The sequence below is a fragment of the Lepisma saccharinum genome, chromosome 17, assembly GCF_977018435.1.
Source record: "Lepisma saccharinum chromosome 17, izLepSacc3.1, whole genome shotgun sequence".
NCBI classification, from domain to species: Eukaryota; Metazoa; Arthropoda; class Insecta; order Zygentoma; family Lepismatidae; genus Lepisma; species Lepisma saccharinum.
Window position 1 is genome coordinate 22,307,888 of NC_139245.1, and position 144,179 is coordinate 22,452,066.

At 37.7% G+C, this 144,179-nt stretch overlaps 2 protein-coding genes and 1 long non-coding RNA gene across 6 annotated transcripts; all 3 read right to left on the reverse strand.

Annotated features, from left to right (window-relative positions):
* Positions 1-5,454: 5,454 nt before the first annotated feature.
* Bgb (core-binding factor subunit big brother) lies at positions 5,455-78,204 on the reverse strand. Of its 3 annotated transcripts, none has more exons than XM_083138519.1 (7): positions 78,035-78,204; positions 73,654-73,740; positions 63,947-64,054; positions 25,720-25,836; positions 24,633-24,752; positions 13,203-13,280; positions 5,455-5,642 (listed from the first exon to the last, which is right to left on the reverse strand). In XM_083138519.1, the coding sequence occupies exons 1-7, from the start codon at positions 78,197-78,199 to the stop codon at positions 5,598-5,600; spliced, it is 720 nt and encodes a 239-aa protein (XP_082994645.1). In that variant the 5' UTR covers positions 78,200-78,204; the 3' UTR covers positions 5,455-5,597. The 3 variants fall into 3 exon arrangements, with proteins under 3 accessions (XP_082994645.1, XP_082994646.1, XP_082994644.1); XM_083138520.1 differs by having other exon boundaries at positions 5,455-5,644; positions 13,209-13,280; positions 24,618-24,752; XM_083138518.1 differs by having other exon boundaries at positions 24,618-24,752.
* A 27,166-nt stretch (positions 78,205-105,370) lies between these two features.
* On the reverse strand, positions 105,371-117,909 carry LOC146001222 (uncharacterized). The gene is made up of 3 exons (XR_014443548.1): positions 117,707-117,909; positions 113,048-113,236; positions 105,371-106,874 (listed from the first exon to the last, which is right to left on the reverse strand). It is a non-coding gene; the product is annotated as an uncharacterized LOC146001222 (long non-coding RNA).
* Positions 117,910-126,500: 8,591 nt separating this feature from the next.
* LOC146001223 (uncharacterized) lies at positions 126,501-134,484 on the reverse strand. Of its 2 annotated transcripts, none has more exons than XM_083138522.1 (3): positions 134,248-134,484; positions 133,512-133,691; positions 126,501-127,702 (listed from the first exon to the last, which is right to left on the reverse strand). In XM_083138522.1, the coding sequence occupies exons 2-3, from the start codon at positions 133,666-133,668 to the stop codon at positions 127,305-127,307; spliced, it is 555 nt and encodes a 184-aa protein (XP_082994648.1). In that variant the 5' UTR covers positions 133,669-133,691; positions 134,248-134,484; the 3' UTR covers positions 126,501-127,304. The 2 variants fall into 2 exon arrangements, with proteins under 2 accessions (XP_082994648.1, XP_082994647.1); XM_083138521.1 differs by lacking the exon at positions 126,501-127,702 and adding an exon at positions 128,637-129,135.
* Between the last annotated feature and the right edge of the window lie 9,695 nt (positions 134,485-144,179).

Below are 144,179 nucleotides of genomic sequence, written 5' to 3' on the forward strand. Positions count from 1 at the left end.
TTTTTAGTTTTTTAGTTTAGTTCTTCGTCTGAGGAAGACCCTGATACAGGGTCGAAACGTTACGTGTTAAGTGTTTTTATCTTAATAAACTGCCTTGGTCAGCAACTCATTGGTTTTAATATGGAAACAAGGCTTAATTATATTACAATTGGACATTTTAAAAGTTGTTCAAAAATGGTTTCTTGAGTCATTTTAAGGGGAGTTTGCATTTATCACTTTGGCTTTTCCGAGTTATTTAGTACTGCTTTCACTTGAAAATGTTGATTTTGTAAAAACGTAGGAGGGGCTGTATAGTCCCATCAGTTTCCTCCTGCGTACACCTGTGGCGGAATCTAAAGTTTCTAGGGCCTACGACGATTTTAAAATCGAATGCAGGTCAAGAAACGCCTTCCTTAAATACGATTTGTTTACCTAACACTCCCCCTTTCCATTACGTACGTACGTAAACGTGTGTTTACAGGAACAGCATTGCCTGCACGCAACTACGAATTAGGTAGTGATATCAATTATTTGAGTTATTAATCCTTTTTTCTTAGAGAGAGAGAGAGAGAGAGAGAGAAGAAGGGACTCTCTTCGATCTAGTCTCAAAAAGTCTCGAAGTATCAAATACCAAATATTATTCTCGTCTTTAGTTTTAAAAGACTATCGCAAGGTGGTCTCGAAATTCGAGACGGGACTGAGATAAAACCGAGATTTCTCCCATCTCCTCAGCAGCTCTAATTTTGAAAAATCTCTATAGGCCTATATGGCAGTGGCGTAGCGTGATTCTATGAAAGGTGTAAGGCTTCCTTAGATAAACCTGATCTGAATATTGGATAAAGAAAACCCAAAGATATTTTAAGTAAATAGAATCTATTTGAATGTAAGTCATGCATGGGCATACTCAATTTCAAACACAGAATGCACATACTCTATGTTAACAATAATAGCATATGCGTGTATTACTTAATGAAAATTCTCATTTATACTGTAACTCGATCCGACGATCCTTTAGTCTGAACACCTCCAACACGTCGTCGTAGAATCGGGAGTTTCTGGTCAATGTCTTGAGCAGCTCCTTTTCAATGGATATCAGTCCCAAGTCAGATTTCCTTGCCTGAGTCTGTGTGCTGCGTTGAAATGTGTGAATCCTCTTCAGTGCAGAAAACGACCTTTCCACCGACGAGCTTGAGGCAGGAACAGTGAGGAACAATTCTGTTAGTTTGTACACTTGTTCAACAGCTTCATTCAAATGGGTAGTACGCAAGTACTCATGAAGTTCAAACACACTCTTTACTCGATATTCGGCTTCAGAATAAATTACCTGTAGCTCAACTTTCAACTAGTAGCAATTGACAAATTTCGCATACAGCTTAGTTAAGGACACGTGTCATATTTTTATTCTTATTATTCTTTTTCTTTCACTAAAAAGCCATTTGAGGGAAATGCTTAGGATACAATTTGCAAATGCAAATGCATTCGAGAATATTACGCCCGACCCTGTGGCCGAGTGGTTAGCACATCGCGCTGCGAAGCCAAGGGTCCCGGGTTCGAATCCCGGTCGGGCTTGGTTGTTTGTGAATGTTCATTCATCAATTTCATCATTTCATCACTCATCCCCATCTTCGCAAATTAGCCAAGAGGCACAAAACGCGAAGTAAAATAAACTAAATCAATCAATCAATCAATCAATTCGAGAATATTACTCATTATCATGGTTACGATATTTGCGCACATTTTGAAAAGCATATCAAGCAACTTAGTCAAAGGAAAAGGTAAAACAAATCTGTAAATCATAACGCTAAGTATTACGCGTATGCTTTTAATATTACGGGCAAGTGGGATGCAGGCGCCTAACTTTGCGGACGCTGCCGGATCTAGGATTGCCAGGCATTCCTCCTCGCTGCTTCTAATGAAGGTAATATCCAATATTAAACCATCTCTTTGTGAACTTAATAGTTAGTTTACACATTTAAAATGACACCCGTTTTGTTAGCTACACCTACCGTCAAGCATTGTTGAAACAACACGGGAGTCGATTTTTTTGGTTCTCTTCCGACCGTAGCAAACAGACGCAGCGGGAACAGAAATCTCGCCAGTTAGTAATGCGCATTACAGTGCGTCAGAATCAAGGCGCCCTGTCATTGGTTGAGTAGATACTACATAAGCAAACACACCCACCATGGGCGAGTCCAAATCATTTCTTCCATTCACCCGCACGTAAGTCCTCTCATGAAGCCTTACAGAGAAACAACTCGAATCAAAACAAGTCCTCAATTGTTTCGTTAAAAGTTCTACTTGAAGTCTGATGTGTGTTCAAGCGATAAATATGGGAATGAAATACTTTTTCTTCAATAATTTCAACTTGTAAGGTGGACTTACAAGCCGTACGTGAGCACTACGCCGCTGCTATATGGGTATAAGTATAGCTTTCCAAGCACCTACTGACAAAGTTAAGAACTTTAAGTTATTGGGTGATAATTTAGAGAAGCACTTAAGGCTACGCTAAACCATTAGCCGACGCCAACAAAGTCGTTTTGGAAATTTCCTCTTATTTTAAAAACCGCTATGATATCCCAAAATCTGAGAAATTATATCTGCTTTGAATTCCTTGGAGAGCATTCACGTGAATCTTCATGTAGTTTACTTTCTTTGTTGTCTAGATGTTTGCAAAAGTTTCGTGATTATGTAATAAGCCCATTAAACAATTGCGAATATCTAGACAACAGCGAAATCAAAGCACACGAAGATTCATCTGAATGCTCTCGTCAGCCAAACCATAATGGCACATGTCGTTCGTATCGACTTTCGTAGGATCATAGGAATATCTGCAAAATACGAATTCAGGACACCTTGATTCAAAGGTAATGAAACATATCTAAGCCATCGAAACTTTTCATTCGAATGCAAGACATCCATTTGGATTAACGTCTCAAAAGCAACTACTGTGTATTAGCTTCCGAGCAATTCATTCCCAAAAATAAAATTCAGGATAGATAGACCTAAAAAAAAAACAGCATTTCGTGCAGTTATTGTGATCTCTTGGTTTCACAATTGCTTAAATATAACATATTAACAAATAATATTATACCAAATAAAACATTTCGTTTCGTATAAGCCATAAATTATTTAATTTACCAACATTTCAATATATTACACGTGCAGTAATCTTCTTCAAGAACTAAAAATAGATTGAAATCTACCGTGTTACAAATTATAAATCTTCAAATATTTGAGTAACGGATCAGACAGGGAAGAACACGATATTCCTTTTTATAAGCGTCCGTATTCTCACCCAACACAAAAGAGGAACAGTTTTTCAAACGATTTTGAACGTCTGTAATTCTTACTGTAAACCATTTGTCAGTATCCTTATAAGCAAGCAACGTTAATTCCATGTTAAATCTTTAAAAATGTATCAGGTCTGGTGAAAGTTTTACCTCTTTCTATTAACGTTAGGTATGTGCATTAACTATTTTGCTACTTGCCTGTTTCTCACAGTTGTTTGGACTGCATTCTTTGGTCTTTATATGTGCATACTGCAACACTGTTCTTTCACATTTTGTTAATTTCACAGACATGTAGAAATGCATGCTTCAATGCAAAAGCGTGGTCCTACATTTCGTACCAGATAATTGTCTGATGTCAGAAACAACAAAAGTGCGGATTTTTTATGAAGTAGAGTGCACGACCGATCAGGCATTGTGCATTTCTCTTCTGTCTGTGGTCAATTAATCCGTATATGCTGTGAAATACGACGCGTTCCCATTAAATGCATTACTACAAATATTTACAATTTTCAGAATCGAATACCAACCAAAGTAATCATGCGAAGCAAAATTTCTCATATTTGATTTTCGATTTCAGTGTTCGTTACGATCAATTAACACAGAATGAACATTATCATTCATGAATATAATATGCAATTACGCAGAGCATTACACACTTCTCGTATGTGATATTTCAAGATTTGTTCCCACGTTACGTCACGCGCAAGGACATGAACAAGTGAAGTACTCCTTAGCTACCGACCGGGGTTGGTTGTAGCAAGGTTATTAGAATTATATAAGGTTGGGTCGTAAGCGTGTTTACTCAAAATGCATGCGATCTGATGACGAATCATGGGAACGTGTGAATCTAACCCCCAAAAGTTCACATAAAAGTGTTGCATTATCCACATATCAAAAATGGCACAAAGTGAAGACTTGAAATGGAGCACAGAAATGCTTATATCTTGATACGTCAGATCATTTATGGTTCATAATTACTAAGAATCTTTAGATGTTTTCACTCCAAGGGGCTTGAATTTGCTGAATGTCAGATTGAAATGCAAGTTTTCTATGTTATCCAATGTTTGTAGTTTTAATATTTTGTAGTCTTCTTTCAATTTCAATATTAATAATTCCAGATTTCTAATTTTTCCCTCTTGTAATAGTATAAACCTAAAGTATTTCTGAATTTTCACTGGCCAGAAATGGCGGGCATCAAACTACACCTGACGTCTTAAGTCTTATACACGGTGATGTAATCGTTACAATTACATAGAATTCTTCCATGGAAAGATAAAGTGACAATGGTTACCTATGCATCCTGTAATGCATATAAATACATTTCTACGCTTTGGATAATGTCTAATTTTGAAAGTTGTTGCAAATTTTGTAAGAATTTGTAACTGTTGTAGATAAAATTTAGCAGCATTTAATGGATTTCTGCGTCTTATATTCGTCATTAAGCAAACAATGTTTGTTAAATTTAATTTAAACTTAATGTTTAATTTAAAATTAACTTACATATTAATTGGTTATGTAGGAAGAACATAGAGTAAGTGATGCATGCTCATTTGAATATCTTGCACGAGTTTATACATAGAATAGAATGATCTTTATTTAAGCAGGCGCGTTTCGGCTTCATGGGCAGTTCATATACAACCAACCCTTGTCAGTGATAAAATACGGTAAATCAATTTAAAAAAAACCTAAGAAAGAGAAAAAAATTATCGTATGCAAGCTAGACCCTATATTACATCATACTTTAATTACATTCGAGTAGAAACAAATAAAATTAAACGTACGCAATTAATATGTAGTTATGTAACAATTATTTAATTTCTCTAAATATACACACATGTCACATGCAAGTGAGCCAATGGCGGATTAACTACTTTTAATCTGACTTCACTTGTAGCTTTATCAATTAGCCACTTATTGTATTGCTATTTTATTTTAATTTAAATTTAATATATCGTTAAGAAAGAATTACGATATTGACAATTTTGTTTTTATTTTTGTACGTCTTGATGCTCACCCCTTAATCCGCCACCTCTTTTATTTCCTAGTGACCATTGCAGTGTGAACATAATTATTATGAAATTACCCAAAGAACCGTTAAAACATGTGAGTGTGTGTGCGCTTGCTGCTGAAACCAGCACAGGAAACAGGAACGCTCATGAAAGTAGACACAACTTTTTACGTACGAAGCGACATTTTTATTGACAAAAGACACAAGAATGAGAGAGAAGAAAGGTGCGTTGATGGGGGACGTTGATCTACGCTACTTGCAGTGAGGGGCGTGTCTTGTTCCGCAGATGCCCAACCCACGGGTAGCCTGGTGGGCGGAGCTTAGCTGTGGCCGTGCCCAGGACTCAAGTCGCTCTTCTTGCGGCCCTGTGAAAAAAAAGAGAGGATCCATGTCAAAACTCGGCTCTTTGTGATGGTAATGCGACTTGCAAACAGTTCAACATAACAGACCGACACTTCCTCTGTCACAAGATACAATCGCCAACAAAGGACCAGTTCATTTACGACCCTCTATCTCTTCAATTTAGAAAGCTCTGCCCCACGATACGATCTGTTGATAAGATCTCGACAGACACATACACAGTTGGGATTTTCTTTTCTCTCTCTCTATCCAGCCCCCCCCCCCCCTTTCCATCCTTACCTTTTTATGTCAGCAGCTGCAGGGCGAGTCAACAACTTCAGCTACAAAATTTCGTCTCAAAGAACGATCTTTTGGAACGAGTTCTTTCCATCATACTGCAAAAACCATAAATCAGACCCTTGAAATATTTTTTAAAACTTTTTCTCTCATCATTGCTTTCAGAAATCGTGTCTCACTCTTATGAAAAGCTTTCAACATGGGAGGTCATTATTTTAAGGGAATGTAAAGGTAAATTTAATACGCAGAGAGTAGTGTCGGAAAAAATGGTGGTTGTGAACAAATCATTCTTTTATTTGTTTCAAACAATGTTTAAATGAAGGTTGGAATTTTCTTCACAAACTTGAAAAGTTCACGGTTCGAGAAATAGTCAAAACTTCAGAAAATAAACATTCATAAACAGTATCTTTATCATAGTTGTTTGACGTTTGTGTGAGAAGTCAAAACGAGCGCAGATGCGGCAGTTGAGAGAGAAGTCTATAGTCTTCGTCTGATCATTATTGACCGATCGAATAGAGCACATTATATATCGACAGTAAGTAAAAATTGAAGTAAAATTATCAAGTCTGATAATATTTTTTTATGGCTAAGGCCTGTCAAAAATCAGATGTTCTTGGGAATTGTGTGACGAATTTTCTTCAAATTTTAGAAAATATCGATTAATGTGGACGGCAAAGATGTCAAATGTCAAAATATCATTATAATGTTAATTTGCTCTGTTTTCCACAGTGTGAGGTTAAAAATTGAAAAAGAAAAGAAGAAACATAATTAAATTATATAACCTGTGCTCCGGTACAGTATCATTCCTTAAAAACACACAAAATGTAGAAGAAGAAAGATAGATGTATACAATTTACCTACTAAACGCACGACAACGAAATTAGGCGGGTGGCAGAAGTTCGCGCTGTTGCCACGTTGGAGCACAACCCAGTGTGTTCGAAGGTTTAAGAGAATTTGTCTTTCAAATGCATGTGATATAAACGAACTTTGAATTCACACGATCACCAGCTCCATCGAATGGGACTCGGTTGACATTGTCACACTGCGCGGGACGGGAAACAGTGGCGTGCCCAAGGGGGGGTTGGTGGGGGTTATAACCCCCCCCCTTTTGGTCCAATATTTCTAAAAAAACGTCAAAGACAGGAAAAATATGGCAAAATGAGGACTGACTACTTAAAAAATGTACACATAACCCCTCCCTTTCGAAAATCCTGGGCACGCCACTGACGGGAAACAACTACTTTTGTCCTGCTTTCCCTTTGCTTTTCCCATATGTGGCACCAGCGCAATTCTGTCCAACCGCCTATTTTCATAGCCGTGCGTTTAGACTATTCTTAGCGGCAGTTTATACGCGATTACATTTTTTGCCTTTACATGCTCAACTTACCATGAGAAATCTGAAATTTACCACTCTTTAATTTTGTGTTATTGCTCGAGCAGAAACCCTGCTATACTGCAATATACATGTAAGGTCAAAGATAAACCCCATAAAATCCCATAGTCAATTTTATCCTCTCACGGATTACAGAATTTACCCTTTTTATCATTTGAATCTTAGAGCACGTAGGCTGCAACAAACTGTGGAAGTGTATTTCCATGTTGAAAATTGTGCAGGCATTTGAAATATTGCATAATTAATAAGTAAACTAGCATTACCGTATACAATCCCTGAATTACACCAGAAAGATCTACATACACATACATGCACCCTTAAACTACAGGAAAAGATGTTTTCATTTGGTACTTACATTGAAAATACGCAGGGATGTACTTGGATGTAAACAAATTTCTGTCATTATTGTAAATTAATAAATACATTGTGCACAAAATAGTGGACTGCAGTACAATATCATGTAAATAGCTTGCTTCAATGTTTTATGTTCACTAAACTATTACAACATATAATATTTTCCAACATACAGTTTCATTCAAGTAAGGGATGTAATATAAAAATTAATTACCGGTAGGAAATGTTGAAATTCCACAAAATATTACGTCACTGGCTTTTAAATTTTAATAACATTGTACTATTGCAGTCTCTTAAATATGTTTCATATATTGTTTCCAGTTACGACACCAAACTCTCCCCTACATTTTGGTCATCATTTCTGCATTTTTGAATTTTTTTTTTTTTTTGTCGCTAATCGATGTGTATAGCAAAGAGGTGGAAAATATTTGAGCCACTTTCTTGGCGCTTGTTGTTAGGCAGTTACGTTGAAAGTTTCTCTCTCTAAATATCACGAATCACGAAAATGTAATGAACCACTCGAATAGTTCTGATCGTATTCTCCTTGAAGACGGTATCGGGAGCTCTCCTTTTGGTTATTTTTTTTCTCAATCTATAGTTTTACATAAGCTTTTACTGTATTACTGAAATAACATGTTATCTTGCACCACCTATCTGATGTTTATTCAAAATTTATTTTCCTCTGAATTTTACATTCCTACTTTTTATTTCACGTATTAGTCAGTCTGTTTATTTGATTGTTATGAAAGTATATAATTTCAAAAATTCGATCATTAGAAAAAAAAAAACATCTTACAGCAGTTATAACTAAGCAAACAAGGCATCAAACTAAATTAACTCAAAGCTATAACAAAATGCAATGTATATGTAATCACAGCTACATTAATACTCTACCATTAACACTACTAATATTATTACTACATAATCCCTCATTTGCAACATGTCTGTTAATTTTACAACAAAAGATCATGCAGTAAAACATGCTGCTCATAAGACCAGGTCCATACATGTAAGATGCACCCTTTCAGAAATATAGGAATTGGTGTGTATATCTATTACATAAAACTTCCATCAGATCATAATATACAGCACATGTGAAATTAGGAATTCAATTTGCTACAAAAGTAGAGGGTCCAACTTATACTCTTTCAAAAATGTTTTATCTTGACAAATTCTGCTGTATTCTGAATTATACGCGTAAGTTGCAGCAAGTTCATGAGTTCGAGTGAAGATCCAATCTTGGGAATTTCATTTTGTTTCTTCTTTCATTCGTTAGGGCGTCTGACTACCATGCGAGAGACCCGGGATTTTTTCCACCTGTTCAAGCGGCTCCGGTGCTAACCCAGCGTCGTACAAAGTTGGTACCTGGATGAAACTCTGGTGGGCAAAGGCGGCCAGGGGCGTGGTGCTGATCACATCACCCCCACCTTCGGCCGTGATCAAGAAAGTGTGGTGCCCTAACTCCACACCCCCTATACAACTTCATGGCGTGGTGCAAAGCACTTTTTACTTTCATTTATATTTTTATATTTGGTCTCATCATTAAAATAACAACCAGCTTTTTTTTTTAAAAAAAAAAACTCCCATTTATATCTTCATACGTGATATGGTTCATTGCAAGCTTCAGTCTTATACGAGTCCTGTATCTGGTTCGTACATTCCGTCTAAAAGAGCAATATCAATTAACCGAGAGTCTGTATTTTAGTGTGTAATATGGCCGCGTCCAATTGTTTAACTGGCCTTACACATGAAAAAGGTTCGATGCTTCTGTTATAAATACTGTGGGACTAACTGAATGTCATGGAGATATAGTAAGCGAAATTAGAGAATGTTATGTTTTGAGTAATTTAATTTTACGTTCTGAAATAATATTGCCCAGACCGCTTTCTGTGGTTGTTTCTGCATATTGATAACAGCAACCAATGGACTACCTGTATTATAAATGCGGTTCAGTTGAATTAATTTTGCGTGCTGCTGGTAAAAAAAAATCCTGTGTTCAGTATATGCAAAGGAAAAACGGACATAAAGTAAATGAATAATGAAAATGATTGACATATATTTGAATTGAAAACAAATTTAATGATTATTATTAATTTTTGCATACAATTATATTCGATGAAGAATAATTTGATCGGTTTTACTGAGTTAATGCACTCTCTCTCTTTTAATGGTACTCAATGCATAGATGAATTAATTGAGACTGGACCTACAGTTTTAAAATGGAATCCGGATTACCGAAAATGGAAACTCCGCTGATCCGAAGTGTGGAGTCAAATTTATTATCATAATTTTAAGTTTTATTCTGCGTAAATATGGCAAGCTGCAGATAAATCTTAAATTTTACACTTCTTACACTTCTCTTTTCCCAGCCACTAACTAACTAAGGCAGTGAGTAAGAAAGAAGACATAAAAGAGAAAGGAATCGCATGAGAAATCTTTGCAAATTGAATAAGAGATCTTCCTTTGTGACCGCCAATGTTGATTCAGCGAAGATTCTGTTAATCCTTTGAAACCCTCTGGAAAAAACGAGACTGATTTATGGCACGACCATCTGATAATTATGTAGGCACACTCGGCCGCTTGCATGTTAAATACCTCCACAACGGGGCCCCGGCGTCGCCCTTTGTTAATTAAGCCGGCAGCTAAATGTGCAGCGCGAGTGAATTAACCCCTGTCCGCGCTGTAGATCATCTGTCCCCGGGGTTTGCTCAGGGGATTTGCCGCTCGCTCGCGCCTCTCGGTTGACACACGGATTTTCGGTCCTCGCCTTCCGGATCTGAAGGTCAAACACAGAACGTCGGTTCCCACCGAGAAGACGGTGAGTCACAGGAAGACGCGGTTACATGGGAATGGCCGCCTGCGAGACACGGAAAAACACTTCAATCTTGATCCGAACGAATTCGTACAATGTTCCGTGGTAGTCAGCTCGCACAGAATCAGCTGAAGCATTGTATTTTTTCTTATTTTGCGTTGCTTTTCTTCCTCTTTTGTTAGCGTAATAGTAACAGCGAGGATCAGTGCCGCCAACTTTTGGGTAGGCTGAACTTGGAGATATGTTTTATAATTTTATGCAATAATACACAAGTAGGCTGATGATTTGCCCTAAATTCAAAAGTTGGCGCTACATAATCACATGAACTACACTGACCCAGGAATGCAGGGCTCTATTATAGATATTTCCACTGTCGTACGCAGGATTTTCTTCGGGGTGGGGGGTGAGATACATAATAAAATATGTCATATATTTGGAGCTTTTCAATCTATTAAAATTGTACTCAGACAAAAATGTTAATCGGGGGTCACTTTAAGGGGGTTTGCATTTAAATTTTTAGTTCTTAACGGATTTTAATTTGAAAATTTTTATTTTCTCAAAATTTCGTGAGAGGCTGTAGCCCCATCATCCCCCTCAACCACTCGGCGTACGCCAGTGGTTATTTCCAGTGTTTTTTTCCTTTGAAGAAAGGTTCCGGTACCCTTCAATTTGGTTTATTATTATTGTTACTCTATTTATTTTTTAAATTACTCAAAATATCCTGCTATATGTCAAGTCGTAAATAATCGTGCATCTATGTAGTTACGCACACATTTCTTTAGTTACAATAAAATATCTTTAGTTTACTGTCACCTACAAAAAGGTGCCTGTACGGCGTACCGTTGCGTACCGCCAGAAGAATAAAGAAAGCACTGGTTATTTCTAATTCGGAATTGCGGGCTATTGATTATTTACTGTTTGTTTCATAAGTAGTCAGTCTTCCAGACTTCTGCTGAAATAAATGATTAATTATTTTAGAATATTCCCCAAGATGATGTAACGGATGAAAAGTTTCCAAAATGTAAGGCGTCGGTCAATGAAAATACATGGTATTTAATATATTTATTTCTAATTCCCTTCTCAGAATCAGAAAGCACAATGGATGGACCTGGTCTTCATGATAATTCTTCAAGCGTGGTGCGTTTAATAAAACATTAATGTTTCAACAAAAGTAAGAAAGCATATCGTTGGTTATTTATGGTTCTTGAACGAACTGTTGTGGGCCCCCGTGGCGGAGTGGTTAGCACATCGCGCTACGACGTCAGGGGTCTTGGGTTTGAATCCCGGGATGGGCATTGATGTTTGTGAGTGTCCATTATCATCACTCATCCCCATCTTCGCAAATTAGCCAAAAGTGGCACAAAAAGCGAAGTAAATTAAAGCAAGTCAATCAATCAAAATCGAACGAACTGACACATTGCAGTGGCGCGCTGAAAAAATATTATTTTTTAAAAAAATGAAAACGGCACCAGGGGTCATGGTTCTTATACCCCAACTCGAACGTGTACGTTAATTCTGAAAAATATGCCGAATGTTTTTTCCCAATTAATTACCTCATTAACCTTGAAGAGTTGCACTGAAGCTCAGTTGCCTAATTATCTAGTTTATTATCAATAGCTGTAAATTATGTTTGTTAGCTTTGTAAAAGAAAGAAGCAATATAATATTACAAAACAACTCTTTGTCACAAGTTCATTTTAAGCCACTTTATTTTCACAGGTTAACCCTTCGAGTACCAAGACTGGGTCAATTTCACCCCGATGAATTTTTTTTAGGAATTTCACGATTTTAGAGCCATAGTGGCATAATATTATAAGTATTCCTCATTCAACATGCGTTTTTACTTTTGCATATCATTTCACTAAAGTTGGTATACAAAAAATACCAATAAATAAGTTTGTATGCAAAGCACACTATATCAGCGAACCGCTCTGCAAGGACTGTCAAGTGCAATCAGAATGGAATATGTGAAGTCAGTTTCCTCTAAAAGAGACATCTTATTTGTATGTTTATATTTTTAACTTTGAATTATTATATTTCAAGTATTGTTTGAATGAAAACTGTTATTAATAGAGTACATTAAAAATTGCATCTCTTGTGTCCACACTGAATGTGTATGTGCTTATTTACTTTCATGTAGACAATACATATTATTTTATTATATGTATATAACATGTATTGTAATACATGATACAATCAGGCACATTGTCCTGTTTATTGTACATCCCAATTATAACTCACTGCATCCAACTAAATGTATTTTTTTAAAAATTGTGCCTGGGTCAAAATGACCCAGTCTTGGTACTTTACGTAATATTTTTACCTTGGTACTCGAAGTTAATCGAAACTGGACCAACAGTTTAAAGTGGAATCCGAACCACTGTGCAATGCTTCTTTACGGTGGATCGATGTGGGATCTCTTATGACAGCGTTAGCACTACGCCATCCGGGAGGCCAATAATAATTCGTAATAATATATTTGATCACTAAATATTCCTAATTAATCTTTTGCGTTAATAAGGTTTCTTATAAGACTTTGATTTTGAAAATTCATAGATTTTGCAGTGTTTTTTTTTTTAATTATTATTATGAAAAACACTAGCTTTTTTTCGTGAGCACGATGTTCTTTCAGGCATATTTTTGGGAAGACGTTAAAGAATAAATATTATGGACCAATGTTTGAACACCACGCTCGAAGAATTCTTTGCATGCAGAAGGTATCGAAGCTTACTTGCAGTGAAAGTGCTCTCGGCGGGCCATGGCATCGTCCTGTCGTCGGACTTCCTCCATGCTGGACTCCCATTCGCAACTGCAAAGGATAAACATACATCGTCAGACAATGAATTCATAAACGTAACAAGTTAACACTGTCTTTACACTAACTTTATTGTATCTTTTTCTGAATGCACTGAATCGACAAGCAAATGCTCATTTCTCGCGAATATGATGATATTTAAAATATTACAATTTGATTATGGAAAAGTTGTGATTCCAAATACATAAGTATTTCGATTAAAGATCCTTCCAAATAATATGTAGGGGTACAACAACGTTTGGGGTGCATAGGGATATGGGAAAATTTATGAAACTTTTGTTCAGGCTCAAATAAATAGGAAACAGGAGCGACAATGGGTAGTAAACATAAGAAAGGAATTATATAGAGTAAGGTTGGTGTGGATCTGGAAAGAGGAGTGGACGGGAGAATAGATGTGCAAGGTTTAGGAGTCATATGTGGATGACTCGAAGACATTAGCGTACAGAGAATTTCGGCAGAATGTAATGAAATAGTGGATCAGGCCTGAAAATAGAGGAGGAGGAACTGTGCGGAGCAAAAGATAGGCCATGTAATGATTGACCTGATTCAGATTGGAGAGATGGACACAATTAAAACGAAAATGAGAGGACAGCATCGCAGGATATTGGTTATGCGGAAAAGAGATGAAATTTCACATTCTCCTCTAGTGCAAAGTAAGGGAGGCAAAACAAGTAGGCTATATGTTTAGTATTTAGATGGATCTGGAGTGAAGAACATGATGAGGATAGTTACGAGGTCGAAGAACTGAGGAGAGAAGAGGAACAACGAAGAGGGCAAGAGGGGGAGGGGATATAGAAAAACGCACCATTATTTTAAGCTATATACAGCTACAAAGGCTCATATTTTAAATAAATTCTACTTTATTCCATAGCAGTGTGTGTCAGAGACATATTTTTATGATGAAAGTGTATATTATAATGTTAACAGATTTACCGAATTATATTAACATATTTGCGTGAAGTTACGTTTACTTGTCCTTGAAAACTCTTAATTGAAAAATACATTTTGATTTCTTAGGGAAAATATTTTGATTTATTGTTTCTTTATCAACTGAAAAGTTTTATCTATTTATCTAACCGCATGATGTAAAAAATGACAAAAATATATTTCAGGAAGCTTATGTATATGAACTTTTTATGATATTTCTTAGGTTAGGCAGATATCAAGCAAAGCGAGAAAAAATGTATAATTGTTTGTTCCTGTTTTTCGTCCTTGCAAAAGTGCTGAAAGATACCACGAGAGTAAAACCGAATGATGGTAATAAATGTTTTATAAGCTATTTACACAACCATATTCAAGCGTAAAAATTACTTCAACGTGTAACCGTTCACATCGCTTGGAAAAAATAGAAGACTTACTTTTTTGGTTTAAGTTTCCCCCCTGAAATTTTATTGTCTTTTACCCACGAAAACAATATGATCGGAAACAAGTGTGTAATATATCTATAGGGTGAAAACAATGGTAATTAGTACATCAGCACCACCTAAAAGTTAAAGTTCTGTCAAAAGCACGTACATTTTTAGCAGAAGGCAGTTCAGCCTTGCTTTCTGAACATTCATGGAATATTACGTGGTTATCACGTGAATCACAGGGTTTCGTATTTAATCTGCCTGTCTCCGTGCTTTTGGACTTTTGAAAAAACTTAGGGATGCCGTCTAAGTATAGTGTAGAGTAGCACTTCTTACCGGCTGAACAACTTGCAAAGACAAAATGAACCTTGCACGGATATTCAACAAAGACTAGCAGCAGATAGCATCTGAAGGGGAAAAAACTTCCTTCTCGAGTCCTTTAAAATTGAAAAAGGCTCATGTTTTTCGTAAGCAGGCGGTCTGTTTGAGGGATCAAGGCTTAGGCAATGGGATTACTGACTGCACCAATGGGAGGTCCAGCTGGCATTTCCACTCGTGTGAATTCGACCCTGAAAATCAAACTGAAAAACGAACGCGTCCCATATTCTCCCCACTTTTAGAAGCTCTTGTTTGTGTAAACTGTATAATTTGAAAGAACGTTTTATACCATGCTATTGGCACAGCCAGTGCTATAAAAATAGCCGAGTGTTATAAACCAACAAGGATAACTTCATTACTTGGATTTACGATTTTTTCTACGTATCACCTCAGTTAATTCGGTACACAATTTCTCTTTTGTACTATTCTGTAAAGAAAGAATATAGCATTAGACAGGAAAAGATAGATTCACAGCTACAACTACGAATTGTGCTTGCACCCAGTTAGTGCAAAGATGGCGGCAACCTGTATTCTGAATCGAATCTGCCGAATAACCAGAGCGCAGTTTTCTTTAATTGAGGCATCTTCCACAATATTTATGCATTTAAAGCATTGACGGCAAACTGGCCTTTGTGTTACAGTTTTCCTATTTTATAATTTACGATTTCAAGTTTCAGCGGTAAAACTTTTCCAATCTGGTATGACCAAAGATTCATTAAAATAATTATCCAGTCCAAGGTAATATATATATATTAAAGGGACATAGGCTAATAATTTTCAGAATAGTAATAGCATTTAAAATGTTCGAGTCAATTAATTTTCCATACATACATGCGCGCTGATTTACGATGTTTTCTCAAACACAAAAAAAAGTCCAACGGGCTCACCTGTATGTATTCCAGTTTGAGCCAGCGTAGAGGGAATATACAAATTTAGAGTATATCTAATACTGTTCAATACATAGTTCATCAAGCCCACTCTCTTTTTTCTTGTAAGAAAAAATATGTAAATAAATATTATAGCCTATCTTGTCTTTAAAACGGCGCTAACTCGTATTAGATAATACACATTATTGTTCCTCAAGATACTTGTAACCATGCAGCTCATTCACCTTTGAGAACTTCTAAAAATAATTTACTAAATTTTTATTCACTTGCCTCATAACTCTTTGCAATGTCACAAGACATAGATCTTGAATAGTGTAATTATTAGGTGGCAAAATTATAGCTAGGTTTTGTGGTTGAAAGAAATTAGTAGAATGCCTATAGCCTATGCCGTGGTAAGAGCTTATACAGATCTATGAGGTCATTATATTTCAACGCATAATAAGTTGTACAGAATTCTCTGCAATGTTATGGAAATATCTGTTGTGGTCAGAGGTTAAATCATTTAAGATTTTGGCAATGGCATGTACCCAGGGAATATTTACGGGTCTCTTTACGACCAGGAGGGTCAAATGTGCCAATTAAGAATAATATTTCGAGGAAGATTTCTGTTAAACTTCGTGAGATGATAAAGAGCGAGTTAAATATGTTCACCATCAGAAAAAGGAAAAAGTTTATATGTGAAAGTGTTCCGGAGGATTTCTGAATTATAATTTCGGCACTATTCTTATTGGTATTGAGTTTGGAGTTTCATTTATTTTTTAGTTATCTTAGTAATTTCGATCTATGAGTTGGTGTGTTAGATAAATTTTCATGCAGAATATTTTTATTTTTTCTTGTAAAATTTTATGAGAATTGTTGAGGCAAATTTGTAGTATGTGCATTATGTGTGTGGGTGTGTTATGTGAGTGTATCTGGAGGGGAATCACTAATTTCGAACTAACATAAATAAGAACATTTGACGGAATGGAACAATACAGTATGTATCAAACGTGAGAAAATGTATACGTAAAAACACTACATAAAAGGCTTCGGAAATGTATTTTTTCACGACTAATTCGTATCGAAAGCGGGGAAGGCCACACGCACGCCATGTAAAAGCAAAGATTATGCACACATTTAACAGCGTAAGTTATTCATAAGCATGTGTATGTATGATCGTGTTAACACGACAACGTTCGCCAACATACGTGAAGCGTCCGTCCGCGCGTTCGGCTGGAAAGGGTTCGAGCGGGAGACCACTTTCACGGATGTTACAGACTCGGTCCTCGAGTACCATTAGCTCCTGAATACGCGGGGACAGCCCGACCCTCCCCGGCCCCGCATTTTAAAACTCGATTTATTGAACGGCGCCGTACCTGATGCCTGCCGCCTCGGGGGGCCCCGTGATTTATAAGAGGGACATTTCTCAGGCCAGTGCCCCCGCACAATGGATCTCTCAAATAGAGACGTTGAAAAGTTGAGCCCAGCCCTGGCCCCTTTCATCTCTGCCTCTGCCCGCGGCCTTTCAAATCGTAAATAAGGAGACAAGCGAAGGCTGGCAGTGCGTCAATGCTTGATATTTTAGCTGATGTGTTGCAGCAACTGAAACGGCAAAAGGAGTGTCGCATAATACTTTGTTGAGCATGGCATTTATTCCTGGAGATTATCCTCGACTACCGAAAGCGTTCGCTGACGGTGAATGATACAATGACAATGATGAAGGATAGAACAGAATTCTGAGGATGTCTGTGCCCCTTCCTGCCCCAGAAAGGAACAAGGGGGCAGCAGTCTTTTTGTCGCAGTGCGAAGAGCAAGACGTTTGGATATCGTTCCTGCACTCAGTGGTGTGCCCAGGATTTTCGAAAGGGTGGGCTACGTATACTTTTTTAGATGTCAGCCCTCATCTTTTCCTGTCTTTGACGTCCTTTTCTTTAAAGAATACTGGACCAAGCGGGGGGGGGGGGGGCATGACCCCATCAACACCCCATTGGGCACGCCACTGCCTGCACTGAATGAATGTGACAATTAAGCTACAATCCTTTCCTTTATTAAAATTCAAAATTCAGTAATTCAAAGAAATATATAAGACAAGAGAACAATTATGGAAGGGATGATATGAGTTGAAATCAACGATTACGTACCAGAAATAGCACGGGATCATTTTGAACAGGCGATGGCAATTGGTTCATCACCACGTTCAATCATGTTCTCCGCATTGTGATGTTCAATAATTGAAACAAAAACTTTTCTCTAGCAAGAGTAATGTTCGGTTCTTTACAAACACACAATGGGGATGAAAAAAATACTAATATAGAGCAGGCCAATTGGCCTACCGTTACCTGTAACTTTCTTCCCTTTTTGTTATTCTTGCTCGAAACAACTCAATTTCGATCAGGATTATTATTATTCCATTATTCGGACCACTGCACTGTCCGAAAGCAGAGAAATCCTCCTATCCGTTATGCAGCCATGCTTGGCACAAATGTTAATTTGGTTGCGTACGAAACTAGGCGTACCATGATTCAAGCCCAACATTCCAGTTTTGTGATACGTAAGGAGCCAGATATTATTTTACTTTGTCATTTAGCTACACATGCGTACCCAAGTCCTGAGTTTAATTTTCAGTGCGGGCATAATTCAGTAGTATAATCCAATTTTGAACTGTAAGCTGCCTACAGTCCTGATATATATATGCATAAAATGAACTTGAAACAAGAATTCCGTTGCAGCAGTGGACTTGTTTTGAACAGACATTTGATTGAATCGGGAAATTTCTTTTCTTATTTCTTATTTTTGATTGAGTTGGTGTTTTAAGACCACTTTATGCACAATAAAGCTAATCGGGATTGGACCTACAGTTAAAGTGGGATCCGAACCACTATGTTCCTCCACCGGGTGTCGAACCCAGGACCCCTTGATTACAAGGCAACGACGCTACCACTGCGCCATCGAGGATTCGAGGAAGCCAGGAAATTTCTTGTGTTCATAAAAAATCATTGCCATACATTTCACAATTAGCATATTTGTTGTTATTAATGCTATGCTTGAATTTCCACGTTTCGTAAATTATGCATGGAGTCTGTTTCATATATTACAGCTACAAATACTCCTAAGCTATAAGTGCCTATACACATTTGTAAACATAGAAGTTTGATACATCTAATAAGAAAATTGATTTGTTGTTTTCATAAGTTCACTTTATGCACAGATATGCTAATAGGGACTGGACCTACAGTTTTAAAGTGGGATCCGAACCACTTTGTGCCTCTACCGGGTATCAAACCCGGGATCCCTTGATTACAAGGCAACGACGTTACCACTACGCCATCGGGGAGGCCCATCTAATAAGAAGAATCAGGACTGGTATTATTTTATTTTAATTGTCCGTGCTTCATAAGACACACTGAGAAATTTCCATTCTGTGGCCATTAAAAGGTTAGAGGGGATGAGGGAGAAATGCTTGCTAATGGAAAGGTGATGTATCACATGACAGCTACTTACGATATAATCTGTTGTTGATTGCCTGTTAGCTGTTACATTCTTGAAGATACATACACTTTTGTCTTAGCACAGCTCTGATCTTAGTCTTTATCTACAGGATATTTACAATATTTGTAACTTATGCGATTTATCACAATAAATATCCGTGTACGATATATACTCATAAAATATTTTGATTGAAATATTGTTTACGTGTGAGAAAGAAGTAAAGGAATTTCACAGATGATTAGACAGATTCGTTCGTGCTTTGCTGGCCATTCTTTGAATTTTACTTGAGTAAAGTTGAACCTTGCCTTCAAATTTATGTTTATTATATTCAGTTTAGGTTTTCTCTTACTATAATATATTTTTAAACCTGCGATTTACAAGGAAATCTTATTATTACTAATAGTGTTTATTTGAATTTTCTAAATCTTCTTTTGTAATTTCGTCATTGTTCTTTTGGTAGAGGGCGCTAAATCAGAATTAAAAACTGAACTCATATGTTAGTAACCCCCATAACCCATAGCGCGACAGCCCGTGAGAACCTTGGCTTACCTACCGACTGCTGGTCTCCCTCCCACACTGTTCCTCCGTCACCTGTTATAGCGTGGAGATCTTAGACCAGTATTTGGGTGACGGGTGGTCAGCCCGTCGAACCCCCAGCCGTTGTAGGTCTTCTCGACCGGGTTACTGCTCACTCATTCGGAGCTTCCCAATTTCCTCACGATGGTGGGTTGCCACCAGCCCTATACGTAGGCCGAATAAATTCCGACCAGAGCCGGATTCGAACCTGCGCCGTCCCGCAGCGAACGATCTCAAGACGAGTGAACGCCTTAACCCGCTCGGCTACGGAGGAGGACCATATGTTAGTAAAGCTAATTAAATTCACTGTCTTAAAGTGTGCATGACAAACTAATTTATTCTTGAGCACATGCAGAAACCCATTTCACTTACCATGTCGACAGCAATTGTTGGGGAGAAAAATTGTTTTATTTATTGCTATTTCGCTTTTCTATTGTGGACATGTGGTTTCCCGATGGCGCAGTGGTAGCGTCGTCCCCTTGTAATCAAGGCGTTCCGGGTTCGATACCCGATGGAGGCACACAGTGTTTCGGATCCCACTTTAAGCTGTAGAATCAGTCCCGATTAGCCTTGTGCATAGTCAAAAGCTCTGCAATGCTTCATCATATCACATTTTTTTCTACATCTACTTATTTACATTGTGTTCTCCATGTATCCATCTATATTCATTACAGACTTCTACAGTGTTAATCACTGTTCCGAGATGAGTGCTTAGACCACTCTTGGAGAACTGATTACATGTCGAAATGATTTCATCCTAGTTACATGCAGCCGTGCTTGACACAAATGTAAATTTGGTTGCATACGAATCCTGGCGTAACAAGCCTTTCACTGAAGCCTTACATTTCAGTTATGTTGCCATACGTGATGAGGATAATTCCTACATTCTACACATTTCGAGCAAAAATGAGCGCTCTCGTTTATTGTGATATGCGATTTGTCGAATACAATAAGCTCTGGTCTTCATAGAAATTCGTTAAGTTCATTCTATGGACAAACTGAAAATTTTTATCTTGGGTGAGACGCATTAAACTCTTTTATGCCGTTTTCTACAGATAGGTTAATCGGAACTGAACCTACAGTTTAAAGTGGGATCCGAACAACTATGCACCTCCACCAGATATCGAACCCTGGACCCTTTGTTTACAAGTCGACAACTTTACCACTATGCAATCGGAAAGCCTTCCAATTAACTTGAATATTTATTATAATTAGTGTTAGTCTCGAGACTAACACTAATTATACTAACAAAAAATATGCGATAAGTTACATTTTTCATTGGACACGATAGTGCCTCCCCAATGTTGTCGCCTTGTAATCAAGGGCAATTCCCGGTGGAGGCACATGGTTTGGATTTCACGTTAAAGTGATGATTAACCTATAGACCTATGGGTATAAAGTACACTCAAACTCATTGGACAGAGTTTTATTTTGGATATCTCATAGCATGAAGAATTTATTATTATAATCTGTGCTGATTCAAGTCTCCACCAGTATCTAATTGGTCTCTCTCACCCAATAGTTCCACAAATTTTGTTTGTATTCTTTGGCTGAATCCTGCTGATCGAGAAACAAAACATACGAAAACAAGCTCCTTGATACAGGCAATACGAGCCACCATCATTCACAATGATTACTGGGATTAGGTCTTTATATCCCAGCTCAACAGACGCCTTGCAGTCTGTTTGCCCAGTTTGTTGACATGGCCGGGCGAAAGAGCAGGGGTGGATCTTTTGACCAGCGAAGATTCGAGGCTTATGATTGACGTGGGCGAAGAATATGATGGCTTGGGAAGAGGCCATTGTGCCCGTGGAGTTAAGGGGCTCGCATTGTCTAAGCCCTTTCATGGCAGGGGCTTCTGGCAGGTGGGAATCAGATATTCCATGACCGGGAAACCTATTTATTGGCCATCAATGGACCTCCTTGGAGCGGAGAGTTCTGTCAACACTCTCCTGGTTATCTCGCTCAATTACACGACGTCCCTCCGGAGGCCCTTTTGGATTCCAGCACGAGGCAAACACGTATTACTTTCCTGTTCGTTGGGCAGCAGTTTCAAGCTTTCACTTTCACTTTCGCTCGCAGATATCTACTTATAGTCTGGTACACGTGTTCTCAGTATAAGTGTGCGAATTAATACTCTTTACTTTGGTTAGGAGGGTGTATGTTGTGTGTGTTAACAATAACTATAACAGAACATGAAAATAATAATACTGCATAATGATTCATTATTTTCTTCACATAAATGACTATCCGAACGTTCACTGCTCCACTGTTGGTTTATATCGTATTTTTTCCATAAATTGTTATTACATTTTGGAACATATGTATTAGCTATTTTCCTGTTCTAAATCAATTTTAACCTTTTGTAGAACTAATCAACATTTGTTGGATTTTTCACATATGAACTATCTTATTCTTACCAGCATATGCAAGATTTAAAGTTTTGTTAACTTTCTCTCTATTTCGGTATTTATGTCGAGTGCGTTAAATGATCGATTTGGTGTTCTTTGTGAGTGTCTCTTCATCAGCTTCATCCAACCATCGCTCATCCTCATCGTCGCGATTGGGCAAAAATGGAAGAAAAGCGACACTAAATAGCAAAAAAAAATACAATTACGTTGTTTTACAGCCTCTTGAGTTAATCACGGCGATCTTATTAAGTTTTAACATGAAATTTATTAATGCATTACTCTTTTCCTGGTCAACTTGAAATATTATTATACATTTCTTGTTATGTGAATGCAGTCAATTTTATAATAGGCATTTTAATTGACAGCGATTTGTGCTGATAAACCATACTCGCTTCATGTAATTTACATTTGCGAAATATTTCTGACAAATGTTACTTATTTATCGGGAACAAAATCATCCCCATCAAGGATGAAATTTGTCTCTATTGCCATGCATACTTTGGTCGATTGGAGAACATCCCTGGCAACTTTCCCCACTGTCTCTCCACCATCCATACTCTCAAGAAATGTTAACAAAACTTGCAACTTCTCAGTGGTTACGGTTGCATTTTTAGGCAAACTTTCCTTGAAGAGTAAAAATCTGAACTGAATTGTAAGATCGTATTTGACGCTTGCACTTCATTCACGAAATAAGACAAACCATTCCGATTGTAGCGGGTATAGAGATTGGTGCATACATAAAAATATTTACTGTATGCAATTTTAACTTTGATATAATTGAAACGGCACTTTATGCAAAAAAAATAATACAAGATGTTCAACCAGACACATAGACAACACCCGAAATAAACACCTAATAAAATCGTACCTCACCAGATTGTCACTAGTTCCAAGAAGGGTCAGAGTATATATACTGTGTATTAAAGTGCGAAAACAAATTTGTTTGTGTGATTATGAGCCTTCAAGTTAAACTACGTATATTGCAAATGAGCCTCTGTGCCATATATTTACTCTAACACTGTATCTTACATAGGATTGATTGATATAATGATAATAATAATCCAGAAAGCAAAATATACTTTACATCCTTGGGCAGCGGCGTGCCCAGGATTTCTGAAAAGGAGGGGTTATGTATACTTTTCTTGGTGTCAGCTTTCATTTTGTCATATTTTCCTACCTTTGACGATCTTTTTTTTAGGAATACTTGGCCAAAGGGTGGGGGGGGGGTTATAACCCCGGTCAATCCCCCCTTGGCCACTTCACTGTCCTTGGGTATATAGGGGTATATAGTCAGGGTAAAAACCGTCGCTAAAGGATGTTAATTCAGCAAAACAAAAAAGACACCCTTATGGACACCTGTAAATATACTCCCTTGCATCTGTTTTAAGTTTGAAGATGAAGCTGGTAGCGTCGAGAATGCTCTGACCTGATGAAGATGCGTACAACTTACTTTACTGTAGCTGACATCCGTTGCGGAGTGGTTACGACGGAAGAGGTCCCGGGTTCGAATTCCGACCCGCTCATGGATATTCTTTGTGAGCGGCCCTTCATCAATTTCATCATATCATAACTCATCCTCATCGTCGCGATCAACCAAAGGTGGCGGAAATGAGACACTAAATAGCAAAAATCACATCATGTTACTGTAACTAATAAGGACAGCATCTCTCGTTCTTGGTAAGAAATGGAACGGTGTGCAAAAATTGTATTTGGTGCATATATTACTCCTCTTTGTCAGACAAGTGTGAAATCCATTTTCCGTTGTTTGGTAAACTATGGAAGTCTTTTACAACTATCAAATGTTAAACTAATAAAAATGTGTAGCACGTAAACTCTTTAACTTTCTCCCACATTGAGACTTAGCAAAATTTATTCTTTATTTACCATTCCAACGAACATACATAAACACAAGTAACATATCATTTTCTTGCATTGCCTGGAATGTAAATAATAACGATTTATTGCACTCAGCAATAAAACTATACTAAATACAACTAACATATTACTTTTCCTGCAATGTTTTTGTACATTACAGAGGTATCCAAAAGTAAAAAAATATGCTTGCGTATTGATTAAATTTATTAATTCCACTTTCTATTAATTTACATACTTTAATGGTCCGTTTATTACAATTTAATTTGAGCACCTTGTGCAACTCTACATACATCGAAGCGATATTCAATCTCATAACAAAACTAATTAACTAATATATTTAGTCTACTTATTTCTAAGAGGTGATTATAGTGAATGAATACCACGTGCCATGTACTGCCTCACCTCGAGGTCCGGGTCCGTGGGCCTCTCCTGCTGCCCTCTGTACGCCCTCTGCTTCTCTTCGAATTCCCGCAGCCTCTGGTTGTAGCGCTCGATTTGGTCGCGAAGAATAGAATCCTCAATCTGCAACGGAGAAAAGCTTGTATTGCCTTCATGTCGTCAACCGTATCAATGTTGTGCTGGAGTATATTTAGAGCGTTTGTATTTTTCTATTTCTTCCCAGCCTCGCACTTTAACCTCATTGAAGGTACGTTTAGAGCCTTCTTTACCAACAGGTGTAGTTGTAAAATGTTAAGGCTGGCTGACTTCAGCCAAGCCGTTCTCGATATATCCTTTCTTTTCGATAAACCGCTATGGTTTTCCGAATTCTGAAAAATTACACATGCTTGGAATTCTTTCTAGAGCAATAGTTTCATGGCTATCAGAACCTATTAAACTGTTGGAATATCTAAACGACAGCGATAGCAAACCTCACAAAGATTCACGTAAATGTTCTAGAAAGAAGAAAGAAATTCTAAGCATATGTGCATTTTCAGAATTCGGAAAACATAGCGGTTTTTCGAAAGGAAAGGAAACTTGCTCAGGTCTTTCTTCATATAAGTTTTACAACCTTGCAATATATTACGTACATTGAGGGCAAATGTACATGTCTTGTCACTAACGTGCGTGGTTATAAATTGTTTATGTTTGACCCGTGCAGGAGTTTTTGAAGCCTTGAACTTTTATTACACTGAAAACACTTTCTTTACACATGTAACTAACATTTGTGGTCGTAAATTGCTTGAGTTCATGTGCAAATCCGTTTACAGCCTTGCACATTTTAGTAATTCACTGCACTTTACAATTCTTTAATTATTTTTTAGACGTTGTTTTTATTTCGTATAAGGGTTTAGTTCCTCTGTGAAGGGAGGATGTAGCATTCAGTACTGATACACCCACTACCGTTTTAACAAACAAACCATTTTGCAGAAATTGGAAAAATAATATCTCCCCCCCCCCCCCCTTCGAGTCATATTTCATTCTAAAAAAAATGCATTTTCTGAGTGAAATTTCCCATGAGCTGGCCACACTGAAAGTTACTGCAACTAACCTGTGCTTTGTCCTCGTCGTACTCCAGGCAACCGACGCCATCCAACCTCTCGAGATCGATCCAGCCTCGCCACCGAACGCAGACGCCGTTCATGATGAAATGAGATTTCAGGTGGACCTGGAACAAAATGGCGGCGATCAGCATCACGTTCAAATTTTCACAAGAAGCACATTCACGATAAGGGTTCGTAGAATATACCTAATTCAAGTTACATGTGTTTTGAGCATTGTAAACAAGAAATGAAGACAATATGGCCTACACTAATGTAATTTATTTGCGTTTCTTCATGTGCGAGCCGAGGGCTGCACACTTTACGTAATTTTCTCAATGTATTATTCGGTACAGAATTTTAAATATTATTGCATTTCGCGCCTTCTCATGTGCTATACATAAATTTAAAGTAATACCACAGATTATCTGTGGTAATACTATTGATTATGAATTATTATTGAATTATGTCCCCCTTGTATGGCAAAGTAACGATAACGTATTACTTTTTCCAAAGTAACGTACCCAACTCAGTTGTAATTATTGTATTCTATTTCGTGATTAATCTTATTTTTTTCGGTAATTCCTTTCTTGCATCTTAATTTCTTGATTTTCCTCCTTCGTGTTTACCTTCAACGCTGTTTTACCCTACAATACCCTCTATAGAACGACCACAAACAAAATAACCTTCGGTCAGTATCCTTTGCGCATCTTCCCCTCCATCCGTTCAGATTGAGGCACGGGTTTGCATGTTCCACTCTGCCTCTTCCTTCCAGGCGATGCACAGGACATGCAGTTCTGCGCATGTTCTTTTGCTTGTGGTCCCACTATAATAAGCTGTATCATCTTGTGTAAATTTTCTCCCCAAATTTTTTACTATTAATTTGCCGTCTAATTTGTGTACTCTATCCATGGTATTCTTAGGGTTCCTCACAATCAGCACCTTAAAATTCCTCTGTTCTGTCACTTGAATTGTCAGTGTTTCACAACATTCCATATTAATGGCCATGTTTCACAACATTCCATATAAATGGTCAATGTTTCACAACATTCCATATAAATGGTCAATGTTTCACAACATTCCATATAAATGGTCAATGTTTCACAACATTCCATATAAATGGTCAATGTTTCACAACATTCCATATAAATGGCCAATGTTTCACAACATTCCATATAAATGGCCAATGTTTCACAACATTCCATATAAATGGTCAATGTTTCACAACATTCCATATAAATGGTCAATGTTTCGCAACATTCCATATAAATGGTCAATGTTTCACAACATTCCATATCAAATTTTTCACAATGGAAAGGTTAGCTAGAAGAAGGGCGTTGCGTAACTCAGAAAACATAGTTTGCAGACAATTGACGAAATCTGCCGGAATATAACAATTTTTGTGCATATTGTAGGCAAATAGTTTTCGTTGATTACCTCCAAACGCCCACAGAGGAAGAAAAGCGATGTATAAGAAAACTACATTTTTTTCGAAAGTTGTAAAAAAATGCTTTTTGCTTTGCAATCCTTATGGTTTACTGAATAGCCCAACAATGCTCTTCTGTAGATATGGATATCATTATTATTCTTGCCTCACTTGGGTCAAAGATGATTGGCTTATATGTTGGCAGTTGGCAGGGACATGAGTGGCCCTTGAAAACGGCTCCCCATCCACCCCGCTGCGCAGATTATGAAAAAGTGTCACAGAGTTTTCCATGTATTAAGATGCATGTTTCTGGAAACTGTTGAAGTGAAGAGGCTCTTGCGTTGCTACACAATAGAGGGAGAGTGCTCTGGCATGCGGATTGCGAAAAGTGATTTTTCAAACGGTCTCTGGCAGCGCATGAAGGACTGACCATGGGGGTCACGACATCTGGGGTAATTGATAGCCGCCGTTGAAGTGGGCTCGATGACACACACAAGCGACGAAAAATGCTTGAAGATATTTTGGCAATGTTTCCCCAACAACTGAACGGTCGAGGGGTTCCCCAGGTACGCTCTCCTCGGTCTTTGTGAGTGGGCGAGAACTTTAAAAAGCCCCCTTCCCTCTGCTTCGGAAAGGGACCAGAATCCTGTCAACGGGGGGAAGGGGGAATAGACCCCCCCGGCAGGTTAGTGTGAATAGCCAAGGGCAGTCACGGTCGCCGGTCCCTGCCGAGCGGCACAAAGGCCCCTTCATCTATCAAACAGCTCAACACCCAGGAGCTTCTGTAGCAAAGTCAACCTCGCAGAGGGGCGACCCAAAGCCTCCTCTACCCTACCCCTCCGGAAGACAGCAATTTAAAGTAGGCTCCAAGCCTACTTTTTCGGAGACAACAAAAGCCTACCCTCTGGAAATTCGTCCTAATAGATTCATTTCATCCAGACTTGATACTTTTTCCTTTTCTATGCGTAAAAGAACAACCAGTAAGTAGTTAAATGTAAACGCTTGGAAGTTATTCTTATAATACTCTTGAAAATAAGTGGCATACTCAGAGAAAGTGCAGATGCTAAGCGCACCTAGGAATTTTTATGGGAGTTTTAAACTGCTAAAAATCAGTTTGAATGCAATTATGAATAGGAAAATGGAAGGAATTATTTATATGGTCTTACTGTAATCAGTCCAAAATAAAGGATTTGACTATAGATTAAACAGATGGTCAACCATTCGGATACCGGAGCCAGAATTTGATTCCTTTGGAATCGAACGCCCATTCTTTATAGTTCTGGCCCCTTCTCTCTTTGATGCGCTCATGCCATTATTTTCGTTTTTATTATTGCTGATACTGTTTTAAGCACGTTCGTTTCATGTAAAACAATAGAATGTACTACATTCAACACTTGTTGTTATTATTATTGCATGACGAAATTGTGGTAATTCTGCCACCTCAAAGATATCCAGTTTTAAATTTACCGATAGAGAATAATGCAAAGACACATATATACAAACTAGAATTAAGTCTATTATTTCTTAGCGAACTTTTCTTTTGAAATGTTTTTATTTATAGTCGTACTATAACACTGATATAAATTTATTTATAGAGTGGAAGGTGTAAAAACTTTACTCAGGCTGAAAAAAAGTATCCAGGGCGTTTTATTGTTGGGCGATGGCCAACTCTACGGATGGTACCGCGACAGTTCGACACTTGTCGTTTGTCTATCTGGATTGTCAAAACTTTGGGGTTGAATTTTGATGTCAGTTGAACAAAGTAATGTGGTATAAAAACCGAATGCATAAATTTATCTTTACTGAAAGTAAGAAGATGAACTATTATTATTTATTGTGCGATTTGCACCATGTGCAAGAGAGTGGATTTGTTAAATTGAATAATTGTTTTAAATTGTATGTAAGTAACAACCTTATACTGAAATCAGTGGTACAGTCAACGGCAAAGATAATGGTATGCAAATTGTCCATCGTTATTTTCATTACTTTTTATTCTGCATCCGGTGTTGTTTTAAGGAATGAAATTATGTTGGTGCTAAACAGGCATTGCCCTCTGCTTATTGACGTCTTTAATTCAATTCATTATCATCATATTGTGCAATACAGACCGAATGAAAATGGTGATGGACAATTCGCCTACTGTTTCTTTTGCCGTTGGGTGTACCTGCTGATATAATTTCAATTCGTTAACGACTTCATCGAAAAAACTATCAAACCAGTTATGTAAGAATAGTGTCTACAAGCATCTAGTGGAGAAATTGTTAACAAATTTACGCTAAAGTAATTAGAGAATCTTCAAGAATGAATGTAAGAATAATTTTAAAAATCTTATGCTGATGGAAAGTCATACATAACTGAATATCTATGTAATAAAAGATTTTTAATGCCCTGAGAATTACGCTGCAGTATAACGCTTCATATTCTTGGAATTTTGAGTTGATGCATGTAATAATTAGTTAAATATGTTACAGACAACCAGGTTAGATCCATTGTCTAATCTATTTCAGCTCAAATTGCCTCATAATATCTCACTTTCGAATTACACAACAGCAAAGGATGATTCCTTTTTAGTGACGTGGAGGTACGTCACAAGATGTAAAAAATTTTGAAAGCTTCACAACTAAATAATTTTACCAAATTATCATTTGAGTGTATTAACATCTAATTTATAATTGCTATTCGTTTGTAAAGTTGCTCGTAAAGGTAATGGTAGGAAGTAAAACGAAGTTTCTTGTCAACTACAGTTTTTTTTTTCTGTGCGTGCCTCCAGGTGCGTTTCTGCGTAGGTAATTACTTATGTCTTTGCTGTTAACAAGCTCCAAGCAACAGCTGACAGGGGTCCAGACAAAGCAGTGACCATGTCAAGTCGCAAATGAGCCCGTTGCCAGCAGCCTCGTACTGGTAAAACACGACATAATTTTATCGTCAGTCAACCCCCAGCTTGACTTTTCAAAGCTCTTAACAGTATTAAGGTCACTTCATTCATTCGAAAAAACGCCAACAGAGGGCATTAACGTGGGTCCGCTTCATATGTGTGGCAAACACGGTCCGGTCAGGCGGTATAAAAACAAAAGAGGCGCGTTATAACAACCAGGTAGTTTAAACAAAAGAAGAGCAAGAAGATGAAAAAGGCGTGCAAGGGACCCCCGTTTCTCCCCTTCCTCTCTTGTGTTGCTGAAGTCACGTTCGTAGTTCTCACGACTTTAGACGTCATTTATCACTAGTTTTTCTCGCTTCCTCTTTTTCCCCCTCTAACGCTTTCTTTTCTTCTTTGCCCTCGTGCCACAAAAGAAACCTTTATCTTTGTCTTGTGCATACATTTATTCTGGCTTCAAATGCAAGTTGAGACAAATTGGTGGTACCTTCACGCAGGAATACAAGATCTATTTATTCGTTAAACTCTGTAGCCGAAAGAACAAAAGAGCGTTTAAACTATGTACGGAAGAAGAAGAAGGGAAAAGAACGAACCGGTGAAGGCTACATTTATTTCGGGTGCTGCCTGTGATGAAAAGACCACGGGGCCATTTGTCAGCTTAATTTAAATGTCTTGAAGATATTTACCCGCCAGCAATGCACCTCACGCCCATCTCTTGCTTCCAAATGACGGACATAAAACTCGGTCGTGTTATTCAGGTTCCGTTTGTAAGTCTGTCTTGGATTGATGTTGATGATACGAGACCAGAATTTCCGTAATTTCTAGAGATGGTAAAAGAATGTCAAACGAAGTCATCAGAAGTAGCATCAAATTGAAAGTGAATATAAAAAGAATGTATATTACGACGCAGGAAACCCAGTCTCTATAAACAATGATAGAACAGGATCAAGAATTCTATCTTGGGAGCACAATAACGAATGATGCAGGAAAGAGATTTTAAAAAACAGGCAAATAAGAGCTTTATCAGAAGAAACTTCCAGAAGCATAGATCTAAGATAAGGAACAGGTTCCTAAACTATTCATCTGGAGCACAACGCTAACATGAACATGAACGAAAACCTTGGATAGGTGGTGCTATGACATACAACCAAAGAATTTTTAATATCAAATGGATAGATAACACACGAAGATAGACTGATAGACGCTCATATCAAGAGAAAAAATGGGGGAATTGGTCATCCCAAGATGCACAATAGTATGGCATACCCTTAGGAAGAAGCTAAAGAAACAATCTCATGATCGAAACCTTACCAACATATCATTCAAACGCGGAAGAGAATTTAAAGATTCAGAATTGAGAAATAGATAAATATTGGCATTTATCGAATTGTGAAGGAGTCCTAGAATCCCCCTGAAAAACCAAAAACAAAGGTAATTTGCAGATAGAGATACCCTTCTTTGTATTTGTATGGTACTATTATAATACTTAACAATCGATTGTAATCATCATTTAACGCTAAGATTGCAGATTTGGATTATGTATGTGGTGCCACCGTTCTGATGAACCAATTTACATGATCACTTTATACTGCTGTGCTATTTTAGGACTTTCTCACAATAATAAATGTTATGGGAAAAGCATGAGAGGGAAATCGAGGTATATTTTAAGAACTTCAATTTAGAGTGGTGTCTATTACAATGTATGAAAAACAAAATATCCTCAAGTGCTAGTGTTAAAAATTTAATTTCGGCTAAATAAATATATCGGGCTGAATATAAATGACGTTAAGATTGAACCACAGATATCAAGTACTAAACCGGAAAATATGCATTTTTACCATCGGTCGATACATCACCTCAATGTTTATCTGTGCTGAACCTGAAAGTAGCCAACCTTGGGCTAGATATCTGTCAGTTCCTGTAGAAATTATATGAAATTGTATCCTTTTACCTGATTCAGGAATTGTGTTCGGACTGAACAAAATGGAGAGCGGGAGACAGAGAGGGCGCGCGAACTTAAGGAATGTATTTTTCCATATTTAGTTATATGTAGGTCAAAGTGTGTCGTTAAAACAACTACTTAGTGTACTTTTTAAGGTATATTTATTTTTTAAAAAAAGAAACATTTAAATTTAAAATTTCATTTTCAGGATGACAGTCTTTCCACAAAAATTTGTCATGAGGGTAGTTGTATTACTGAAAAGTTATGATGAGTAATAAAGAATATGTATTGTATGTGATGGCAGAAAAAAATCAGGGAGGGGCGGGTCCGTGGTTTCCCCTCCCTGTTTCGAACCTTGCTCGGGATATTTTGCTATCAGTAGGAATTAAAAGTTCTCGGAAAGTCTCATTCAGCCTAGATATGAACAGCAGAACAAAAGCGAAGCGTGGAAAAAATCTGACGATAAGAACTGACTTTGTGACGTACACAAAATGCTACGACCAGTTTAGCCTGAAACTAAACCACGCGTGGCAAGAGACAAATCGAGTGAACGTTGGAGCGTGTCGTGTTGGCCGGCTCCTGTGTTTTCAGCCGGTGGAAAGGGTTGTATGTCGTCCAACTACAAGCGACGCTCTATTGTTACGCCTTTTGTTCCCGAGGGACATTTCATCGACAGCTGTCCGCCAGCATTTTTGCTGAATAAAACACGTAATTCTTCAGATAATTTCTCCATGCCTCCTTCTTCGGAAAAAAAGAGGCGACAATAACTCCCGCTTTGGGGAATTTCGATTCCCAGCCTCGCAGGACACTTTATAGCCGTTTTCTGGAAATGAGTCTGTGATAAGAGGGAATATCCCGGCCGGGATGAAAGGGAGGGGACCCTTTGCCTTTTGATTCGGCGAAAGGGGTGAGGGTGAAGAAAGGAGTAAGTGAAGTCGAAAAGGCTTCACGCCGATTTGCAGCTACAGCGACGCATTGTGGAGGGTAATGGCCCCCCGCTCAGGTGCCACGGCGAGCGAAATGCAATTACAATTCGAAAAGCGCGAAGCAAAAAAGGGGTGAACAAAAAATGTTAACTTGATTCTGAACTGCGCATCCCCGCTGTGCTGCCATCTATTACCAATTAAACGGGGCGTGTTGCGCGGCCCTGCAGGCAGCATATGTCCAATTTAATGAATCACGCCGAGGGGGGTTGACCCCCTGTTCTAAACATGTTGCCCTCTCGACTTTCCAGTGACCCTTTATGAACGTTCACATGTTGAATTAGCGTCCGTCGGTGAGAAATGGGTTCCTTCGGCATCTTCGTGGCGGAACCTCCCCCCCCCCACTTTTTTTGTCACGTCCAGCTGTTTCTGCACACTGTTTCTTTACTGGTATTTTTGTTAGCTGCTCCTGGTCGTTCTTACAATGTGCACAAGCTGTCTCTCTATCAAAGTACTGCATGGCATAGCTATTCGACTGACTCAAGCAATAAAATTACGTTCACGAGATAGCTAGTTCCGTAACACAAGTCGTTCAAGGAACCACCCCTTCTGTACGAAATGTGCCCCAAAGCGTTGTCATTATTGTATCAGGTCCGTCACTATTCAGAAACTTTATGCTGGAAAGCCAGTCATATTAATATTGTTGTTAATATCGCTTATTAAGAACTACATTGTAATTTAGTCTCACATAGTGATTCTGGGTTTTCCCACAGTTTACGTTTATTCTACAAGTCTCGACCAATTTGACAGATGGCGCTGTATTGATAATAATCATAGTGGTAGGAAAAATATGTAGTGTGCAACAAGGTTATTAGAATTATGTAGGTCGTGTGCACATCATACCAAAAAAAAAATAGATTGGTCGAATCAGAAACGTCCGTATTTTTGTCAAGGGACGTCATATTCTATACAAAAAATGTCTAATCTCCTATCTACGAAACCCTATGCATCTGGGTTTACGAGTGTCGTGAAAATACAGAAAGTGTGGCCTGAATGACGAGAAATCTCTTGTCTCAGATGATAAGTAAGCACACATTCTGGTACAACTGTTTACAGAGTTCTTTGAGCAACTGATCAAAATTATACACTAACTCGTCGATGCGCCACAATATTACGTATTTATTTAAATTTTCCACAAAGTGGCATTGTTAGATGGGGCCGTCACAAATATGACGAATAAGCATAAGTTGGTACTGGATGATTACATGTAAAGATCAGTCACGAGAGTTGGAATTTATGCAAGCGAGTTATGCCCTAGATGACATCACACCAAGGTACTGAAGTATAATCATGCAGTTATATGCATTAATTCTCCAATAGGGTGTTAACGTGCTTTCAAATATCCGTAAAGAACGTCAGTGCAAATTTCTAGGCCACAAACTTCGTCATTAACGAATGCTTCACGAAATTTCCGAATAAAGAATTGTCACAAGGACACATTTACACAAATTCAACCGTTATCGTAGCTTACATCAACATTTGAAACAAGTAGTGTTAAAAAAGCACAAGTACAAATTATTCCCCTCTACTCCTCTTGTTAACTCAAAAAACAGTTACAATATGTTAATTTGTCGTGCATGAAAGGTCAATTCTGACTTGTAGATGGCTTCTTCACATTATTGGTGAAAGTTGGAGTAGTCTTTACAAAGAGGGTAAACCTGCCGGGAGGAGCAGAAAAATGGCTGTTTACGGATACCATAATGAACCTTTCTGTTGGGGGAGACACCTTCCTTCAATGCCCACTCGAAGCAAGAAAAGAATCCTTTCCCTGTTCCCCGTTTACGTGATGAGACGCCGAGGCAAAAGATTTGCCGCCCTGCAGGTGGCGTCCGACTACCATTTACAACCGCCATAAAACTCAGGAGCTTCCATCTTGTTAACTGCTGCCATACGTCCAAAAACGAACCCCGGCCATAAACTGCGCAGACCCAAGCCTGCTGCTTCGGCACAGAATTCAATAGATCAACTCCAGGCATATGGTTCATGGGTAAACAAGAAGACCTTCAGTCACCAGCGGCTTCACTTTTATTCTAAAATGCTTCTTCTTTCCGACAGTGATGCACTTTCGCAAGTATTGAACCTCTGCAATTTATTTTTTGGGTACACATACTTGCTTTGCAACTGTTTTTACCAACTACATCGTGTTCTATATCGTTACTACTTTATTCTTGGAACAGTCAGTAGCATTATAATTTTAGACTTGAAGTAAATAAGGATGTAACTGCCATTTACAAAATTTCGAGGAAAATGAGTTTTATTGAATGGATGCTATTTAGTGAACAACTTCCCCCACAATTCATTGCACCGTAATTCAGGCAAAGGTATCAGATCCTGCGTTGAAAACACGTCGGGTAAGCATTGTGTGTATGGTCTATCCCGAAATGGTTAAGGTATGATAATAGTGATATGAGGAATGTGTACTTTTTACCTTTTTCGAAGCGCTACAAAGTCCTATACAGGAACGTCTCTGGACTTTGATTCTGCTTTATGTTACAGTGTACAGTCACGGACACTTCTCCGTTGTCGCGATTCCATTGAAAGTAAATGAGATTATTACAACCAAGAAGTGTCCGTGAGTGTACATGCGCACCATTTCCCCGTAAAACCTCAAATTTGACATATAATGACACTTATATACTTATTTACTTCAAGTCTACAATTTTGTACCTGCGTTACTGCATTCTGCAAGGAAAGGAATGATCGATTCCGTTCTTTGTCTTACAGCGGACTATCACTCAAGGCAACGTCACAACCTACCAGTCGAGACCACAGAAAACAGCTGGTTTGAAGGACATAACATGTGTTACAGCTTAACAAGATTTTATGTCGTTCCACCTGTTGTACGTACCTAACAATTGCATGGCGAGAAAAGCTGTTCTTGAATTCCCTTTACAGGTTTGGTGTTACTTTATAACTATGTAATACTTATCGTGAAAGAGTGAACGTGAAGGGAGATAGCGGCGTTGCGACTATTACAATAATTCATGCACAATCTCCCAACGGCTAGGCTTCCCACATATTGTTACCTGTGTATATTCTAATTCTATAACCGGGATCCAAGATGCTCTGGATTTATGCCCTGTGTAGCCGAGACTTTTCGGAAAATTGTCTTGTTTCGGAAAAACAAAACTCATGATATTTCTAATTCTGAAAATTTACAGCGGCTTTCTATTTATTCAAGAGCATTCAGATATGACATATATCTGGCGGAAGCAAATGCCATAAAGATCTCTCGAATGCTCTAGAAAAATCTAAACAGATGTAATTTTTCAGAATTATGAATGTCATAATTTTTTTCGAAAGTCTATACATGGTAACAAATATCCAGCAGACCATCGTGAAGACAACTGTCGAGATACGAAAAATGTTTAAAGACAGATAGAAGCGGCTTGCTGTGACCACGAGAGGAGTTGGGTGTATATGTAGAGCTGTCCATAGTTCCATTTCCGGCTAAAAGATTGTTAGAATCACGGGGAGATGCCAAGTACTGAAGATGATAAACAAGTATTCATAGTCCTCTGCCGTTACAAAATTTCTGGGCACGCTGTTGGCAATGCGTGTGTCACGCAACGAGGAGTCGTGCCATAGATTTTTATTTTTTACAAGACTCATGTATGTCAGATGAACCTGCAGTGTGTTTGAAATATGAGACTGTTATTGAGAATTGTCCAATTCATGGTTTTATTCTTTAATTATTATTTATTCAACTATCCCCTTAAAAATTACCGAGTCTCTTGATGGCTTTCGTACAACTCTTAAGACCTCTCGGATTTGTGAGAGTGGTGGTGGAGTGGTTAGCGGTACGACGCCAGTGGTCACGGGTTCGAATCCCGGTCTGGGCATGGGTGTTCTTTGTGATTGTCCCTTCATCAGTATCATCACTCCTGTCGCGATTAGTCAAAAGTGGCAGAGAAGCTACGCTACGTAACAAATATCAAATCGGATAAGTGCAAACACGACAAAGGTTTTACCTGCCATTGCTTTTGCATCATCAAGGCAAATTTCAACAGACTTGTTCCTAAATTCTGTTCATTTCAGAAATTATTAACTTTAGTAAATAAACAGCAATTTGAATTCAAAATAATTATGTTAATTTCTAGAACTAGCACATACTTGTAGAAAATTTTACAATACAATAATAAACTGACGGGTCTCCAAAGCAAAGCGCACCGTTCTACGAAGCCAGACGTCTCAGGATTGAACCAAGTGTAAGGCATAAGTGTATCATTGTATTTGTCGCATCACCCATTCCATTAATTCACCTTTCATCCTCATAGTCGCGATTAACCCAAGAGATAGAACATTTCGGGAATATAAAAATAGCCAATAAAATTTGCATACAAGGCTTGATCTTTTTCGCATTTATTTTGACTTCCAAGGAGCCTCTAATAATTATTAAGCGCCCCCCCTACGCAATTGTTTTTTTCCCCCTCTCTTTCTGTTTGTCTGAATGTCTCTCCTCTTGGATATTTTAGTGCAAACAGCAGGCGCATTATCCTTCCCCTATAATACTGTAATTTGCAAAGTACGAATCCCTTTCACGCTCTAGTTATGCAGAATATATAGTATGGCATGGGGTAAGCCTGCATCAGAGTAAGAGAACTTGGGATTCAGAACACCTGTAGGCCCGTCAGCGCATCACAAAGCAGTGCTTGAGTTTTATTGGAAGAGAAGAATCGCTGAAAAGTTGAAAAGCAAATGGGCTAGCTAGCTCCTCGTCCTCACATGCGTCAGTTAGTGCTTTATGCTACGCTTTTGCTAATGAAAAAAAATTCCTCCCTTGCAATTACTTTGAAATGGGGTTTCCAATACTGGCTTTCCCGTTTTCCCTCCCGAAGAATCCCTGCTGCAGGGAAGCGCTCGTTCCCCCAGCGGACGGGTAACGATTTGCGGTTTCGCTGCCATGGCGACCAGCGCCATTTTGTGTCAGGGTTGCCAACTCTATTGCTCCAACTGCAAACCTCCATTGCTCCAACTGCAATGTATTCGAACTGAATCTTTTAGTGCTTAGTGACCTAAAATTGACGACGTGCAATACAGAAAATAACGAAGGGTATCTTTGCTTCGAATTTAAAATGTGTTCTCTTTTCACCATGTTCTTCATCAGACAAAGGACTAATAATGATAATAATAATATTAATTCTGTCCACGCGACGGGTTCCATCTGAATAACAAGTAGTATGCCAAAATATGTTGCATTGTATTGGGTCATTTTTGTCTTGAGGACAATGAAATGTCAGGTTATTTTGTTGAAAAAGTGCATAATGTTTACAATTGTAAATTGGGCCTTGGGTTTGTCAATATCTCTTGGTTCGAGGAACTGCACAAAGAGAGTGAGATCATTAGAATTCTTCATTCTTGAACTTTAATGGAATCCTAGTCTAAATTATATTTGTTAATAGATTATTTATATGTATATTTATAATAATTTTTAGATGCTATAAACCTATTTATTATTACAACTATGCAGAAGACATAGATAAGTATGCAATGAACAATATCCACAAAGTTTAAAGCACTAGACAATGGATAATGCCTAATTAACATTGCATACTAATATCCAAAAAGCTTTAATTTTTCAGAATGTAGGATGTCAATATCAACCCGATTCTTTCAAACGAGGGATGTTATTCAAAGCGTTGCCGCTGAGACGGCCTAAAGTATCAGATTAAAAGGATGATATGTAATCAGGAAACTGTAGCAGCTAAGACAATCTGATCTTCCACCCCTAAGGGTGTACACTTCCATTCGTTGACCTCCATGAAGGACGAATGACAAATATGTAGCACTCATTAGAGATATTATACATAAAACTCAAGCATCATTACCGTTGTAAATATAATGTCAGAATAAATATAATATCTAATGGTGTTACTTTCTGAAACTTACTTCTGATCAACTAAAAAAAACGTAGTTGGAAACACTGCTATTGCGAAACAATCTATCTGGCAACGCCGTGCTGTTCTCCGAAGATGCAGTGAAATAAAAGCGAAGAAACAATGAAGAGAGACTGCAATAAACGAAACCGAAGCCCGCGCAGAAGATGAATCGCTTTTTTGTGAGATGTAAATTAGTTCGCGGACCTTCGGTTCCAACATGGCGACCTGCTGTAAAACTCATATTCTCCGCTCATAAATCAGCCCCGACGACGCCCGCACCTGGTCGGAGCTTCACGATGCTGCGAGCAATTAATCTCTGCGAGCGACAATGGGATGAGCGAACGCTCCCCTCGTCTTCTCACAAAGCTCCCTAATATTGAGTCAATTTGTCGGCCACTTGAGCCACGGCTGATTGACGGAGCGGGACTCGCCCCAGCCTGCAAGGGCCACGAGGGTCACATACTCGAGGATCGCGAAGCAATTTGCAAAAAAAATTGTCTCCTCTCTTTTTTCACTGACTCTTCTTTTACATCCAAAAACTAAAGACATCAAATCTATTTCGTGCACTAAAGTGTGTGTGTGTGTTTTTCTTTGTTGTTTTTATTTTTGCCTTTGCTAATAATCAAGTTTACAGTGTGATGCATTTTTGCATATCATTTGTAAATGTAACACCAAAGTGCGTCACATAATGCAAATGAGTATTATTTCTATGTCCAACTCTGTACTTGAATGCATCGATTGATGCGTTTTTGAGGTACCTTCCTGCATCTTTCCCGCTGATGCATTTACTTTTTTGCGTGTATGATGAATCAAACACGTATCTACAAAAAAATCTCGGGAAATGTTCCTCACATCCTAACCAAGTGCCTAACAACTCCGTGTATTATGGGCAACGCGAAGAGCAGAAAAAGGTTTATTCGAAACACTATTTCTCGAAAACAATTTGAGGCATTTGAATCAGTTTTATGGTAAATTGATTAGAAGGGATGAATCTTAACAGTGAACATTTATCTTCTTCATCACTTCTATATTTTAAAAGATATTAGCTGTCAAATATCTCAATATTTTAATCGACTTTTAGAACCTGATTCTAAGTTAATATAAAACTTGAACCTTACAAGCCTTTCTTGCATACTTTCTGAGGAAATTTGTATTACAGAATATATTCTTAACCACGTATAAAAAAAATCAGTTTTACAAAATAAATATAAAATGGAAGATTTATAGAATATGGAAGATTGTTAGCTCTAGTAGATGAAAATCCGAGTCCCTGATTATCTATCTACGTATACATGCAGATCATGACAGTACAAAAGTTATTCATTCCCATCGAAGCAAGTTCTCATCTAAGTTAAGTGGAAATTAAAACTTCATATCATGCAATATGCGATAAATAAGTATTTTGCTTGTTTAACTTCGTGGCAACTCTTTCGGGAAGTTCTGGGTCTCTGAGATGTCGTAGTGGTAAGGTCGTCGTCAATATCCGGTGAAAGGATCGGATCTCACTTTAAACTATGTCCTGTTCCCGATTAGCCTTTCTCAGGCCCGTAGCCAGGCAGGGACCAGGAGGGGGGAGGGAGCTGCCATCAGCCCCCTTGACATTAGGTGAAACTATTTTGTATAGCCTACTTTGTTTGCAGTGAAGAGTGAAAATGTAGACAGCTCTCAACTTTAAGGATAAATCCACAGAACATGAACAATAGCTATTACTAGAGCCCGGAAGTTCAGGCATTTATTTTCGTTAAAATAGGCAGGCAAAAAGGCATTTATAATGTGGTAAATAGGCACTAAAAATAAAAAAAAAAGCAAAATAAACCAAAAAAGGCACATTTAGAAGTCGCTTACTTTTATCTATAATTTCTGGCAAAATGTTAAAATCGAAATTGCGAAGAGCATTTCAATTTTCTCCGTCTTGATTGCACATAGCTACAAGGTGCTTTTTAAGTTCTCAACATTCATTGATAGTCGTCTGTCAGAGAGAATGTTTTTCATAATAGAAAATGATCTTTCTACTTCGACAGAAGTTATTGGAGCATACATATAACAAGCTAATGTAGCTGGACTCATTTTGGTAACAGCATTTTCACCTTTTAGAATATCACAAATTGTGTTCAATTGTTTCAAGTCCTCATTTGCACTCACTACCCGTTAGCACTTTTCCGCAACAGCTGACCCCTTTTCTCCTGGCACTTCCATCATCTGCTGCATAGATTCCTCGAAGATTTTCATGGATGCTATAATTGTAATTCTCTGGCAATGCACCATAATGTGCAAAAGTAAACTTGAATAGCACAGGAGTTTTTTCACTTTACGAATTGAAGCCGCTTCATTTTCTGGAAGAGCATCGATCACCTCACTGATTTTTTGAAGGTTGTTAGCATAATATATAGCTGCTGATATCCAGGTTCCCTATCTCGTCAAGACTGGTTGCTGAGGTAAACTAAGCTCAATCGCAACTTCCTAAAATTTTCGGGTTCGAGAGGGAGATTTCAGAAATATTTTCTTTGTGTTCGAAATCAACCTGTCTACTTCAGCAGTCAATCATGCACAAGAAATGTTAACCGAAAGGCAATATCCTGACAGCATGAAATACTTTTTTCTCACACTTTTCTCCTTCAGTAATGTTGAAACATGCGTGAGTTCAATATTACTTAAATAAGGCGAAAATTATTCACATAATAAACGGAAGAAAAATAAATGCCAACAACGTTTTTGGGAGAAAATTAATTTATATACACATTTTATTTTTAAAAAAATGTCAAATTTCATTGAAAAAGGCAAAAAAAGGCATTATAATTAAAAATAGGCATTGGGTTCCCAAATAGGCAAAATAGGCAAAATGAAAAGGCTTCCAAAACATTCGAAACAACATAAGAAACGTATATCCGGAAAAAAATTATCAATATATGCAATAGATAAATAGAGGCATTTTGCCAAACTTCCGGGCTCTAGCTATTACATTCGCTCATCTTGTTTATGAGCTGAAGTCTAAGTAGCTGCAAGCAGTGGCGGCGATTAGCGGGAGGCGTCGGGGGGCAGTTTCCCCCAATTTTGCCCCCGCATTATGCTAAACCTTATCTACAAAGGGAAATATACTCCCCCCCCCCAGTTTTGGCACATTGTGTCCCCCGGTTTTGGAACTCAATCGCCGCCACTGGCTGCAAGTATTTGGAAGATTATCTAGACTTTGTAAGTTCCATCATAGGGGAGCTTCCTTATCTGTATCTTCACAGTCCCTGTTGCGATCTCCTGTTTAGACAGAAATCTGTGACTGTCATCATGCAAATTCCCTTCGCATCTGCATCAAAGGTCAACTGCTCCCAAGTTTTGGGAACGAAGGGGAGTTGCATTGCTTCGGTCGGGGGTGATATGTACTGTTGGTACTGCGAGTGATTTGTGCAATTTTTGTGTGATATAAATATCTGTATCATATAAAGTAGCATGGAGCGTGTAAGGGATGATCTCAGCATCAGAGATGTTTTAAAAATGTAGAAAAATGTAGTATTTGTATGATATTTATAATATTTTTATAACTTAATGACCCTCCCCTTCCCCCACACACATAATTTACCTTCATTCAATACTGTCAATTTTTTTAAAAATGGACTTGGTATACAAAGCCCCCCCTCCCCCGAGATCAATTCTAGCTACGGGCCTGACCTTTCTGTGCATAAAGTAGACTCAAAAACAAGCTCTTTCGGGGATTTCCATTGAACTATATATAACTGGAACGCTCCCTGCAACGCTGATCGTGATCGGTTACGAAAAGTGAAGTCACTTTTGCGATTAGTTTCTCTAGGGAACGTGAGAAGAAAACGTGATGGTCCCACAAGCTAAAGTGTATTTACTCGCCTTTTCGCTTTCGTATAGGACAAAAAGAAACATAATTTAACCATATTTATGCATTCAGTGCTATAAATGAATGTCTTATTAAGTGTTTCTTCGCTACATTAATATATGTCATGTGTTATTTCGGACAATTTATCCAGTCTTAAGTGGGTTTCTTAAGTGGGTTGAATTGAACATGTACGGTCGTGTTCGGTATTTGGATGTGTAAAAGTGTAGATAATTGCCCGAGTGTTCATTTTATCGGTAAGGATCATTCTTAAAGTATGTGTATACTACGCCTAAATGTATTTGTTAAAAGTTGATGACGATAATTAAATGTTGTAGCCGAATGTGTTTACACCCACGTGTTTCATACACTGTCCCAAGTGATAAACTTTGCTATAACCAATTGGAATATTTCGCTTTTTTCCTCACCTTTATCATTTGCGTAATACAATAAAACGTTAAAACCTAATAACATTACTTTAATCAATGATGGTATTATTATTGCATGCTACAAAAAATATAATTTGGATTTATTAAGGAATTTTACTTGTGGATAAGATTTATCCAGCGCGCATCCTTACGTCCTAGCAGAAAAAAAAAATTAATGTCTAGATTTCGTTTTGTGTTTTGTTAGATGTGGCTTCCTTACACGCACTACCCGTAACCTTCACCTATTCTCATTTTATGAAATTTAATCAAGATATTAGGTGTTAAATTTATATAATTGTCTATCGCGGTGGCACAGTAAAAGGAAGAATTAACGAGTCCAAAATATATGCATTTATAACGAAACCAAAATTTAGTCTCACTCAATACAGAGTAAAATCGAAGTTTCTGTTCATATAGGTACGTGTACTTTTCAATCTATTCCGTACTTTTTAATTATTTTCTTTTCATGCATTTGCACAGTTATCTTTAATTTGATGCTGTCAACTGGAAGACACGATGAGTGGACATTTCCATGTAGTGTCGTATTTATAAATAAATAATTATGGATACGTGCATTAAAACTACATTTCGTTTCTTCCCAATATTTCCTCGATGGTTTGAACCCAATCGTGCTCAGAGTGTCGTTCTGATATCAACAATAATATTGTGGCAACAGATGCGGAATTCTCAATATTAATCAACTTTTACCAAGAAGTTCTTAAAAATACATTGATATCGTCATTTTAATCTTAAATCCCGGGGTGTTTGAATATAGGTGACGTACTCATTGTAATGTTTTCTCATAAATTATGATTTTTGTTTCGTAAATAATCTGTTGTAAAAATCCATTTGCCGCCATATAAAAATTCCTCTGCTTCAGCTTTTCTTCCACCGTTTCCGGCGTAACTAAGCGAGAGAATAGCTTTACTTTTGCACCGTAAAGCAGTCCTTTCAGTTATATATAGTTCAATGGGGATTCCAGACCTCCTGGATCCACCTCTAAATGCGCCTTTGCTTGCATGCTCGTCGTCTATAGATATGGTTATTAAAAATTGCTGTATAAACAATATAACTTTTGTCATTATTTTTTTCCAAAATTTCTACGCTCTGTTCTTTAATCTAATAATATTATTATTTGCTTTAAGTGTATTTTCCAAAGAAAATTGCGCTCAGGGCTATCTATGTCTTACCTCGAGACGTTCAGTTACTCTTATATTGTCTCTCTGTCCCTGATTATTTCTTTTTACTGCGTTCTCTCTTCTGTGATGTACCGTTCTCTACTTTACTGTCTCCTCCTTCTCTCGCTCTCTAGTTTCCTTTAATTCTCTCTTTCTATCTTGCTATCGTTCTTCTACTTGTCTATCAGGCACGTATCCAGAACCATATTTCGGGAGGGTCCGAACCAAGTGTCCCAGAAATAATAATAATAATATAAATGTTTAAACTAAAACATTTATATTAAATTAAATTAAATTAATACTACGTAAAATACGCACATTAATTAATGTTGTATTGTTATTATTACATGAATAGGTAAAAAAGGCGGTATAAGAATACGTATATAAGAACGCGTATTCATTATGTAGCTTACGCATAGTTAAGATCGCTAAAACTGTATAAAACAACTGTTCTGCCAAGGAAATTAATGTCAAAAAGATAAAGAATTGAATATTTATTTATTTATTGAATATCAAAAAAAGATGTTAGATGCAGTTGATCAAAAGTAATGTTCCTGATTAATGTTTTATGTATAATATCATAAGTAGTAGTGTGCATAAATCTTCTTTGGTACTGTCCTTCAAATCCGTATATGATCCCAATATAATCCTTAACCTCACATAAGTTTGGCGGAAAAAAATAATCCTCGATTATATTTATACAAATGCTAAACCAGTCGACTTTCATTTTTTAAGTCTTTCAGGGGGAGGGGTTCGGGTCCCTCCAATATGTTCTTGGCTATATATTTCTGCTTCTCTTACAGCATTTCTATTTTGGATGATTAGCAAGCATGACGTCATGTGGATAAGTATACAATATAGCCTATTTACTTAACAGGCACCTATCTAGAAATACGTATATTTCGGGGGGTCCGAATCAAGAGTTTCAGGAATCATATTAATAATAATAATGTTTAAATTAAAATAATTGTTATAATTATATTAAATTAATACAAATGAAAATAGCCTATGTGAATTAACATTATATTGATTATAGAATTAAGAATAGGGATATAACAGCACATATTCATTATCTAGCTTACCTGTAGTTAAGATCGGTATAATTTGTATAAAAAAATAAATGCCCTGGCAAATATATTAATGTCAAATAGATCAAGAATTGAATATAGGCCTATATTAAATTTAAAAAATGAAGTTAGATGCAGTTTGCGAAAAGTAAAGTTCCTGGTTAATATTTTCTGACAACCCAAATATATATTTTTGATAATCTGGCACGTTTTAGAAAACTTGACTAAAAGTATGTAAGTTTAGTTCATGTTATTATTTTTGTTGTTATTTTCTGTTGTTAATACGTTCCAATGTAAAATGGCTAACGTTGTATTTGGAATCTTCTATTAAATATTATCATAAACGGTGTGCAAGCAAAAATCTTTGGTACTGTCCTTCAGAGAAAATTATAAACATCGATTATGCAATAAATGGTAAACAAGTATAATTTCATTATTTCATTTTAGTACTTCGTAAGTCTTTTTAGCCCTGGAACTCCCTCCCTTAAATACGTCCTTGCTACTTATATATTTCATTTTACCCTCCTCCTTTTTAAAGAATTTTTTTTACTGGTGACAGGTGACAGGATGAAAGTGAAAAATCCTAAGTTGTGTCTCCAAATGTACTTGCTTGTTTATCGACTACTCTAGGAGAAGGGAAGAGAAGAGACATAAATTTTCAGCGTCGTTAGTTGCTGGCCATTTAGCCCCTCCCGAGGGGCCATCCGTGAACATCGGTCAGACTGCCATGCACGTGCTCTTCTCAGGCAAACGTCTTGAGAGAGCTCGGACCGTGAAAAATCGCTATGGATGCGATTGAAAGCTCGCCGATCGGAGAAAACAAGATGGCTCCTTGCCTTTTTCCGCTCGATTCTGCACGGGGCGGAATCCTCCACGCCAGCTGCCACTTGAACAGAGGCAATTTCTGTCACAGTCGATCCGTCAGCTCTTTCCCAGGCGATGAACATTCTTCAGATGCCCCCCACACGCCGAAGATCGCGAACTTTGTTCTCCAGCTGCTGTCGTACAAGATTTCTTAACTTCCGGGCGCGTGCTTCCTCTCCTCGTGTCAAAACAAGAATGCAGCAGCCCTAAAATTGCCATTCTTAGTTTTAAATATGAGCAACATAACTAATCTTAGAACACTATTTTTTTGCAGGTGTAAATATTCATGACCGTGTGAACAGGTGAATTGTAATTCATGATAGTCCTATTTGACTATGACTTTACTGTGAAACTTCTTCAGACATACCAAGAGGATATCAACCTGATTACTTATAGACAGGCCAATTGTTGTAATTGTGATGATTGATTGACTGAGTTAAAAGTTTGGGTGCGTCGGCACTTTAGGCCATTTTGCACCCTTCAATGTATACGGGGAAATATCCCCTTACCTAAAATTCTTACTTAAAAAGATAAAAGGGTGTAGAAAAGCCCATTGGAAAAAAATTAAAGTAGAAGGTTGTAAACGCAGCACATTAAAAAGTCAGAATATACTAAAAGCTTCCTCACAGACAGTGGAAGAGACCAGCTCTTCTCAAAAATCTAAAAACATTTGATGAAACAATGTTGTCATCGCCCAACAGGGATGACGGACAGCTGGCAAGATTAAAAGTCTGTCCGAGGAAAGCAAAATCGGCACATTCAAGAAGAAAGTGCAGAATATTTAAAATTACGTTACAAACACGACATATTGGAGGATCCAGCCGTTGCAGCAAGTGACCATGGATTAGACGGCTGTGTCCAATACGGAGTCGAGTGAGAAGAACCTCTTCTCGACGAGAGGGACGGGACGAGGAACGCCATGCACCTATGGTGGGCTTAATTGCGTGAAGCTTGTTCCCCGTTACCACATCCCACTCTTCCTGCCAAGTGTCAAGAAGGCAAAGACGAAAAACATTCTGCAAGTCCCTAGCTGGCAGAAAGTGGACGAGAACGTCGCCGAAGTTAATCCATTAGCGGCTACTGTGAGCCTTTGCAGCGTCGTTGCAAACATTCGAGATAAAAATTAATTTTTCGAGGTTACACAGCTACGCACGTGCAGTACATATTGCTTACTCCAAAATACGCGTGTATATATACACACAGGCCGATATACTTTCCCGGCATTTGAATAATTTACGGGGTCCGCAAAAATGCCGCGCGACACTTCCATCGAGTCTATAATTATCCTCGAAGTTATGCAAAAATCGAAGTTCACATTGATTATGCATCAATATTAAGCGAAAAAACTGTAATTTGTGATTACATAGGTGGTATTTAATACCCTGATGTAATTTTTTTAATATACTTAAAATAAAACTCTGAATACTCACTAATAATAATCAGTATCTTGAAGAACTTTTAATTGATACGATTTTCAATCGGCTCAGCCCTAATATTTGTGTAAAATCTCACACGACGCTAGACGGAACTGCCAACACGGTGTATTACTAGAGATTTAGTTCTTGAATTAATTTGATGTTGCTTTGAAATCACGTTTATTCAATACATTATCTCCAATTCTCCTTTGTGTACTATTTGACTGATCCGGTTTTCCGAAATTCATAACCAGAGTGCTGCAGAGCATTCTGTTTCCCCCATAAACAAAGAAGGTTAAAAAATAAAAAGACCTACAAGGCGGCAAGAATGGAAGAAATAAATGCCTGTTTGAAGAAAGGTTGTAAGTTGTTTGTTCCGGTAGTAAAGGCTCCGTAAAACACGGCACCTCGTAATGACAGCGTTCGAAAGAAGGGCGAGTGGGGGTAGAAGGGGAGAGGGCGAAGGGAAGAGCAGGGTCCTGGGTGGTCTTTAGGAAGTTACTTCCGCTGAGCGCACTCGAATCCAATACCGACGTGTAACGAGCAGCGAGCGTCACATCGGATCAAGCCTCCCTTGCCATGTGGAACACGCACAACAAGCTCCTCTCCCCTCATCCTTGTATTTTTTTCATTCTGTTGTGCTTTTTTCAAAGACAAATGACGATAAATAAATGACCTTTCCTACAACATTGTAATGGATGCATTGTGAATTAAATTTCTTAATTTGAGGTGGATTCAAGTGGGGTTTCTTTCTAGATTCAAGTTAAAGTAGGAAATCTCCCTTTTATAGAAGATAATTATAAAAAGCTTAATGATGAATGTGCCGTCTCGTTGATCTCGCCACCACAAGTTCCGGGTTTGAGTTCTTGCACGAATATTTCATTGTGAATGTCAGCCAAAAGGAAGATGAACTAACTAACTCTCTAGCCTTCTTAAACCCGAAGGTTCATGGCTGCAGCAACATAGGCCTTCCATCTGTCCCTATCTTGAGCAAGATCTATATACTCTTTCCCATCCCTACCGATTTCCTTTAGGTCCATCTCAACGTTGTCCCTCCATCTTCGTCTTGGCCTTCCTACAGGTCTCTTACCATCTGGTTTCCCAACAAGAATTCTGTAAACTCCTCTTTCCTCTCAAAAGGAAGATGAAAATGATGCAAAATAAAGAAAATACATACACAATGAATCATACATTTTCGTACTCGAATATATTATCCAAAATTTCTTTTCTATCGTTAGCTCTGCGGAATTTTAATTTTCCACGAATATGATTAGTTTTCTTGTTTTGCAACACATTTGTGTTTTTTTATTAAATTAATTCTTCTTTGTTGGATCTAGTTCATCAACCCCGTCGTATTGAGCAAGGATTTAATGTGAAAATGACGAAACAAGAAACTTCTTAATGGTAGCTATAGATTTTCCATCCCATTATCCAATCCTAGTTACCGAACGTAATAGAATAAATACATACATGTTCCATTTTCCTAGCTAGAAAGAAATCATGCATTATACATCACATATATAGGACAATAACATGGAGCAAGGCTATGTAAAATAGAATCCGAAGTACTGTGCAATATGTCTGCATCGGGGATGTAATCTGGTACCCCTTCATGTAGGTAGGCACCCAACACACGCAACGCAAAAACAATTTCGTAACTGGAATCAGTGGCCATGCCTGTCTCGTGGTTGCTACACCATGTGAAATTATTTAGCCAAGTTGCAGAATGTAGCATTACAGACCTCCAAACTCACAGCCGAAACTGCACGCGTGGAAGAGGCTAGACTCAATTGGCAAGAAAGCCACAATTTCAGTCGGCTTCTTCTCGAAAAAAGAAATCCGTTCAAAAAGGCCGGCTTTTTTCAACTCTAGGAGTAACAGTAACAGAGTATGTCGTAAGAAAGATGATAATAGCTACGATTTTTAATAAATTCCCTATACCAAATTCGACCTCCCCCTCCACCTCTTAACGAATATTTTGACATAGACTTTTTATCTTAGTTTGATTTTAAAACTATATACAAATATTTGCGATTTTTGTACATAAATTAGGTCAAGAAAACTCTTAGACACATTTTAGATCCTTTTTATTCGGATAGAAACAAAGTTTCTGTATGAAACATTTTCAAGTTCTCAAACATAGTTGTGTTTAAATTAAGTTATTCTATTGCAAATCCTGGTCGTTTTGATGATCTCGGTATAACAACATATATTTGGAGGTTAGGTCGGCGATTAGGGGAGCGTGGGAGCAGTTGCCCTCCTCCCAGTTGCTCCAAGGAAAAGTATACTGTCCTTGCCCTCCAGTTTTGCCACCTTGCCCCCCCTCAGTTTTGAACCCAATCACCGCCAGTGTTGCCAGGTATAAATTTGGGGATTAAACTGGGGATCTTTCTTTACTGCACTCATTTCTGACACTTTTAAAAAGGACGTTTAAAAAAATTATAGCCTACTGTAATTTTGAGGCGTGGACTGGACATGAGGAGTGATGCCACCGATCTACCCATCGACTTGGATGAAATCGTGCATGCAAATCCAGATCATTACAAGCGTCTGGTGAAATCGATAGACGTCGGGAATCGTATCTTTCATTTTCTTTTTTAATTTTTCAAATCGCCGAGTTGACATGCAGGGCCCTCTGTCGTCCATTGTGCTGGTCCAATTATAACGAAGACAACGCTTAGTTAGCGATTCATACGCAGCGTAATTGGGACGAAACAATGAGCCGCTCGAGAAGCTGCTTTTCAAATCGTCGAGACGCCAGCAACAATGCGGCACGCGCCTGCGTCGCTTCTTGTAGGCGGGAACAATGACATGCACCGTATCCCGCGAATCCTTGCTTGGAACAAAGGATCTCCGGTGCTGCCTCCTGCTGGCCGCTCCAGGAAGCACTTTGTTACTGTTTCGGCTCCCATGTCTCAACGAAGGGGCCAGACAAAGAAAAAATATATTAATAGGCGGAAAAATAAGAGGATGGGGGAAGTGAGTAGGTGGTAAAGGAACTGGCTTTCTCCCGATCAGCCTGTAATCCGATTCATCTTTCGTAGATTCCCTCTGGCTTCCAGGTCATCGCCAAATAAGAATATTCATTCGATGCTTAATCTCCACACAAGCTTTTTTCAAAATCCATTAGAACCCTTCTTTCGGCCCGAAGGCCTTGTCAGTCTCTGTGCTATTTGCTTCTAATGCTCTTCAACGTGTTGTTGTATCATTTGCCTCGAAGCATTCTCCCCCATTTAACTGCTTCGGAGGCTACTGTAAGAAGATAATTTTTATGTCCGTGGGTCCTTCATTTTATAAGCGCAACCCTTACATGTATCAAGACCAATGCTCCAGGCTTCTTCCTTTCAGAATGGTTACCCTTCCTTGTAAATTCCCAACAGGTAGTTTCGAGATTCCAGGTCACGCAACAAAAGAAGACTGTTTGCATTTCTACTGAACAAATTCGTATCCTACGATGCTCTCAGGATTCGTCACTAACAGTTTGCTGATGGATTCTTACTGCATGAAGCTCAGCTATGTTAATAGAATGATGCAAGTGCTAATTTTGCTGTCGTTAATTACACCAGCCTACATGGGTTTGGATGGCTCGCAGATGACTGTTGTCTCTGAATAATTTCAGTATGCTGATTCCAAAATTGAAATCCATTTTTGCCTATCACGTCTAGTTTTTTTAAGAAAATTAATATATTAACTAACTGCCTTAATTTCACAATACATTTGTAGTTCCATCATTTCCTCAATAGATGGCTCTGTTTAGATGGTGGAAAAATATTGATTTTCTACAATACAAATCCTCCAATTTTGAACTATAAACGCACATAGAATAGTAAGCATTTAATCCATCTTCTATCCTCACAATACACATCGGCATGAAAATTTTAAACTTTGATTATGTAAATTATATTTTCAAAATCCCTCATAAAAATTTCCTTCACAAAATGTCCAAATGTCAATGTTATAATGTGGTGGGTTGATTGAACTTAATAACGTGGAGAAAAATCCTGACGTGATGGGAAGAAATTTATGTAATATCCGTCATCAGCATTCAAAATACTTCCTGAATTACCTATTGGTTTGTAAACAACCGAAATTTCACTTGTTTAAATTTATTTTATTGGGGTCTGTAATAGGTGTAATGGAATGGCGAGTATGAGAATTTTGATTGTGAAAAATCCTGACGTGATGGTTAGAAATTTATGTAATATCCGTCATCAGCATTCAACATACTTCCTGAATTACCTATTGGTTTGTTAACAACCGAAATTTCCCTTGTTTAAATTTATTTTGTTGCGTTCTGTAATAGGTGCAATGTAATGGCGAATATGTGAATTTTGATTGTGAAAAATCCTGACGTGATGGGAAAAGATGGATGTCATTTTCGTGATCAGCACGCAAAATACTTTCAGAATCACTTATTGATTTGGAGACAACCTAAATTTCCCTTGCTTAAATACCTTTTCTTGCGTTAGGTAATAGACAGGCACGTATCCAGGAATTCCTTTCGGGGGGGGGCTGAACATCATATTTTTAAGGGGTATAGATAGAACCCCACAATTGTATGTTTAAGGCCTGTGGTGGCGATTGAGTTCCAAAACGGGGGGGGGGGGGGGGTTGCAAGGAAAGTTTACTTTCTTTTTGGTAGACAAGGCCTAGGATTTAGAGGCAAAAAATGGGGAGCAACTATACCCTAAATGGTTGCCACTGTTTAAGACTGCCATTTTAATCAGAACATGAAATCAGAACGTTTCTTACCACTCGACTCCCCTGTTTCCATGCATTAACATTGTGTGCCAGAACTATCTGAGAGAGACTGTGTGTGTGTGTGTGTGTGTGTGTGTGTGTGTGTGTCCATTTCTTCTCATCAGGCATAAAAACATCTATGGTGTCTGAGTGTTTTTACGAAGCCGTTACACATGCACGGGATGGACAATTCACTCGACAACGCAAGATTCAAACTGTGGGCTGCGAGGTGGACGCAGACAGTTCTCGAATATTTCTCTGATTCGAGCCTGAACACCATTACTGTGTCTTGTCCTCCCATGTTTGCAGCTCTTATAAAAACCGAAACCCACTAAATTGTTCATATTCAGGCTTCTGAAAACCCTTCCATTCCCAACACATCTAATGTTTCGTCTTCCAATATGATCAAATGCTTACTTATTTATTTCTAGTGACGTGCCCAAGGGAGGATTGGTGGGGTCATAACCCCATTTGATCCAGTATTCCTTAAAAAAGGAACATCAAAGACAGGAAAAGATGGCAAAATGAGGACTGACTACCAAAAATAGTATTCGTAACCCGTCTCCCTACCGATAATCCTGGGCACGCCATTCTTTATCTCGGACACATTTTTTTTAAAAATCAGCTCACCAGAAGTTTTTATCATTTCGTATTCGAGACTTAGGTAAAGTGCGTTCTTCCTGCAGGTTTGGATATTATCCTTTACGGTGATTTCGCCTGCATTCACACCTAACCTTAACAAAGCCCAAATTTTCCATCCTTGTGACTTGGATCTTCAAGACTTAAGTAGATTTCAGATCAAAGGGATACGCGATACATGATGTATGGAATGAGCCAATCAACAGCAACGTTTCACACCGTAGCGACACAAAAGGCCTCACAAACCAACATTCGACTTGTGAAATCCTCAGGCAACACAGTGTGAAATCTCCCTTAGTAGGCCACTGTCATCGTCACCTCGAAGCGGTAGCTCGTATTGACCATCGAAGAAAAATGTCTCCTCAACCGGTGGGAATGCCCCTAATATTTCTTCTCTCTCCTTTGTTTTCTGTGCTTGTTAATAAAACTGGTAGCATCTTACAACTTGACATACACAGAACATGTAGTATGTAGCCTATACAGTTTAGCGCAAACTCAGTCGAAGTCAAGGGGGGCTCGGTGGTTCAGTTGGTAAAGCAATACATGGTATGCCAGAGCCCTGATTCGGGTCCTGGTAGAACCTGCAATTTCCGTTAAAATAACTACATATGCAACATCTTGCTTTATCTTCTCGACATTCATAAAATTTTCGGCTGTCCCTTCATGGTAGTTAAGTATTTGTGTGTGTGCGAACCTAGTAGGCTTAAACAAAATGATTTCTTCTATGCCATGAAATTCTCAGACTGCATACATGAAATTTTGTTCGGGCACAACTAAATCATCACTCAAAACTTTGATTTTCAGTTGATCTGTGAAGCTTATTTCTGTTTTAATAAACCGCTGAAATATTCACTTTAGAGAGAGAGACCTTTGATCTCTTCCGCCCTCGACCTGAACTACCTGCACTACACTGAGGCTCCAGAAGTTCCACTGTCGTCAATGTCTTCAGCTTTGGACGCGAACTAGTAGACTTCGTTACTTTACGATATTCAGTCCTTTTTATTTTTGAATCACTAGATCTTACAAAGCAAACAATGGACACTCACAGATTACTAATCGACTGAATGAACTGCCATACTCTGAAAATTCTGATGTCTCATTAACCGATTCTGTTGTACAGATCAACAGGTAAATTGAAGCCGCATATTTATATCCTCATATTCTAGAACGTTCCGCAGATAAAACAATTCGTTAATATTGCCAGTAGTTCGACTCCTTCTCTTATTCAAGAAGGTTCCCTCTCGCGCTTTCCAGAGATTAAAAATTACAACTAATCGTCCTTCTTGTGGTGCTACCTTTGTTGTGCAAGTTCCAAAAAGTTCGCTGCGACAACACCGAAAGTGCAAGAAAAGTTTACGTGCAATATTATCAACAACAGGGTTATATAGAACATTCTCCGTCTTTATAATTACGAATCTCCTTAAATTATCGTCACATTATTCAAGAAGACAAAAACATAATTTTATGCAGTGTAAACTGAAAAATTTCCTGAAGGGGCGGTTCGAGCCCTCTGATCCCCACCTTGGATACATGCTATTAACAATGATAAGGTTATAGAACATTCTCCATCTTGCCTCTATAATTTTTACTCTCAAATTGTCATCATATTTTTCAAGCACCAATGACCTAATTTTATCTAACGTAATCTGAAAAATTTCCTGAAGGGGCTCGAGCCATCTGATCTCCATCTTGGATACGTGCTATTAACAATAACAGAGTTATAGAACATTCCCCGTTTTGCCTCGATAATGATTTCTCCTTAAATAATTGTCACATTATGCAAGAAGCCAAAAACCTAATTTTATCTAGTGTAAACTGAAAAATTTCCTGAGGGAGGGGGCTCGATCCCCCCTGATTCCCAACTTGGATACGTGCTATTATCAATAATAGGGTTACAGAATTCTCCGTCTTTCCTCGATAATTAGTTTTCTCCTTAAATTATCCTCATTTTATTTTATTTCCCACTACAAGGAACCAAAAACCTCATTTTATCTAGTGAAAACTGAAACCTTTCGGGGGGGCTCGAGCCCCCTAAGCCCCCCCTTGGATACGTGCTTGGTAATAGATGTAATGTAATGGCGAATATGAGAATTTTGATTGTGAAAATGTGAAAAATCCTGATGTGATGGGGAAAAAATGGATGTCATTTCTGTAATCAACATTCAAAATACTTCCAGAATCACCTATTGATTTGAAATCATCCGCATTTTTTCCCCAAAATGCAGGGCTGTGTTATCAATTGTCACACAAAGATTTCAACAACACCATATCGTGAAAGTCCGCTTTAGCAGCGTTGAGGTAAGTCTTCATACATTCTCGATTTACGCCATGTTGGAGGTGATGTGGTCACCAGCACGCTCCGGTCATTTTTAACCCCAACCTCCTCAAAATTACCCATTGATTAGAGGTTGGATGATCTTTAGAGCCGAGTTGAGAAGGAACATTATTGTATAAATTACTTTTCAGCTCATCCACCTCGAGAATCGAAATCAGGTTCTACATATTAGATCGTCTCCGTATCTTGACAGAGAACCGTTAATACAATATAGTCTTTACTAGAACAACATTGAAAAATAATATGCATGTTCGATAATATAGTATAATTGACTCAACGACAATCATTTGAAATATTTTTATATCGGGGCCTCCCCGATGGCACAGTGGTATCGTCGTTGCCCTGTAATCAAGGAACGATACCCGGTGGAGGCACATAGTGGTTCGGATTCCACTTTAAACTGTAGGTCCAGTCCCGATTAGCCTTATTGTGCATAAAGTGGATTTAAATTACCAACTCAATCAATCAATCAATGATTTTATAATTGACATTGCTAATTCGGGGTATTCGGAAAGTCAGAACAGTCGACTTCTTCAGATTCAGACATATCTACCTAATTGTTTATAGATAAGTCATGTATTTTGTTTACATTAAGTACAAAATTCCTCAGCGGTTATTGTGTGCCTGTGCTGCGTGGTGGCATATGTGTAGGATAAAAATCCGATTTCCGAGTGTTCCGGTTCAAACGTAGTGTGGTAACATGCGTTTTTACGATGTTTACTATAGGCTATGTACATATTCGCGACAAGACCGAGACACAACTATGTCTCGTCTCGCCTCGATACCACCCCTAATTTTCCAATATCCTCTCCTCAGTATTTGACACCCTGTTTTGTCCGAGAGCGGAAGAAGAGACTAACTTGATTAGACTAATCCATTCCACACGCCATAGGAGAAGGTAGAAAACAGGCGCGAAACAACGCTGTAAAGTTTCACATCAATATTTAGTTTGTTTTGTTTATTGTCGCTTACTTTGTTTTGCTTGTGAGGACTTTTACAACTCTTAATGTATCTCTCCGATGTCATTACTAAGCGTGAAACTTCATTGTTGTTTCAGCAGCAGACGATTTTCACGGAATCTGTGTCACTTATCCGTTCCACCCCTATTTTGCCACTAGACTCCTCCAGTTAGCCCATGCGCACTTGCGACGAAGGTCATGAATAAGACAGACGGACTATATATCACGTTCTCATTAATAAATTATATACCATAAGTGTTTTCGTTAAATAATATTAAACATAGGCTAAACTTGATATGATTCTTGTAGAAACGGTAAACTGACAATATTAATTAAATAGAGCTGTAATGCCTTCACGGTGCGCCGCGTCGCTTACTCAATTTTTGTTTACTTTCCTACTCGTTCGGCGCCCTCTTGAGTCAGCGCTCGAGGGGCCCTCTGTATCACAGCAGTAGTAATGAAAACAACTCTCTTAGAAGTCTAAGTATGTTTTGAACAGCAATTGGAAAGGATACCATTACCAATACGTTTTCTTCAAACAAAATTGTTATGGAATATTCAAATATTATTTATTGTGTCGTTGCAAAATGACGGGTAGGTTTGTAGCCATTAAAATCAGTGGGTGTCTAGGGGAGGCACTAATAGTTAAAAACAGTAGGCCTATGTTTTCTGGCTTTATGAGACTCCTCGATGGCGTAGTGGTAACAGTCTCCTTGTAATCAAGAGGTCCGGGATTCGATACCCGGTGGAGGGATATTTCTCAGTGATTCGGATTTCACTTTAAACTGTATAGGTCCAGTCCCGATTAGCTTTTCTGTGCATAAAGTGGACTAGAAAACAAAGTCAAGCTCTTTTGGCTTGATAATAATAATACAATTGCTCTGTGCTGGGGCGTCTATTGGAAAGGGGTTGTATAGTTGGATATTTGTTCCCATACATAGGTATTCCATTCTAAATAACATGTTTTTTTTCAAAACGTAAAAAAATTGTATTTTGCATTGAATTTTAGCTAATAAATTTTAAAATGTTCATAGTTCCAGAAGGTCTTAATTGCTTTTTTGAGAATGAGCTACAAAAAAGGGACAACTGAATTTATAACAAACTGTAAATTCAGTGACATGACAATCGTAGGAGCTCAAGTCAATTACGTCACTCACTAATGAGGTTCTTATCCATTTTTCAGGTAGCGAACACAACGATAGCGTGACGAACACAGCGCATTTCTGTGGGGGTAGAAGGGTCTCTCTGTATATATGGAAATGGGGGAGGAGCAGTAGTAGATTGAATGATAGACCTAATCCTCTTCACACCAGCAGCGATAGTCAGATAATACCAGCAACAGATGTCACCACCTCCAGCACAAACAACATGGCGCCCGTCGGCAATCAGCTAGCAAAGCAAAAACAGCTGCAATAACACTCATGTTCCCAAGAGGAGATTTTAAAAGCAAACACCAGATAATGTGGATCTTTGCGTTGCATCGGTTGCTAATACGATCCTTGCAGAACCTGGAGCTTTATATTCAAACAAGAGAATTGATTTACTCTTTTAATTGAAAAAGAAAATACTTTTCGTTCCCATTAGTTCTTGAGTGTGGTGTTTGATGAAATATCACCATGTTTCGTTGTGTTGATTCATTCACAATCATTCACGGTCTTCTGTCTTAGTCTCAAAAAGTGAAAATTAATAAGAAATGCAGTCCTACAATAGGCAGAATGACCAACAACAATGTTAATAGGTGCACATATCAATGTGATACTATGTACAATGAGAGTGTTTAAAAGAGAATATAATATTGATTAATATATATGATCCTTGCAGAACCTGGAGCTTTATATTCAAACAATAGAATTGATTTAATCTTTTAATTGAAAAAGAAAATACTTTTCGTTCCCATTATTTCTTGATTGTGGTGTTTGATAAAATATCACCATGTTTCGTTGTGTTCATTCATTCACAATCATTCACGGTCTTCTGTCTTGTACATGTTCCAATAAATTCTATACACGGTAAGGTAATCTCAAAAAGTGAAAATTCAGACATATTTTGATAGATTTTTCAAAAGTTGAAAATTCAAAAGGCAGAATGAAAAACAACAATGTTCATAGGTGCACATTGATATGTACAATGAGAGTGTTTAAAAGAGAATATATTATTGATTAATTTTAAACTGTTTAATGATGATGATAATAATAATGAACTTTACAAACGTAATCATGATCATCATGCAATAGCTGTTACTACGCGTACCATTATTAACGGTTTGTCCTATTAAACTTTTACTATGCTTGGGCTGCTGAAAGTTGAACCTCTCCTATATATGTTTTTTAGTTTGGACATTGCAAGCTGCTAGATTTGTTTAATAATGGTTGCATGTTTTTAGTAATTTTGTAACAATATGTAAAACATACAGTACAACTTACAACAAAATAAACTGCATAGACTGAAAGCCATTGCTGCTTAATTTACATTTAGGTTTGTTTACTGTACCATTTACATGTCCTGAGTTATTCGCTGTTTTCGTCGCTATCATTGCGCCCTCGTAAATAGACATTACTCACGATAAATAAAAACTATACTCAAGAGGTGAGACGAACTGGGATATTTTTATTCATACTGTTTTTTTATTCGTCAAATTGATATGTGAAAAATGTTCAAGTCTGAATGAACACTTTTGACCCAGAATCTGAAACCATTTCATGAGTATCTAGGATACCTATAATACCTTCATTGAAACCGATAAACTATCTGATGGATAAACTATCTGAATGGGACGCATGGTCCGTCACGAGGGTATCCGGGTTCGATACGCTGTGAAGGCACATTGTACGGTGATTCGGATACCACTTTAAACTTACGTCCAGTCCCGATTAGCCAATCTTGCATAAAGTGGACTTAAAACAACAAATCAAACAAATCATAGTGCGTCACTCAGAGATACGTTGAAATATCACGCGAGCAATATATGATTTTTTGTATTATTAAAAAAAAAAAACCTAAACTCCATGGCGGAACAACCCTCTAAGTGCCAGGAACATGCCAAAGCGGATTTTTCATTGGGTAAAGTGTGGTCAGCGCATCGAGTCCCATCGTCGCGTTTTCAGGTGTTCGTGACCGAAGCCCGCTATTTCTTTTTCAAGTAGCTCCCAATTGTCTTTATGGCGCTGGGCCAACGACGAAATTCTAGGGTTACCGACGGGAAATCGAGCCAGGGACCATTCGCACCAGAGGCGAGAGCGCTAACCATTTTGCTATGCGAGCCCTTTTATATTATTAAAAACTAGTAATTGTTTTATACGCGATCGTGCGACAAAAATAGCCATTATGCGCGAGAATAATATTCGTTATTCTTTCGCATTGGAAAACCAATCATAAATTCGGAGTTCCAGAGCAGCTGACCTTTTTTTCCTGCTAAATGCTGAAACCGCAGCACTCGACGGTCCGTTACTTCCGCTCTACGTGTCGTTTCGACTGATTGGTCAGCATCACTCCCAGCATCTTACAGAAGGCTTCCTCCAAGTAGCGATCATAGGCGTGCACAGACTAATTTACTTGAAAGGGGAGAGTTTCAGTTGCCTATCTGGACAATGTCGTCCTAACTTCATGTTCCTTTTTCACGGAAACTATTAGGTACATGAAGATGAAATTTTAACATTATAAGTACAGTATCCCAAAATTCGTTATCGCTTTAGCATTAAATAAATCTGTAGGTTCAGATTTCTACGTTTTCTAATGCACATTACTTCATAAAATATAATATTTAATACTTCTGTGAGAGTTACAAAGTGAAGAACAATCTTTACTACGTGATTACTTATTATTATTGTAAACAATATCACATTGTTTTTGGGAGAGATAGAGAGAGAGATGGGGGAGACATCTCAAATGAAATGAAATAGCTTACTTTTAAAACACGGATATTATTTTCATTACTTTAATAGTTTATTGTTTGAGGACACATTAAGGGGTGAACAGATCTGGCACCACCCGTGCGCACAACTATGGTAGCGATGTGACCTGGTCCACTCACTAACAGTTCTTCGTGAACCAATTTCATATATGTGCAAAAACCTTGTTGCGAGACAAATATGCGGTATTTTTTCTTGCATATGTTAGCCTCTTTGGAAGAGGACTGCTTTCAAAATTCTTGGGTGGAGGCATCGTTGGGACAACCGTAAAGTTCAGATAAATGGTAAACGATTTTCAGCTTTATCAAAGAAACTAGTAGCAGGTTCAACTACAAACACGAAAACAAGCATAAGGAGACTCCACTCCAGTCCTCCATTTGCACGGTCAGCTCAGATTTTTGGAAGGCGCGTTTGTTGTAGTGTTTATGAGGGGTTGTTTGTGCCCCGCCATTTAGGGTTGAATGGTGGTTTTTATTGCCAGCCCTTCCTCCCTCTAAACAATCGCAGCACAGATGCTGACGCGCCTTTATTACTGTGAGGGCGGCTGGAGAAAGTTCCCTTTTGCAGTTGTATTTCTGTGGAGCCTTTTCAGCCAGGCAGTGCCATAAAAGCTACGTTCAATATACACAAGACCGACGGAGCCTGGTGCAATACACGCCGAAGCGTGGTCAAGATTGTTCTTTGTCTTCTTTTTCAACCTCAAGGTTGTTTTGAGGACTGCTGAAGATTCTATGAAAACATGAACATGTTGTCTATTGAAAGTCGGTGAAATGAAATATAGAAATATCATAAACTTTATAAAAAAAGTTTTGAACAGTTTTTTTTTATTGGTTTAAACACTCTCATTGCGGACATTTTCTAAATAGAAAAGTTATGTTTTATATTTTTAATCTACATTGTTTGCTATGTCACTGTATTTTTATTTTTGTTATTATTGTTTCCGAGTCAGGTGTGTTGCTCACGGTCGGACACTTCACATTCTCTATTCATGGTAACTGTCTCCGTAGCCAGTATTGCGAATATAAAAGCATGATTTATGAATCATTTTTTTGTAAAATGAAGTAAAAAGACAAAAACCTACATGTCCATGCGCAAGCAAGTATCTTAATATTTTACGATTTGTTTGTATGACTTCTAGGCAGGACCGGCATTAATAAGGAATTAAATAATGCATTACGTATTATTACCTGCGAGCAATAAGCAGAACGTGTTGAAGGTTAAAAACAGGAATTATGGAAGGCTGATAAACGTTTCTAAACTATTGTTTCTTTTCATTTCATTTTTGCTACTGGTGTGCAGTTCATTATAGATTTCATTACTAAATTTGGTGTGTCCAATGTCAAACTATTATTTTACTTATCAAAGTGGCAATTGTAAATAATATCAAATATCATACTCTACCACAAATCTATTATGTTTATTTTTCATTGAATTTTGCAGCTATAGTGATTGATTGATTTGGTTTATTTTACTTCGCTTTTCTGCCACTTTTGGCTAATCGCCAAGATGGGAATAAGTGATATGATGAAATTGATGAATGGTCACTCACAAGCACCCATGGCCGCGCCGGGATTCGATCCCGGGACCCCTGGGTCGTTGCGTGATGTGCTAACCACTCCGCCACGGAAGCCGGCTGTACCCGTAGCTGTAGTGAATTTACATTATTTCATATAAAATAATATTTTCACTTCATGAACATATTACCTATTTTTGATTGACATTTTTTAAGACAATTTTTATGTAGTTCTTTGTTTAGGTTATGATTTCAGTAATTTTTTTAGTATGCCAAAACAATCCATGAAGACAGCGTTCCACGAACTCGTAATAAACCTTACACAAAATATTATTTTTATCTGACGCGGGGCCTCAGGCGAACGCCCGATTTGCCCCTCCCTAGGGTCGGCCCCGCTTCTATGCACGAAGATATATTTTTCCCACTTTTTTTTTTCATTGTGTAACAATTCAGTAAGACTACCATGCATGCTAAATAAACTGCAATACTCATTTAAGGTATTTGGGGCGTTTTCGTTTTACGTTATGAAGACTAATTGCAGAGATGTGTTCCCGTAACAACAAGGACATTGTGGCCGTTCCTTACTCCGCCTTTCACCGGTTTCCAGAAGGACAATCCAACCTGGTTTGGCACAGTCCTTTGAAGAAATGCGTCAGTCCGTACAATTGACTGAGGCCTGTTGGTGATGCAAGTCCCTCCAGCAACGACCCATTGTTGCTCTGACAGATTAATTAGTTCCGCCCACGCCATAATTAGGATATCTGAATGCTGGGGTAGGTCAGGAACAGCAGATGCGGAACTCAGAGACTCAACGCACCAGTTGCCCAATTTTATGGCCTCATTGTAGTGTTTCGGAGAACAACGTTCCTCCGAAGAAATGACTGACTTCACTACGCAGTGGTCTCTGTGCTGCACGGGAGTAAAATCGAATTGCAGAATTGGAAAGCTTTCTGAAAAACAGCCTTCATAATTAAAGTAAGGAAAACGAAAATATGACAGGCCAAAATGACGAATAGCGCGGACGGATATAGGGAAAAATTATTTATTTCAGAGCGAACTCTCGTATATAAAATTAAAAAGTCAAAATATTGGTCTCATTTATGAAAAAGTTGTCGAAATGGGAGCGTTTTCTGTTCAAGAATTGCCTGAGATTATAAAATTATTTGTTGATCGACATACATTTTTACTTTCATTTGTAGCGTGGAAAGAAAATAAATAAATAAATTTATATATAATATATAAATATATATTATATATATATATATATATATATATATATATGTGTGTGTGTGTGGTTCTCACACATTATTTTTTTAACGAACTAAACTAAGTAAATAAGCACGATTATTGAGAAATCGAACAAGTTCCAGAGTAACAATTTACCAAAAAATACAAACCCTTCGGTAAATTATTCTCACTTTTTCATAGTTCGGAGCGGTGCAAGGGGCGACCCTTTCTCAAGACACTCAAGTCAACCTCCCTTCCAAGTAGTACACCCTGGACTGCATATTGCAGACTAACGAGGCTCTGGCGCCTGGACTTGCAGGCAGTTTACACCTCTGTGTGGATCGTGTTTTGTCGTCCTTGTCTATATACAAGGTTTGTGATTGTCCCTTCATACATATCATTTTTTCACCATTCGTCCTCATCTTCGCGATTAGTCAAAAGTGGCAGAAAAGCTAAAATAAATCACGTCAATCTTTCAATCATAGTTTCAAGGAGTAGAGCTCTCGCCTACCTCCAGTAAATCCGCTATGAATCAGCAGTTCGCTGCATTTCTTATTTCTGAACGGAATTCATTGAGCAAGTGACCAATAGAAACTAGTGATGACCACAAAATCCTGATAACGGATATACACATTTCAAATTATGCTATATCTGTTTCGGAGGCAACGGATAATCGAATATCCGGAGAATTAGGATTATCTGGATAATCCGGATAGAACAGATTTGACAAAGGATTTGTGGAAAATACGAAATACATTGAAATACGAAAATGGCGAATAGGAGCATTCCAGCGTTACGCGTGTGACATTTTACACACAAAATTTAAGGTTCTAGACATGAGAGTGGATTAAAATATTCACAATGAACTGATTTCAAAGAATTATGAAGTACTTTGTGCTGTCTGCTAACAAATGAACACTTTGAGTATGATGGCATAGGCTGAATGCACGACCTCGCGGCGGTTGCGCGGGGAATCATCCTTCCTAAAGTTTTCATACATTTCATGAGAACAGCAGTGCACTTACCTTTCCGTGTTCCTTGTCGAAGTCGCAGTCCTTGCTCTCGCCACTGCTGTAGCCGTTTGTTGTGGGACTGAAGACGAGCTGGATGTTCGTGCCCGTTGCCACGAACGCCTGCAATGAGAGAAATAGCAAAGTAAGAAACCCCGGTGAAATTTTTTACCCGTATAAAGTTCACTTTTATGCTCAAATCAAGTAATTCCGACTGGAGAGACAGTTTAAAAGGAGGAATCGGAATCATTTCACTTTTCCTCGCAGGAAATCGAACCCAGAACCTTTTGATTGCAAGGTTACAATGTAACCCATGATTGTTGTTAAGGTGAAACCGTTGTACTCGTTGTAATCCATTTGGTATTTCAAATATGAAGGTGTTTTTATCATGAAGAGATCATTTCAAACTGTATAAAAATATAATTTTTACCACGTATAGCAAATACGGAGTTAATATTTCATTTTCTTTCATACGATCAAGAAAAATATCCCTAAAGTGATATACTATAGTCCAGTGGCGGCGATTGGGTTCCAAAATTGGAGGGGGAGCAAGGACAGTTTACTTTCCCTTGGTAGATAAGGTGGCACGCCCCCCCCCCCCCAATCTTATTCGGAGCCACTTCTATAGTGTTTTCTATAGGTTCAAGGTGATTGAAATTGAGCAGCGTGGTATTTGTAGGGGAGGACGAAGGGATACTTTCTATCTACATTCTAGCTGCATACTTTTTTTTAACACTCGAGGGAATACTGATGATTCGAATTTCTCTCCGCTGAACATTTATAAAGTACGTACCACACTGCATGCATCGCCTGCTTGACTACAAGTAACAATCTAGATGGGTAAAAAAAATCTGAAAAATGGTTTCGTAATAGCAGTCCAAAATAAAATTTAATGAAAAAATTATAATTGATGATTTTTCATGTAAGTATATGGTCAGTATGTGACAAAATTCTGTACTGCTGGTGTTGCTAACCAAGATTATGTTATTAAATATCGCAATCACCCCTATCGGTTTCAAATCACATGGCACCATTCATAAAACCTGCAAAAATTTATTACGTTTACGTCTGCATGGAAATCAACCCGCAAAACGAAAAATAAATCAGTGATATTCATACCATTTTCTTGTCATTCACGTACTAAAATATACATCGCCATTGTCCTTAGCTGACTACAAGAAAATTTTTAAGAAACCAAGGGGACTCCCCCCCCCCACACACACACTTTTATATTAATTAACTGCCAATCAAATCAACTTTTCCTGGGTACTCACACCAAATGTAGATTCTTAAAAATTTGCTTTTAGGCACAAAATAAACAACAAAGCCTTCACGTGACATTTATAATCACTGTACTAATATTTTTTTAAAAAAATATGCAACATGATTTGTTGATTCGTACTCTGTAATAGTATATCTAACTAACTAACTAACTCTCTAGCCTTCTTAAACCCGAAGGTTCATGGCTGCAGCAACACAGGCCTTCCATCTTTCCCTATCTTGAGCAAGATCTATATACTCTTTTCCATCCCTACCGATTTCCTTTAGGTCCATCTCAACGTTGTCCCTCCATCTTCGTCTTGGCCTTCCTACAGGTCTCTTACCATCTGGTTTCCCAACAAGAATCCTGTAAACTCCTCTTTCCACTCCCATTCGTGCCACATGGCCTGCCCACCTAAGTCTTCTTGATTTAATTATTCTAATAATATCTGGACATGAGTACAAATTATGTAGTTCTAAATTATGTAACCTTCTCCACTCACCTGTCTCCTCATCCCTTTTAGGTCCAAATATTTTCCTAAGGATCTTATTTTCAAATACTCTCAATTTATGTTCCTCTTTCAATGTAAGGGACCAAGTTTCACACCCATATAATACTACAGGTAAAATTACTGTTTTGTATATTTTAACTTTCAGTTTCTTAGATATTAAATGAGAAGACAAAAGTTTATGAAGAGAGAAGTAACATGCATTTCCTGAATTAAGCCTACTTTTTATTTCCTCTTTAATATCATTTTCATTTGTTAATATTACTCCTAAGTATTTGAATTTGGAAACTGGTTCAAACGAGTTGTTATCAATAATTAGATTTTGATTATTACCTAACACTTGGTTTCGGCCTGTAAGCATATATTTAGTTTTCTCTTTGTTAACTTCCAAACCTATCTCTTTAGCAGTTTTGAAAAATATTTTAGCATTATTCTTAATTGTATTCACATCATCCCCCAGTAAGTCTACATCATCTGCATATGCTAACAACTGAGTCACACCATTTAATTTTAGTCCTTCTTTAGTTTCTCTTACCTTCCTTACAGCATATTCTAAGGCAAAATTAAAGAGCAATGGAGATAATGCATCTCCTTGTTTTAACCCATCATGAATTGTAAATTTGTCAGACATATTATTACCCACACGAATTTTACTTTCTGTTTCACTGGTGCATATTTTTATCATACTAACAAGCTTCTTAGGTATTCCAAACTCTACTAATATATTATATAATTTATCTCTTTTGACCGAATCATATGCTTTTTTGAAATCAATGAATAGCTGATGGACATTTTGATTATATTCCCACTTCTTTTCAAGTGTCTGTCTGATGTGAAAAATTTGATCTGTAGTTGATCGGTTACGTTTAAATCCACATTGATAATCACCTATAATTTCATTAGCATATGGGGTTAGTCTTGTTAAAAGAATGTTAGAAAATATTTTGTATGTTGTTGAGAGTAGAGAAATTCCACGGTAATTACTGCAGTTCATTTTATCACCTTTTTTAAACACAGGAACAATTATGGATTCTTTCCACTGTTGAGGGATTTCTTCTTTATTCCATATTAAACAAATTAATTTATGAATTTGACATATTAATGACTTTCCACCATATTTAATTAACTCAGCTGGTATTAAATCAATGCCAGGTGCTTTGTTATTCTTTAGCCTTTTAATAGCATCTTTAACTTCAGTCAAGTTAGGTTCTGGAACTAAAGGTTCTGCTGTGTAGACTTCATTTACTTCTGATCTATCTCCTACATGGACATTTAAAAGGTCATTAAAGTAGTTCTTCCATCTATTTAGAATATCGCTTGGGTCAGCTAGAAAATCACCGTCTTTATCTTTTATCAAGTTTACTTTAGGTTGCCACCCCTTTCTAAATTCATTTACACCTTTATATAAATCTCTGATATTTTTATTTTTGCTGTTTGTTTCAATTTCGTTAATTTTGCTTTTCAAGTAATCTCTTTTTTTACTTCTAAATGTGCGGTTAACTTCTCGCTTTATTCTATTATAATTGCTTAGATTTGTATCATCAGAGTTATTTAACCACCTAAGTCTAGCCTGATTTCTTATTTCTATTAGATTATGACATTCATTATCAAACCATGGCTTACTTTTTCTTGGTTTATGGTATCCTATACTTTCTTTAGCTGCTGATTCTATTGCATTACGTATGTGCTCCCAATTCTTATTTACGTCTGTTTCATTTATATTTTCATCATCATTTAAATCCTGCAAAACATCAAATCTATTTGACAGTTTAATTTGGTAATCTTTCTTAATTCTTTCATCAGCAAACTTTCCTGTATCAAATTTTATAACTTTTAGATTTTGTTGCTTATGATTTATCACTGAGAGTCTTTCTCTTAATTTAGCAATTACTAAATAATGGTCACTGGCACAGTCAGCACCTCTATGTGTACGAACGTCAATTATACTAGTATGCCTTCTCTTATCAATGAGAATATGATCTATCTGATTATGAGTTTTACCATCTGGAGAAGACCAGGTATATTTATGGATATCTTTATGTTTAAAAGTGGTACTTTTCACAATTAAATTCTTTGAGGTTGCAAAAGTAATCAATCTTATACCATTATCATTACTTAATTCATGAAGACTTTCTTTACCAATAGTAGGTTTAAATGTCTCTTCTTTGCCAATCTGTGCATTACAGTCACCTAACAGAATTTTCATATCATACTGAGAAAATTTATCAAAGATCTGTTCTAACTCTGCATAAAAATCATCTTTAGTATTATCATCTTTATCTTCCGTTGGTGCATGTATGTTTATTAAAATAATTTTACACCATCTACCCTGTAAAACTGCATATGATATCCTATCATTAATAAATTCTACTGTTTTAAGAGCAGAGATAATTCTATTATTTATGAAAAAGCCTGTTCCAAAATTATGATTTTCAGTGCCACCATAGAAAAAAGTATAATTTTTAGTTTTACAATCCCCTTCTCCTGGCCACCTAACTTCCTGGACAGCTACTACATCTAATTTATACTTCCCTATCTCATTAACTGTACACTGAAATGCCCCAGGCCGGTAAAGGCTCAGAACATTCCAGGTGCCTAATTTAATATCCTTATTCCTAACGTAGATCTTATCCTTAGTCCAGGGACCTCCCAAAGTAGTCCCCACCCGGAGATCCGAATGGGGGACTATTTTACCTCCGGAATATTTTACCTTGGGAACATCCATGGCCTTATATTTCTGTTTCTTGACATGTCTTTTTACAGTGCAGAGTTGTCAGCTCTACGGCTAACCCCCAATATGAATGGAGGAACTACTACACAAGACAAACACAAACATATTAGACAGCACAATTACTACACAAGACGAACACAAACACATTAGACAGCATAACTACTACACAAGACACACACAAACACATCACAACTATAACACAATATAAACACAAACACACCACAACTACTACACAATAAAAACACCACACACACGTTTCTTGTGAACGCTATGTAAAATATCAGCACTATGCCATGAAACTTCAAGAAGATCTAAATGCATTATATGAGTGGAGTTGTATAAATGATTATAGTTTTAACATAAAGAAGTGTTGCTTTATGCAGTTAACAAATAAGAGAAATACTATTCATTATACATACTCTGTAAATAGTGAATTGCTTCCTCAGGTGTACGTGTGTACTATGCTGATCAAAGAGATTTGAGTGAATTTGTCAAGTTGCTGAATTCATTAATGTGGTGATGATCCATTAGAAACTAGATCTCACAGTTCTATTTGGTCTAGGAATTAATTCGTGCGCCTGGACAAGAGATGGCGTAACAAGCATATCGTCCCACAGTTCCGTGTATCCACACATGCGTTGAAAACTCCTGTCAGCGCGCATCGTTTGTAGTATAGGGCAGTTGATTGACGCATCAACAACAGCATTTTGTAGTCAACTGAACATGGCGCAGTTCGTGCCAGATAAAGTGTTTTTGCGGGGTGTTCTGCTTCATTACTTTAACGTGCAGAAAAGTGCTACCGAAAGTCATCGTATTTTGGTGGAAGTGTATGGTGACCATGCGCTAGCTGAGCGAACATGTCAGAAGTGGTTTGCACGGTTTAGAAGTGGTGATTTCGGCCTGGAAGACCAAGAGCGACCTGGACAGCCAAAAAAATTTGAAGACGAAGAATTGAGAGCATTGCTCGATCAGGATTCGTGTCAAATGCAGGAAGAACTTGCAGAAGCATTAGGCGTTGATCAAACAACAGTTTCCAAACACCTCAAAGCCATAGGAATTATTCAAAAGATGTCACATTGGGTTCCACATGAATTGAAAGACAAGAGACGATGAAAGATGAAAAACCATTTGCGAATTGCTGCTTCAAAGACAGAAAAGAAAGGGGTTTTTGCATCGCATTGTTACTGGCGATGAGAAGTGGATCCATTATGAGAACCCGAAATGAAAAAAGGCCTGGGTGAAGCCAGGTGAACCAGGTCCATCACAACCAAAACGAGATATTCACTGTGCAAACAGAACACACAAAAGGGTTTTCCTGAAGTTTTAAAAAGCTGATATTACATGCAAAGTTCCCATGTAGTCAGTTTTTTTTCTTTTTGACTATGCCTTTTCTGTGAACAAAAGGTCTGCATCAGTGTGTATCTGATTTCATGAATACATGTTTCATAATGTACACAATCACCTCCCACTTGATTTAGAAAAGTTTCATTGCAAATATATTTTTCAGTGCTGTTCTATCTGAAATTGGTTTACTTTACTCATTTGCTCACTGACAGTTCAAGCCTCTTCATTGGTGTATTGGAAATGTTGCATGCTGCCATCTTGTAATCAAGGGATTCCATGTTCAATACTCAGCAGAGGCACTTAATGGTTCAGATGCCACTTTAAACTGTAGCTTCTTTGTGCATAAAGACGACCTCATGTCATATGTTGCCGTGTGAGAACCAGAGGAACGCAACTCTAAAAAAGCCGTGTTTGGAGTCAGATTCACCCATGTCCAGCTTTTCTCATTAGTGGTAAAGAGGATTTAAGTATCTTCAAATTACTGACTTTTTTATATTCAGACATAATCACTCGTGAAAATTACATAAATTTAAGTTAGGTCCAACTGGTTCTCATATAACAATATTGCAATAGTCATTAATGGGAGGACTTCTTTGAACAGTCTCCCCATTAATAGATTAGTCAAATATTAATTACCTCAACATCAAGAGGACTCCGGATTTAATTTTAAATCTCTTGAGAGACTTTTTTTATTATTATTATTTTTACCTTTTGATGCTATACTTCCATTTGCATACGGCATCCACAATAATTTTTGTTACATCATCTACTTCAAATGGTAGGGGTGCTTCCCCAATGGCATAGTTGTAACATATTTGCTTTGCAATCAAGGGGTTCCAAGTTTGAGAACCGGTGAGGCATAGTGGTTCGGATCCTACTTTAAACTGTAGGTCCAGTCCCAATTAGCCTATCTGTGCACAAAAGTTGACTTAAAACTCCACTCCACTCAAAGAGTAAGGGAAATCCTACACTAAGATTGTCATTATAATTCATAAATCTTTTCACATCACTGTCTCGGTACTATAACAACTGAAATAAATAGTTTTGAGGAATTATAGTTGTTGTACCAATCATTAAATAGCATCTAGGAATGGAAAATTTACATGTTAGAGACATTATAATTGACTGAAAATGTATGAAATGGAAAAACATGTCTTTGGTATTATGTGCCAATGCTCACAGAGTTTCCAAAAAAAAACAACTCTGTATTGCACTCCCATAATTTTCACAACTTGGATCTCTGTGTAAATTTACAATGCCAGTTCTGTAACTTCTTGGTTCTGTTAGGCATTAATACGTTACAGCATACAATTTGTCATGCAATTACTGTGTTCTTCCTGCAATGGAGGTGCCATCTAGTTAAGCATATTCATAGCTTGCCATAAGCTATTGCATATAACTAGCTGGATATTAACACCTCCAGAAATGTTAACTTGATGGTAAGTAGATAGGTTGAGGTACACAATGAAGATTGTGTGGCTGTCATAAACTTCCAGAAGTAACAATTTTCATTTTTGACAAAGCACCTTTATGAAATCAGTAAGTATATGTTCAGATTTTTTCCCCCTTACAGGCCTCAGAGTTTTGTCATGTTTTTATCCTAGCTTATTTCTCCACACCAAATTAAATTTCCTATCTTCTGTGAACGCTATGATGATGCTGTCATTTGTCATGTAAATGCATAAAAAACCTAAGGCATATTTTTTAGCAAATTCATTGTATGACAGCATATTTTTGTCATTTTTGAGGTATGTTTTCTGTACATTTCACTGAGGAAAATCACACTTGAATTGGTAATGCAAAGAAATTCTGTATACTTCCATCTCCATTCAATAAATTGTAATAGTATATCACGAATCATATTTCGTATTTACAAATGTTGAGACAATTTCAGAAATGAATAATCTACTTTTCGAATTATATTTAAATAATGCGTATAATATTACGAAGTGCATAAGATTGTGCCCTCAAATGATAAGATAATTTTTGGGTTCAAAGAAATTTCATAGTTCAGAAAGCTTACTAAATATGTAGCATATTTAAAAATCTGTTTCTGAGAGTAACATGAAGATAGCTCTAGGAATTACTATTCATCTGCTTGTCTGTTTTTCGGAAAAAAAAACTAAGTTCCATAGAACTTATAAAATGTGTCAAGAAAGAGAAATATAAAATGTTTGAAAAACGACAAACATAAAATTTAAACTGAATGAATGGAATATTCTTGCAAACAAATTAGAACGAAACTCTTCACGTTAAATATTTCAAGTTCAGGTATGAAATTACACGTAATTAAATTTCTTTCGTAGTGCATTTATTGTTAATGAATGGAAAATTACATTAGAAAAGTTATAATAAAAGCAGTGGAATTACACGAACGTCGTTTTACAATTTAGAAAAATAACATTTTGTGTGGCTGTTTTTGGTACGTAATTGATTTTTAGCAATATCTTAAATCCAGAAAACAGAAGGGTGTCCAAAGATGCTACCTACACTGAGTTATTGCATGCTACTTGCACTAAAGCAAGAAATTTCAAATTTACACTCTGCGTCGGGAATCTGTGAAGCAAGGCCGCTGTAGAGAAGGAAAGAAACCGAGTGGGCGAAGCAAAGCAGCGTGCGCTCCTGTAAACGTCTGGTAGCTGCAGCCGCGTTATCTCCTCCATGCGTTCACTTCCTCTTTCACATGTTCATTGGACAAGCCCTCTCGAGTCGCTACTTGCGCAGAGAACTTGCTTTCGTTAACTTGCTTCAGATATTCCTGAGACAGTGTAAGTTATGCGAGTTGCGCCTTATTTATGTGGAAAATTGGGAACGTCGTATCTTCCTGTGCCCTGCTATGTTGGAGCCATGCTTCGTTTAATTTTATTTCACGTTGAGTTTTTATTTACGAAAGAAGTATATACTACTGTCCTGGATATTTTACGTCGCTTCCTACCACTTTTTGCTAATTGCGACGACCGGTATGAATGATGATTGCATTAAATTAATGATGGGATACTCATAACAAGTAATAAAGAACACTCATGCCATAACCTATATATAAATAGATAGGAGTATCTATCCACTGCACAGATTTTGCCTAAGGTACTTCTAAAAGGCGTCTTTTTTCCTTTCAAGATACACAGTGCAATAAGAAAATAAGTAAGATATAATGTAATTTAACAAAATTTAGATATTTAAGAAAACAGACCCAAGGTAGTAAAACATTACTCGAGAAACTTTCAGTTCGTAACCTGGGGACTACAACTTTACCTGAAGCTCTTCTTCGTTGTTTCAAGAGAACGAGTTTCTTGCGGACTATGGTTCAGAAAGCCATATAAGTTTTTAATTTATGGGAAATAAATTACGTCGAGCTGTATCAATCAATTAATTTTAAAATGACTCCAAAAAAAACATATTTTCTTTGTGGGTCTCACTTGCTCCATTGCTGAAGATTTACAGTTAAATAAAAAGTTATTCATGAACTAACAACAACATTTGCTTTAAAAACATGTTATATGAGAGCATAATTGCCTTGCTTACGCATTATTTCATAAGACGAAGTCATCTGCCTCCCGCAGCATTAATTTCTAATCAACTTTTTATGAGTAACCAATGATACTATACACTATAGAATAGTTATTTTTAGAAAAAGAAAGCTTACCAGCTTTTTTGTATATTTCTCTCCATTAATTTAAAATAAAACTTATAATGAGAGTGTACATTTCGCAGGGACAAAATTGTACTCTGCCCCTTTGAGAAATTAATTAAAGGCGGACAAAGTGTTATGCGCTCCCTTAATCGACGCCTGGGAAATAACCTACAGGGAATAACCCAAACTTCACAATTTCTTATTGCTAATAACAAACATTAGACTTGAAATCAAATATTCAACTTACAATTTCAGTATGGCCTTCTCGGCAGCCATTTTGAAAGCGAACTTGACGTTCCTCCGGTGGTCTGTCTCTGTATCCTGTGTACCGCACCTGAAAATAATATTAATAACGATATAATATAAAGTTATAACAAATTTAAAACATAAACGCACAAAGCTTCAAGAGTATGTAATAAGAAGATAAAATGTAAAAAAATTATACCTTTAAATGTGCGTTTAATTATTAGACACCATGAATGTGATTTACGTGCATCTAGACATTACATTCATAATTACCAGAAAAATGCGTACCTATAAAAAATATGTTATTTTACAAACCCGATCTAGTACAATCGCTTAAGAAATTAAAATTACTTCCTTCAAACTTTCAAAGCAATGAATGGTTCGTACTAGCATTGACGAAAATTTTAGAAACAGCTTCCTTTTAGCACTGTTATGATCAATGATAACTGATAAAAAAAATAAACATTTCAAATATAATAAATAAATAAATGTAATGATATGCTAGAACAAAATTTAAAAAATTTTCAAACTACGTATAATTTCCCTACAAATTTTTAAATGAAATCCCAAAATTACTGAAATTCAAATCAGGTGAAAAATCTACTATTATAAATTTACTTCTACAGAAAATAGTACGTTGTTAGAAGTTTCCGATAAAATGTATATTATTCTACCGTTAAAATTCAGCAGTCTGGCTGTTAATTTACAAAGAACTGTACGCAAAGTTTTTATTTATCTAAAGTTGGATATCTTACCATGCATAAAAATACCGATTATAAATTGCAGTTGTGTGCACCATAAATATTTTTAGAAACTTAATTATTAAAATGTAATACTTTGATAATGATCGTGGCCGTTATTTTAACCGTTTGACATCCTTGGACAGTTAATTCAATCTACTTTTTGGAGTGTAGATAATCATAGCAAAAGATTGGATCGATTGTAGTAATTGGATAAATGTAAATACCTGTACTGCAGTTAGCATTGAGAGCATCCCCAATTATTGTTAGAATGATTAAATCAACAAGACTTCATTGAGAAACCGACTTCCGTGGCGGAGTGCTTAGCATATCATCACTCATCCTGATCGTTGCGATTATCCAAAAGAGGCAGAAAAGCGACGTAAAATAACATAATTCAATTAATCTACCAGATGCATCAGCTGCAGAAATTTAAAAAAGAGACATCCGAGTACATACATTTTGGTAATGATGTAAACCTGGATGAAATTAGCTATTTGAATTCGACTCGTAATTTCACAAACTTTGTCGCCAGCCGTAGCGACGTGCTACGAAGTCAGGGTTTCTAGGTTCGATTCCTGGATAAAGGTGGAACGTTTCGTTGTGTTTTTTGCTTCATCTACTTCATTAATTCACTCTCGTCGATGCGATTAACCTAGAGATGTAGAAAAGTGACGTAAAATATTTCAAAATAACCAGCAAATATACAAATTTTGTCCTGGTCGAATCTGTGGTGGATTCGTTGGCGTATCGCGCTCTTGATCATCCAATAGAAATAGACCTTTTAGACAAAGTCAGTTTCACAGGAACCCTATAAAATTACTAGTACGCTGACAGACATGGTCAATAAAGTAGTTTTACGGCGAGGGTCTAAAAGAAATTAGTTACTGCTGTCTCATATATATCTTACCTAAGTCCCCGTCAAAGATTATGTTTCTCAATAATGGGGCTGACCTCCCCCCACCCATTTTACAATGTCCATAACAAGGGGTGTGCATAAAATGTATAAAGTACACTATAGTAGTGCCGCTGGCTGTTTCGGGAGGTGGGTTTGAAAGATTACCGCTTCTTGCCCAAAAAGGTGGGCAGTTGTAGGCCTAATTGGCTGTTTGACCGCGCAAGTTAATTCGTAGGTAAACGCGGCAACAGAGGGTCACTGTCATAAAGGCGTTCCCTGCGCCGGGATTTAGCGCGGTCTCACTGTAATATTAATATTTTGTTTATTTCACGTCCATACTTTATCCAGGATATGAAGCTGGCTTTGTACCGCGTTAGACTAACAAATCTGCCACAGATGGATGCCAAAAGTGGGATTTACTCTGAAAATTTAGCAACTTGTAAAACAGTTTGAGTAATAGACAACTGCTTGTCCATGTGGAGTGATAGCTGTTCCCGTTGACTTGAAAAACCCGTGCCTGATGTTACGCTACTTTCACGCCGGGCCGAACGCATCATTGGATTTCCCTGCAGAACGTGCGGCCGGTTGCGTGGACACGTCACGGCGAACGTATGCTTATCGCTTCCAGGAAGGAAATGCTGTTAGCGTCAAGAAGTTTCCGGGAGAGATTCAAGAAAAACGTTCTCCGCGGCCGAAAGAAAAAGTTCACAGAATTCGCGCCCACACGCCGTTTTCTACGAACGCTCATCGCATCGCATAAGATTAAGATTACGACGAGCAGTCCGCTGCCCGCTGCCTTGACGTGTACTAATTGCCTCTCGTTGGACCAGATTCCTCCGGCAAGCAGGTGGAAGGGGCAGGCGCCACTATCTCTTTGGCGTTTTTGCTTTGTTTTCATTAATGTTCTTGTTCCAACTAACCGGAATTATTGTTCCAATATGTGCTGAACTTAAACTATACAGGAGTGTTCTAAAAGTCCACAAAAACAACGCTTCGGAAAGTGTATGACAGTCCATACTTTCTGAACACGCAATTTGCTGCACATTTCAAAAGCGTTCTTGTTACTTTTCAACTGTACGTTTGAACATTACAATTTACGAAATTGTTTGAAATTACTTTACCAAGATCCTTTTAGGAACTGTAACGGTATTTGCTGAAATTCTGTACTGTGAATAGCAGTTTAATTTTCCGTTTTGTCTGAAAACTCATTTAGTTTTTAGTCAAAAACACATTGTAAGCAACAAAAACCAAGAAGACAATTTTCAACGCAAAGCATTAACGCACACACACACACACAAGTGGTACTTTAAAAGGCGTAAATCACATACAACACAATAATACCTAAATAGTTAAATATTGAAATCTGATTAATTTTTATACAAAATTCTAAGCAAAGAATAGCTAGAATATTTGACATCTACAATGCCGTTATAAGAAATTTCACGTGTTAGCTTATAAAGCTGAATGATGTTACAATTATCCACCAAAATGGAATGATGGCGCACTGCTAAGGATTTATTAAATCACACATAGCTTATCTCCGAGCGACTATAATGATATAACTGCTCTTCTAAATGTATTTGGACCGACCGATGGCGGACAAGCCATCTCGGAAATTTCCCATATGATAGTGAAAGAAACTCTGATCAAGTTTCTTCAACCTGTACGCAAATTCTTGGTGGACACCACAAACGTGATTGAGGAACATATGATTAGAAATTCTTTATTATAACATTCTGGTTTTATTTAATACATTTACGCATAAAACTGCTGACAATACAACAAAGTTGTAAAGAAATGGAGGCACGAGGAAATTGTACAGTATAATTGAAGGTTCCCTCGGTGTGTGCGTACAAAGCGGTGTAATCTGTTACTGTTCGATCCTTTTGCCTAGGAAAAATTGAGCAAGTACGGTAGTAAGGAGTACAGTAAGAATCCTCAACATGTGGGAACTGCCCCGCCCCCTCCGAACGACACACAATTTTGATTCAGTGAATGAATCACGTCTGTTGTAAAGTCAAGGATATGGAATGGAATACCTTGTAAAAATACAACCCGGCTCACACATACAATGAAAACAAGGGCAATAAATTGTAATCTAAGATAAAAGATGGAACAAACCAACCATATACTTTTCGGTCTCACAGTGGCGTGCCCGATTTTTGTAGTTTTGCACTATCAACTGTTTTGGAATTGTCACAGTTACAAAAATCGTTTATTTAACATTTTTCTACTTACAGTACCACAGATATAGTTGTGAAACTCACAGGTAAAGTACATGCATAAAGAGTTTCTAATTCTATATACTGTAGTAAGGCGTAAAAGTATTTAAGTTTATCATGCATCTTCAGCGGCAGGGGTTCATCCAGAATTTTCCATATGGGGGTGTAAGTTAGTATTTACGTGGTTTAAAGCCAAAATGTTCATGAATTCAGCCTTTTTGAAAAATCTTAAGGGGGGTATTGAGGAAATTTTGGGTGCGTGTGTGGATAAATGACTGTACCAGCGGTAATGGCAGCGGAAGGACACAAACGATGCCTGTTACTTTTCTTTTGATTGTATACTCTGTTAGTCACAGACAATTAATTTTGATTGTTTTGTCTGAATTGTTTTAACATCCTTAGGTTTAAATAATACCACCATAGACTATGACTTATTATAGAAAAGCTAAACTAACGTACAGAACCAGGAAAAAACATGTCAAAAAATATAAATGAGGAAAAAACAGTTTTCTTTTTGCTTACCTCACTCTCTCGACTGAGTCTTCTGAACAGCTCGTCCGATTCGAACTTTGATTTCTGATCCGGCACCACGCGCGGCATTTTGAAGATGAACCGCGGTTTCGGCTGCTCGTAAAGGCCGATGGAGTCGAAGGGGAGCATCGTGGACAGCCCCGTTGGGTCGTTCATCTCGGCAGGGAGGTCTGCCAGAAACTGGCTCTCGCTGCCAGGCCGACAGATTGGTTCGCTCCGCCCACCCTGACGTCATGGCCCGGGGGCACCATTCGCCTCCGTCCGAGGAATTGCATTGTTGGATGATCCAATGAAACAAAGATGCTGCAGTGTACACACACACGAGAGAGCGAAAAAAGAGGACACGTTCCGAGAGGATAAAAAAAGTGCCACAGCCAAATAGGCAATGTAATCACCGATTCCTCCATCTGGTGTCAACAGATGGAACCATGCTATTTTTCTCTCAGTATTGGATACGCCATTATAGCAAAGCATGAAATGAACTGATATTATCATTACTAAATTATATGAAAATATTGAAATAATGTTTTCTGTTTGCCACCTAACCTTTTGTTATTTATCAACAATCCGAAATGAACTCTAGATAAGCGAAAACATTTAAAATGCAGCACTCAAATGCTAAAAATGGAGGCATATTTCCCGTGATGGCCATATCTCCTCTCTGTCGTGGGGGCGGACGTCTTTTATTTTAGCTGCCGTCTGTTAGGTTCAATGGATGTTTACTCTTAGCCACGACTTCGGGTGATGTTTAATTAATTATCTTCAAAGGGAGGTGATCGCCCAATTATTGTTACGTTAATTTATGATTTATTTTCAATTGTGGATGTCTCAGCTTGGGGAGGGGGTCATCCTTCCTCCACATGCTGTTTATTACCCCTTCGATCCAAAATAGGCTATGTTACAGAAACGTGTAATTTACGTTGTTTCAGAATATGCTACATATTCCAAACTATGATATACAAGCCTGTCATTTACATTGCTCCAATATTTTGTTTCTCTCTCTTTCTCGCCACACACACACACAATAACATGCATCCTCGCAGGCTCCCGTGGCGGAGTGGTTAGCACAACGCGCTACAACACCATGGGTCCCGGGCATGGGTGTTTGTGAGTGTCCTTTCATAGATTTCATCACATCATCACTCATCCCCATCTTCGCGATTAGCCTAAAGTGGCAGAAGAGCGAAGCAAAATAAATAAAATCAATCAATATCAAAAAATACATATATATAATATATAATAACCCATAGCGCGACAGCCCTTGAGAGCCTTGGCTTACCTACCGACTGCTGGTCTCCCTCCCACACTGTTCCTCCGTCACCTGTTATAGCGTGGAGATCTTAGACCAGTATTGGGGTGACGGGTGGTCAGCCCGACGAACCCCCAGCCGTTGTAGGTCTTCTCGACCGGGTTACCGCTCACTCATTCGGAGCTCCAGGCTACTCAAATGTATTTTTTCGAAACCCGAGACAAAACTAAGACGATAATGTAGCAATTCATAAGTTACCGAAAATTACATTATCCTGAATCTATTAATTAATATATTAAAGCGGAACGACAGGGTAGCTCCGACGGGCTAAATATAGTGTGTTTATGAACAAAGAGCATTAAACTTGACGTAATTTGGGTCGTCTCTATAGCTGCCGTGGGTCGATAAAACAAAAAAAAATAATTTTAACACTAGGCTTTATGTTTTTTCCTTGTTGCGAGTATGTGTAATTCAACGGGGAAGTACGGTTCGGAAAAACTCTCCAAATTATAAAGAAAAATGTAAGTGCGTAAGGGCATTATATATTTATTATAATACACTATGACACTATGCCCTATCCTTTAACTTAATATTAACGTATGTTTTCTGTGTATTAAGCAGACATTTCCCCCCGTATTTTCGTCCATTTTTTCTTTGGTTACAATATAACAATTTTAAGATTATAATTGTAAATAAGAAAGCGGTAGAGATTGCGAGATATGAAACATCGTATGTATAAAACAGAGAACCAGATTTACTAGCCATGAGGAGTTGTATGATATCACGTAATAAAAATCAGTCAGTTATTAATAACAACTATAAAAATAAAAGCACAGTCGCGTGGAATTATTATGGATTATTCTTTACCAGATTCACAGAAAATTGCAAGTGACGTAAACAGGTGCTGTGCAAATTTTAAGGCTTTTTTAAGTTTCCATATCTTTTCTGTTGTTGACGATCGTCTTATTAAAATTCTTAGTTTCACAGGACTGATTATTTATCTATCATGTTCCGACATAATTTCTGAGGTTAAGATGAAATTAAACTTGAAATTTAATGTAATAGCAGCACGTTCAGCATCAAATTCCCCATGTATTTAAATGGGAGAACAATTGCCCATCGAAAGGGTGGGGACACAACAGGGGTGCTGCCACCTACAATAGTTTGCTTTGACCAGGCCCATTCCGCCGTCGTAGCAACCGGTGTCCAAGCGCGAATGGTTATTTTGACATAAGCCAACGTGATTCGAGCATAATTCAGTAGTAGAGTAGGCCTATAGGTTAGCCACCATTTCGAAATTTTGTAGTATTAATTACTGAAATAAAACTTGCAACAAGTTACTATATGTGTCTTCTTCTCGGATTTACTTGTAGTTTCTTAACATAACATTTTGAGGCCACGTCAGAAAGTACAAAATGAATTTATTATAATGTACGTAAGATACATGCATTATTTATCCAGGTGTTGCATTGAGCACAGAAGTTCAATAGAGAAACTTTGCATACTTATATTTTACTGTAAGAATATCACTTTTCCATCAAGCAACAATATATAGATGGGTAATCTAATTGTGTCCTCCTCCGTAGTCGAGCGGGTTAAGGCGTTCACTCGTCTTGAGATCGTTCGCTGCGGGACGGCGTAGGTTCGAATCCGGCTCTCGTCGGAATTTATTCGGTGGCAACCCACCATCGTGAGGAAATTGGGAAGCTCCCAGTGAGTGAGCGTAACCCGATCGAGAAGACCTGCAACGGCTGGGGGTTCGTCGGGCTGATCACCCGTCATCCCAATACTGGTCTAAGATCTCCACGCTATAACAGGTGACGGAGGAACAGTGTGGGAGGGAGACCAGCAGTCGGTAGGTAAGCCAAGGCCCTCAAAGGGCTGTAGATCTATGGGTTATCTAATTGTGTATGGAAGAGTCAAATATGGAAATGTTTCCATGTGCACACAAGTGAGTGCACGTGGGTTAGTAATACGTATGGCGATATGGCAATACCATTCGGTGCACATAATGTAATGTTTCTTAACATTAAAAATAATAAAAATATTACATAAATATGTAACAATAATTGATAAAATATGTACCTGAATATGTATTATCAAAACGATATGTAGCTAAATATGTAGTATCAAAGAATATGTAATATTAATAACATTCGAGTATCCAAACAATTTCAAGAATTCTGCTAGATATTTATTTCATTTGAACACAATTTTAAGGACATAAGCTGTTCAAATTAAAATGTGTGTCAAATTTATAAACTCAAAAAAGCACAGCAACGTGAAACCAATTTTGTCAACTATTAATTATTTTACGCATTGCAAATTATTGTATATATTATGTAAATATGTAAGAGAGCTCTTTGTAAGTTTCGAAACAAATTGTAAAAAGAAGCATCTACAGAAAGAACAATCGAATGAAAATACATAATGTATTTATGTATAGGGAGGTTATTGCAGCATGACACCGCAAGAGCGTCGGCCGCTTGCCGGCCCAGTCATGCAACAGGTGCCGGCAAATTGCGTAACAGATAGCCCGTTACACAAACCGCTTGTTTTGTAATGTTTCCACTTTTCACAATTATAGTTACAATTACAACTTAAATAAGCACGTACCTTGTCGTAAGGATGCTGGAAAAGGTGTCCTCTAAAATACAAATATTTCTGGCACTTTATTTTTGACATGTAATCTTTCTTAGACACCGCTTCAGCGTCGGCCGCTTACCGGCCTTGTCATGCATCAGGTGCCGCCAAATTGCGTAACAGATAGTCCGTAACAGAAACAGCATCGCGGCGCATAAAGCAAACCGAAAGTGTAAAATTATATTTAAAACTAATAATAATGATGATCACTAACCTTCTGTGTTATAAATGATGTTGAAAATGACCTCCTTCAACACCAATACATTTCCGGCATCTGCGTATGAAATTCCTCTGAACATCCATAAGCTCCTCAGGTGTGATTCTGGCAATTTCTCTTCTTATATTTTCTTTTAAATCCTCTATTGTACGCGGGTTATTCTGATACACTTTGTTTTTTAATGTTCCCCATAAATAATAATCACAAGGAGTAAGATCGGGGCTACGAGAGGGCCACAACTCAGTACTGATAATTCTGTCCTCAAAAATCTCGGCAATAAAATTAAGTGATTCATAAGCAGTGTGAGCAGTAGCAGAGTCCTGCTGAAAAAATGACTGCTGGCATTCAATGTCCGTTAATTGTTCAAAAAAAGGTTGTAGTATGTCTCTTCGATACCTTTCACCATTGATAGTACCTTCATAAAAAATAGGCCCTATTATTCTGTGCGCATTCAAACCACACCACACACCAATTTTTGCAGGATGGAGCGGAACTTCATGCACAAGGTCAGGTTTTTCTGCGCTCCAATAGCGATTGTTTTGTGAAATAACTCGGCCATTCAATTCGAACCAAGCTTCGTCTGAAAATATGATTAATTCTGGATTTACTCTGCCAGCAACAATATTATCCAGCATCCAGTTACAGAATCGAACTCTAGTCGCGTGATCGCGCGGTTGCAATTCATGAACCACTGTAATTTTGTAGGGTTTTAATCTAAGTAATTTAGTGGCATTTCGTGCTGAGGATTTTGAAATGCCTGTTTCCTGAGCAAGCCGACGGAGGGATTTTTTTGGAGTATGTTCAAGTCGTTCATCAATTTCGTCTAGCTTTTCTTCCGTAAGAACACGTCGTCTGGAAACACGTTTCTTAGGTTCAAGAGATCCTGTCTCTCGTAATCTTTTAACGAGGTTGTAAACAGTATGTCTGTCCGGAACAGGATTGCCAGGAAATTTTCTTGCGAATCGCCTGACTACTTTTCTGCAAGAGTTCGTTTTCACGTAAGTATCGTACATAAAAACTCTTTGTTCAAGACTATATTTGTTTGGCGGCATAACTAATGAATGAATAACAATTAACACACGATAAAGCACTAGCACTGAACAACACGAGTACTGATAAACGCAAACCGAAGTGAACACGTCTAAACAACTGGTAGCCGACAGCTGTCGCATTCGCGAGAGGCTTCTCGCGGCTTACCACTACTCCGATAAGCCGCTGACGCTCTTGCGACATCTGAGGAATTTCGCTTCTATCGTCGGCTCTATAGACACTGGATGGACCAAATTTTGAGGGAAGCACAACAAAAGATTACTCTATGAGGATATGTAATGGTCCTGCCGCAACTTTGAAAAAAAAAAAAATATGGAAATTACGACGTTCAGAAATTTTGCGTAATTACGGGGAAAATAGAACTTTGGGATTTGGCCCCCGTTTCCCCCTGGACTCACAATTGTCGGAATTTACATAAAATGTTGCTTTTTGTTCATTCTTACATTTAGAATTTAAATTTCTTAAAAAGATGCAGTTGTTGAGCAGTTATAGCCTTTTATATTCAGTTTATCCCATAGTAGCAAAAGGGGAAAAGTGCTTATTTCAAATGGCGCTCTCAGAAAGAAAAACGCACACAGTGTATGATCGCTACTTTACTTCAAAAATATTCACACGTTAAAATTAAGTGACACTGTTAAATAATTCGTTTATCTGCGCTTTCGTTTTGCATAATAATGTATACGTAACCTCCCCCCTCGAAAATCTTGGGCACGCCACTGACTCTAGTGTTCAAAAGGATTAATCTTGTGTTATCTGCAAAATAAGAGTCACGGTTTTGTTTATTCGAAGGCAAGACAAGAATGAAAAATTGAATCCTTTATGTTGGATGAGTCATTGCTGTCAGAAGTGATATGGGCAGAAATAAAGTGCCAGAAATATTTGTATTTTAGAGGACACCTTTTCCAGCATCCTTGCGGCAAGGTACGTGCTTATTTAAGTTGTAATTGTAACTATAATTGTGAAAAGTGGAAACATTACAAAACAAGCGGTTTGTGTAACGGGCTATCTGTTACGCAATTTGCCGGCACCTGTTGCATGACTGGGCCGGCAAGCGGCCGACGCTCTTGCGGTGTCATGCTGCAATAACCTCCCTGTACATAATATACGGTGAGTCACATAATTATTCGGACAGATAAGATTTCTGAATATTTACTGACGTAGTCATGATATAATACGATGATAAATGTTTAATATTTATTTAACAAACAAAACAAAATATGAGCACACTGTTAATTATCTTCAATTATGTTTAATATAATATGTTAGTAAAATATTTTCATTAAACAAAACAAACATTTTTTGTGGGTTAAACAAAATTATTCGGACACATGGAAGGAGAAACAGGAAAACACGCTTGAAAAGCAAGGAACAGAAATGTCAGTATCTGGCAGGTATCCCTTTCATTTTTAACACCTCGGATAAACGATTTGGTATACTTTCTACCAATTTTCTGGTGTACACTGGCGATATGTTGGCCCATTCATGTTGAAGTCTCTCCTTGAGGTCTGCCTTCGAGGTTATAGGTGTTTTCCTCACTTCTTTTTCCAACTTACACCAGAGGTGCTCAATGACGTTCAAGTCTGGAGACTGCGGTGGAGGATGGAGCACTTTTGGGCAGTTGTACAATAACCATTCTTGTACTACAATAACCATTCTTGTACTAAGCCAATTTAGCAACGTCTTGGGCCGACATGCAGCCCCAAACCATTACGTGACCACCCCCGTGCTTCATTGTTGCTTGCAAATTTTTCCCTCTGAGCTCCTCATTGGTTTACGCCACACTGTTACCCTCCCATCTGACTCACAAATATTGAATTTACTCTCGTCAGTGAAAATTACCCGATTCCACCATGTCTGATCCTTTCCTAAGTGTTCCTTTGCGAACACCAGTCTTTTTGTCCTGTTTGGCTTACTTACAAATGGCTTTCTCCTGGCTACACGGCCATGATAGTTTGCCCTTCTGAGCACTCTTCGTATAGTTTCAGGATGACTATGCTTTTCACACTCCTCAGCTACCTCAGCACACACCATTGAAGCACTCATCTTTGTTTTGTTTTTTTAATTTTCCTTCTCTGGGGGAAAAAAATTCTTGGTCTCCCTGTAAAAGAGGGGGGGGTAGAAACTCCTGCATCTTTCGATTAATAACAGTTCCCGTAGTTTTTTTAATTTTTAGTATTATCATTATTTGTCTTCAGCCTGTCTTTCGACTTGGCAGTCAACTTTAGTTCACCGTACGCACTAAGCATGTTACGCACCCAAATGCCATGATCAGTTGTATATAGCGGACGATAGATGGCACCGCGCGGCAAACGTCGGAAGGACATTGATTAAAGGAACAGTGCGAATGGGAATCATACGAATGTGATTGTAAATAGTGAAATTAATTGTGAATGTTTAATTTGTGAACCTATAACGACAATGAATTGGATAAAGGCAGCAGAGATAAACGCTATACATAGGCTATCACATAAGGCCTTGTAAGGAAAGTAAAGAAGCCAAATAACGATTACGTTTTCGTGTCCTTACTGTTTAGCAGGAACGAGTTTTTTCTGTTAGACTTTTGGTTATTTGTTCCGTGGTGGCTCCAAGTTCTCGGCAACCCCCAAGCACTCTCGAGTTGCGCATACATTGCAGCACCGAATCAAGGTTGAGCGCGGGATCGGCGGTGCCCCTTGATTATTCCTTTTTGGTTTGCCCAGGCGGTGGCGCAGCGTGTCATGCAGCGACCCGAAGGGAAGACAATAGATATTTGGGGACAGATGCCTAAGAAAAGAGGCAAAAGAGCCCGGAAAAAGACCCGTGAAGCCATACTGGAAAGAAGGAGACGAGAAGGTGGGAAAATAATCCAGCCACCAGTCTTGGTCAAAGACCCACTAGGTCTCTTTCACGATTTGAAGAAAGAAGATAACAAATTTAAGCCTATAAGAATAGATTCGTCGGGTCCACCTAAAGATTTGTATAAGGATGTCGGTGGAAGTAATTCCGAAGATCCACGGGGTGATCGTAGGCAACAAAAAGAAGAAGGTGGTGATTAATAACTGTATATAGCTAGAAGAATAAGCTCATGTATGAAGAAGAAATACATATGTAGATAGAAGAAGGTTGTTGTAGAAGAAGAAGCCTATAGCTAGAAGAATAAGTCCATGTATGAAGAAGAAATACATATGTAGATGGAAGAAGTTTGCTGTAGAAGAAGAAGCCTATAGCTAGAAGAATAAGTCCATGTATAAAGAAGAAATACATCTTTATAGCGAAGAAGAAGTTTGCTGTAGAAGAAGAAGCCTATTGCTAGAAGAATAACTCCATGTATGAAGAAGAAATACATATGTAGATGGAAGAAGTTTGCTGTAGAAGAAGAAGCCTATAGCTAGAAGAATAAGTCCATGTATAAAGAAGAAATACATCTTTATAGCGAAGAAGAAGTTTGCTGTAGAAGAAGAAGCCTATTGCTAGAGGAATAAGCCCATGTATGAACAAGCATATGTAAATGGAAGAAGGTTGCTATAGAAGAAGAAGGCTATATCTAGAAGAATAACTCCATAGATGGAAGAAGAAGATTGTACATAAGAGGAAAGAGGAAGGATTCGGAAATATGAAACATTAGATTGAGATCTGGCAGGATAGTAAACACTCGTTTTTTGGACCCAGAGGTGGATGCGCCTTTCGCCCAAAAAGCCATCCTCTGGCTATTCCCGGCCAACACGCTTCTATAATACTGTGAGTTATATACTTATAATTTTAGTTATGGGGGTTGAACTGAACATCTAGATTGTCGATGATGACCTAACATCAAAAGGTCAATTGCAATCTGCTGCGAAGTATTAGCAGCGGACGTAAGTCTTGAGAGATAGAAAATTAAGCAGTGACTGTACTTTATTCACTGAAAATTTATCACTCAATGAAATGCCGATTGGAGGGATTGGATCACTCCGAACACTATACGTTGTTTACCCTGCGTGGCGGAATTGGGGCTACTAGACCTAAGGGCAAAGGGATAATTGCCCCCCACCTTCTGAGATTTTGGGGCCCTTTGAAGTTAAACGTAACAGGTGTGAACAATGTGGGAAATTTATCTCAGATCTTATTTCAATCTCATACTGAGGTTTTGGGGCCTCCTTGAAAATATTTGATGGGAAGTTATATTTTAAATATCATGTAATATTACTAAATGGTAGTGGTAAAAAAGGTCATGAATTATCAAGTGTGTTAATTTAGGTATTGTGTAACAATAAGTCATCGACCGGTTGAACAACTGATTCTTTCTACCCGATTCACAACTGTACTACACTACACTACACTACGTTTACGAAAACTACGTAGCTATAAAGGCATGAGTGAGAGAAGTTTCCTATCGATTTCAATCTGTGAGCAAGTAACTTAATTCTGAATTTCGGAGGAGACCCATAATGTCAAGTTGCGTTGGTCCCTCTGGCTGAGACAATACGTCACTGCTTATTATCGCAGACGTCATATATGTTACTGGGAAACTGGGAACCAAATTTCTGTTTCGTAAATCCATTTTTTTAAATACCTAAGCGACATTTTCTGCTGAATTTCTGGGATTATATAAAATTTCAGGAGCACAGAGAGAGAGAACAGAGCGGGGCCCCTATAGCTCCCACCCGCATTGTAGGGGTTGCGGGGGCGGCCGCTACGCCACTGACTACACAAAGAGTGAAATGAAGTCGAAATATGCAGCCAAAATTTGAATCTATTGTAGCATCATCTAATTCATTTCATAAATTTGGACTCATTATTCATCCAAATATTGGAAAGAGAGATGCCTCCATTTGGCACCTTTTCATCTTTTCACTCTGACAAAGGACGAAATTCCATTTTAAATAGAAATATCGAATTGTACGTTTTCTTGCAACCTTTTCTTCTCGATTTCAACATATGTATCCAACAATTGACAAATCGACAGCTCTGGCTTCGCGTGACATTTCGCTGTCGCTGTTTTTACCTGTGTGGAATAGGTAGCCTCTGTCAGTGCTACCGCAAGTCAATCTCCGTGACGGAGTGGTTTAAGCGCGCTACGACGCCACGGGCTCCGGGTTCGAATCCCGGATAAGACATGGATGCTTGTGTTTGTCTTCAATGAGAAAACAGAAACTTCAGTAAAACTGAAAATTGTGAGAATTGAGAATGACAGGGAAAACTTCAAACTACCGCTTAGGGCTTTTCCTTTAATTAAGAAAAAAAAGTGTAGCAATGGCCAGAGATGCCAGAGATTTGGGTTCGAGTCCTGCATAGTAGCTACATCTGTGAAGTTCTGTAAATTTGACTGCGTTCTTTCGTGAAAGGTTCCTTATTGTGGGTACGAGAAATTGAAATATCTTACTTGCTCTATACAATCTGGTAGCTTCGTTTAAATCAACTTTCAGTTGACGTCGTACATGTAGCAGATTTACGCTTGTATGAAAATCAACTCCCATCTCCCCTTCTTTACCCTCCCCTAGGAAATCCGTTCAAAATCGGACCCTTCCATCCTTGTCGACCAACGGTCTGTAATCTCGTATGGAAAGCTACCCCTGTGCACAGAAAAAGCAGACGACTACCCCCTCCACGCCGTGCATTATTGCACGGTGTATTTCCATGCATGCCTTGTCGCCTGTCACACAACACGGGCAATTACCATTTTAATAGAGAAACGCCCACTTGGAAACCATTGGGCGACGGGACAAAAAAAGGGTTGTCGGCAGCCAATGACATGGGGCCATGGGCGTGGTCTCGCAGCGGGAGACCTTTGTCATCTCCCCGTCCCATCCCAGATGTTATCTGCGAGTCGGCTTCTGCAATGAGTAAGCCAAGCTTGCAGGAATGTCCATAAAGAGCACAAAAGAACCCGGTCGATGGGGGAGAGAGTGTTGCAGGGGTAGAAACGAAGGGATGCCTCCCAGGGCGACGTCACCCTGACTGTTGTGATTGAATCGTCTGTTTGGACGTGGCGACTGACATGAGCCCCATAATACATTCATAACATCATTCGGACTACTTCGCTCTTCCGAAGTCTGAATATATTATAGGAGAACGCCTTTTCCTATTCCCACGTTTTTCCTGCCTGAAGCACATTAATTTTCCGTTCGTTTCCAGTACGAGTGTCTCGATCGAGATCACTGCTCAAAAATCAAGACAAGAAGGAGAGCAAACCCTTCGGGACTTGGCGATACACTGAAAACAATACAGGCGATGTAACATCATAAAAATACAAATAGACTAAACATACCAGATCCTACAATTTTCTTCTATATGTATAATTTAATAATTATGATTTATTTTACTCTCATTTCATAACTATTATTCTATGTATTCATTTGAGTGCGTTGACTATCGATCTCTCCACCCAGGGGACGGACCATGCCCCCCTCCCTCGAGACATGATTTATTTTAATGTGAACCTATAAAAAGCTATGAAAATAACATCGACGATTTTTCAAGCTTGTAAAAATTTGAATTTTGTCCTTGCATAAATGAATGTGTTTGTTGTGTATAGGCAGTCTCCAGATGTCTGGAGTCTGCCATATTGGGTACTTTTAGGTTTATAACCATTGATGCAAGGCTACCAACAGTGGTGGCGATTGGAGGGTGATGGGGGGGGGGCGCATAGTGATTCGGATCCCACATTAAACTGTAGCTGCAGCCCACATTAGTCTATCTGTGCATAAAAGTGGACCAAAACAAAACTCAAACTCAAACTTGTCTACTAAGAGAAAGTAAATTGTCCTTGCTCCCTAGTTTTGGCACCCAATCGCCGCTACTGGCTACCAGGTGAAAATGTCTCTCTCTCTCTTTATTTTTTTCTGGGTTAATTCATATTTAGAATCCTTTATTGTAATAATAATTGCTAATGCGTATAATTTAATTTGAAATGATATTATATACTAAATATAGAATTATCGTGGCTGTCCAATGGTTCTGGTATGAGCAAATAGAATAAATTTGAAAACATTATTAATTTGCGAAACTCGGAACTATCCGAATACTTCTGACCAGTATCGGCGATTGGGTGCCACAACTGGGGAAGAGGAGGGCGGCAAAGACAGTTCCTTTCTCTTGGTACGGGGGCAAAAGTGGCAAAAAATTATAAGTATATATATATAACACGGATCTGGCCCCTCCCTCAAAAAAATCCTGGGTACGGGCCTGATCAATACTATATCTTTATTTGTTTTGAACTATAAAAATATCCCTTACTCATATCACAGAACATACTAATATATTTGTATACACGCGTTTCATGTGCATACAAATATCTTACACCGTCAAAGTCCCGTAACATGAATACTAATACATTTCACCAATAATCTTATGATTTCAAAGATACTACCACACACACACACACACATACATACATTCCACTTTTACATCCGGATAGTGTAATAAAGTGATCAAATAAAAGGAAATAACATATGTCTAGCCTACACATAATTTGTCTAGATTCCTTTAATGGACATACAGCATCAGAGCATACCACAACTGTAACTTGCCGAATTTGCTAGATGGATTTTGTGCAAATGATATGGGATCAGGTTGTGAATGAACGAACGTTACAGTGGAAAGGTGAAGATATATCGAAGGTGTCCCTGGCAACAGATAAATTTCCATCCCCGGAACACAAATATTTATATTTTTAAAAGTAAACTTGTTGATAAAAGAATTGTTTTGTGGTTTCAATATCAACTGTGCAATCCATGACAACACATGCGACTTTATTCTAAAAAGTACTTTACAAGATTTTTTTTGCTGCTAAAACCAGTTATAGAATATATTAATCAATTTAATTAAAAAAGGTTCTAGAATTGGAAAATCTACACTATTATCCCAAGATTCTCGTTTCGTCATTGTCACATTAATCCTTGTACAAAAAGACGGCGCAGATTAATTGTTTTCAGAAGTTAATATAAATCCTACAAATGTAATCAAGGGGTCCCGGGTTCGATACCCGGTGGAGGCACAAGTGGTTCGGATCCCACTTTAAACTGTAGGTCCAGTCCCGATTAGCCTAACTGTGCATAAAGTGGACTTAAAACAATATATCAATATCATAAATCCTACAAATGTTAATTGATTTTAATTGTGGTTCTGTAAAAACATTAAAGTTTTCTGTAGACGAGCAAAATAATTACCGTGGAATTTCTCTACTCTCAACAACATATAAAATATTATCTAACATTCTTTTAGCAAGACTAACCCCCTATGCTAATGAAATTATAGGTGATTATCAATGTGGATTTAAACGTAACAGATCAAATTTTTCACATCAGACACTCGAAAGAAAGTGGGAATTTAATCAAAATGTCCATCAGCTATTCATTGATTTTAAAAAAGCATATAATTCATTGAAAAGAGATAAATTATATACCTAATATATTAGTCGAGTTTGGAATACCTAAGAAGCTTGTTAATATGATAAAAGTATGCACCAGTGAAACAGAAAGTAAAATTCGAGTGGATATTAATATGTCTGACAAATTTACAATTCATGATGGGTTAAAACAAGGAGATGCATTAGCTCCATTGCTCTTTAATTTTGCCTTAGAATACGCTGTTAGGAAGGTAAAAGAAACTAACGAAGGACTAAAATTAAACGGTGTGACTCAGCTGTTAGCATATGCAGATGATGTAGACTTACTGGGGGATAATGTAAAATTGTAAATACAATTGAGAATAATGCTAAAATATTTTTCAAAGCAGCTAAAGAGATAGGTTTGGAAGTTAGCAAAGAGAAAACTAAATATATGCTTACAGGCCGAAACCAAGTATTAGGTAATAATCAAAGTCTAATTATTGATAACTCGTTTGAACCAGTTTCCAAATTCAAGTACTTAGGAGTAATACTAACAAATGAAAATGATATTAAAGAGGAAATAAAAAGCAGGCTTAATTCAGGAAATGCATGTTACTTCTCTCTTCATAAACTTTTATCTTCACGTTTAATATCTAAGAAACTAAAAGAAAATATACAAAACAGAATTTTTCCTGTAATATTATATGGATGCGAAACTTGATCCCTTACATTGAAAGAGGAACATAAATTGAGTGTATTTGAAAATAAGATCCTTAGGAAAATATTTGGGCCTAAAAGGGATGAGGATACAGGTGAGTGGAGAAGGTAACATAATTTAGAAGTACATAATTTGTATTCATGTCCAGATATTATTTGAATGATTAAATCAAGAAGACTTAGGTGGGCAGGCCATGTGGCACTAATGGGAGAGGAAAGAAGAGTTTACAGGATTCTTGTTGGGAAACCTGATGGTAAGAGACCAGTAGGAAGACCAAGACGAAGATGGAGGGTTAATGTTGAGATGGACCTAAATGAAATTGGTAGGGATCGAAAAGAGTATATAGATCTTGCTCAGGATAGGGACACATGGAAGGCCTGTGTTGCTGCAGCCATGAACCTTCGGGTTCAAGAAGGTTAGAGAGTTAGTTAGTTAGTTCGTGCCATAAACGCACATATAAGAGTATGGAGAAATGGAGGACCACACAAATCCCCGATTTCGGCCATTGGAGGTATGTGATCAGCACCACGCTCCAGCAGCTTTTACTCTTTCTCATCTTCCATGAAAGAGAGCGTGCATTCCCTGCATACAGACAGATATAACCATACTTACTTTGAATATAACAAAGGGTGGCATCCCATCTCAAAATCCCTCACACTAAAAGCAAAAGTTTAGTTTTAATACTTTATTCAGTACAACAATGGTTTGACCTCATTGTTATTCAGAATTTTGTCGTCACATCCTAATTTCTTTCTTTTCATCTTTTACAGGTAAGCATAGACGGAATGAGGTTTCAGCCAGCCAGTAGCGTACGCAGGATTTTATCAAGGGGGGTGTTATTTCGAAAACTTTCTACAAATTTACATTACCATTGTTATTATACTTTAATTAATTAATTAATAATAATAAATAAATTAATAATCCTTATAATTAATTAATTTAATTACTACTAATGCAGTTGCTATTTATGAAAGAAATAGAACAAAATTACATTTCTTTTGTTTCTTTGTTACAAAATAATTGTCTAGTGAACTGTTATTTGTATATGATAAGTGAGACATTTTAAGTGTGAAGAAAATCCATAAAAACAAGCAAATACATTAAATTTATTGAAATAATCGAAATATGAAACTCATTCAAGGAGCCGCGCTGGTCTAGTCTGACAACTTCGTGCGATATCCGGGTTCGATTCCCGGAATTGGTTGGAATTTATCCAGCCTTGTCTCCGCACCCAGCCTCATAGGAATGGGTACCTGAAAGCAACCCTGGGGGATGAAGGCTGCCGGAGCATGGTGCTGATCACATCACCTGCAAAATAGTTCTAGATCGAGAATCTTTGGAGCCCACCACACCACTACGTGTGCCTTCATGGCACGGTGCTATAGGCACGGGGGAATTTACATTACCTTTACCTATGGAACTCGCCCAGGATGATGATGAAGCGCGAGAATACATGTTGCTAAATTCCACTGACATGAGTCTATGTTTTCGTTGAAAAGTAAGTTTATAGACATTCCAACACATTTATCACTTCTAGGTGATTCACAAAGCACTTCTTCAACATTATTTAATGACTCAGCATCACTTGAGAGTTCACAAGGGGATGTGAAATTAGTACCGGGAAGAACGTTTGCAATAAGGTCGGCACACTGCGACGAAGCAAGGAATTTTCACAATTCTCGCGAGAGTCACTGGGCGACTTTTTGCAAAAAAAAATTGCAAAATTAGATTGTGTTTGGAATGTTGTGTTTTTCTTCATGCTGCATGGGAATAATAATTCAAATTATTATTATTATTACTGTCGCAGATCTTTGACTGTGATAAATTAGTCATTTTGATTTTTTTTCTACAGCATTTTCCATAATATTTCAAAAGCTCAGGGGGGGTTAAACCCGGTAACCCCACCCCCCCTTGCGTACGCCACTGCAGCCAGCTATGCCAGTGTCACAGTTGAAAGTATGAATCAATTTCCAGAACAGTAGCAAGTAAGTTGCCAGGAAAATATCCGTATTAATGGAATTATTGTTTACCTGAATCCCCGAAGAGAGAGCAACATATCCTCCTCGGGATGCAAGGGCGTATTTAGGAGGGGTCCGGAACGCCACCCCCTCCCCAGAAAGATTTACCAAGTACTAAAATTAAATAATGAAAATATTCTTCTTTAGCATTTGTTGTATAGACTAATCGATGGTAATTTATTTCCGTCGAACTCATTGGAAGCCAAGGATTATAATAGAATAATATGGCTTTGAAGGACAATGTCAAAGAAGTTTTATGCAGAGTGCAGACTACTAATAATAATATGCAGAAAATATTAATTAAGAACTTTACTTTCGCCAACTGGATCTAACAGTCTTTTTTGGTTATTCAATAAATATTTAATTTTTTATCTATTTGACATTTATTTCCTTGCCAGGAAAGTTGTTTTTATAAAAAAATTGGCGATCTTAACTACTTGTAAGCTACAATGAATACGTTCTCTTATATCTATTCTTATACATTACCTATTCAACATTCATATAATAATAACAATAAAATATTAATTAATTTACATATAATACAATTACTTTTATCTGGCGCGGCAACTTGGTCGAGTGCCCGAGTAGCTCCTTCCTACGGCCGTCGGCTCTGATTTTGCATACAAAAACTTTTGTTAATAAGTTCCGTAATTCACGATCTGTGGCACATAATTCGACCTCCGACGTTCCGGTCTTGCTTTCTTCAGCAGACGGCGAGTTTCAGCCACCGTGCCACAGCGTCTGGATCCCTATCCGTAGCATACATATCGGCACTAGTTTGAAATGCAGCAACTGATGCCATCTATCGGTGAAATGTCTGAACTACTAGGAGCTACTTTGGAATATGCCCGCTAAGTTCGCCTAAGCCCCTTGCTGAATTCTGCTATTTCTTTGAATTGTCGCGTGTTGTCGCCTTCCACTTTCTGGAATAGAACCGTCCGGACTGATCCTACCCAAAGTTAACAATTTTCATCAAGCCCAGATATAGGAGGGGAACTTGAGAGGGCTTTAGGCTCTATTACACTGCAGAGAAGCACCCCCCTTCCAGGCCCGTAGCCAGGAATTCTTTGTAGTGGGGGCGAAGTCAATCCTAGAGGGGGCAAATTTTTAATTTATTGGGTCGCATTGACAGATATAACAGGGTACACAAAGGCACTTGCCCCCTCCCCCAAAAGAGATAAGTAACAGAAATGGGATGATATCTTGAAACTGCAACGAACAAAAGAACTTCAAGCAACATCAAATAGCAATATTTCGATATTGACCTTTCCAGATTGCCAAAGAATATGAAGTTTAACATAAATACCTAGGTAGGCTAATAGGGAATGTATCTAGTTGATATTTGCAGGTCGATAATGTTAATAGATAACTTTGGGCCTCTCTGCAGAACTGATTAAGGGAACCCTTTGTAAATGATGCTTCATAATGATTCCCTCTAGTTTCCAGTATGCAAGATTTTTACGCACAAAGGAATCTAACGAGAATCCAACAACACCATTGTGTTGTGTTATGCAAGAAAAATAGAATTAATTAAATAATAATGGTTACATATTACCTACACTTTGATGAATTGTGTAAAAATTTGTAGCTAATACATTTTTTCTGTACTTGCCAAAACATTAAAACATGGGTCCCTTAGTCCATCACGGACTCCATTTCTCAAAGGGGAGACTCTTGCATCACTACAGACAATGTTTGCCTACTGGTTACGTTAACCATTTGGCAAAATATTGTGTGAATTGTATTATATTATAGTTGAAATAATGTTTTGACACCTGACAAATAAATAGGAATCCCTTGATTGATCAATGACTTCTTGGATTACAGTGTCATCATTAATATTTCATGGGGTGTAATGGGTGCTCCTTCCATGTAGTGCACCCAATAGTCAACCTCACTTTCACGTAGTACACCCTGGACTGCAGACTAATGAGGCTCTGGCGACTGGCCTCATGCCAGTATAATTTTGTTTGTGTTGTCCTGTGTTTTGTCCTTATTTGTGCTGAGTGCTCCTTTACAGCCTCATCTTTTAACGAAAGTCAGAATATTTTATGATTTTAGTTATGCAACGTTAGAGTTGTTATGTGTAACGATAAGGGGCTGGACCCCGTATAATGTGACGGGTGCCAAATAGCCTTAGTGCTGACGCACCCAAAATTTTAAATTCAAATTAATATTTCATATTAAGTTTCATAGAAAGAAATTGTTTTAATAGGTGCAATAATTTCACGGAGCACCATGGCATTCTCTTTAACATTTTTTTTTCCATATAGATCGTTTGGCTCCCAGGGCCGACTCCTGCCGCCCCATAGCTATAGCTCTGAACTTGGACTATAAGAACAGCAGAAATTGCGAGCGAAGCGAGCAAGAAAATTTTACGAAATGTTATTTTATTTGTATAAAATTTGAAATCGAGGGGGGCAATTGCCCCTCTGTGCCCCTTGCAAGTGCCTTGGCCGTCTGGTAGAAAAATGCAAGGAACACGTAAAAACTAATTCCATCATGAGTACCCAATTGTCCTGCTATTCTTAGATTCTCCTAGTCTTGTTTTTTGACTTCAATGTTTGCTTCCCCTAGAATAGACTTCTGTCCAAGGTCAGGGGGAGGGGACAATGCCCCCTGCCCCCTGTAGTTGTGGTACTGTTTATGAGTGTCTCTTCATCAATTTCACGTCATCCTTCATTGTTGCGATTAGCTAGAAGTGGCAGAAAAGCAACGCAAAGTTACAAAAATCAAATATCCACTCCCTCTCTCTACCACACTATTACCAAAAGATAGACTTGGGAAACAAAAATTTAAGCAATTCAAAGTTCATAGCAACACATCCAAGAAAAACATCCAAACACATTAGGCACCTTTAATACAATACTACTCAAAATGTTGCAACTGTTCTGGATACTGAAAGTTGTGAAATCATTTCCCGAAGTCTAATCTGGAAGGGAATTCCCCCCCCCCCCAATCCTGATACGACATTATACGGAATCCCATACACCCTAATAAATCACAAAATCAATAATTGTCTTTGTTATGTTGCTAGAGTAACACATGATATAATTGTAAAGATTAGTGAAAATTGCAGGTAGGAATGTGTTCTGTATTTTTGACAGGGGGGGCAGAGCAGGCTCTCAGGGAGGGCAGTTGCCCCCCCTGCCCCCCTCTAGCTACGGGCCTGCCCCCTTCCCTTCCTTGCCCAAGAGGAAAACTATAGGATTCCTTTAGCGCATGACAGCATTTTGTGTGGCAATTACAGGTATATTAAATAAAACTGCAAGTGAAGAAAATATTTCACTTTCACTCAGTAGCGTACGCAGGATTTCATCAAGGGGGGTGTTATTTCTAAGACTTTTTTTCCAAATTCACATTACCATTGTTTTATTATACTTTAATTAAATAATAATAATCACAATTAATTAATAATACTTATAATTAATTAATTAGCTAAATTAATACTAATAATACTAATACCACTACTACTACTATTAAGTAGTAGAGATCTACATAAATATAGTATTTATGAAAACATTAGAACGAAATTACTTTCTAGTCATTCGATTTTTATCAAATCCTGGTAGCATCTTTTTGTTTCTTTGTTACGAAATAATTGTTTGGTCAAGGAGGTGAGACATTTCAAGGGTGAAGAAGATCCATAAATACAAGAAAATATATTAAAATATATTGAAATAATCAAAGTATGGAACTCATCCAAGAAGCTGCGGTGATCTGGTCGGTAGAGCGTCTGACAAGTGACAATCACGCGGGAGATCCGGATTCGATTCCCGAAATTGGTTGGAATTTTTCCGGCTTCTTCCCCGCATAAATATCCCCGATAATTCACATCTGGATTGTCTCCCTGTTCTTATCAACAAAACATTTTACAATAGTTAAGCTTATTGTCGTTTGAATAATTGTCTAGTCAACAAGGTGACGCATTTTAAAGAGAGACATTCAAAAGTGCTGTGGTAAACAATACAATGGGAAGGCGAATTGGTGACTGTATTTTTGTCCACCTAGCCTTTGTCTATACATTAGCCTCTTACAACGTACCAACAACTTTATTTAGTTAATTCTCATTGTTCACACACAAAAAAAAATACATGTTCGTTGAACACTGGCGTACGTAGAGGGGCGGCCGATGGTGTTCCAGCCCCTACCGAAATTTTGAGAAAATCAGAATTTTCAAATAAAAATCCGTTAAGAACTTTAAAAAATCAAAATGTGTAAATGCGAAACCTCTTTTAAAGTGAATCCCGATTACCATTTTTGTCTTTGAATTCAATTTGAATAGACTGAAAAGCTCCAAAAATATGAAATATGTTATTATGCATCCTGCCCTCCAAAACGAAGCCATGTGCTATCCACATTTACTATTCCAGCCCCTCCCGAAAAAAAAATCCTGCATACGCCAGTGTATTGAACATTGTTGCAACTGAGATACAAAACAACTTTTTTCTCTTTTAAATCATAGTTACCCTAACCTAACCTCATAAACTCGTGTTTATTTTCAAGGCATCACTCTGAAAGACGCGTGTGTTTGGAATGCTGTGCTTTTCTCCATGCTGCATGGAAATAATAATTCAAATTATTATTATTATTATTATTATTAGTAGTAGTAGTAGTAGTAGTAATAGTAATAGTAATATTATTGTCCCAGATCTTTGACTGTGAAAAATTGGCCATTTAATTTTTTTCCCACAGCATTTTTCATAATATTTCACAAGCTCAAGGGGGGGTTTAAACCCCGTAACCCCCCCTTGCGTACGCCACTGCTTTCACTCATTTTTCTTTGATGCAGTCACTGCTGCACATGGAGGCTTTGAAAAGGGTCGGAATATGGAACCAAAAATTAGAGACTACTATGAAATATCAGAAGCAGCACAATATAGATGAGTTTCATTTCTCATAAAATTTTACATTAACATTGTTTCTATCGTTTAGAAACAGTAACTAATTAAAGAGTGTAACCAAAGATTTTGATTTAAAAAAATTAACTCCAAAACATGTGTGTGACTTTTCGCTTTTCAGATGTCAATCAATTCAAATATTGATAAGATTATATATTCAGTTGTTAAAAAAACTATCACAATGTTAGTCCGCTAAAATGTGTAATGTATTATAAACATAATACAAGTGCTTCGCCTTCAGATAAATTTGTTAAAAAAAAAATTAATTGCTGGCTTTCATCACGAGTTCCCCATGCTTTCATGATGTAATTGTCTTGGCGTAAAAAATACAAGTGCATCCTTGTTGGAGAGTCCTTTATGCAACATGTATTTTTTTTAAAATGGAAATGTTTTTTAACATGTAATGTAAGAAGTTTTCAGGCGTGTACTCAATCTATACTATGTTTGCAGCAAATATATTTGTTCCACTAAATATGTCTCTCCCCTTTCTCCCAAGTTGCTAACACTATCACTTCAATAACAAGGGTCTTGTTCATACCTCATAAATCTGTACTCCAGAAAGTTGTATGTTGTGATATTAGGGGAAATACTCAATTTATTTGATTATATTTAATCATTTCTCTACATCTTGGGTTCATGATGATGAGGATGAGTGATGAACTAGATGATGATATAAACACAATGCCAAGCCCATGGTTTTGAGGATTTTTAAACTGGAACCTCTGGCTTTGTAGTGCAATGTGCTAGGCTGAACATACACACACTCAACAAAATGAAACACATGCCCTTGTAGGTTTTATGCAAACAATATGCACCAAACAAAAAAATAAAAAAAAACACTCGCAAACTGATATTACGCCTCATATATAGGGGAACATGGGGCAGAATGGTGTACCCTGCCTGAAACCTCTAGTAGATCCTGTGGAGGTTGAAATTTTCCTAATTTTGTTCTGTTGCATCATGCGAAGTCGTGAATCAGATTGAAGAGTCATTTGTTTATGAGGAACATGCTTTTTGCATCCTTTTTGTGAATTTTTATAATTTTGAAGAATATCTGCTTGCAGGTAAGTCGATTTGTGTTGTAACTATATCTAACAACTGCAGGAGGTAAATCCCAATAGTTTTAACTCTATATTATGATAAATAGTTATTATTAAACTTAAGTTATTACTGTTTTTTAGTTACCATAGCTAAAGAGCAATGCCTGGGACAGAACGGGATAGGAAAGTAAGAATATGAAAGAAGCGAAAAAGAGAAAAAAATTCCAAGAAAAAATTACAGAACAATTTGATAGAAATTGAAGCAGAAGGCTTTATTAGAAGAGTAACGATTCAAGTGAAGATGATGAACAGTAAGATACTGCATGTCTTTACTGTTGAGACTTGTACACTACTTCAACGGAAAGCTGGGGGTTGTGTGTTCTATGTAAAAAATGGTCATACAATTCATGTGCTGGTAGACACTAATGACAACAAAGCGGTACTATTTATGTTCATCATAAAACTGGCTTTTTTACAAGGTACCTCACTTTACCTGCTCAAATAGCATAGAAAATTTGCATTGATTGTTATATTTTTTAAAAAATAATAACATGTATTTAATGTTTGTAAAGTTTTTCAATGGGCGTTGCCAAAAATTTTTGCAGGGGATGTCAGGCCGGGGGTGTCCACATGGGGGATTCATGATGTGCCTGCATCATGGAAATTTTTGGGGGGGACAAAATTTTATAGTTTAGCTACCAATTCTATAGACAGGGTGTCATTTTAATGGCTCCCACGGACCACAGAAACGTATAGAGGACATCAAAACAAACAACTTTTCTCAGTAACATTTTTCTTGTTGGTGCATCGTTTTGGCGCTACAGTCGTTCAAAAAACCCGTTTCACTGCCTGAATGCTGGCAACCACACACAACATTTGATTGCATTTGTGACGTCATATCCCGTCGTGAAGCCATGTGTTCCAGGGTTGCCAGGAACACACATATTCTGTGAAAAATGGCATAGCTACAATCAGCCACAATATGTACCGTAAAACAAAATGAGAAAACACGTTCTGTAACCTAACAGGAAGTAAACAAACAATGCAAAAAATGGTAGAAAGAAAATGGAATTCAAGTGGAAGTGGTCATATCGAATTTTGTCCCAGCTTACATGTCAAATATTTGCAAATCTCGTTGCCAAGTTGGCATCTACAATGTAGTCTATCCACTTCGTCCTTCTGATACTAGTTGTCTGTGACACACTGAACAGATGACAATCTAGAAATGAAAGAACTCAAAATTCCAAAGGTAAGCAACACAAAATGTAATGTGTGTGGCATTATGAGGCAAGGGAGAAAAAAGGTCGAAAATACAGGGATATAAGTAGTAGTAAAACAAACTCTCCGACAACTGTGTTTATCTGCGCAATGGATACACATGTAATAGTTTGCAACTCTGAACAGGGCAGTATATTCGCTACTGATTCATCATTAGATTATTACTGTGGTTGTACATGTTTTAGCCGTAATGTAACAACATGAACCTTGGATACTTCCATTATCAGCACAAAAGTACCACAAGGCATCTGGACACAAACCTGTACATATCAACCTTGCAACGAGATTTGCAAATATTTGACATGTAGCTGGGCGTAAACAGCCACATGTAAGCTGTAAGTCAAATAAAATTTATTGACATGTAGGCTGAAACAAAATCCGATATTGACACTTCATTTTGAATACATTTTTTACAATTTCTCATATCGTTGGTTCACTTCTCCCTTCCACTGAGATGACTGCTGATCTTCTGACTGGTAGGCTATGGTGTTCGGTCTACTGGAGGCATTTCTCGCTTCATTTTACAGCTAATAAAGTGGTTGGTAGTTTGTAATTTTTCAGAAAATTTGTGTGTTCCTTGCAACCCTGTCCTGCGCTGTTTCGCCGCAGGAAATGACGTCACAGATACGATCAAATGTTGTGTTGGGTTGCCAGCATCCAGGCGGCAAAATTGTCTTTTTTGAACGGCTACAGCGTCGAATCGACGCACCAATGAGAAAAATGTTACCGAGAAAAGTTGTTTGTTTTAATGTCCTCCATACGAATCTTGTGGTCCGTGGGTGCCATTAAAATGACACCCTGTATATTCACACAAAAATAGGAGATCATTTTGTTTGATTGACTTGTTATTGATTTTTAGTTATGGTTATTATGCACAGTTGTTCTATCTGTCTGTGGTGATCGCGGGGATGGGATTGAAATGAAACACCACCTCTTTATGCCTTTAGAATCAGTTTGGAAAGGGGAGAGGACATGCTGTTCGCATTAATACAAGGTTATTCAAGCAGACAAACTTTTAAGAATAAGGTTCAGCACACTAACAATTTTAAAAGTGGCGCAAAATTAGGAAATTATCAATAAGTTTGCTGCAACAACTTTGCAACGTCAGAAGTTATCATCATTTATGTAAAATGTTATTTCAGTCAATGTCAAAACTCAAAAGAAATATACAATATACATTGCTTAAATATATCTGATTATATTGTTCCTCAAATTTTAGCTGACCAAAAAAAAATTGAGTAAATAGTTGGGCATAAGGGGAGGAGGAATCTTCATCCTTTTTGGGGGGGTAGTGCATCATAGGCTTTGGGGGGATGGGCACCCTTGGGTCAGGAAAATGATAAAAGTTGAATAGTAGACAAATAATAAGTATTATTATCATGGTTATAAATGTTAGTATACAATAATAAATATTATAAACTAACAAAAATACATTTTATTTGAAATAATAATAATTATTATTATTATATAAATGGGGAGACTCGATCCAACAAACAAGTAAATACCAGCAAAACTATTTTCCATTATTTCTTTTGCATTTTATGCAGTTAGTATCTGAAATGCATTTTCATATTAACTTTTGCACATCTCATTCAAGAAAAAGGCTTTAAATGTTAGGGGGGGATTTTTTTTCATAAAGTTTGTCGTCTGACCTCTCACCTACAACTGTAATTACTAGAATTTTGAAAACTGTGGAACCATTTGTTCTTTGATTAAATCGTAGAATATAACCTTGTTCCTGTATTTTTCACTCAATGTTTTCGATCCAATGCATTTTTACTTCGATTATTCTGTTCGAATACTAACTAAATGAACTTTACGAGTAACAACCTTTCAGCTTTCTTGTACCTTTAAATGAACTATGTCAATTTCCAGGGGGGTCACCGACCCATTCGACCCGCCCCCCTCCCGATGCCCATGATTGTGGTTATTAAAGGTTTGTACCAGAAATCTTTTACTAGTTTTTATAGTTTTAAATTTAATAGTATAACTTTTATTAACATTGAAATTACGTACCACATTCTGCCCTGGGTTCCCCGATATTACACACTTTGTTACTACATTTACATCTTTCTAATATATGTATTTACTTACAAGTTGCATTGTACATCTTGTTTTTGAGTGCAATGCACCATGTTCCGCAGATGGTGGCATGCATGGGTGCACCAAAAGGCAGGGGTTAAGGGGGTCAGAACCCCTCTCCCCACTTTGGCCATCATATTATACAGAAAATTACTTTTTTCACAATTTTGGAATGGAAAATTTTTCATCCTTGTATCATTTTCAAATAACAGGAATCACTGTTTGGAACAACACAACAGCATTTATCAATCATTGCACCCTTTAATAGGACTTTCAATTCATCCCGTACCAAAGTTGTTGGTTGAGAATAAGAACCACACCATTTTTTCTCCCATGTTTTTCTTTTGGCTGAAACCCTCCCACAGATAGAAAATTCCTGGGTGAGCCTATGGTGGCATGACATTTTTCATAGCATGTTTTGGAATGCAATATACTCTTTTAAGGGTAATTTAAAAAAAAACAATGCATGTTTTTAAGAAAAATATTTTTTTTATATTCAGACTTTTCTAACACATGACATGTAACAGACTAGCACATGTGAAAACATATGTTAGGAACATAGACAAATGTATTTTCCATACGTGCTCATTATCCAAGTATAAAATATAATGAACTTACAATGGAATTACATCAAGAATCAAAAATTAATAAATTATATAACAAAATAAATTAATTACTATACATGTAATTGCATTTTATCAAAATCCAATCAATAGAGAAACTATATTACATGGCACTTACATATTGTACATATATTATAGAACTGAAGGAATGTAAAAATAATTACATGAAGCGAAAGCTTGAACTGCAACAGATGTATGCACGGAATGCAATTTATTGTTTACTTCACATAGTAACAAAAATTACATGAATATTCAAATATTATTAGCAAAAATAAGTACAGGGAGTCCATAAAGTCCTGAAAAAAACTAAAACTCTATAACTTTTTAGCTGTTTTAACGCTTGCACTGGTAATCACGTGATAATGTGACTTAAGATGGCGTCCATCCAGGAAAAGGCACAGTGTATTCTGTGGTTTGAAGAGTTAAAATCTTGTGTTTCAGTGCAGAGAAAGTTCCAGACAACATATGGCAAACCACACCCAGCAAATTCAAGTATCAAGAGATGGTATGAAAAGTTCAAGGCAACAGGAAGTGTGTCAGATTTGCCACGCAGTGGAAGGCCAGGATCGAGTGACGATGTGATTCAGTCAGTGCAGGACAGCGTGCATCGGAGGCCAATGAAATCGCTGAAACAAAGATCACTGGAACTGGGAATATCGAAGTCAACATTACACAAGATCATACGCAAGAAGGAGAAGGACCGGCCCTACACGATCTGAAAGACAAAGACTGTGACATGAGAATGTTGTTTTGTGGGATAATGCTTACATGTTTACAAGGTGATGGTGACCTTCTGTCTCGGATTCTGTTCTCAGATGAGGTCACATTTCATGTGTCGGGAAAAGTGAACAGGCACAATTGCTGAATTTGGGGGGTTTAAAATCCACACGAGTTTGAAGTGCAAACTCGGGGTAGTCCCAAAGTGAATGTGTGGTGTGCGATTTCAATGGACCACATCATTGGTCCATTTTCCTTCGAGGAAGACACGGTAATTGGCAACAACTATCTGAACATGCTACAGACATTCCTTGTGCCAGAACTTAATAGGTTAGGCATCATCAATGACGTCCACATGCAACAAGAAGGGGCGCCGCCACATTTTGCCCTTGAAGTTCGGCAGTTTCTTAATGAACAATTTCAAGGTAGATGGATTGGCTGAAGAGGGCCCACACAGACCCATAGCCAGGCAGGGGTCAGGGGGGCTCAGCCCCCCCCCCCCCCCCCCCCTGACAGGGTCGCCAGCACCCTTGGCACTGCCGCCAGCCCCCTTTGACATTAGGTAAAACTATTTTGTATTCTAATTTGTTTGAGGTGGAGAGTGGAAATGTAGACAGAGTATATTTTTTTGTGTACAACTTCGTTCGTTCATCTTCTTTATGAGCAGAAGTATAAGCAGCGGAAAGTGTTTAGAAGATTCTCTAGACTTTAGAAAGTTCTTTCATAGGGAGCCTTCTTTATCTGTACCTTCCCTGCCCCTGTTGCAGCCTCTCGTTTGACAGAAATCTGTGACTTTGATGTCATCATCCACATTCCTTCCACATCTGCGTCAAATTTCAACAGATCCCAAGTTTTATTCCTTTGGCCGGGGATGGAATGTACTATGATTGAAGTGAATATTGTACATTTTAACATGTATGATATAAATATCTGTATCATCAAAAATAGTATGGAGTGTGTGTTATGGGATGGTGTCAGTACTAGCAGTCATTAGCACTACAAGAGATGTTTTAGAAGATATAGAAGAAAACGTTAGTATGATATTTCTAAATTTTATATTTCAAATTAACTTAATAACCTCCGACATACATTATTTACCTTCAAATAATACTATTAAACTTTTGAAAATGAAAAATGGACTTGATTTACAAAGCCCCCCATGATAACACGCGAGCCCACCCTGGAGGTCAGTTCTAGCTACGGGCCTGAGCCCACACTTTGGTCTGCAAGATCACCAGACTTGTCACCTTGCGATTATTGGTTGTGGGGACATGTAAAGACCGAGGTGTATTCACAGAAACCAGCTAATCCCAGGAGAGCAACGACAGCACGCAATTCTTGGTTTCACAAAAAGACTGCAACAGTGTTTGGACGTGAATGGTGCACAATTGGAGGTTTGGCGATGAACCTAACAAGCAGGAAATAAACTTTGAACCTTGCTGTAAGTACACACAAAATATTTTGTTAATAAACTTAATAGTTTTCAAGTTATAGAGTTTTAGTTTTTTGCAGGACTTTATGGACTCCCTGTATAGCAATAAAAAGGCAGTGTTTCATGGTAAATCATATGATTTAAAAGATATACACAGATCTGATTAGTCCATTAGAGCCCGAACAAAGAAATAATTAGAAAAGCAACAGCCATATCCAAGTAAATCTTCGATTCGAAGATCAAATTTATCTTGTAATGGCTCAACGCCAAAGTAGTTGAATGCGATGCAAATGGAGGATGCAATTCCATAATAATTGTTGTGTGTTGCGGATAAGACCATTAACGATGCAACACAGCCAGCTAATATGCGGTAACCCCACATTTCGGCCCGTACCTTATGTTTCAGCAACATAAAAAACATAGGGATGGCTGCACATGCTACGTGCAACATACCCACACTGTACACACCATAGTACATGTAGAGTTCTGCCACAAACAATGGATTTCCAACAAGAGCACTCACTCGGGAAGAAAAGTCGTGGATGAATCTTAATTTCGGCCCATACTCTGGGTTACCTATTGAAAGAAAAAAAATAATGTAATGCCAGTATTAAACAATATTTCAGCGACTTATATAGCTTTTATACACTTGATGATTAGTGTAAATATATAATAGTTTTATAAAGACTGTCGAGAATACTGGTTTGGAAAATTCTTAACTTATACATGTAAAAGTGACTGTCACATAATTTCAATACTAGGGACAATATAGTGTGCTCGATTGATGTGAAAGATGTTTGTTCAAATGTTTGTCAGATTAAAAAAAAAAAAGATGTTATAGAAGGATAAATTTATACAATGAACAAGTATACAGCAGACCAGTGGTTCCCAAAGTGCGCATGTGGTGTCCTGGGGTGCCGTGGCTGGCTTACAGGGGCACCACAAAAGTTCCAATATTTTCACTGAAATGACACTTACTTGTTAGTCTACACATGGTTTTAGTACTATAAAATATTTCTGAATTTGAAACATGTCTTTATATTTTAACTTAAAGGAAGTAACCTAACCACAACTGAGTGCTGCAAGTGTTACATATGCCTACATTCTAACTTGAGCACCGCAGAAAAATCTTGAAACACTAAGGGTGCCGTGAAACTAAAAAGTTTGGGAACCACTACAGTAGACTAAATTCAAGTGCTTGGCCCATTTTAGGGGCGATAAATCTTGAACAAATATTGGGTGTTTGACTGACAAATCTGCAAGTGTAATAAATATGAATCCATTCGTTCGGTTCCTGATATAATTTGTACAACATACAAAGCCACTTTACATGCACCCCCACCCCAACCCTCGCAACCACAATTATTCCAATGGAATGTTCTCTACAAGATAAAATATGTTACTAATGAAACTTTGGCTTTTAACTAAAATATTGTAACGGATGGATATGTATATCCAAATTGGCACTGTGGTAATTTATGTCAACACGAGTACAACGTCATTGAGAACAGGGGTCCTGATTTTTTAGCGGGCAAACACCAAAATTTTCACCTATCAGCAAAGAATTGGCTTAAATTAATCTATCATCAATCCAAAATCTTCAGCAATAGATCAAATCCATAAGTGATTTCTTGAAATAAAAATTCTGAGTGCATCAGCTATCTGCTGAGGCTATAAAGGGGCATTCAGCACATATAAGGACAAAACACAGGGCAACACAAAGCCCTACAGAGGATTATACTGATTCTAGGTCCAGACGCCAGAGCTTCATTTGCCTGCAACATTGCAATTTCCAGGGTGTGCTATGTGGAATTGAAGTTGACTTCTAGGTGTCTTCAGAGAAGGTTACCCCTCACACCTCCCATGTGATGCTATTTGTTCACAAAAAGTATCCATGGGATCCTTTACTCAGAGTAGCCAAACTGCTACAATAAAACTTTTCACATTGATCGACCTTTCAATTGTCCACCCAAAACCATTTTGATAACGTCTCTAGGTGAGCACGGTCATGAGCTATGGAGGTACTATGAGCCTCAATCTGTATTGGTAGGAAAGCTGATGACCTGAAAAGACGGGTCCTTGTTTTTGGACAAATTAATCCATTTGAATGAGCTGGTGGTTCGAAAAAGATTTCCTCAAAATTTACTTATTTCTGAGTAAGAATAATAATTAAAATCGCAAATTAAAAATGCTTATATCCTCATCAATTACACGTAAATGTGTGCATTTGTATGTAACACAAGCCAAACTCCGTGGTGGAGTGGTTAGCACAGCTGCCACTTTGGCAAAACACAAAGATGAGGATGAGTGATATGATGAAATTGATGAAGAGTCACTCATAAAGAACACCTATGCCCAGGCTGGGATCTGAACCTGGGACCCTGCGCTTCATTACACCAGTAGCGAAGCGTAGAGTTCCTAGCAGGGTAGGCACAAAAGTGCGATAATTTCCATTAGTTGCTCAAATATGTAAAAAGAAAGGGAGGGGGGTGATGTCATGGAGAGTGGTTCAATGTCTCTCCAGGCAGCTTCTTTACTTGCAAGTGGCGTGACGTCTTCAAAAGTGTTGTTACCTGCCATCAGTACGATAATTATGTCTTAGACGTTCTCCTCCCGCCCACCAGATGTCATCGATCTAGATTTTGTTCATTTCGGGTTTTTTTTTATTTGTTTATATATTTTTCAACCCCTGATTTATGCACACACCTCCAGAAAGAAGTACCAATCACGGGACATCGCGAAAATCCAACGAATAGTGCTCGAGCCCTGTTGTCAATTCTTCATCACTTTTTTTCTAAATTTATTTTGCAATTGAGGTGAAAAGGGCTAGAACTCCGCCATAATTTTCGGGTCAGTCTGACGTTTGTGCTGTGAGCAGACGACAGAATTCCGCACTTTCAGCGACTGTCAGTTTGGTATGTTCTATTGCTGCCATCTTAGTTTTTTTTAGCAAGACTTCCTCGCACCGAGGAAAACACCATTGTTATCTGTTGCCTAACCAAAGGAATGGTTGTAGTTAATTCCAGTCTTGGCTTTCTAGATAAATGAATTTCTGACACCTGTACGTGCAAGTAAACATAATTTAAATTTTGAATATTTTCGTCTAATTTGTTCTGCTCTATGTTAATCATGACGATGAGAATGTATGGAGAATGAATTAAAGATGATCAGGAAACACTGACATGACCACAATTAGGTCACCTGGCTTCGTAACGTGTTAGGATGACCACCACGGGGCTTTCAAGAAAAAACATAAGTAAAGGTGACCTCTCTCATTCAGTGTGTATACTTCGCATCCTAGTTTGTTCTACCCCTTGTGTTAGTAGACACCTTTACGTGATAATAGAACATAGGATCCTTGTTTGGGACCCGGCAACACGACAGGTTACTATGTAACATATAAACAGGTTATAATAAATGTAGTTGCTTGAGAGAATAGAATCCCAATTTTTAGGCGCAATTCAGCTCTTTTCTGCCAATCCAATGTGACAACACTGGCCTGTTCCGCCAGACCTGAAACAGACATGGCCCGCGCAATAACCCCATAACCCTCTTTGTCCTAAACCCAAAAAAGTCTTCCCTTGCATTGTACTCTCATTGAACGCCCTCTTCTCTTGTTATCCCTTCAGGGTAAACGAAACTGCCTACCTCTTCGCTTGTGTCGGTTGCATAAAAAAATGTCTGCTTGCAATATCTATTCGATGACAGTGTTAACGCATTAAATAACGTTTCAACAACTTTTAATTTTTTAAAAATTTTGCTGTCACTTGCCACTGCTAATTGCAAAGGAAAATATAGTTGAAAACATTTTAGAAATTATTGTTATAAGAAGGAAACATGAAAGACCAAAAGTGGGTCCTACCTTACCGATGATTACATCTTCACTCAATTAAGAACTCGATTGTTCTTGCATTTCAGTCCAGCACTTCTTGCATAAATCTGATCGCTGCAAACGACACGAATCACAAACAAAGCTCAACCGCCACAAACTTCGCGCTCCGAGCCACGCTCCCTTGTAGCGTCCTGAGCAGGAGGCAAGCTTTCACAGATAGGAAACAAAGGAGGGAATCCCCGTTCACGATAAAAAGTAATTATTCTATTTCCAGTGAAAGTAAAACTACGTTGTAAATATAAGGCGTAGCTAGCATTTTAATTTACATAATTTGGTATGAAGACTTACTTTACAAATATAAGTTCTTTAGACTTTCTGTTTACGCTACGGTGTTGGGTGAATCGACAAGACCATCAGTACTCTAACCAGAAAACGAAGTCAGAACTACAGTACTCTGTAATTTTCAATTTCACTTACACTTTTCGATGGAAGGAAGGAAAACCTAAGTTTCGTACAAGATATGGAGAATGGACAATGAAATAGAAATATCTCTGCACGAACACAGGCTAATGTTTATATAAAATGCCGGTACACCACAAATTTCCAACCCTGGCGGAAATGCAATGTTGCTGATATTCTGTTCGTCCTAGTGAGTAGCACCGCGAGGCCGGCCTCAGGAGCACGTTATAAGCATACGTACAGTACTCGTAAGATTAGGCTTCCCGCATATACGACCATACGACCTGTAATACGACGGAATGTGAAGAGAAGAGGCCCGAGCAAATGTGCCTCACTCCGTGGAAAGTTTGTATACTGGACAGGGTTAGAATTTTTTTCATAAATGAAAATTCCAAACTTTTCCATTGCATTACATGTGTTTTGACGAAATAAGTAAAGACACCTTTAAAAGAGTAATGGTGTGGGTAGGCCCGGCCTCCTGGCCTCATAGGACGCTTCGCCACTGCTTACCACTCTGCTACAGTGTGATGTTATATTCTCCCTTTGTAGAATATTTGTCAAATACAGCAAGATTTTTATGATTATTGTGGTGTAGTTAATGAACTATATATAAAAATGTGTACTTGTGTCACAAAGAAGCATTTAAGTTATCTGGAAATGTAATTACTTAATTACCTTTTAAGGTAAATCTGTAGATAAGATCCAAAGGAGAAAATTTACTATTTAATGAACAACAATTTGTACCCTTGCAGTCAGGGATTCAGTGTTCCTGAAGCAGACCCGTACCCAAGGGGATGGCCATCTCCCTCGAGTTTCGAAATACTTTAATGTGAACCTATAAAAACCTACGAAAATAACGTTGATTTTTCAAATTGAAAAAACAAGAACCCAAGAAAGCTTCCTACAAAAATAGTATAAAGATCTTGACAGAGAGGTGAAGAAGAGTGCTCGAAATGATAAAAAGCAATTGGATAGAACAACAAGCAAGAGTAGCGGAGGAAGCAGCAAATAAGGGTGTCTTAAAACAGCTTTATCAAAGAATTTCAATTTTGACCTTGCACAAATGGAGGGAGGCAGGCTCCAAAAGTCTGCAGTCTGCAATATTTAGTAATTTTAGTTGTATAACCATTGATGAAAGGCTACCAGACATCCCGATTAAGCCAGGATAGTCCATTACTATCCATGGCCCGATTTTGTTCATTTCAGCTCGGTCACTATTTGCTATAAAGGAAGACTTGTACCTCTATAGACATTGTACTGGTTATGTAGGACATTTTGTAGAATTGGGAATAGGGATAGGGGTATAAAGGCTATACAAGTACCAGAAAACAACTCACATCAACAGTTTCAACACCAGCAAGAAACATGAAATACTGTTGAGTCTACTTTTGATATGTCCGCATTATTTGATATTGAAATCAGTGGTGTATTAGAGGAAAGAGAAAAATGGTAGGAGGTGATGTATGTGAACATTACATGAAGGGGAAAATGGAATAACTGGATATGAGAGAAGTGCACAAACAAAACACAAGTTTCACATAAACAAAACAGAAGTTTCACAATGTGACAATATCTTTAGATTATACAAAAAGACCAATTTATGAAGGGTATACATAAACCCTTGTTCAGTAATGATACTTCAACCAACAGCTTTATCTCCAATCTGGAGTTCATTGGCGTATTCTCCTTCATATACAGTGGAGTCTTTTTAAGTCAAACTTCAAGGGAACACAGAAACATTCAAATTATCCAAAATTCGAATTAAGAAAAACCTCATGCCATTAACCCTTAACCGGGCAACCAGTGTCTATCAGACACTGTTTCTTATATTTTTTTGTCACATACTCCAAACGATACTTGCAAACGATATTTTTTGACTTTGTTTGTTTCTCTCTTTTTTCTCATTTGACAATATTTAACTTTGTTTGCTAAAGAAGGTCAGTCGTAAAAAAATATTTTCCATTTCACTTACGTAAACAGGCATGCAGTGTCTGTCGGACACAGTGTACAATTGATATCTAAAGAAGTCTACTTGAATATGTATTAAAAAATGTTTAATCACATAAAAATATTATTAATGCTAAAATAGAAAAAATGAAAAATATATGAGCAAATAAAACTATTTCCTCACACTACCTTCACTACAGACACTGCTTGCCCGGATAAGGGTTAAAGATGGTTTCAAGGGGAATAAACTTCTGTTTGATGTATCTAGTAATTCGAATTATCCAACTTCGAATTAAAGAGAGTCCACTGTATGTAGAAATTGCTGGAAAATTTGAAGTTGTCAGACTTCTGTTTCTGTTTCCCTGCATTGGTGTTTTATTTCTGTTATATATAATAAATATATAACCAATAAATAAAAATTGTTGTTGTAATCCAGGTCATATTTTCAAAATATGCCACTGCTGGAGTCATATTTTCCACCCACCTGTTTCTACCTCTGAATAGAACTCACCATATCGTAAAACTCCTAGTGCTGCTGATACAAGGCAAGTCCCAAAACAGCCATATGCCCATCTGTATTTATAGTAGTAAGAGGAACACAAGGACCTCACAGCCCACATGGAAGAGAGGACGAGGATCAAATTGGCAAGGGCAGTAGTAAAGCGTGTCTCTGGCATTCCGTTGTCACCCTCACATAACACTTGAAAGAAAACATAAAATAAGTGCAGGCTACAAGTGTGCAATCAGTTTTCTCACATTCTAATTCTTACAAAAATCTACCAGAGTTATTTTCTATTTGTTTTCCTGAGCAAATAGGAATATTGAAAATATATTGTAGAAATACTATTGAGGCATAGCATAAAAAAGCTTTGGTTGGTAAGCCACATCATAGGTATGTGTTTCGATTCTGTAATATTTTTTTACAAATTCTATGGGAGGATGAGGAGGACATTTGAAATAACAAAATGCATGTGGAAGTAAATATGAAGTTAGGAAAAAACACCTGTAAAAAGGAGGTTGTCTCATTGGTTTTATTTTCATGGAAAACTTTGCATACACACAAGAAAGGTGTGGATATATTATGTATATATTCAAATGTATAAATAATTACGCTGTAAGAATGGGGCCCCTTGACTGACTGTACTCTGTCAGGAAGTCTGTTGAATTATTTTTTAGTTGATAGATTTTGAAGTTTTATGTAATTAGTTTTAGGGCATACTACAAACCACAAAGCAGCAAGTACAAAAGTACAACCTGCGTAAGTAAAAAACCTCCTATCTCAGAGTACTCTCACCGTTTCTTATCCATAAAAACTAGTTGCAGATGCACTCAAATAGCGAAAAACATGTGGAAATGCTAATGTCCCAAAACTTAGAATTCCTAATCTAACATATCAAAAATTGCTATCAGTGTCCAACCACACACACCCCTAACCTCATCATCATCATCTTTTGCTGTTTCCTGCCTCTGGCTGGGTTGGAATCTTCTTTTTAGTGTTCAAATATTCAGTGTCCCTATTCGTAGCCCTCGTTGTCTCCAATTTCCATTCCGGCTTGCTTCCCTCTTTTCTCAAGTTTTTATGCTTTCGGCTGTCGACTAATCAGGCCAGTCACAGCCTACACCTGGGTGGTGGGGCTGCCACCTGTGGGTACTCAGGTAGGGCCGGATTTACCTCTTTGCCGCCCCTAGGCCAAACAAGCTCTGCCGCCCCCATACCGTTTATCAAGAATGAAAAAAATCATTACTTTCTGTATTACTATTTTTACTATTAACGGTATGCAGTATTAATTAAATGAGTTACATACAAAGATGTATTACGTCGCTACATGCTTTCATTGTTAGGTTAGGCAAGTTAGGTCTAACACTCGTAGCATTAATAAAACTTCCTTAAATGCTTTCGTTGTTAGGTTAGGAGGGTCAGGTTTAGGAGTCTTAGCATCAAAATAATGTCCCTAAATTCTTCCAACACCTGATCACATAACATCTGGTCCATATGATCTCAATTACGAAACCCTCTTCGAGCCTCGCATGAAATTCTGCTAAACTCTGTGTCTGAGACAACTGGAAAATAAGAACAGCTGCTCACGTAAGCTACTCTTCATATCATAATTTCTCTAGTAAATACTACTTAGTGAAGCTCTTAACTGTGCTAATTAGTTTCTCCAAGCTTTGAACTTACGGCCCAAGTTCCTTTGTTTTATTGCAATTTCATTATGTTACATATGCATTTTTTACATGGTTTGATTTAGATTTACGTCTGTTAACACATGCTGCAGAGTTTTAGCAATTACTTACTGCGTGTTTCCTTGACACTGATTTTTCACTTCCATATACAGAGCATTCCCTGACATTTGCTACGAGACTTGGCGGCAAGCGGCCTGGCATCAGCACTTGTATTTCCCGGTAAACGGGAAAGAAACAGTCGCACGCTAAAGTCTATTTTTTTCACTCTCCCTGCCTTCGCTCTCTTTCCCTTTCCGTTGACGTTGCAGACTGATGCCAGTATAATCTTCTCTCGGAAGTTATGTTGTGTCGTGTCCATGTGTTGAAGATTGTGGCTTAATATGGCACCACAAAAGTTTACATTACAACAAAGGATTTATCTTGTTGCGTGTTACTTCGGAAAGAGGAATTGTGGAGAAGTGCGACGACGTTTTGCAACGAAATTTCCTGGTGTTCCCGTTCCACATAGGACCACTATATTTAACCTCATAAAAAAGTTTAGAGTAACAGGGTCAGTTCTGAATAAAAGTGGAAAGAAAAATGGGGAAATAAAGTATACAAAGACAATCCGCTCACCATCCGTGCGTTAAGAGAGAGTATTGTACAAGAAATCGGAAGAATTACAGTAGACGAACTTGCATGTGTAAATGCCAATTTCCTTCGGTGATGCCAGGAATGTGTTGCAGCAGAGGGACATAATTTTCAACCCCTTCTGTATTGATTGATTGATTTAGTTTATTTTACTTCGCGTTTTGCGCCTCTTGGCTAATTTGCGAAGATGAGGATGAGTGATGAAATTATGAAATTGATGAATGGACATTCACAAACAACCAAGCCCGACCAGGATTCGAACCCGGGACCCTTGGAACCCCTTCTGTAGTCAAGGTTAGTACACAATATGGAAACTGTAATTTTAATAGCAGACTCTAGCGACTTTTGCTGACCTGTTCACCGGGAAAGACAAGCGCTGATGCCGGGCAGCTTGCCGCCGAGTCTCGTAGCGAATGTCAGGGAATGCTCCGTACATCTATATAAACTTGCTGCCAAAATGTTCGAAGATTTTGTTCAATACATGCTTTCGTAGTTAGGTTAGGAGGGTCAGGTTTAGTTCCCTTGGAATTTTAATAATAACTAAATGCTTTAGTGGTTAGGTGAAGTGGGTCAGGTTTAGTTCTCCTAGCATTAAAATAATATTCCTAAATGCCTTCGTAGTTAGGCACAAGGTACCTCTAACATCCTACTTTACTCATAAATTGGACCTTTTAGAAATAAAAACTGTGCTGATTAGTTTCAGGAATATTCCAAATTTCGTGGGACAGTGATTGCAAAAATTCTATGATAATTAGTCTTTCTGCTAGGAGAATTTGAAAAAAATCATAAAACAATCGGAACTGTTACTGAACTTACTTCAAAAATTGTTACCCCTATTATGAAGTACGTCCTAATACTGCTATAAAATTTTCAATCATTAAACACTTTCAACCGTTACCCAAAAGGTGAATATCTCGAATGAAAGTGAGAACAAACTTACACAACTATAATTACAGTGTTAATTTACAAATACTGCATAGCCAAATAAGCTTTGGTGAGAGCTCCTGGGATTGATTCCCGGTGAACAACACCACAATTTCGGTATTGACCTAGCATCGTGTGAACAGAATAGAATAAATTTATCCATCATTAGGCATTTTTACTTTGGTACTACTTTACTATACCTGAGACACCTGGAAATCATTTCTTTCGCACTTTTTTACATTGCTAACGTACTATTCTGCATTCCGGAACACTTATTTAGGTGAAATAATTTAATTTGTTAGGAAAGTAATGTATATTTCTTACATTTACGAGTACTTACTGTTCTTGTTTATTTCCACACACAACATGGCGATAGCTTACCGTTGATCATTCCTTGAGCCAGAAAAACCGTTGACGTTAGCCCAAAAATTCACGATAGCCCCACAAACCATCACGGGGACGAGGTATGCCTACTAGGTTAGGTAACGCTACAGAAAATGATTTGCGTAAGTACTTTCTCCTGTAAATTTGAAGAAATCTGTCTCAGGTATAGTAAAGTGTTACCTTTACTTTTAACAGATGTCATCAACAGTAGACCTACAATAACCATTAGGACAATTTGGGAGGTACTTTCAAAGAAGCACGCTCCAGTCTCGAAAGCCAGAAGGGTCTCCCCGGTGGCGTAGTGGTAACGTCATTGCCTTGTAATCAAGGGGTCTCGGGTTCGATTCCCAGTGGAAGCACATGGCACAGTGGTTCGGACCCCACTTTAAACTGTAAGTCCAGTCCCGTAGCCTTTCGGTGCATACAGTAAACAAAAAATCAATTCGAAAGCCAGAAAACAGCGCCGATGGGACTCGATGCGTGACCGAGCATAACCCAATGAAAAAGCCGTTCAGGCACCCCTTGCTCCATGGAGTTTATTTACAAATAGATCGTGAAAATGACGAACAGAGAACTTCTGCTAATGAAGTCTAATCTTTTCTTTTTTTTAATACAAATAGAGGAGGTATGTTATTATTATTAATTAGCGAAAAGAACCATGGACATCCAATCTAACCACTTTGTTGTCTAGTTAATAATCGCTTGTCGCTAACTTGAGGAACATAAGGCATTCATCGGTTGTGTCACCTTCTTAGTCTATGGTGTCACGCAAAATAACGATTAGATTTGACAGTTATAGATATCCAACCCCAGGTTGTATACACACACAACATTAATCGCACAGATAGTGTAATAATTCTTTCGTTATGCATCGATATTTGAGATCAGATCAAGTAGAAGGTTTACACAAAAATAATTTGTGTCTTATAGTTCACACGAAATCTTATTTTTATTTAAATAATTAATTAATAATTCAATATATTATCCTAAATAATAATAGAAATCTTACTACAAGCTATATTATTTTAAAATATTAAGCGTTTTGTACCCGTCACAAACTGTGTAGAAAATTCAGACCACGATTTGTGTACATTCTGGAACGACTTTAATGCAGTTTTGTCAAATTATCCATGCCAAGGAAAATTTTTTGACCCCAAACAAACCATAAATATCTCCAGTGAAAGAGATTTATTTACGCACTTAATAATTACTGAATATTATATAAAACAAAAATAACTGACAGAAGCATGTAAAAAGTATAAATGCGTAACCATGGAGACAATAGTCTTGTTATGTGGAATAATCCACGAATGAACTTCGGTTCGAAAATCTCAGATGTCGTGGACGTCCGGTTGGCGGAACATGTCCCCGTGAAAAATCTACAACCTAAAATTATATATTTCACGTAAATATTTTAATTTCATGTACAGCAATTTTTTAAAAATTATTTATGGACGTTGCAGCATCACGATAACTTCAAACTGGAGTGTTTTTGGATGAGATAACTCGGATTTTCGGGACGGGAAATGGTCGAAATTACCCGAAACTCTGAAAATCTCGAATTCTGCACGTCATTTTCACTTTAAGTGAGTGTTTTTGCATTTCTGCAATAAAAACTAATACTTTCCGATAAGTTTCAGAAATTTACAATGCAGAAAACGTCGAAAATTAACGACTTTTTAAAATGGCCATTCGGTATTTCCCGACTGCTCGGATCCCGAAAAGTCGGGAAGTCATTTCCCGAAGTCGGAATCGGGACGGGAAATTTTCTTCCCGATCCCGGTTCCGACTTTTCTGGATCCCGCACACCCCTAGTTAGGTTATAGACTTAGCCCCAATCAGCGAGCCAGAGAACTGCAAGATGCATCTGAGAGGAAACACGTGACTACCAACTTCCGGCTTAAGATCATCTTATTCAGAGGAAATTAATAACTATCGATTATGCAACAAATGCTAATATTTTCTTTATTTAATATTAGTACTTGGTAAGTCTTTCGGGGAGTCCGGACCCCTGGACCCCCTTCCTAAATACGTCCTTCCTGTCCTTCAAAGCCGTATGATCCCAATATAATCCTTGTTTTCCAATAAGTTCAGAGGAAAGTATACAACAAATGCTAAACGAGTATATTTTCATTATTTAATTTTCGTACATTTCGTGCATTTTCTCGTGGCGAATTGGTTCGAAAGGAAGCTTTCAGACTGCAGCGATACGTGTCTCTTGGAAACCAACATTAAAAAATTAACAACACCTTCCGAATTAAAGCAACACGACAAATTGCAGGTGTCGCTTGTCGCTCGGACTGGGTCGTTTTATCAATACCGTTCATTGTGTTGCCAAGGCCTGTTATTTGCACAAGCGTGACTGGTGAATGGTTTGCTTTAGATCGAATGCTTCTGTGCGAAATCCCGATATCGCATGTCGCTTCAGTCTGAAAACTCGCTTGTTGTTTGAAGTAAATTCGTGCAAGTGAAAGTGACATGCCATATCATAGATTTTCCCTAAATCCCTCAGGCGGAAAGGCGAAGTTGAAAGCACACATATTTACTAGCATTTGTATGTGTCATTATTTCTGCAGATTTGTTGGCAAAGATTCACTTAAGCATACTTTATAATATAATAATATCAGGAGTTTTATAGAATTATCTTTCCCTCACTTTTCCATTTATAAAGTAATTGAATATATCTAAACTTTCGTACATTTTGAGTTCGTCGTGCATTTACCCAACAGCGAAAGAAACAGTAGGCGAATTGTCCACCACCATTTTAATTCGGTGTGAATTACACACTGTGATAACAGTGAATTGAAATAATGACTTCAATAAGCAGAGAACAATGCCTGCTTCGAACCAACATAGTTTCATTCGCTAGTAAAACAACAGGATGTAGAATAAAGAAGTAACCCATACAGCACAAATCTTCCAGGGATATCCATTGATTATCCACAATGTCCAGATCAGATCCATGGATATTATGGATATCCATTGAATGTCCGTTAGATATCCATTTCTGAATATCCATTGGACGTCTTAGAATATCCAGAACTGGACATCTAAAACTCGACAAATTCTTGATATCTAATACACAGTCTAAACGTGTATAGAACTGGTTATAAGAAACATTGTCCAATTCCGAATATCCAATACGTCGCCAGATCTCTTCCAAAACTGAATATCCAAAACATATCCAGATCTTGTCCAAAACTGGATATCCAAAATACATACAATTCTGGTTGTCTATTACATGTCTAGAACTGATCCAGAACTTGTTATCCAACAATGAACATAAATAGGATATGTTTCGAATATTAGAAAATGGTAGGTGTGTGCGGGATCCCAAAAAGTCGGGACCGGGAAAGAAATGAAATGGGAATGAAAATAGCGGTTGACAATTTGCCTACCATTATATTTGCCGTTAACTGTACATGAGATACTTGTATCATAGAATAGTTAGGGTATAGAAGATTACCCTACATTTAAACCTCGCTGCGCTTGGAAATTGCAGTTCCGTTGGTGGCCAATAGATGGCGCGGCCGTCTTCTTTTGCTGCTCGCAGTAAATAGGGGGGTGGGGGGAGATTCATTGTCCCACTGGAGTTTCCTTTACCACAGAAAGGACAGGGGTGGGTTGTGAAACAGGTTTTCTGAAAACGAGGGGGGAATATATTTCGTTTTCTGATTTCATGCAGTTCGTGAATTTACGGAATGAGGACTTTGCCAGGCAGGTACATACCCTACCAGGCGCGAAATCATTGAAGATTGAGTTTTTTTGGGGGGGGCAAGAAGATTGTGGTCTACACAGACATACACAAACTATACATATATATTATGTATGTGCATGAAATTTTTCAAATTTTCTACCAAGCAACTGAGAAGAAAGAGCCTATATGATTAATATTTGTAATGTTATTAAATATAAAAGTAAATTACTAAATATGTAAAAATACATTAGTATTAAATACATATACGGGAATTTATTTGATATTTTTTTATGTATCAGATATTTATAATTGCCTTCTCGATTGCGCAGTGAATACGTTTTCGCCTTGTAATCAAGGAGTCCCGGGTTCGATACCTCGTGGAGGCACATAGTGGTTCGGATCCCACTTTAAGCTATCGTTTGATTGACTTGTTATTGATTTTTAGTTTTGGTTATTATGTATAGGTTTTCTACCTACCTGTGGGTGATCGCGGCGATAGGATTGAAATAAAACATTATCTCTTATGCCTTTAGAATCGGTTTGGATGGAAGGGGGAAGGGTGCGTGGTATTCGCATTAACACAAGGTTAGTCGAGCAACTGTGCAGATTAAGGTTGACTAACAATGGCAGTGAGCTTAAAGTATCTTAAGTAAACATATATTGCTTAAATATGTCTGCACTATACAGTGACTCAACTACAGGGGGGACAGGGGATCATTGCGAGCAATTACCTCTTCCATTTCAAATTTTATGCAAATAAAAATTCATTTTGTAAAATTTTCTTGCTTGTTTCGTTCGCATTATCTGCAATTCTTGTTTTCATCAAGTTCAGAGGGGCGGCAGGAGTCAGACATTGGGGCCGAATGATCTAAAAAACGTTGCAAAAGAGAGAATGCCATGGCGTCCAGGGAAATTAATTGCGCACTATTAAATCAATATTGTTTTCAATTGCACAAATTGGATCTAAAAATTTTTGAGGTATCTGCATTTTTCCGGACCTTCTCATCGGACTAAAATGTATGATATAAAGTAATCCCCTCACATTAGCCTTCTAATACTAATAGTAACTAGTAGAAGGAAATATGGCGGACTCCAGCTTTGAAAGATGGGTAATAGGGCGGTGATGGGACTTCATTAACTGAAAATTCGTCACTCAATGAAAGTCAATCGGAAAGACTGGATTCCGAAAAGGATTTCAATTTTAATAATAGTGGACATTATTAATAATAATTTCAACAATAGCAATTCTTTTCGATATATTTCATGAAAAAAAAAAAAAACCTTTTGATATTAATAGATCATCAGTGCTGGAGTTGTGGGTGTGGAGAAGGAGTGCAGAGGTGTACTTTTCCCCCAGTTATGTAAATTTCCATTAACCATCCACTCCTGCTAGGATAATTTGCATAAGCATCCCCCACTTCTTCATTGTCTCCATGCTGATCTACACAAAGACCCTCCTCGACCAAGCATACGAGGGTCACTATTTATATTTTGAGCCTTGGCAACACTGATTGAAGTTAGGCGCGATTTGACGTTTGCACGGAATCGTCTGGCATTATTGACCATAACGTACTTCAAATGTTTTGTCAATAGCTTCATTTGTGTTGTTTATGTTGCCTTGGAGATTGCGAGACAACAATAAAATGGAATTAACTCGTGAACATTTTCGTGCGATGATTTTTTACGATTTTCGACGTGGATTATCAAGACAAGAGTGCATCGATCAAGTTACTTCCACATTTGGCGATGAAGCCCCATCCTTTGCCACTGTGAAACGCTGGTATAACGAATTTAATCGTGGCCGCCATTCGCTCACCGACGAGATTCGCGAAGGTCGTCCAAAATCAGTTGTTGTTCAAGAAAACATTGATGCTGTGCAAAACCTAATACTGCAAGATCGTCATGTGACATACTGTGAGATTGAGGCAACCATAGGCATATATAAAATATTACATGATCATTTAGCTGTGAAAAAGGTATGTTCTCGTTGGATCCCACACAATTTGACAAATACTCAAAAAGACGCTCGCGTCAATCGGTGCAAACAAATGCTCAATAAATACAATCGTGGTGCTTCAAAAGACGCTTATAAGATTGTAACAGGTGACGAATCATGGATATATGCATATGCGCCGGAACGTAAACAGCAGTCGACTGTATGGGTGTTTCAAGATGAACCCAATCCAACAAAAGTTGTTCGCGCTCGAAGCACATCGAAACAAATGGTCGCCTGTTTTTTTCGGGAAAACTGGTCATGTGGCAACTGTGCCTTTAGAGGAACGTAGAACGGTCAACTCTGAATGGTACACAACAATTTGTTTGCCAGAGGTCTTCGGTCCAATACGGAAAACAAACAAACGCCGTCGGATCATTCTTCATCAAGACAATGCCAGCTGTCACACATCTCGTCTAACAACCGACTTTATGAACAGTCAAAAAATTGAATTGATGTGTCATCCGCCGTACAGTCCTGATTTGGCACCCAATGACTTCTTCTTGTTCCCGAATGTCAAGAATAAATTGCGTGGACAACGATTTTCGTCGGAGGAAGACGCCGTTGATGCGTTCAGAAACCATGTTATGGAGGTGTCTCAAGAAGATTGGAAAAACTGCTTTGACAAATGGTTCGAAGGAATGCAAAAGTCTATTGACCATAAAGGAGAATACTTCGAAAAACAATAGAGCAGTTTTCAATACCAAATTCCTGTTTTTTCATTGTTAGGCTCAAAATATAAATAGTGACCCTCGTACCAGCTATATGAGTTTCCACTTCGAGCACTGTAGATCTTAAAATAGAAACACACTGGAAAGAAGGAAATGTCCACAGAATTTCAATATGGAAGAAAAATGAACTTCACAAAATGCCCCCAAATCATGGTAACTAGTGTTGCCCACGAGACAAGACTTTGGCCTGTCTCGTCTCGTGGAAATGCTGTGAAATGCTGTCTCGCCTCGAAAATATTCGTTTGTCTCGGAACACATGATCAATCTCGTCTCGTCTCGAATTTTTAAAAGCCTGTCCCGTCTCGTCCCGTGGGCAACACTAATGGTAACATTTAACCCATATGCTGTGAACCCTTAGGGCAAAGGGATAATTCGACTCCACATCCTACTGAGTTTTGGGACCACTTTGAAGTAACATGGAACAGGTGTAAACTATTTGAGAATTTTTTTCAGCTATTATTTGAATATAAAAAGGCTTAGAGCCATCTTGAAAATATTTGATGCGAAGTTACATTCAAATACCACACGTAAAATTAAAATTAGTGATAAAAGTTCATGATTTATCAAATTTAATTCTTTATATTGTGCAGCAACAAAGCAACGACTGGTTGAGTAACTGAATCTTTCTATACTGGATTCATAACTGTAGACATTTTATGCATACGCTCACCACAAACTGAGTAGCTACAAAGTTATGAGTAGACGTCGGATTTTAGGTTTTTAACCTATTTTTCCTTCACAGGTATGCAAGAAATAATAAGTTATGTCAGCGTTTCGTTAAAAAACGCAACAACTGATGAAGTTTTATAGTGCCTAAAAAACCTATTTTGCTTGTTAGAACCTATTTTAGGTTCCACGGTTACCTGTGCAATACAAAGTGGTCTGATCTAGGGATGACCAAACGGATCCGGATCCAAAAGTTTCGGATCTTGATACGGATCCGAGAGTTTCGTATCTCAATCCCATTATAATATTACCACACCTTAAAAGGTATTATGATCTTCGATTACAAAGAAATTTTTCGTTAGTCCTACAAGAATTTTTTTCAAGTGTTGTTCCTAAAATACTTTGCTACGCATCCGCTAACACACTCGTGCACAAAAATAATCTTACTTGTTTAACATAAAATGTCAGAGGTGATTTTGTAAATGCCATTGAAACGAATATATAATTATTCTAATGTATTGGAAATGAAAACACACATAAATGTGAGACATTCCATTCCAGGATGAAACCTCTAACACATATAACAAGATAGAAATGTTATACAAAAATTATACAATTGTTCTACAGTTACAGTTTTACAACTTAAAATGAAAGATTATAATATATGCAGTGTTATATAATTACAAACTGTAAGACTAACAAAGGAGGTTATCTCAGTATCCCTATCCGATTTCCATGAAACTTGGCAGGTGTATAGTGGGGCCCAAAGGAAGAAATACGTGATTTTTTTTGTTTCAGCTAAAAAACAGTTTTACAGGGCAAAACCCACTCAATTGTCAAGATGAGGACAAATTGAAGTGGGGATCTGACCCCTGTGTTCCCCTCCGATTTCCATGAAATTTGACAGGTGTATAGAGAGGCCCTATGCCCCCTGTTTCGTCCTATGCCATATTTACGTGGTTTCGGGGTCAGATCCTCACTTCAATTTCTCCTCATCTTGACATTTGAGGGGGGGGGGGCTCTATACACCTGCCAAGTTTCATGGAAATCGGAGGGGGAGACTTAGACCTCCCTTGTAAGTGTATTAATTAATTACAAATCGCGCACGCGCGCGCACACACTATATATATATATATATATATATATATATATATATATATATATATATATACATGTGTGTGTATGTATATTATATATATATGTATGTTAGCAGGTAACAATATGTTATAAGCACATTCTTACTTTCCAAAGAAGCGCATGTGGGATGGCATGTGGGTGGGATGTGGTTTTGGATTTGGATCCGAAAATTCTGGATCCGGATCCGAAAGTTCTGGATCCGGATTCGAAAGTATCCGGCAGGATCCGGATCTGGCCATCCCTAGTCTGATCTCAGGCACGTATCCAGGAATTCCTTTCGGGGGGGGCTGAACTCCATCTTTTTAAGGGGTATAGATAGAACCTCACAATTGTATGTTTAAGGCAGTAGCGTCAATTGGGTTCAAAACCGGTGGGGGGGGGGGATGCAAGGAAAGTTTACTTTATCTTGGCAGACAAGGCTTAGCATTAAGAGACCGATCAACTATCCCCTAAATCGTCGCCACTGTTTAAGGCTGTCATTTTAATCGGGACGTAAGATCGGATAATTTTTTTTAACCAATTCACCCACTTCTCATCAGGCATCAAAACATCTATATACCAGAAGTTTATGTAGCTGTTACACATGCACGGGATGGACAATTCACTCGACAACGCGAGATTCAAATTGTTGGTTGCGAACTGGACGCAGACAGTTCTCGAATATTTGTCATATATTTTAATAATCAGCTCTGCAGTTGACCATCCGACGGATTCTAGACGTCCAGTCCTTCATAGTAGAACTTTAACAAATACCTTTCTTGACTATCGTCGCACAACTGATGAAAACAAACGCTCATTTCTTACTTCGTATGCCGGTGAATCTGCACTGGCAACAACGGGGACTGGCCTAAACCGGAAGTTCCATGGGGACCGGGCAAGACCTCACCAATGTTTATGTTTACATTTTTAACACGGGATATTTTTAATTTTATTTTTATGGTATTTCATTTTTACGAATTTTGGTGTAGTACGAGCGGATTCAGAACAGTTTGTATATCTGTATATTGATTTTGTTTTGTTTACTTACGAATCTTGGTTGCTAGTTTGTTTTGATAAAGTTGGTTTCAATTTTGATTTCACACTAGCAAGACCACGTCCCGCACCGTAACCGTGCGGTCCTCCTGGGAGAAGCGTAACAACTTTTCTCCTGAGATTTCGATCTGTAGCCAGGCCAGAGGCCACCCACCATTGTGAGGAAATTGGGAAGCTACGAATGAGTAGCGTAACCCGGCCATGAAAACCTACAACAACGACTGTGGGTTCGTCGTGCGGACCACACGTCACCCCGTAACCGGTTGGATATCTCCCACCTCGGCATGTAGGTTTGAGGCCGGTAGTCAATAGGTAGGCCCCGGTCCTAACGAGCTGTTGCATTACGGGTTATTTTATTATTACTAGCAAGACCACACACAGACAACAGCTGATATGCAGGACATTTTATTCTTTAAAATTTTCCTCGTCTCCTTCATTAAACTAGAAACACAACATAAAAAATGGAGTGCATATTGGTTTCTGATTTTTTCCCAGACTATTTATTTTATTTGCAAATACACTTTTCCCAATATAACTTTATTGTAGCGCTTTCTTAACTTGTAGACAAGGATTATTTAGCGGGCTACAGAGAACCAAGTACTTAAATTAGCCAAACATATTTGTTTAGCATTTTTTGTTTAATCGAGGGCTGTTTACTTCCACCTAACTTACTGGATAGCAAGGATTAGATTGGGTTCGTACAGCTTTAAATTGACAGTGCCTAAGGAGATTTATGCACACTACTACTTATAATAATGTGCATAATATATTAATTAGAACTTTATTTTACATCAAGTGGATATAACATTTTTTGTTATTCAATAAATATTCTTTATCTTTTTTTACATTAATTTCCTTTCCAGGACAGTTGTTTTTACACAAATTTGGCGATCTTAACTACACGGAAGCTAGATAATGAATACGTGATGTACCGTCTTTTTACCTATTCATGCAATAATGACAATAAAATATTTGTTAATTTGCATATTATTATCAATAGGCCTATAAATTACATGAACATATTAATTTCAACATTTATATTGTTATTATCATTGTCATGAGACACTTGGTACGGACCCCCGCGAAGTTGTATTTCTGGATACGTGCCTTCTTGTAGAGCAAGACAAGCAACAATCTTGACCTTGGCTATAGTACGCTACCCAATGGGAAATATTGTTATTATTAGTAATTTTTAAAAGGTACTATCTTCAAAACCACATCTAATGAAATATAATTTATTAACCCGAAATGTTATAAGAGTTTACCGTTGTTTTTCATAAATGGAGTGTGAAGAAGTACATTTATTAGGAAGGACATGTATAAAGAGTGCTTACAAATGTTAAAAAACCCGCAATGACTGCAGATAAAATTGAATGGCGTTGTTAGTTTTTTACCCACTAAGGGTTCTTATAAACAGATAAGCGGACACTGCCGAACCTACGAGAAAAAGGTTTTCTATATCCAGTCTTCGCTCTCTTGCTAGTGGGGGTCCCAAGAAATAGTTGAACACTATACTTGTCGTTGCAGCCAATCCGATGGTGTTATTTGCCTTAGCTGTCACTAATCCCAAAAGAAGTATATTTGCCAGGAGAATTTCCTCTCTCCAGTCGTTGCTGTTGTCAGAAAACTCCACGAAGACCGCATACGCTGCTAAGGCGAAGCAAACATACGATGCTTCAGCAATGCCCAACGTCAGACAAACTTGAGCAACGAAAAGAGGAATGCCTAGAGCTTCGTTCGCCCAGCAACACTTCTTCTCCACATCGTTCCAGTTATAACGATCCGTTACTGTGAAAAAATAGAATGGTTGTACATCACATCTGATAATGTAACACATTAAACACAATATTTGTTGTAATTAATGGTCAATGGCGGGCATGTACTTTTATATTATTAGCAATAATGAATGTTCATACTTTTAACAATGTAGAATATAAGCATATATTTTACATAAATATAATTCGGTGCGTTTGTGAGTCAGTGTCTCTTCAACTTCACCAATCCTTATCGTTGCAATTAGCCGAAAGTGGCAAAAAGCAACGAAAAATTAGGCAAAAGTCCACAAATGAAACCGTGTTTTGTATATCATTCCATTTTTGACTTATTTAAATTAATCGTGCAAACGATCATGATGAATGGTGATTAGACGAAATTGGCGAAGGAACAAACGCAAAGAATTCAACCCCTTCTCAGGCGGAGACTCGAATCCGAAACTTTCGTTGGCGAGATCGTGAGTCGGGTGCTCAACGCACTGCAGCTATCGAGCTGGCTTCAATTGTTTTATAAGCAACTGAAGTGATAAATTCATATAACTCGTGATTTAATGAAGAAAGAAATATAGGTCTACTGCCAAGATTGCTTCTGGTTGGGTTGTGTGTTTTTTTGTGAACAATATAAAGGTACATTAAGAAAATCCCTGCGAATTCATTATTGGGAAAAGGGTCGTTATAGTTGAGATTCTGGAAGCTTTCAAACTGGTATGCTTCAAAGTTTTACGAAATTATGTATTCGACATGAGTGGTTTTAAGAGCACTAGTGCTAGTTTCTGAGAAATGTTTATACATTTTAGGCGAGAAGAAAAACAAGCTACCAATCATCACTCAAGAAATACATTTTATTACACAGAAACAATCACACAGGACCAACACATGTTGAAACATTTCAAAATAAATGAAAAGACAATATAATATTCTGTTTCAAGCATACTCATCAGGTGCACGCGCCATGCAGTTGCTTTCCTAATCCAGGTCTATATAGATCTTACAGGTCCTTACTTCCAGGTGTCGTCGTCGACGGAAGTGGTACCGATACAGGCATCTCAAGTGCGCGAAAAAACACATACGAAGTGACGCACAGCCCAATCACCAAGAGGTCATCTGGGCGAATACCCAACTGCCGCGCGATCTGAGGCCCCACGAAATAGTTAAAGAAGATGGTGGCCGTGGCAGCGAGGCCCCAAACGTGAACGTGCATCGCACTGGCTACTCCCAGGAACATGGCACTCAGTCCTAAAATAAGGGGATTCAGGTCGTTTCTCCTGGTTCGGAACTCGGACGAACTCATGGCGAGGATGGGTAGGGCTGCTGTGACGACGGCGGCCCACACAAACTCCTCGATGCCGTGCTGCATGCAGAACTGTCCAGCGAGGAGCGGCGTCGCACTTAGACCGTTCAACCAGAAGAGATTGTCTTCCCAGTCTATCAGTGTGAGGTACCCTGAAACTATTGAAGGAAAGAGGCAGTGTCATTGGTCCAAATTTTAACACGGAGTCATTCGTCGACCAATCGAACCGAAGTCATGCTCAAGAACGGTCGCAGACAATAGGACCCTGCAAGCGAACTGTGGAGAGCAGATGACAAGAGCATTGAGCGTGGAGTATGTTGTCTTCCAAGTCTTCATTTCCCCCGAGAGTCCGTTGCTACAAATGTTTCAGACATCCTAATTTTTCACATGTTTCTCGTGTGCAAATTTATGTCTTCTTCAAGGATTATTTCTTGAATCGTCGAACACATTTGCTCCTATTGCGTTAGTAAAGCCAAATCAGCGTTTGCAAGTAATGCGTCACTAGTAGAACTTACTATTTGAGCAACTGTAACGCGATTATTTTTTTTAAATGCGCCACTGTAACTTATTTATTTTTGTCACAACTGTAGTGGAATTTCTCTGGAAGTAGCCTAGAGTACTGCATCACTAGATCTAAAAAGCAGTTTTTCGCTATGTTGGATGCTAAATTGAGATATCCACGCTTTAATACGATTCGTTTTACAGACATCAGTGCTTAATTGATTGTTTCGGTAGTGTACTTTACGAAGGTTTACAATTTTATGTTGGAATGAGAGAGAGAGAGAGAGAGAGAAAGAGAGAGAGAGAAATACACTCAGAGAGGAAAAGGGATGGAAAGACACACACACAAAATAGAGGCAGACAGAAATATATATAAATGTATGAAGAGAATCGACAAAGTGAGTATCATCTATTGCTTGCATGTAATTTGTTACGAGAATGGCCGATGTTAAAGTTGGGAATACGTTTCTAAGGAAATCAATGTTGTGAAATCGGCAGCGACGCTGAGTTGCGAAATGGACAACCGATTAATTTTCAACCAAGCAATTGTTGCTGTGTAACTTGTTACTTTCCAAGACCTGAGCGAAGAAAGCATTTTTTATTTTCTGTTATAATACACTTCAAAACACTTGAAAACTAGACGTATAGAAATAAAGCACTCCATGGAAGTTAAGTTTGAGAGCAGAAAAATAACACAGGGATCAAACAGTTTCACTTCTTTCCAATTCCATTCTAAAATGTCCACCACATCGTTGGATTTGTTGAAATTATTCAAATACTTCCGGCAGGAAACAAAGAACGCGGAGCATTCATCTTGATTGACAAAGGAAACCACATGAAAACCATTAAGGTTTGTCTGTCAGGAAACCAAGAACTTCACGAATAACTTGTTCCGTACCAGATTTGCTCTAATTTGTCTGATAAGGAATTCATTTGACTCACCTGACAGAAGTACCATATTTGTGTGTGTGAACATCAATTTTACACAATCCCTAACTCTTAAACTTGTATAAAATAACATCAACACAATCATCATGTAAAGTAAGTGAGTTCCACCTTAGATTATATTTTAAGCCGACACCATTTCTAAGAGCGAGGAACTTTAATTAGCATAGTTTTTACTGTGGTTCTAAAACTATCTAATTCAGCTAACTTCGCTTTTCTTACTTCCTTTCCAGTCAGTTTATTTCCACCTCCTACTCGATGGCGTATAGTAGTAACGTCGTCGCCTTGTAATCAAGAGGTCTTGGATTCGTACCCGACTGGAGACAAATAGTGGTTTGGATCCTGTTCAGTCCCGATTAGCCTACCCGTGAATAACGTGGAAGTAGAAACAAACTACTCTAACTTTTTCACGTCACTTCTCTATTTCTACAGGATAATCGTGACACTAGTAATGAATGGTGAACAAATGATAGGGTCAAGGGAGGAACACAGTGACACAGTTACATCTCACCAAGATTTGAACATGGGATCCCTGGTGTCGTAGCACGTTAAATTAAAAAAAAAAAAAAGACAAAGAAAGAATGGAAGAAAACTGTACTTGGTCAAGAAAACAACTAATGTCGAATACATATCTCCGTAAAATCTAAATACTTCACCATGCAAGTCATATCTTTAACTGATTGAATTGTGCATAATTGTCTTTCATCTATACTGCCATGGATTTTTGCTTGCCTACGTATCTACAAAAACATACTTTACTCAATTGTTATCTCAGCATCCCAAACAGATGTCCTGGACGCATGAGTATTGTTCACTTTGACAGTTCACTTGCGTAAGATCCTGTTGACTGTTATCTTGTAGTAACTGGTTTTAGTGAGCATGTTTTCGATTCAATTGTCGCACACATTACACATACTCAATTGATGTTAAAACTACAACTTCATAATTTTCTGTTATTGTTATTTTCAATATTTAACTAATGACTTTTCAAGTTTCAGTTAGGATACTTAGAAATTAATTTTTATATGTAACGAAGAAATTTGAATATTGAATTCTCAGCGTGTAGAAAATATTTCATCCTGTTCTGTATTGCATAGTATCGTAACTTTAGCATCAACCATGAACTATATAAGCTTATCAGAAATTATAACTCAATTCATAGTAATAACACATAAAAATACTCTCACATTTAAAATAATATTTTAAAGCTGTACGAGGGCCACTATTTATATTTTGAGCCTTGGCAACACTGGTTGAAGTTAGGCGCGATTTGACGTTTGCACGGAATCGTCTGGCATTATTGACCATAACGTACTTCAAATGTTTTGTCAATAGCTTCATTTGTGTTGTTTATGTTGCCTTGGAGATTGCGAGACAACAATAAAATGGAATTAACTCGTGAACATTTTTGTGCGATGATTTTTTAAGATTTTCGACGTGGATTATCAAGACAAGGGTGCATCGATCAACTTACTTCCACATTTGACGATGAAGTCCCATCCTTTGCCACTGTGAAACACTGGTATAACGAATTTAATCGTGGCCGCCATTCACTCACCGACGAGATTCGCGAAGGTCGTCCAAAATCAGTTGTTGTTCAAGAAAACATTGATGCTGTGCAAAACGTAATACTGCAAGATCGTCATGTGACATACTGTGAGATTGAGCCAACCATGGGCATTAGTTCCACCAGCATATATAAAATATTACATGACCATTTAGCTGTGAGAAAGGTATGTTCTCGTTGGATCCCACACAATTTGACAAAAACTCAAAAAGACGCTCGCGTCAATTGGTGCAAACAAATGCTCAATAAATACAATGGTGGTGCTTCAAAAGACGTATATAAGATTGTAACAGGTGACGAATCATGGATATATGAATATGAGCCGGAACGTAAACAGCAGTCGACTGTATGGGTGTTTCAAGATGAACCCAATCCAACAAAAGTTGTTCGCGCTCGAAGCACATCGAAACAAATGGTCGCCTGTTTTTTCGTGAAAACTGGTCATGTGGCAACTGTGCCTTTAGAGGAACGTAGAACGGTCAACTCTGAATGATACACAACAATTTGTTTGCCAGAGGTCTTCGGTCAAATACGGAAAACAAACAAACGCCGTCGAATCATTCTTCATCAAGACAATGCCAGCTGTCACACATCTCGTCTAACAACCGACTTTATGAACAGTCAAAAAATCGAATTGATGTGTCATCCGCCGTACAGTCCTGATTTGGCACCCAATGACTTCTTCTTGTTCCCAAATGTCAAGAATAAATTGCGTGGACAACGATTTTCGTCGGCGGAAGACGCCGTTGATGCGTTCAAAAACCATATTATGGAGGTGTCTCAAGAAGATTGGAAAAACTGCTTTGACAAATGGTTCGAACGAATGCAAAAGTGTATTGACCATAAAGGAGAATACTTCGAAAAACAATAAAGCAGTTTTCAATGCCAAATTCCTGTTTTTTTCATTGTTAGGCTCAAAATATAAATAGTGACCCTCGTAACATCTCACAAGCGATAGAGAAACATGCGCAACTTCTGTAATTATTCAAGACATCTCTGCCTTTGCTGGAAATAAAATCTCAAACGAAGAGCAAATTCAATACACGAACTTTTGTTATTTGTTCTTAGTTTCACATTTACAGGAACTTCGTTAGGGCCTACCCGATGGCACAGTGATAACGATGTTGCCCTGTTATAAAAGGATACAGAGTTTGATCCCTGGTGGAGGCACATTACACAATGTTGCTGATCTGACTTTAAACAGTAGGCCCAGTACCGATTAGTCTATCTGAGCATAAGATGGACTTATTTTAAAAATTCTCATGCTTGACGAGGTGGCGGAAATTTCCACAAGGGAAGACAACATGTTGAAAAATCCGGTAGTTTTCTTCCTATACTACGAGTCTATGTAATAATTTAAATTTATCCTCATTTTTGCTATTTGCCTAAGGAGGTAGAGAAGCGACATAACATAACGCACAATAAAAAACAAAAACCATTCCGAACGCCCTTTCCCCCAGTCGAGAATTGCTTCAAGCCGTCTATACTGTGCTTGAATATAATGGTGTGAACATTACTTACTGTTTCTAATAACTCCGAGCAGAGACGCGGCTGTGGCAGTCAGAAACCATGGAGCTGCATAGAGGTGAGTCCAGCTCTGTTGGTACATCATGTATGTGGCCCATCCGCACGACGCTAGCAATAAACCATGAGGCAAGACCCCAGCCATTTGGGACATTTTATGATTTCACCACATAGAAGCTGTAACAAAGACAAAATACAATGGCACTTTTTCCTGAACGAAAACAACCTTTCGTTGTACAATTCTAGATTACCGTATGATTCTTTCTTAAATTATTCAATGAAAATCACAGCTTTGAAAAAGCTCGGTAATGCATCCAGCCAAGGGGAAGCAGAAGGTTTAGAATTCTTCAGTTCTCATCTGCAGTTCATCAGAGACCGGGGCCTTCTTCAATATCTGGCACTCTTCCCTATCTCCGAATTATTTGTTCCAATACTTATTTTAATGCGAACATCGAATCCTTACCTACTCACACACACACACACACACACACACACACACACACTAGACGAGGGAAATAATTCCTCTAAGCAGAATAAATATTTGTGAGCTGCAAAAACATTATTAGAATCTCTGCTCAGCATTAAAAGTTGGCCGAATTCTCTTGTCACTATTGTCAACATTGTTCTTTTGCAGCTCATTTTACAAGTTAGACTACAATCGGTCAGTGTTATGATATTAGAGCATGTTATGTGCAACTAATTATCTATAAATTAGAAATAATAAAATTATTACCCGAAGTTTCTGCCAGATGAATGCATCACTCTGCTGCCTTGACTGTCTTTGGTTTGAGCATTCGTCTAAATGTTTTTCAGATAAACATATGCATTTTCATATCACTTCAGGCCCCAAATTTCATATTCAGCCGGGAGCTTGTAGATTTACAAAGTGAGTACAAAACAGACGTAGCAAGAAACAAACTCAAACTGTGTTAAAAGTTTATCTCACAGATTCGCCTCGCATTAAAAAAACAACAAACCAAACAATATTGCTCCAACAAAGAAAGGATTACAATTTACCAAGATTAGTTAAACAAGGTTTAGCCTCAGTTTGTAAAGCAATTAAGTAAATATGTTACTCTCTGCCAAACTTGCGTGCGTCATAAATATTGGACAGTTGGATTAACAAACCTCTACACTTTCATTGGTAAACGTGAAGCCTAACAACTCCTTCAAGTATTTGTTTTCAAGGTGTTTAGAAGGCATGTTGACAATTAATTAAGTCAATAATTAATGCACACAAATCATATCGTGAGAATCACAAGTATTGCTGATGACGAAATATCAGAACTTCAAACTTGCGTACATTCATTAATAGCCTACACATAATGAGGACCTCCCCGATGTCGTAGCAGTAACGCTGCCTTCTTGTTGTCAAGGGATCTCGGGTTCGATCTGCGGTGGAGGCACATTGCATAGTGCTTCGATTCACACTTTCAAGATGAGGTTCAGTTTCAATTAACTTATCTAAGGATAAAGTTGACTGATCGTAATCTTTGACAATAACATTTAAAGCCAACTGAATTTTCCAGTTTTCAGTCCTGACTTGGACCTTTACAGTGTCCCTTCATCAATTTAATCTTATCATCGTTGAGAATAGAAATTCGAGGTAATAAATCACCTACACACAGCCCCAATATTGAAACAAAAACTTTCGTAATCCTGATTTGAAATACCGGGCAATAGTTTTTTTTATTGCATGTTATGTACAGTGCGATGCACAAGTATTGCTCTGTAAATTGTCCATAAGTGTTTTTATTATTTTTTCTCTTGCACCGAACATGTCTTTAAGAAATAGATTTTAAAGTATGTTGGGGCAGAGACTGTCAGCAGCTTGTTTGGTGTTTTTTTTTCAATTCTTGAAACTCTTATTGGGTAAAACAAAGAGCATGAACGTGGTGATGGACAATTTGCTTGGTGATACTTATGCATTCCACTGTATATAAGTGTACATAAGTATTACGAAACAAATTATCCATCACCATGTTTATTATCTTTGTTTCACGCAATGAATTAAGAATTAAACAACACTCCAAACAAGCTACTGGCAACCTCTGCACAATTACTTTAAAATCCTGTCATTAGAGAATGTAGGATGCAAGAGAAAAATTAATGAAAATAGTCAGGGATAATTCACCGAGAAATACTTGTGCATCCCACTGCACAATAAGCACTTGGTAGTCAGAGGCGAGGCGTCCGGTCATCAGGAGATGCGGCGATGACAAAGTGAAATAATAAAAATATTGCTTTTTAAATATTTTAGAACAAAAGAAAAAATAAGTCAGAATATTCGCATATTTGAGCGAAATTAGTCAAGTGACAGAATGAAACAGTTAAAAATACGCAAGAGATTCGCAAAGTTTAGAGCATCGATAGGAGAGCCTAGTTCTACCCTCCCGTGCCCAACCGTCCCGCTACGTTTCCTGTTATAAGTGCAATGGTGTCACGCGGCCCAGGTCATCGCAGTAGGTCTGCGAATCCAAGGTCCTTAGACCGCTTTTCCTCCGCTCTTGAAGGTCTGGTCATAAGAAACCTTTTTTAAAGCCCCTTTGTTTACAAACATGGCAGGGTTTCTGTGATGTCATCAAGATGAAACTTCTCAGAGCGTCTGCTATTTCCAACACTGTAAAGCATGCAACGCTCTTGTTTTTAAGAGAAAAACACATATTGAAGAGCATCGCAACGCACCTTAAACAGAGTACATAAAATTAATGGTGCATAGAAAAATATATAAGTAAGCAAAAACATAAATTTACCCACGGCTAGTGCTAGAAAGAACTGAAAAAAAAACAGTTCTGGATCCATTGTATTTCCTTCATAGTATTTCTCCTTTTAATTTTTTTGGATCCTGCGGTTCAAATATCGATTTCGGAAAAATGTTCTTGCTTTAGAAAACACGAAGTACTTCCTGTTGTTTTGTGTTTACTATGCTTACAAATGACAAGACTGATCAAGATTTTTGTTCTCGAAGTGACAGACATACTTAAACAGAACCTTTTTCCTAACATATCTTACTTTCGCACAGTGATGGCCAAAAAATGAGGATCCTGGAAAATTTAAAATCTCGATTCGGAAATTTTACTACCCGAATTTCGGAAGCAATCCGAATTTCGGGGAGAGAGAGGTTTAACAATTTTTCCATTTTTTCGGGTAGAATATATTAAGAAAGTTTTGTCTTCCTTATTTTACGATCATATGCTCAGTTGAAAGAAAATAGATTTAGCTATCTCTACTGCACACGTCATGTACGAACACTGTTACCATCATTATCAATGTATGAATTCCCCCACCCCCCACCCCGGTTGAAAGATTGGCCCTGGCGTTTGGCAAGTCTTGCGATGACTACGTAAAAATGTCACGCTTCACCACTGTTGCTAGTACTTTCAAATATATCTGATACCAGAAACTGTAATGGGTTTATTGCTTATGAAGAAGAAAGCATTTGACATCAGGAAATGCGCATTTGTGTACTCGATTTCGGGTATTCATTTGTGTGACTTTTCAAATTTTCATTGTGTAACACTAGCACATATATTTAGTATTCGTTTCATGGATGAATTCACCTCCTACGTTCGTTACGTTACTAAGACTCAACCTTTATACTGCTAGTAACCTTGATGATCAGATGAACATGCATACGATATAAAACGATGCACAAGCAGTGTGAATATTTGAATTAATTACGAATCTTTTAAGTTTACACTGCGATTACACACCGAAATGGCAAGCGCGACACCTGACATGTCTCTTGGACAGGAATGTCACCACACTCTGTCGCGAAGCGAATGCTTTCCCTATACAGGAGAATAAGGGTGTGTGCAGTTTGTGGGAAGGTGTCACTTGTCACTCTGGTGTGAAACGTCCATATTGGACGTTTCGCTGCTGCTTGTCTCTGTCAGTTGTCACTTCGGTGTCATATAGTAGTTGTATTTACAATATTATAAACCCGAGAAATGATGAACCCCCTCAGGCAGATTTGCCTACACTTAAAACTAGCTCAACATGAGCATATGAGCTTATTGCTCAAGTGTGGAACTCTGTCTAATCCAAGATTTTTGTAAAAATCCCCTTGGGAATTTCCTGTGAAATGATGACCCCCCTCAGATTGATTTGCCTATACTTATAAAAGGTACTTCTGTGAGATTGTTGTCCATAAATTTGTTAAAAATATGTCCCTCTTGATATTTTTTTTGGCCACACTTAAAACTAGGCCAAGATACACCCACCCACACACACACACACACACACACACACACACATACACACACACACATACACACACACACATACACACACACACATCTGTACTCCTCAGCCATTCTCACAATACTGGCTGATATGTAATGCAATAGCTCTTGCATCATGCTATATAACAAATTATGATGCAAGAGCTATTGCATTACATATCAGCCAGTATTGTGAGAGTGGCTGAGGAGTACAGATGTGTTGTTACAGTGCTTTTCATACTACAGGCCTGTTTGGTTTAATATATAACATTTCTTATTATTCAATTTCAGATATATTGAACAAAAAGGCTTATATTTTGTATAAAAAAATCTGATATTTGTTACATCCAGCTTGTTTGTTGTAATCCACTCATATTGAGAGTCAGGCTTATATCTGTCCCAGCCTGTTATACAAAAATCAATACATAACACAGTGCTAGGTCATTGCCTTTCTAGGACATGCATGTCTGTGCAGGTATTTGTGCTAGGTCAGTGTAGATCAATATTTATTCTCTTTTTCCACTTGTAGGCTATTAGCTTTACAACCTGTCATAAGGTAAGCATAGAGTTTTGATTTAAAACCCAGGAAATTTTATATAATAAACCGAGGATAAAAATTAATAATATTATTAATTATTATTAATATTAACATTAAATATATATAGGAAATATACAAAGCACACTGCTGAACCCAACTTATATTTTTTATTCAGTATAAAGTTTTGAATTGAAACCCAGGAAATTTTATATAATAAACCAATAACAAAAATGCCAAATCAAAAATATTGTAATCAATGCAAAAAGAATATAACCAGCCCCAATTGGGCCAGGCACCAAAAGAATTGTAACCCAGACAAATGCAGAACTCCCACTAAAATATGCCCTAAATGCCTTAGAAAATATAGCATGGAATACTTCACTTATAAACATAAAGGTACTTGCTCTGCACAGTCATCAACATTGCCCCCACAACCATCTACATCTGGTCTGAAAAGGAAGCATGAAGCACCTGTTAATGCTGGAGCAGCAAAGCAGCCACGCTATGAACCCATCCATAGCAGTTTTAATGGCCAATTAAGAGATCACCGCTTTGTATCAGAGCCAAGATGTGGTATTAAGAATTTTTTGAACACTATAAACCCTGATGTGCAGGCAATTCTAAATGCACAAAATGGCTCTTATAAGCTGTCTCTCAAATTGTTTGCACAATATAAGAAACCAAATGGTACAAAATTTACACAGCCCCACATAACAGAAACTGTACCGATATATTCAAATGCAAATTTAGGCAAAATAATAAGCAGTTTGATAGATCAATTGAATATTAAACACTCTGAATTTGCAGCAAAAGAGTCAGGATGGAGCCTATGCGGTTCTCCACATAAGTTATATGTTAATATTTCTGAATTCAGCCCATTACAAGGTTCCACATATCTGCCATTACCTGTCAATATTAAAAACAAAAGAGCCGTGGTTAATATAGAAAATACCGACCAGAAATGCTTTTTGTGGTGTATTTTAGCTGCTTTGTATCCAGTTTTAAGGCATCCTGAGAGAATAAGTTATTATAAACAGCATGAACATGATTTTGATGAAGCAATGGAGGGTTTAGAATATCCAATGTCTGTTCAGAATATTGATAAATTTGAAAAAAAGGCCAGGGATATTAATGGTAAGCAATTATCTATTAATGTATTTACTTGTTCTACTGGCCGTGGCAATTGCTTGATAGCACCTCTCAGAATCAGTACACTTGATGATGATTCTGCTGTTCCGATTGATCTGCTCTTAATTGAAGGGGAAGGCACATATCATTACACTCTGATACACAGTCTTGAAGCTTTAATCAGAAAACAACAAGGCAAATCCAAGACAATATTCAAGTTGTGCAGAAGATGTTTAACTGTATTTGATGGTCAAAAAATGGTGAATAGGGTTCGGGAAGTGAATGCAGAAATTGCTAAAAACAAGTTAATTGAACATTTAAAATACTGTGGCAACCATAAACCTGTTCATATGGTGATGCCAATGCCAAGTGAAAATGCAAAATTCAAAAAGTTTGAGGCCTTGTTGGAACACCCAGCATATATAGTCTGTGATTTTGAATCAAATCTCAAACGTCTTGCATTCTGTAGCCCAGACCCTGAGGAAACTTCAATTACATCATATCAATTACATGAACCCTCCAGTTTTTATTATGTTGTTGTACAGGATGGTGTTGTTAGTAAAAAAGATTCATACATGGGACCAGATGCCATCAAAAAATTTGCACATAGAATAGAAAATGAGTGCCATAACATAGCATCTAATATCTTATTAAAATCAAAACCCATGTTGCCTTTAACAGAGAAACAGATTGAAGATTTCAACAATGAAGAAAAATGCCCGGTATGTGATTCTGAATTTTCAGATATAAATATCAAGGTGAAACACCATTCTCATACAGATGGTAAATTCTTAATGGCCCTGTGTAATAGCTGTAATATTAAGATCCAGAGACCAAAATTTGTCCCCATATTTTGCCATGGTGCATCCAATTATGATTTTCATCATTTGATCAGGTACGAGGGGTTTGAGAAGCAGAATTTAAATATTTTAGCTGAAAATGATGAAAAATATATTGCTATTAGCAAGAAAATTGAAGTTAATGGTGTTCCTATTCACTTAAGATTTCTTGATTCATACAGAATTTTATCGGCTAGCCTGGCTACACTGGCCACTCAATTATCTGATGATCAATTCAAAATCACATGTACCATGTTTCCAAATCAGGACCTGAAATTAATTAGGCGGAAGGGTGTATATCCATATGACTATGTTACAGATTTTTCTAAATTTGATGAGTGTGCTCTGCCACCACAACAAGAGTTTTACAGCAAAATCAGAGGATCTGGAATCACTGATGATGATTATCACCATGCCCAGTTGATGTGGAACAATTTAAAATGCCAGACATTTGGTGATTATCACATGGCATATTTAAAACTTGATGTCACTCTCTTAGCTGATATACTTCAGGCATTCAGAAAATCTTCCATGCAAAATTATAAACTGGATCCAATGTATTTTTACAGTGCTCCAGGCCTAGCATGGTCTGCAATGTTTTTAAACACTAAAATGCAATTGGATCTGATCCAAGATCTAGACATGTATCTGTTCATGGAGCAATGTATAAGAGGAGGCATGGTGCAATGTTCTCAGAGATATGCCAGAGCTAATAACAAATATATTCCTGATTATGATCCAGCACTGCCATCAAATTATATACTGTATGTAGATGCCAACAGCCTCTATGGTTATGCTATGATGGATAAACTGCCATATGCAGGGCTTGAATGGGTTGAAGATTTCAATATTGAAGATCTTAAGGATTTTGATGACAGTGACTATGGCCTATTCATAGAAGTTGATCTGACAATTCCTGATAATTTACACAACAAATTTTCTGATCTGCCCCCAATTCCTGAGGTTCAGTGCTCACCTGGCTCTAAACAGAAGAAATTGATGATGACTCTGGAGCCAAAACAGGGTTATGTCATATATTACAAAAACCTCCAGTTCCTGATGCATCATGGTGTTCAAGTGACCAAAATTGGCAAAGTTTTGAGGTTCAGGCACTCAAGATGGTTGAAACCATATATTGATACAAATACAGAGCTTCGAACATCTGCAATGAGCCAATTTGATAAGGCCTTGTTTAAATTGATGGTCAATTCTGTGTATGGCAAAACTATTGAAAATGTCAGAAAACATACCGATGTTAAAATAATTACTGACCCCAGCCTGAGCAAAAAAATTGATTGCAAAGCCTAATTTCAATTATAGAAGAATTTATGATGAAAATATGGCACTTTTCAACATGAAAAAACAAAGATTAAGTTTGATAAGCCTATTTATGTGGGGGCTGTGATATTGGAATTGGCCATATTACTTATGTTAAAATTGTATTATGATGTGTTGAAGCCTTTTTATAAGAATCGTGTAAAACTGATGTACATGGACACGGATAGTTTTGTTCTTGATATTCAGACAGAAGATGTTTATCAAGATATGTCACAGCCTGAATTGCTTGAATATTTTGATAGCAGTGAACATACAAGAATTCAACCCCACAAAAAGGTGCCTGGCAAGTTAAAAGATGAGACACTTGGTGATGTTATTCTGGCATTTGCTGGGTTAAGGGCCAAGATGTACAGTTTTGAAACATGTAGGGGTGTTGTTGCCAAAAAAGCCAAGGGCATTGGCAAAGTGACTGTAGACAAAGAGCTTGAATTTGAAGATTATAAAAATTGTCTCAAATCCCAGAATTTAATCAGAACATCAGAATGCAGAATTCAGAGTGTGAATCACTTATTGACTACAAATATTGTAAGAAAAGTGGCTCTGGACCCACATGATGATAAGAGATGCATTTTGTCATGTGGCATACATACTTTACCATGGGGTCATTGTTATTTGAAAAATGGCAATCAATGCCCAATTACAGAGCATGATTTGAAATAAATAAACATGCCTATGAACTTATTTGGGTTCAAAAAACAGGCTATTATGGAGCTGCCAACACCACAAGCCTCTTCTGATATAATATCTAAACTAAGTGCTTTGTTAATTATTCATCTGAACAGCATACTTACAGATGTTGATGATGAAACAGGTAAAACATTGTACATATTTAACAATAATTTAAATCATTACCAATTACCTGTAGGTGGTCAATTGCAATTTATTACAACCCCTGAGGGTGATGTCAAAATTTCAGTAGGGAGAAATATTTATAGAATTAAGCACTCAAACATGATTTCTGGCACTGTTTATACTGTTCCTGCTGGTGACTGCTTATATATTGAGGTCCCGGGATCATATGACAAGCTTATACCTTTTTTTATAGAATTAAGAATTAGATATTCAATAATAAATAACCACTAAAACAAAAATGCCTAATGATATATTTGGCCATACAAGACATGAAGATCACAGTGATGAGATTCTTATGCTTGATGTCAGAGTCAAGAAATTAAGAAGTGATTTACAAGCTTTACAAACTACACTCAATGCCAGTCTTCAATTAGAAATTACAAATTTGCAATCACAATGCATGGACCCTCTTCTTAAAATTGATTCTGAACTCAAATTATTGCTTCAGAAATATACTGATTTGGCCACATTGGATAATTTTCAAAGTTTAGAAGAAGCTGTAGCAGCTCTTCAAGCCAAATTTAAGACCCAGGCCACCAACTCTGAGCAATTGAAACAACAATTGGAAGAGCAAATAAATAATGTCCAGGTACAGCTCCAAACAATTGTCAAAAGCATAAAATCACAAGAAGATTTTGATCTAGTGATTTCCACTCTAAAAGAACAGATTCAGTCACTCCAGATACCTAATCTGGACCCTCTAAACAATGCCATAGCCGAGGTTAAAGAAAAAATTGAGACACTTGAAAATTTTATGAACAACTTGCCATCTTCTGATGCTTTAAGTGCAATAACTCGGAGTGTAGCAAATATTAAGCTGCAACTTGAAACATATGAAGATTTTGGAAAAATTCAAAGTACCATAACCCATCTTGAAGGTACAATAGCAGCAGTGCAAAATGATTTGACAAATGTACAAGAAACTCTAGAATCCCGCTTGCCCGGTATTGTAGACACACTTATCAGTGTCCAGCAACAAATCACAAAGCTTGAAAACCTCAACACTGAATCTGAGCTATCTCATTTTCATCACTTGATTGATGATATTCAAACAAAGCTTGAAATTTTACAACAATCAACACCCACTCAGGCAGATATAGCCCTGCTCCAAAATGCTATGCAAAATGTGGCTGATGCTTCTGAATTACATAATGTGAAATTGGCACTTGAATTTTTGCAAAATACTGTATCAAATCTGCCTACATCACAGGAACTTAAAAATATAAAGAAGGCAGTGAATCGCATATTGAAATCAGAAGATATCAAGAATATCCAGACAGAGATCAAACAACTCACTCAGACAGTGGCCACTCTACCAACCAATCAACATATTAATGAACTGCATGCCCTGTTTGAGGATATCAGAAGACAGGTCCATGATCTTACTGCTCAAAATTCAAAATTGGCAGTTGTTGAAAATTTACTGCAAATTGTAGCTAATATCAAGCAACAGCTAGGGACCATGGAATCCAATCAAGCAAATGCTCTGTCTGTTTTTACCACCCAGCTACAAGAAATTGTGCAACAATACAAGAAACTTGCTGTGGACATAAGAATCAAGCCGGGGCACGATGAGATTGTTAGGACCATCAATGAGCACCTTGAATCTGTAACAAGCAGATTGCTTACAGCAGAAAAAGAAATAACCGGCATAATCGAGAATCCTAAACATACAGTAATTCTTGAATTGTACAGCATCCCCAACAAAGAATATGATTCACCATTTACACCAGGAGGCAAAATATAT

What these genes read in the sequence shown, in the direction of transcription:
- Bgb (XM_083138518.1), bottom strand. Translation starts at nt 78,199, where the DNA reads ATGAACGACCCAACGGGGCTGTCCACGATGCTCCCCTTCGACTCCATC. An exon ending in GAGAAGGCCATACTGAAATT is followed by an intron (nt 64,055 to 73,653) that starts GTAAGTTGAATA and finishes CTCTCATTGCAG; the next exon opens with GCGTTCGTGGCAACGGGCAC. An exon ending in ACGACGAGGACAAAGCACAG is followed by an intron (nt 24,753 to 25,719) that starts GTTAGTTGCAGT and finishes TCTCCGTTGCAG; the next exon opens with ATTGAGGATTCTATTCTTCG.
- LOC146001223 (XM_083138521.1), bottom strand. Translation starts at nt 133,668, where the DNA reads ATGTCCCAAATGGCTGGGGTCTTGCCTCATGGTTTATTGCTAGCGTCG. An exon ending in GCTCGGAGTTATTAGAAACA is followed by an intron (nt 129,136 to 133,511) that starts GTAAGTAATGTT and finishes TTCCTTCAATAG; the next exon opens with TTTCAGGGTACCTCACACTG.